This window comes from Nothobranchius furzeri, chromosome 4, assembly GCF_043380555.1.
Source record: "Nothobranchius furzeri strain GRZ-AD chromosome 4, NfurGRZ-RIMD1, whole genome shotgun sequence".
NCBI classification, from domain to species: Eukaryota; Metazoa; Chordata; class Actinopteri; order Cyprinodontiformes; family Nothobranchiidae; genus Nothobranchius; species Nothobranchius furzeri.
The window spans coordinates 12,318,152-12,462,330 of NC_091744.1; the positions used below are offsets into that span (position 1 = coordinate 12,318,152).

Sequence of the window (144,179 nt, forward strand, 5' to 3'; positions counted from 1 at the left end):
GTGTAGCTCGGGGGTGACGATGGCTGAAGATATCGCGTTAGCATTCACACTTGTTCAATTTTCAATTTTAATTCTGGTGCCTGTTAGGGCTGTAGCGAAGCCTCGACGACGTTGACGGCTCGATTCTAAAAATTTGTCGACGTCAGATCCGGAAGTCGACGCACCGCGCCCACTTGTTGCATCCCCAGGAGTTTGTAAATAGAAAAGGAATCTGCATGTTTTTCCTCTAGTTCGCCCTCTTCTCCACCTTCACTAACATCTCCGCCAAATACCGAAGACCCGGAATAATGTCCGTCCGCTACTAAATTCCTTTCCTGTTTTGCCCGCCTTCGTCTCCCGGCAACGGACAACAACTTCCGGGGTCAGATGTGCTGCTTCGTCTCTACCGCAGATGTAGAACATCACCGGGAGCGTTTCTCCCTTCATAAAGGAGCTTCTTTCAGACATTAGGAGAGCTGATTTAGTGGTAGCAGTCTCTCCTCCGTGCTGGTCTGTTTGCTGCTGGGTGTTTTTGGTTTATTTAAACTTGGTAACTTGAACTTAACGTTGGTAAAGCTACTGTTAGCGTCTTCGCTAACAGCTTCTTGCGTTGGGATAAGCTGTTACGTTTTGGTTTAGAGTTCATCTTTTTTGTGGTGTAGATCTCCCTTTTATTACATTTAGAGTGTTGTGGGTTTTCGGTTTAGTGTATAATATCACCTTGAGTTTGGTTTAACCCGTAACACCACTCGCCTCACGCACATAAGTGACCAAAACAAAGCAGCATGGAGACACTCCATCTTCTACCACCTCTCAGGCAGCAGCCTGCACTCCCAAGATCTACACGTCACCAGAACATAACCAACCGCAACACAATAAAAGCAGTGTTATACAAAATGGAAGGCCTGTGGTGTTTATTCTCTTACAGTAAGAATTTATCAATTTTTTTGAGGAATTTATTTGAGATTTTCTGGTTTTTGTTAATTGTGCAATAGAAAAATAATCATTAGATTAATTTTCTAAATAGTCATTAGAATAGTCGACTATTCGATAAAATAATCGTCAGAATAATCGTTTTAAAAATAATCGTTTACCCCAGCCCTAGTGCCTGTTAGCAGTTGAAACACATCCTCACGTAATTGTGGATATCATATATTGTATATGGAGACATGACTGTAATAATAAGTAAAGGTTACCAGCTGTAGGTTTAGTGTGTTCATAGGAAACGTGACAAAAGAGCACAAAACACATTTCTCTTTATGGCCTATATAGTTGTCATCATCAACATAACGTGATTTACAGAATACATGTGACCAACAAACATTTCATGTTCTACCACCCGATGTTTGGATCAAAATATGAACCAATCAGATCTTAGATCAGGTGAGAGCCAGGCGTTTCCCATCATCCCCTAGGTTTTGCAGCCGGTAGAGAGCAACTGCAGCGCCTTGCTCCAAAATCTGCGGCCGCCTTGATCTCACGAGGTTATCGTTGCCTACGTATGCATGACGTCAGAGCAAGTCGTCGTCAAGTCGGACACAAATCTAACCGGCATGCACTGCTAGCCGATCACCGCTGGTCTACTCTGCGCAGAACTGGCTCATCTCGAACATAGCCAAAGGCTCGAGTACAGCAAAGCGGAGGAGGTGATGTACTGCGTTGTATGCCATAAGTATGTGACGACAAAATCGAGTTGTTGAGGGAACAAACAAATTCAAACTTGAATACGTTATTATGTTTGTGAATGTGTACAAAATAAAGGTTTATTACATTTAAAATGGTTCAGTTGTTATTTTGACTCGTTTTGGCAGCTGACCAGCGGGGCCAGTAAATTTTCAGAGTTACCAGCCCGGCTGGCCGGTTGGTTTTGAAGTTAAAGTCCACCCTTGGTCTATGTCTGTATGTCTGATCTCAGAATTGTGTGTACTGAAACTCTAATTGCCCTCTGGGATTAATAAAGTATCTTTGAACTTGAAATTTGAATTTATATATATAGCGCCTCTCAAGATAAAAATCACGAGGCGCTTCACAAAAACAAAAAAAAATGTAAAAATATAAAAAAGCATTTAGAAAATGTTTAGAAATACATTTAAAATGTGCAAAAATAGACAATTATGATTAAAAAATAAATGTTAAGAAAGAGAGAGAGAATAGGAAAGAGGGAAATCAGTGGATCCTGAGGAAGGTGGAATAGGTGGGGAGAGCAGAATAAAGAGAGAGTAGTGAAGAAGGTCATACAAAGCCAGCCTGAACAAGTGAGTCTTCAGCTGCTTTTTGAAGGAGACCACTGAGTCCACTGATCTCAGGCTCAGGGGGAGAGAGTTCCAGAGTCTGGGGGCCACAGCAGCAAATGATCTGTCACCTTTGACCTTTAGCCTGGTGCTGCACAACCAGTAGGCTTTGATCACTGGACCTCAGGGACCTGCTGGGGGTGTAGGGACTAAGAAGATCACCAATGTAAGATGGTGCTTGTCCATGTAAGGCCCTATAGACCAGAACCAGGATCTTGAAATAAACCCTGAAGTTGACTGGTTTAGTTGAATCGTGTGAAAGGTGTTAAAAACTGATGTGTCTCATTGGTCTGGCTTAGTAACATAATTGAGAAATGGTTTGGGGTTTTTTGACTGATTTATAGGAACAATTGAAAAAAAAATCGCTTAATTTTGGAATAAAATTCTAATAAAAAAGATCAAATTGTATGAAAGTTGTTAAAACGGCTGTGTCTCATTGGTGTGGCTTAGTAACACAATTGAGAAATGATTTTGGTTATTTTGACTAATTTACCTATGCAATTGAAAAAAATCCCTTTATTTTTTTGTAAAAATTCTAATAAAATGATCAGATCGCATGAAAGGTAACAACTGTTGTGTCTCATTGATCTAGCTTAGTAACACAACTGAGAAATGGTTTTGTGTATTTAGACCGATTTACCGAGGAGCTATTGAAAAAAATCCCTTAATTTTTGATAAAAATTCTAATAAAAAGATCAGATTGTGTGAAAGTTGTTATAAACAGCTGTATCTCATTGATCTAGCTTAGTAACAACATTGAGAAAAGGTTTTGGGTATTTTGACTAATTTAGCTAGGATCTATTGAAAAAAATCCCTTAATTTTGGAATAAAATTCTAATAAAAAAGATCAAATTATATGAAAGTTGTTAAAAACGGCTGTGTCTCATTGGTCTGGCTTAGTAACACAATTGAGAAATGTTTTTTTTTTTGACTGATTTATAGGAGCTATTGAAAAAAATCACTTAATTTTAGATAAAAATTCCAATAAAAAAAGATCAGATTGTATGAAAGGTGTTATAAACGGCTGTGTCTCATTGGTGTGGCTTAGTAACACAATTGAGAAATGGTTTTGGGTATTTTGAATAATTTAACTAGGATCTACTGAAAAAAATCCCTTAATTTTTGATAAAAATCCTAATAAAAAAGATCCGATCATATTAAAGGTGTTAAAAATTGCTGTGTCTCATTGGTCTGGCTTAGTAACAACATTGAGAAATGGTTTTGTGTATTTAGACTGATTTACCTAGGAGCTATTGAAAAAAATCCCTTAATTTTGGAATAAAATCCTAATAAAAGAAGACCAGATTGTGTAAAGCGTGTCAAAACTGTTGTGTCTTGTAAATGTAATTTTGAGTCATTTAGGAAATAATTCTGGAAGTTTTTTATTTTATATTTTTATTTTTTGTACTCGTTTACAAAGGACTACAAATTCGTTGATAGTCCCTAAGCGAACCACCGTTCCCAAAGCGAGTCCTCGGAACTCCATGAACCTCCCAGAGTGCACCAGTTTACTTTTGGTTATTTTCCCACACAATGCAAAACAAATGTTCTCAAAAATTTGTAAAGCTGAAGATGATTTAAATAAAATACTGTCACGATCTGCCCCTGCCTTCCTGACTGTGTTCCTCTCCTGCCCTGATTAGGCTTTATTGTTCTCACCTGCCCCTTGTTAACCTGCCCATGTTTTCCTAATTAGCCTTGTGTATTTATACCACCTGTTTTGCACCTGTCCTTTGTCGGATCATTGTATGTGCATGTCTCATTTTGTCCTGTTGCGCCCGTTGCTATTAAATCCATTTTATTTCATCCGTGCCTGCTCTTCTGCCTCCTGAACCCCCCACCACACATGGTCCGCCATCCCCACCCTCACATCATGACAAAGGCTGTGTCCGAATCCACGGATAGGATGCTTGTGAGTGCGCATTTTGAGGTCGATGACGTCAAAGCGCAGCGACGAGTACTGTCCGAATTCCAAGAATCCTCATTCTCGCGTCCTCAGACGCGTCCTCGCTCCACCCACATTTCGAGGATGGGTCTGATGGATCCTCACAGGAGCAAGGGTATCCCAGCATGCTTTGCACGCCGGCCGCTGGACTCGACACTCGCAACAACGGCGGACGGAGCGGGACAGCAGTACAGCTTAAAATGTAGGTTAGTTAAAAAAATAGCGGTAAAAAAAATAAAATACGTGTTTGGGCACTTTTGGTTTGTGTTTTATATAAGATCTAATACCGCAAATTGTTTTTTTCATGTAATTTAAGGCTAAAACATGCCCCACCGAAAACCAGCTTGAATGTTTAATAGGAAAAAACCCACCGTAAACTAGCTTGATCCCAGCAGGCTTTTCAAAAGAAAATAGCGGTAGAAAACTAAGCTGAAAGCGGTTCTGTTTATAGACATTTGTCGTTTGTATAAGGACATTTTAAGCAGAAATCAGTGAGAACGAGCTTGTATGGTGGTCCCGTCATAATTCCCGTGTGTGTGTTTATTTAGCGAATAAAGCTTCTCATCATTTGTTTTAAGGTTAACACCCCACCGTAAACTTGCTTGAAAGTCTAATAGGAAAAAACTCACCGTAAAAGAGCTTGCATCTTATGTAATCATGTAACGAACGCCAAAAATAACGAATACTAAGTTTAATGTTTATTTAAGTTAATTTTTAAGAAACCACATTACTGATTTAATGTTTTTAATTTCATTTTAGGCGGAAAAAAACACTGAACACAATTTTCATCTCCCATGTTGATAAATTAAAATATTGTTTATTGCATGTTTTATCAACTATGATTTATAATCTGACTTTGTTCTTCTATTCCTCTCTATTCTCATCCAGAACCAGTACCTTTAAGGAGCATCTGTAATTTCATTATGCCCACAGTATTCTGTTGTTAAATGACAATAAAGCCTTGTAATTCTAATTCCCTTTGTCTGTAGGACTGCAAGTATACAGGGTCAGGAGAGGGAGTCAGCGGAAAGCCCACTGCTGAAACCTGGCCCTGGTTTGTCCCCATGGACGAGGTGTTGGGACAGAGGCCTTCCACTATGCCTCCTGTCCTTATTGCTTCCATTCCCGAGGACACTCCAGGGCCAAGTGCAGCAGTGGGTGAGACAGAGGACAGGGAGAGTGGTGGAAGGAAGCCGGACTACTCATCAGGGAGAAAAAGGAGAAGGGCTGATGAGCTCCTTGACCTGATCAGGGAGGACATGAGACAACAGAGGGAAGCAGAGGAGAGGAGAGAAAGAAGGATGGACAGATTTTTAGCATTGATGGAAAGGATGGCAGAGAAATGGAGTTTTTTTCTTTTCGTTTCTTCTGGTTCAGGTTCTATATATGTGTTTGAATGTTTTTGTTATTTGTTTAAATGTAATAAAATTTCTATTAATTGATAACTTGTTTTTGATCATTAACAGTTTTATTATTCAGTTTTTAACAAGTAACAACATAGTAAATAAATTGTAAGGGAACACTGTAAGGAATAAAAGTAAAGATAAAAGTAAAATATATACAGTAAACTTGGAAAGCAGGGAGTCTTTGGTGGTGTTGCTAAATCTACTAAACATGGATCATCGAGGTGGATGGAGTGCAGGAACCGAGATCCGTGGCTGAACGTTTCTGGTTGGCAAGTGGAACATCAGACAGAGTGGTCTGCAGAGGGTGCTTCTGGATGCGTCATCTCACTGTCCACTGCATCGTCCATCAAAAGGGTTTGCTGGGCTGGCTCAATCGACGGCTGTCACATCACTAACATTCAGATATATGCAAAAAAGGAGATCATGAGTATAATACTTGTAACTCTAGCAGATAACAGGACTAAATGATTTTTAAACTAGAGATTCCTACGTAAATTACTTGCCTGTTAACAGTAATTGTGATCTGGTGCTACTTCCTCCAGAGCAGACACCTCAGCAGAAAGTTGGTCCCGCCAGAGGGCACCACTGACTGCCTCCAAACCAGCCTCCCCCTCATCTTCTGGAGCATCATCCTCCAGTTCATTGTCCTGCACCACAATGTCACCAGCACTGAGGCAGATGTTGTGCAGGATGGTGCATGCTATGATGACCTGTAATAGAGATAAAAATTTAATTTATATTTCATTCCCAAACAAAGATTACACCCAAAGTTTATTTCCACTTTGTGTTAACTTACATGAGGTACAAAGGTGTGGTGGACCTCCATCGCTTTCAGGAAGATGGTCCTGAACCTGGTCTTCATCATTCCAAAAGCATGCTCGATGATGCAGCGTGCCCTGGCTGTTGAAGCGCTGGGCTCCCACACCTTGAACCACCCGTTTGTAGGGGGTGATGAGGGGGAGTGGATGTTGGAGGCATGGGTACCCTCCATCCGCGAGGATGAAGTGCCCTGGAGGAGGATAGGCTGACTGCCTGTACAGTGGGCTGTGCCGGAGGACCCTGGAGTCGTGGACCGACCCAGGCCAGCCCACATAGGTGTCGATAAAGCGGCCCTGATGGTCACAAACTGCCTGCAGGATGATAGATGGGAACAGTTTCCTGTTTCTGTAGCACTGACCATCAGGACCGCTCGGAGCCTTGATCCGAATGTGACAGCCGTCGATCGCACCTGCTGCTTTCATGAAAGCTCTGTGTCGAGCCTGCCCAGCAAACCCACGAGACACAACCTCCATCTCCTCTGGGGTTTTGGGGAGGTGAATGACCTGGTGGAGGATTGCAACCACATCCTCCGTGACTCGATGGACGATGTCGTGGACAGTTGAGCGAGGCATCCCAAATACTCTTGAGACCACCCTGTAGGATGTTCCACTTGCCAACCAGAACAGAAACACCAGGGTCTCGATTGTGGCACCCCAACCATGTCGCCGATCTTGGTTCAGGAGATTTAGCAACACCACAAAAGACTCCCTGCTCAGACGAAAATCTGGCCTGGGATCTTCCTGGTTAAAAAAAAATGGTCCAGGACTGGCACACTCATGTTTATCCTACAGTACAGGGGTCTGTTCTGTTAAAAGAAAAGTAGAGAACAATAAAACAATTAAAAAAAAACTGTATAAATGCTTGAGATTTTTAGAAGAGAGCTAGGCATTATTAGGCATAAGTTGAAAAGGACAATACACATTAAACACATTGTAATGCTACTTTTACTATGAAATTTATGCACAGAACCAAGCATTATGATCAAATACAAACTTCTAAAATGTCATTCCATTAATTATTTTAGATGAATATAGGTTAAATTAACTATATGCATGTTAGTCTACTCTATACTAATGTGTATATTCAGCCACATGTCTTTCTGTTGCTTAAAATATAAATGAAACTATAGCACTAAAGTTAACATGTAATGCCTGAAAGCTGGTTCACTAAACAAAAAATAATTTTACCTGGATATGGCTGCTTCTCAGCCTTAAATACAAAGGCCGGTGACGTTTACTAAGCAGTCGCAGCTCCTCAAAAACCAAAAATAAAATGGAATACTGCTGTGGATCCATTTTCACCTCTGACTAGCTTGTTAGCTTGTTAGCCTGTTTGACGCCGTCACGGTAGCTAAGCAACTGGACCTGGGGGCGGGAATAAAAACGAGGCTAGTACTGTCCGAATTCAGAGCCGCTGACTTCCGGTTTTAGCGGTCTAGCAAGGACCCGGTCTTGCTAGACCGGCGAGGACCCGTACTCACAAGCATCCTACCTCTGGATACGGACACAGCCAAATACACGCTAAATGTCATGAAAACTTTGGGGTGCCATTTGTAAAGTCAAACAGTCATAATCTAACAGCAATATTTTTGGTTATTTAGCATATCATTAATTCACTAACTAAATATTTAATTTACTAATTAAATATTTATTTTGGAACTAAATATTTAATTTGTAAATTAAATATTTATTTTCCGAAATAAATATTTAGATCCCAGCTAAATATTTATTTTGGAGCTAAACATTTAGTTTGCAAAATCAGTATTTGGGAAATAAATATTTAAGTCTGACCCAAAAATATAAACTATAGTGTGGAGCTAAATAACATCATGGAAAATAAATATTTAGCTGGGATCTAAATATTTCTTTGGAAAATATTTAATTTACAAATTAAATATTTAATTTAAATTTTAAATATTTATTTCCAAAATAAATATTTAATTAGTAAATTAAATATTTAGTTAGTGAATTAAATATTTATTTTACAAACTAAGTATTTAGATCAGACCTAAATATTTAGTTTGCAACATAAATATTTAACTATAAATTAAATATTTAGCGTGCTAACTAAATATTTATTTGGAAACTTTAACATTTATAAATGTATGAATAACATGGTGAAAATATGACTTTGAAAAAGTGAACTCTCAATTTTTTCTCTTATGATATGCTAAATAACCAAAAATATTGCTGTTAGATTATGACTGTTTGACTTTACAAATGGCACCCCATAGGAAAACACTATAGTTTGAAATGAAGTAAGGATGTAAAAACAAAAATAACCTTTCTTCCCGCTTTGCTGATTTATTGAATCCTTTTTGTGGGTTTTTTTGCTCATGAAAGTTAAGTTATGCTTCACTAGTGACTAACTGCAGTAAATGATGCTTTGCTGCAATTATTGTTAACAATATTAAAGTTAGACGTAATTACCACTTTTATCTGAAGAAGCGCGTCTTTATCCCGCTCCAGCTGCTGAGATCAAAGTTGACAGAAACGGGGATCCGTGCCTGCAACCCGAGCAATTAATCCGCGTATTTCCAGCAGAACACATTTGCCGAAAGATTTGTGCGATAATCACACTTTCATTTTCCTCATACTCGACTCACGTGACCAGGCGCAAATGTTCACGTAACCAACGCAATTGCGTCATGAATATGCAAATTAGAACGTTGCGACCTCTAGTAACCTCTGAGCAAGCGTCACCAAGGCAGATCCGAACGCTTCATAGAAGCACGTGATCATAAGCTTTGATACGTCATACAGAGAACATCATTTCTTACTACAAGTCATTGTTGGTCAGAGCACTCAACGCGATTTTAAAATGCAATACGATATAGAAGAATACAACTGGGAGTTGAAAAACAAAATAAGCCAAACTGAGAGAGAAATTCAGAAAGTGAAAGATGAAATTTCAGCATTTAGAGAAAAATCTGCTTTTGAGTATAAAATACGAGAAGCCAAACATGCAGAAAATATGCAACAGAGAGGCTTGAAACATGATGCAGAAATGAAAATCCTCCATCAAAAGATTTCTGCTCTAAATAAACTCGTTTTAGAGAATGACAGTCGAATAGCAGCGCTCAGAAAGGAAAATGACAACCTGAGCATTTACAGAAAATTAAAAGAAAAACGCGATTTTGACACAAAAAAGATTGAGCGACCTCCGAACAGACCTGAGACTAATAGAGAAAGGAAGATCAGCCAGTTACATAAAATGAGTCAGCTAACTTTGAAGGACGCCTCAACACAAAGTAATGATGGAAAACAGGCTGCATTGGGAAAAGATAATGCTAGATATAATATTTTAATTCAAGAAAAGATGCGTTTTTGTGAAAACATGACAGGGGAACTAAAGAAAACAGACGAGAAATTATTAAAGGTATATGAAAAAATGGCTGCACTCAGGCACATCAGAAGGCTGCAGTAAAGTGAGGATGATTTGAAACAAGAAAGGGAAGAAGCTTTTGTGTTAAGATCTTTTAATCCAGAGACGAGAAGAATAATGAATTTATTTCCCAGGGAGGTACCGATCTCTCAACCAAAAGAGGCTGATGTAAAGAAAAAAGTTAGAGATCCAATGAGTTGGTTACGGGAATAAGAGGGTTAATCCCACAGTGGGGGTGTCATTTTTAAACACAGATGAGGGGAAAGTGTCGAAGGGGCATGCTAGCTCAGGCAAATAAACACGAGCTAAACTTTCTAGGGTCATGGGTCGGGTTGGGGTTGGGAGAGATAAGGCTGAAAGAGAGATGCTAGATCTTACCTTACTGACTTTGTCTCTGCGACACCAGGTTGGAGTAATAGACAACCCTCGCATCTCTGACTACAGAGTTAACGGATGTCAGAAGGTGGACAGGGAGACGTGTTTTCATACACAGGCTGCAAATGCTGTAATTGAGCCTGGGAGTTTACTGCAGGAACTGATCTGGTTCTGAAAGGACAGATGTTGTCCAGAGTGGAGAGGCAATACTCGTTAACCTGAGAGGTTAATGATGATAAAAGATAAATGACCCGCTCTTTCTAACACCAGCTGAAAGCTCATTCACGCAGAGTCTGCCTCTCAGGGGCCACGCCCACAGGGCCAGCCTTTCTGGATGTGGGTGGTGTGTCTCCCCATGAGCCTGGGACAACAGGTCCTTGCAAAGCGGCAGTTGCCATGGGGAACCTCACAGGAGTTGGGAGATTTCCACCAATCAATTTTTCCCTGGCCACTGTGGAATAGTTAGCATGGCTAGTTAGTTAGTTAGTTAGTTAGTTAGTTAGTTAGTTAGTTAGTTAGTAATGTGGCTCAAAAAGCTGAGTGCACCCCCACAAATGTCATCAAAATGACTGACTCAGACAATATCTGTCACGTCTGGGTGGCAATTTCTTGACCCACGACATGCTGAATCCAAACACGGAGATCAGGAAATGTAAGTAAAGGTCTTTATTACTAAATAAGGAAAAAGTAAGAGACGGGAACCGACGAGATGCAGGACTGGCAGCAGGAATCCAGGAGAGTCTCTAAGGAGGGAGACAGAGTGAATATATGGCGGAAAACAATGGGAACTTATCTGGAGACTAGTCTTACTGTTACTCGGTAGTAGTAATGGAACGGGAAGGCTTGTCGGGTCCGGGTGAGCTGATGAGATCCACAGGTGAGGTATAGGTTGTCCAGGGGTGGAGGAGCAGGAATGGATGTTGGTTGGTGAGCGGCTGAGAGCGGGCGGCCAGGGAATGAAGCAGTGCGTCAGGTAGAACTGAGATCCGGGCTTGTTCTGGAGCTGGTGATGAGTTGAGAGAAACCTGGAGGGGAGCAGGAGAGGGCATCAAGGTATTTACTAGCAACAGGTTCACAAGAATATAAAACGAGTTTCAGGATCGGGCTGAGGCTGAAGCTACCCAAACAGAGTAATCATCCGGCGTGTTGATGTGTCGCACTGCTCCTTAAATCCCCTGAGCCTGATGAGGAGATCAGCTGCAGCTGGAGCTCTCAGACACGCCCACCTGTGGAAAAAATGCTCAGAGGGAAAAGCCAGGTTACTTGCAGTCAGCTCACCACGGACCATGACAGTACCCCCCCCTCAACGGACGCCACCCGGCGGCCGAGCAGAGGAGGAGGAGGCGGAGGAGGAGGAAGCCCGAGAGGCCTCGAAGTCCCTGATGAGGTCCGGGTCCGCGATGAACGAGCGGGGAACCCAGGAGCGATCCTCGGGACCGTAACCCTCCCAGTCCACCAGGTACTGGAAACCACGGCCCCGGGGGCGGACATCAAGGAGGCGACGGACAGGGTACACCAGACCACCTCCGACGAGCCTGGCCGGCGGAGGAGGAGCAGAAGCAGGACACAGGGGACTAGAGAGGACAGGTTTAATCAGGGAGACGTGAAAAACAGGGTGGACCCTCATGGACGGGGGCAGAGCCAAACGGACGGTGGACGGACTGATGACATCAACAATGGGGTATGGACCGATGAACCGGGGAGTCAGCTTCCTGCTGGTGTCCTTCAGGCGGATGTCCCTGGTGGACAGCCAGACCTTCTGCCCAGGGGTATACACCGGAGCTGGTCGTCGGTGTCGATCCGCAAGGCGGCGGTTACGGTCTGCAGTCCTCTGCAGAGCCGCCGTGGTCTGGACCCAGGCGCGCCTGGCACGGCGAATGAACTGGGGAGCGGAAACAGGAGGATCTTGGGTAGACGGAAAAAGAGGAGGCTGGTAGCCAAGAACGGTTTCAAATGGAGACAGGCCAGTGGATGCAGACGTATGAGCATTATGGGCGTACTCTACCCAGGGAAGTTGGGAACTCCAACTAGAGGGGTTGGAGGAACAGACACACCTGAGCATGGCCTCGAGCTCCTGATTCAACCTTTCGCATTGTCCATTAGTCTGTGGGTGGAATCCAGAGCTAAGAGCGACACGGGCCCCCAGGTGGTCAGCGAACTCCTTCCAAACGCGGGACAGGAATTGGGGCCCACGGTCAGACAGTATTTCAGAAGGAATGCCATGCAGACGGAAAACGTGTTTGATCAGAAGTTGGGCGGTTTCGGCAGAGGATGGGAGTGCTTTGAGAGGCACCAGGTGACAGGATTTGGAAAAACGATCAACTACCGTTAGGATGACAGAAAAACCATTAGAGGGGGGTAAACCAGTAACGAAGTCTAAAGCTATGTGAGACCAAGGGCGAGTGGGTATAGGCAGAGGGTTGAGGAGTCCGGCTGGAGGTTGGTTACTGGATTTGTTACGGGCACAGATAGAACAGGCGTTGATGTACTCACGGACATCTTTAAACATGGATGGCCACCAGAAGGTTCTGCGGATGAGAGCCAGGGTTCGACCGACCCCAGGATGAACTGAGAATCTTGCCGTGTGGGCCCAATGGATCAGATCACCACGAACCCTGGTTGGAACGTACATTTTATGAGGAGGACCGGTACCTGGATCTGGTTCAGTTTGTTGGGCCTCCTGCACCTTTCTGGTGATGTCCCAGGCCACAGCGCCCACGATGCAGGATGGTGGCAGGATCGGGGTGAGTTCTGGGTCCTTGTCGGGTGAGTACAAACGGGATAGAACGTCCGGCTTGGTGTTCTTGGAACCGGGTCTGTAAGAGATAAGGAATTGGAAACGGGAAAAGAATAGGGACCAGCGGGACTGTCGGGGGTTTAGTCTCTTTGCTTCCTTCAAGTATGCCAGGTTTTTATGATCGGTCCAAATAATGATGGGGTGTTCTGCTCCCTCCAGCCAATGCCGCCACTCCTCCAGAGCTAGTTTAATGGCCAGTAGTTCCCGATCTCCGACGTCATAATTCTGCTCGGCAGGCGTGAGGCGACGAGAGAAGAAGGCGCATGGATGGAGACGGTGATCTGAGGGAGAGATTTGTGAGAGAACCGCACCGACACCAGAGTCTGAGGCATCAACCTCCAGGGTAAACTGGGCGGAGGTGTCGGGACGAGTGAGAATAGGAGCTTGGGTAAACTTGTTCTTTAAGTCCTGAAATGACTTTTCAGCAGCGGGAGACCAAATAAATGGTTTGTTTATGGAAGTGAGTTGAGTGAGTGGAGCAGCAGTCTGACTGTAATTCTTAATGAATCGGCGGTAAAAATTAGCAAAACCCAGAAAACGCTGCAGTTGCTTACGTGTTGTGGGAGTAGGCCAGGAGAGAACTGATTGAATCTTGTCTGGATCTGTCTTCAACCGCCCGCTCTCGAGGATGAAACCGAGAAACTTGACCGATGGAACATGGAACTCACATTTCTCTGCTTTCACGTACAGGCGGTTCTCCAGGAGGCGTTGAAGAACGGCTCTGACGTGTTGGCGGTGTTCTGTTGGGGATTTGGAAAAGATCAGGATGTCATCCAGATATACTGTAACGAACTGATTGAGGTAATCTCCGAGGACTGAGTTGACCAGGGACTGGAATACGGCAGGGGCATTTGTGAGACCGAAAGGCATGACCAGGTATTCGAAATGACCTAAAGGAGTTTTGAAAGCAGTTTTCCATTCATCACCCTCTTTAACACGAACGAGATGATAGGCATTGCGCAGGTCCAGTTTAGTAAAGATAGTGGCGTCTTGTACAGGTTCAAAGGTTGAGGAAAGTAACGGGAGTGGATATCTGTTCTTAACTGTAATCTGATTGAGACCCCTGTAATCTATGCAGGGCCTCAGGGAACCATCTTTCTTGGATACAAAGAAAAAACCTGCGCCCAGGGGTGAAGTGGATGGTCTGATTAAACCGGAAGCTAACGATTCTTGTATGTAGGTGGACATACAGACTTGTTCAGGTTTAGACAGATTATACAACCTGCTGGATGGTAGTGGGGCGCCCGGCAAGAGGTCGATGGCGCAATCATACGGTCGGTGAGGGGGCAAAGAGGAGGCACGGTCCTTACTGAAAACGAGGGAAAGGTCGTGGTACTCCTCTGGTACTCCTGACAAGTCGGGAGGAACCGGTGGATCGGGGGTAGGTGCAGCACTGGAAGGTGAAGCAGAGCGAAGGCAGTTGGTTAAGCAGTGAGAACTCCAAACGACAACCTGAGACGTTCTCCAATTTATTTGGGGATTATGGGTGACAAGCCAGTCATGTCCAAGAACTACAGGAGAGTGGGGAGACGGAAACACAAAAAAGGAAATACTCTCCTGGTGGTTACCTGATACCAGTAAATTTACAGGCACAGTCTGGTGAGTGATGGTGGTGAGTGTACTTCCGTCCAGGGATGATGCTTTCAAAGGAGTTGGAAGAGGAATAGTGGGGATATCCAGCTTCTGAACGACTGTTTTATCCAGCATATTGCGTTCACAGCCTGAATCCAACAGGGCCTTCAACATACAACTGCCTTGGTTAAACATAATGGCACAGGACAGAGTACAGCGGGATTCCGAAGTCTCATTCGCACCCACCAGTATTCCCGGAACTACTGGTGGACCTGCCCCTTTTAAACGCAGGGTGCAACTTGAGAGTCGGTGACCAGGTTGACCACAGTAGAGACAGAGGTTAGAAGCGAAGCGGCATTGTCTCTCCTCTGGGGTTAATTTTGTTCTGCCTCTCTGCCTGGTCTCGTCTCCAGATGGCGCCGTAACTTGTGGCAGAAACTCCTTGGACTGGGTTAGTGGGGGAAGGGATACTGGAGAACCCCTAGAACGTTCCTTGAGACGCTTTTCTATCTTAATTGCTAAACTTATAAGCGATTCTAGGTCGGGGGGTTCTTGGCATAACGCCAACTGATCCTGGAGGCGATCGTTTAAAGCCTGGGTGAATGCTCCGAGGAGTGAACCGTGATCTAAAGAGGAAACCGCTGCCAGTGTGCGGAACTCTATCGCGAAATCGGCTACGGTCTGATCTCCCTGATGGAGATTCCACAACCTTTTTGCGATTTCAGCTGGGGACTCAGAATAGTCAAAAGTCTGGTTAAATTTGGACAGAAACCGTGAGAGGGAACCACTCAGAAAACCGGCATCACGACTCCTAGCCTCGGCCCAGTCTAACGCCTTTCCTCGGAGTAATCCGATTATGTAAGAGATCTTAACTGAATCTGAGACAAATGCTTCGGGCGATCTTTTAAAAGCCAACTGACAGCTAAACAAAAACCCTCTGCATCTGCCGAACTCACCGGAATAGGTCTCCAATGGGAGAGAGCTGGGTATCCGGAAGTCGATAACCGGAGACGGAACCGGATGTGCGGACGGAGGAGAAACAGGAGGTGACTGATCAGACGGTTCCGGGGGAGTTAGCTTGCTAGTCAGGCGGTGCAACACGTTGCTCACATGGAGTAGCCGTTGGTGGGAGTCAGATACCTGTTTCAGCAAACTATGGATGGTGTGTTGATGACGGGAGAGGGTTTCGGAAACGACAGGCGGGAAGTTAACGGACGAATTGGATTCTGCAATGGAGTCAACTTGTGGCCGGATGATTCTGTCACGTCTGGGTGGCAATTTCTTGACCCACGACATGCTGAATCCAAACACGGAGATCAGGAAATGTAAGTAAAGGTCTTTATTACTAAATAAGGAAAAAGTAAGAGACGGGAACCGACGAGATGCAGGACTGGCAGCAGGAATCCAGGAGAGTCTCTAAGGAGGGAGACAGAGTGAATATATGGCGGAAAACAATGGGAACTTATCTGGAGACTAGTCTTACTGTTACTCGGTAGTAGTAATGGAACGGGAAGGCTTGTCGGGTCCGGGTGAGCTGATGAGATCCACAGGTGAGGTATAGGTTGTCCAGGGGTGGAGGAGCAGGAATGGATGTTGGTTGGTGAGCGGCTGAGAGCGGGCGGCCAGGGAATGAAGCAGTGCGTCAGGTAGAACTGAGATCCGGGCTTGTTCTGGAGCTGGTGATGAGTTGAGAGAAACCTGGAGGGGAGCAGGAGAGGGCATCAAGGTATTTACTAGCAACAGGTTCACAAGAATATAAAACGAGTTTCAGGATCGGGCTGAGGCTGAAGCTACCCAAACAGAGTAATCATCCGGCGTGTTGATGTGTCGCACTGCTCCTTAAATCCCCTGAGCCTGATGAGGAGATCAGCTGCAGCTGGAGCTCTCAGACACGCCCACCTGTGGAAAAAATGCTCAGAGGGAAAAGCCAGGTTACTTGCAGTCAGCTCACCACGGACCATGACAATATCAGCCTCAACCCAAGATGTAGTTAGCTAGTATCTAAGTTAGTGAGATAGTTAGTTAGTTAGTCAGTCAGTCAGTCAGTTAGTTAGTTAGTTAGTTAGTTAGTTAGTTAGTTAGTTAGTTAGTAATGTGGCTCAAAAAGCTGAGTGCACCCCCACAAATGTCATCAAAATGACTGACTCAAACAATATCAGCCTCAACCCAAGATGTAGTTAGCTAGTATCTCAGTTAGTTAGTTAGTTAGTTAGTTAGTTAGTCAGTCAGTCAGTCAGTCAGTTAGTTAGTTAGTTAGTTAGTTAGTTAGTTAGTTAGTTAGTAATGTGGCTCAAAAAGCTGAGTGCACCCCCACAAATGTCATCAAAATGACTGACTCAGACAATATCAGCCTCAACCCAAGATGTAGTTAGCTAGTATCTCAGTTAGTTAGTTAGTTAGTTAGTTAGTTAGTTAGTTAGTTAGTTAGTTAGTAATGTGACTCAAACAGCAGCATGCATCCCCACAAATGTTCCATCAAAATGGCCGGCTCAGCCAACATCAGCCTCAACCCAAGTTAGTGGGATGTGTATCTCCCCATGAGCCTGGGACAACAGGTCCCTGAGGAGCAGCAGTTGCCATGGGGAACCTCACAGGAGTTGGGAGATCTTCACCAACCAATGTTTCCCCGGCCACCGTGGTGCTATTAGGATCATGGACAGGCCCTGCTCCCTCACCCTGGGTAAAGTGGGGGGTATGGGGGCCTCTGGAGGGAACGCATGAAGGAGAGACCTTGGCCACTTGTGCGCAAGAGCGCCCCCCCCCCACCACCCACCCCACCCCCCACCCCCCGTGGGGCGCCACGATCCTGCAGGGAGAATTTAAGTGGGCACTGAGAATTCTCTGTTGATGCAAACACATCCACGACTGCCTGACCGAACCTCATCTAGACCTGATTCACCACTTAAGGATGAAGCCTCCAATCTGCGTAGATTGGATTGCCTCTGGATAGCAGATCTGCTCCGTAATTCAGAATTCCTGGTATATGAGTCGCTCTCAGGGACTGCAGGTTCAAACTGCTCCAAATGATCAGTTTATGTGATCATGTGTAAGCAGGGGGACCTCAGACCTCCCTATCTGTTGACACATTTTTAACACAGTGGGGAAATTCACTAGTTACAGGTGTCTTTAGCAACAGGATAAAAACACTTTATGAATTATTTAGTTGTATTAAATCCTTGGGAAATGAGTAATAAGCTGTTTTAGGAAGGTGGAGAGTAACGGGTTACGGCACTGTGTGAAACTTGGGGGGTGGGGTGGGGGTGGGGGTGGGTGGGGGGGGGGGGGGGGGGGGGTTCCTAAGGCATCTGTTCCTCATGACCTGATGGGAATCAGCCTGTACAGACTTTCCCTCCTGATGCTTTCCAGCAGCTGCTTTCCTTCATCACTTTAACAGTCAGTGAGTCACTATGATTTTCCTATATTTCACTCACATTTATGGTGGTGGCAATGTTTATGAAACTTCAGAACTGCTGTATTTGATTTCACTTTTGCATCAACAAGAGTTCAGCAGTACTAACAGCAGTCGTGTGAGCACGGGAATAACACAACAGTCTTGTGTTTCGGTTTATCGTGTGTGAAATATTCACCTGAAATGATCAAATATATACAGCTACTTACAGATAAATAATTAGGTGCATTTCCTGTGCCCTCAGTGACATTAGGCCCAAGGTGAGATTATTATTAGCATAGCGATTAGAAAATAGAGCCAAAGGAACTGTTTTAACATCAGCACGCCACACCAAGCACTACAGCTTTGTCTGCTGTCTGTACAAATTATTACATTTACCTATTTATTGAATCTGAATTATGACTTCAGTTCAAACCAATATAGGGTCTTGAAATGTATTTTCACTGAGTTACTTTTAGCTACTCAAAACACAAACCTAGAGTTATTAGGCTACTTAATAACAACGCTTCATGATTCTTTGAAATTCTTCTACACTTCTTGTCACGTTTAGGAGCAGGAGGTTAGGACCCAAGATGCAGACCCAGGATGACACGAGGCAGGAATGTTAAATAAAGAAGAATCCTTTATTTAGGATGACAAAATAAAAATCCAAAAGGGGCAGGAGGCAAAAAACCCAATAACAAAATGAAGCAGGGAAAAATCCAAAAGCTCACTTCATGAGCAGAGAACCAGAGACCAGGAGGGAGAGACAACAAACAACGCTGACATAAAACAACAATGGACCGACAAGAACAATGAGACAAGGAGGGCTTATTTAGACAGGGAGGAGCAATTAGGGAAACAGGAAGCAGGTGTATGGAGTGAGGCTGGAGGAAGGCAGGTGACAACAATTATCTGGATGGGGAAGAGAACCAGAGGAGGGCAGATAAACCTAACACTATATAAAACACAAAACTAAACCTAAAGACTAAGGGAAGGACTCACACAAACACATACACATACTGACACTCACAAACTCATACACATACAAGAGGCTGTGGCTACAACTTAAGACACACAACAGAGATGCAGACAAAGGACACATGAGGGCGCTAAGAGAACACAAAAGGAGAACCTGGAGTGGGAACTGGAGGAGCTGGGGAACAAAGGGACACAGAACATGACACTTCTATCTCTAATAACCTAGTGAATAACTTCCCTCAGTCCGTTTCTAATTATTCAATCAACTTGCAAAAGCAAAACTTCATGAAGTTATTTAATTTTTTATCTTATTGTTAAAAATCAAATGTTATTGTCCTAAAAATCTTGTCATCTTTCGACTGTAGCATTAAATATTCTTAATAACTAGAAATGTAACAACTATAAAGCATCAAATCAAATAAATCTGACAAATAAGGGAAAAATGTCTGTGTTTATGTCCCCATCTTCACAGATTTAACAATTAGTCTTAGATACATTCAATTGTGGTGAACTGTTTATTTGCGTTTTATACAAACAATTGTCTGACATGTAAAATAGTAACATTTAAAGTTTGGATGTAAGAGGTGAAAATAAAGATTTTAAAAGTTCCAAATCTCCCAGTTGCCCCTCCACCTTCTACAGGTAAAATTTACATCTAGTTATACATTTATAAGTTGGATTTGACTGAAGATTTGTGTTTTTTTATCTGAGATTATTGTTTTTATACTTTTATTAACTGATTCAATTATGTCCTCCCACTAAAACTGACACAACCATTTCTTCAGGTCAAACACCTCCAGATCTTTTTCTGAAGACAGTAGGATAAAGACCAGTGCTGACCACTGAGCAGGAGACAGTGTCTGTAGAGAGACGTCCTGAACTCAGAGACTGTTGGATCTCCTCCACCAGACAAAGATGATTCAGTTCATTCAGACAGTAGAGCAGGTTGATGCTTGTCTCCGCAGACAGACTCTCATTGAGCTTCTTGTTGATGTGATCAACTGTTTCCTGATTGGATCTGCTTCCTGTCTTCCCCAGCAGGTCTTTTAGGAGAGTCTGATTGGCCGGCCGGGACAGACCAAGGAGAAAGCGTCCAGGTGTCCATTTTGACTCTCAAAGGCCTTGTTAACAGCACTCTGATAGAGATCATTTAGATTTGGACCGCTGAAAAGTTTAGACCACAGAGAATGTTGCTGTTTGTCTTCCATTAGATTGACACCAGAGCTGATGAAGGTCATATCGACATGCAGAGCAGCCAGAAACTCCTGAACACTCAGGTGGATGAAGCAGAAGACCTTTACCTGGTACAGTCCTGTCTCTTCTACAAAGATCTGTGTGAACACTCCTGAGTACACTGAGGCTGCTCTGATATCGATGCCACACTCTGTCAGGTCTGATTCATAGAAGATCGGGTTTCCTTTCTGCAGCTGATCAAAAGCCAGTTTTCCCAGAGACTCAATCATCTTCCTGCTCTCTGGACTCCAGTGTGGATCTGCCTCAGCTCCTCCATCATACTTGACCTTCACTTTGGCCTGAACAACCAGGAAGTGAATGTACATCTGAGTCAGGGTCTTGGGCAGCTTTCCCCCATCTTTGTTTTTAAACACCTCCTCCAGAACTGTAGCAGTGATCCAGCAGAAGACTGGGATGTGACACATGATGTGAAGGCTTCGTGATGTCTTGAAGTGGAGGATAATCCTGATGGCCTGCTCCGCATCTCTGAATCTCTTCCTGAATTACTCCTCCTTCTGTGGGTCAGTGAACCCTCTGACCTCTGTTACAATGCCAACACACTCAGAGGGGATCTGATTGGCTGCTGCGGGTCTTGTGGTTATCCAGAGGCGAGCAGAAGGAAGCAGGTTCCCCCTGATGAGGTCTGTCAGTAGAACTTCCAATGAGGAGGACTCTGTGACATCAGTCAGGATCTTACTGTGGTGGAAGTCCAGAGGAAGTCGACACTCATCCAGACCATCTGAGATGAACACGACCTGGAACTCTTCAAAGCTCCTGTTATTTTTGGTTTCAGTGAAGAAGTGATGAACAAGTTCCACCAAACTAAACTTCTTTTCTTTTAGCACTTTCAGTTCTCTGAAGGAGAACGGAAACATGAAGTGGATGTTCTGGTAGGCGTTGTCTTCAGCCCGGTCCAGAGTGAACTTCTGAGTTAAGACCGTTTTGCCAATACTAGCCACTCCCTTTGAGATCACTGTTCTAACAAGTTCGTCTCTCCCAGGTGGGAGTTTGAAGAGGTCTCGTCTGATTGTCGTTTCTAGTTTTTTTAGTTTCCTGGACGCCACTTCAATCTCTCTGATCTCATGTTCATTGTTGACCTCTCCAGTCCCTCCCTCTGTGATGTAGAGCTCAGTGTAGATCTCATTCAGATGTGTTGGGTTTCCTGCTTTAGCAATCCCCTCAAACACACACTGGAACCTCTTCTTCAGGCCAGATTTAAGTTTACGTTGACTAAATGCAACACAACATAAAGTATGTTAGGGTGTATTTTATGTAAGTACACGGGAAACTTGATACTTCTGCAAATAACTTGTTTGATTAATCTTTGTACCTGTTTGCAGATGGTCAGCCAGCTGGTCCTGCTTCATTCTTTTGAGGAAGTGTTATGGGAAACTTTATGTTAATTAATTCTTGATCATGGACTCAATCAACTGAATGTAAATGTATTGTTCTATGTCTCTTTGCATGACACACACACACACACACACACACACACACACACACACACACACACACACACACACACACACACACACACACACACACACACACACACACACACACACACACACACACAATCTCTCTCTCTCTCTCTTTTATCTCTTGGTATAAATAAACTCTGTGACCTGTTGTTTGGGGCATTTTGCCACAGTTATAACTGTTTGACGTGTCTGCTCATTGTCTCCTTCTCTCTTCACTATAGGAAATGGGTTATTGATAAACATATTGATAAAATCCATGACATTTTTTGGTCATTCAAAAGCCATAGTAAATCATCTTTACTTCCAGGTTTCCCCCTTTACCATTACCTAAAACTAAAAAACTCAAATGAAGAGAACAGTCATTGTCCAGATGGTCTAATCTATTTTTACTTTCTTTATGAAGCTCCATGGCAGCCATGACACCTAATAAAAACATGATTTCTCATGTACTTTACTGGTCTTTGTAAAACGTCATTCTCCTATAAAATGAAAACAATTGTAAAACATGAGTTTTTTAAGTATAAACAATTTAAAAAATCATGATTTATATGATTATTTTGGGATTTATCATTACTTTTTGTTGATCTTTACAATTAGTCGACTGTATTGTATGTTTCTGAGTTTGTCAGGTGTGTGTGTGTGTGTGTGTGTGTGTGTGTGTGTGTGTGTGTGTGTGTGTGTGTGTGTGTGTGTGTGTGTGTGTGTGTGTGTGTGTGTGTGTGTGTGTGTGTGTGTGTGTGTGTGTGTGTGTGTGTGTGTGTGAAAATTGTGAATGTCACCCATAAACTGAATCTTAAAGCTGCTTTCCATCAGTGGAGGAACTCACCTCCACACTTGACTCATTGATTCTGTCAGCATATTTATCGAAGCCTCAGTAAAAGCTAATTATTCCATTTTTCTTTTTCAAAATTTTCCAGCCAAAAAGGAACCGTCTCTATCCTGGATGACATCGGCAGCATGTTTGACGACTTGGCAGACCAACTGGATGCAATGCCCGACTGATCTCCAGCCCCCCTCCCCCTGACCCATCCCTCATGACATGTAGGTGTGTGAGAAGACGGCGCTCCCAAGACTAAATGCTGGCGCTTTGGGGAGCTCGTGTTTGAGCGTCTGGCCCTCCCATGTTAAGTGGTTCCTGAGTAGCCTTGAAGAGGGAGTCCTCTTTATCTGGTGCAGTAGCTCTGGCTCCTTCTCCTGATGCGAGGAAGCTGCTCCCACACAACCTCTGACCTCTGCAGCCCAGCGCGTTACCTCCACCCAGCCTCAGACTGCTGCGTGGACCGAGAAGCACAATAATTCATCTCTACACAAAAAAGGCTGGCTTAGACAAACTTTCGGGTGCAGTCTTACGAAGAAACTAAGCACACTAATTGTCTCAAAGGCAAGTAGACGGAGAGATGAACAAACACGTCACGCTCTGATGAGGATTTTTAAAAGCACACTGAAACACAGACCGCTCTCTTTGCATCCGTCTCTCCTCTAAAATATCAAAAGGATTCATTTTTCCAGATGCGTCGTAGCCTCCGTTTCTCCTCTGTACGAGTGGAGGCCAGTGGTTCGCTGGACTTCCTGACCCGCATGTCGTCTCTTCTCACGTTGTTGTTGGTGCTCTTGCTGTTATTGTTGGTGTTGTTGTTTCGAGCGTGTGCGTAGTCCCTGCTTTTTGCTCATGTCAGTGTCCTCCTGCTCGTACAGTACGTAGTTACGCTAAGGATCAGACCAGCTATGAATTCTTAAGACACTTGCACATAAATCAGATCGCCGGTGTTCATCTCTACACGTGAAGGTTTTATGCTTGATGATAATAAGAGACCAACACTGACAAAAAGCACACATGAGGCGCACAACAGTGATTTCAAAAATATATTTCTTTACATTTCAAGGCTTTATATAGCCCATCCAATCAACATTCACACATACCGTAAATCCTCTAATGATAGCCTGTATTTAATTAACTGCCAGGTATCACAGTTTGGCCGGTGTCGGAGTTGGCGGAGGTGAATAATGGCCCGGTTTTTTTTATTGTGGCCAGGTGGAATGTGGTAACAAGCAAGTACGGGGGGCGGTTGTGTCATCCGTCTCACTTTTGATTTGCCAGTGATAGACCGCGAGGGTAACTTTAACCATGGCAGGTGCGGAGACAAAGAGGAGGCAAAAATTTGATATCAAGTTCAAAGAGAACGTGCTGATTATGCTGCAGAACACTCTGGGGAGCAATAGGGGTTGTATGAACTAGTCACTAGTCGACTTCACCGCTCTATAGTGACTTTTTATGCCCGTCATCAACTAGTCGCTGTCACGTGATAATGACCGGCAAGATGCAGTCCTCGGAAAAGACAGCAGCCTGCTGTCAGAAGGTGAGGAGCTCCTGCACGTCTGGAGACAACGCGCTGTGCCAGAGCGTCGGTACTGACACCCGCCGTAAAACGGTAATTTAACCAAATTGTGACGTTTACCCTCTTGCAATTTAACCTTCCCCTCACCCCCATCCTAACCTTAACCAGCTTGTGCATGCAAAGCTCTGATTGTTGACGCGCTCCATACATCTGCGTCCTGAGCACGGCCACAGTAACATTATCAAATTAGGTGTCGCCACCTCAAAAACTAATTTAACACGCGATCGTTCATGTCGGCTCATTTCCTTTTATGTTTTCTGTCTTTTATGCTTTTATTTGTGCCTGATGCGTTTCGCTGCTGTGGATCAGGGCGAATCACCTGTTTTGTCCTCGGTGACGCACCTCACTGATGTGGCCGTCAAGCACTCCGCTGTTTTTGCGGTCGGTAGATCTTTTAGAACTGCAGTTCAAAGGTAACTCATAAGGTGAATATATATGAACCCAGGTAGCAGTTTTTCTTCAGGATTGAGAGGAGATGCAGGAAGATAATAAACAGATACAGGACAGAAAAATAGTCAAATAAAAACAAGTTATTTTTTGTACCTGGTGGTTGCAACAAACAGACGCCATTGAAGGTAATCAGAAGTGAGGAACAGAAAATGAAATAATTATTTTAATGTTTAGAGCAGCAGGAACTCCGAGAGGCTGCAGGCGCATCAGTGAGTTTGCGGCCACTGCGCAGGGGGAGGGGAGAGGGCTGAAGCAGAAACTACTGTTGTTAAAAGAAATGTGTTTAACTTTGAAAATGTGGGCGCAATTTTAATTGTCAAAAACTCCAGCGAACCATTAGTTCATTTTACTCAAATAGAAATTGAGGCCTGCCTCTAATACTGGCCCTCCTTCCAATAAAGGCCTGGAGCTTGATGAGCTTGAGTCAAATACAGGCCCGGGCCTGTATTAGAAGATTTACGGTAGGTTTAAAACAGGCGCTCCTAAAGCGCCCTCTAGTGTTTGGTTAGTAAAATTGCCTTTAATCAACTTAACCTCCTTCTCGTCTTCCTCTTTTATCACCATTATTTCTAAATTTGGTGTTTATTCTGCAAATCTCCGTGCCTTCGTATTTATCTATTCCTGTTGTTTCACAGCTTCATGATTTCTTTGTCAACGCCCCTTTGTGTCAGTGATGTCCGAGTGATTTAACCCTAAAAGTTAACCCCCAAATGTCTGCAACCTTCTGTAACTACTGCAAAGCCTTGTATGAGCTAATATAAATACATAAAATAACAAAAAAATCTGGTAAGCTGTAATAAGTTGGCTTCACTCCTCCCGACGCCCCCAGTTTTCAGTGTTTTCCCTTCATATAAGCCAAGGCGGTGGATCAGCCACCAGTTTTCATCCTAGTGAAAAGTCCACTTGTATTTTTATGCTCTTTAAAACAAAGATCTATTTGAAAGACAGATAGTTCTATGTGAATAATAACAACTATGATGATAATCAAGAGGAATCTAAATGTTGAGTTGAAATGATCTGAGCCTGTACATTTCTGTTGGAGTTCTGGATGTGTTGTGACGGCTGTTGTTCCACGGTCAGGTTTAGGTTACGTTTCTGCTGTGACGATACATTCCTGTACAGTTGTGATTAGAATAAATGTATAAATTATACCTCGCTTTGCCTTTTTAATGCTTCATGTACGGCAATGTGCATTTTGTCTTGGGGCTGATTGGAGAACTGTAAAGGACTTCCTGCTACAAAAGCACATGTTAAAGGGGATGTGTTACGAATATATTTTTAAAGTTAGAACAATTTTGTGGTCTATACAAAACAGGAAAATGAAGATTTTTGCACAAAACCCCTTTAAGCAATCTCACCAGCTCTTTTTGACATTTTCAGTACATTTAAGAATACACGCTTGCTGGATCACAGGAGACTGGGTTTCCAGGTTGCTGGAGGACTGGAGGAGCTGAGCACGGAATAGGGAGCAGGATCCGGTAAGGTAAGGTCAGTATGGAGCGGACAGCCAGGGAGCGGCTGGGAGACAGCGGGACTGGTCCGGTAGGTTGCAGGACGGTGTGAAAGGTGGTGGTGGAAATCTGGAGAAGAGGCAGCTTACAAAAATCAGGCAAGCTTGGAAAAACACACAGGAACCAGCAATCTGGCTAGAAGTACGACTTGGACGATATCTACTTGGATTACTCAGTAATCAGGCTCGGGAGTCGTAGATACCAAAGTTGAGTTAATCATCCAGCGAATAAAGATGTCTCCCAGCAGCTTATATGTCCCTGGCCAACTGATGAGCAGATGGGCTGCAGCTGGTCCACTCCTTGACACGCCCACCTGCAGGAGAAGCTCAGAGAAGGTTTAGCAGAGAGAGGAGGACTCACCCCAGACCATGACACCAAGATAACTTAAAGTGATACTTTACAACTTTTTCGTATTTTGAACTCATTTTCTTGAGCCAGCATGTGCCAAAATGACCCTTTACATGGTGAATGAAATGTCACTCAGACCCTCAACACTCTGTGGCCAGAATACCACACTTGCAACTTCAGATTGCCGGTCAGGTCTGTTGGAGTTAGTAAAGCTGATATGCCTGGTTCTGCAGCCTAACCCCCGGGTTTCCACAGGAGCCATCAGCAGCACGTTACTGCAGCAGCACGTCTTGCTCACGTAAACTGCTGCCTGGCCCTTCCCACGAGACGCTAAGCAGCAGGGGAGCAGCTGTCACCGACAGAGCGCGAAGTCACACGAGTGACTTCGTCAGTAAACACAACAACAAGCAGGAGAAAACTACAACATGGCTCCAAAAGGTTTGTGTTTTATGTTCTGTCCGTTTTATAATTGCCAATACGGACCTGAAAAACAAAGGAGACCGCTAGCTAGGTGATAACTTCTCACGGGGCCGCACAGTTAGTAACTATTTTTAAAAGTAAAGCAACCGGAAGGCAGTACGTTTCTTTATTCTGAAAATCTCGGGAGCTTCGCTCCATTTCCGCGTCCGATTTCCTGTCTTTCCTTCCCCAAAAATGTTGAACTTGACCCGTTTCAGAGGCGTCGCACGTAGAAAATAGAACCGGCGCGTAAAGGCTGCGACATGCTGCTCCTGAGACGTGGCTGACTCGCACTGCTGACGGCTGCTGACGGCTCCAGTGGAAAAGGTTCTGTTGACCACAGCGGCTCCTATCAGCAGCTATGACGTGCTGCTGCAGTAACGTGCTGCTGACGGCTCCTGTGGAAAGCCGGGGTTAAGGTGCTTTTCCAGGAACACTACTCAGGGCAACTCGGACCGATGCAGTTCAGCCCGACCACGGTTTCCAAGGGCACGCTTTGGTATTTTCTCCCCTATTTTTAGTCCCTGCTCCATTGAGGGACCTGGCAAGGCTGAGTTGGGCCGGTATCGTGATTCTGGCCGCTGATTGGCTAGGGGCTTCATGGAGCTGGCGTGGGAACAAAACTGCTTTCAGATGAGCTGACTCAAACCACGCTGTACAGAGCTGTTTTAGGCTGAGTAGTGCTCCTGGGAAACCACCCTCAGTGTCTACATGAGTGATTCATCACTAAATTGAACAAATCAGCAGCAGCAGCTCCTAGATGTTAGTACTGGGTATGGAATGGAATATGATTTAAAATATAACTCGAGCAAAAGTGTTGTTCTAACCTACAGAACCACCCAGGATAAAAGGCTTAATTTTCCTGTGTTTAAGTTGTCCAGCAACAGTCTTGCAGTCTGTGAACAGATAAAATATCTTGGACACTTTATCACAGCCAATATGAGCGACGATGATGATATTTACAGGCAGTGCTGCAAGCTATATGTGCAAGCAAACACCATTGCACGCACATTCAGCTGTTGTTCCAAACCTGTTAAAGTGGCATTATTTAAAGCATACTGCACACCACTCTATACTGCACATCTGTGGTCATTCTATAAAAAGTCTAGCTTGCACAGGTTACAAGTGGCATACAATGATGCAACGAGAATCCTCCTCAAAATTCCCAGGGGAGGCAGTGCTAGTCAAACGTGTGTTTCTGTGAGCGTGTGCACATTTAAGGCACTTCTAAGAAATTTAATGTTCAAGTTTATGAGACGGCTGCAAGAGTCTTCCAATAGTATTATAGTCGCACTCTCAAATCCCACTGTGAGCTGATCTCGTTATATGTCTAGGCTGAGAATGCAATGGTTAAAATGTTTGGGTGGATTTATCTCAACTAGTTAGTTTTGTTGTCCCTTACCTCCACTGCAGTTATATCCTGTGATTTTATATAGGCTTTTATTGGTATTAATGTTAATTGGTATCCTTTCTTTTCTTGTGTTTTTCTTGTATCTTTTTCTTTTATCTGTATGTTTCTTTTAAAATGGACTTTAAGTCTGGCAATAAACATATTATAAATCAGCTGCGTTCATGATTTAAAACATGCAGGAGATGTGCTGGAAGCAGACTGCAGCTCCAGGTATGTCAGCTCAATATTTGTTTAAGTCCCAACAGAGCCAACTGCCAGTCTGGAGTTGAAAGTAGAACATTCTGGCCAAAGGGGTGCGATGTGTGCTGGGTGGCTGTTCATTAACCCTCTAAAACAGGAGTATTTGATTCCGGTCCTGGAGGGCCGGTATCCAGCAGGTTTTAGTGGTTTCTCTGCTCCAATATGCTTGATTCAGTGGTTTAATCACCTGTGCAGCAGTTCAGGCTCTGCAGAAGCTTAACCCCGTAAATTTCCAGCGCAATGGGGTTTTGTCCCTCGGGCGGGACGCTGGAAGGCTAAGGAGTTAATCGCCTGCTGGTTAAAATCAGGTGTGTCGAAACGGAGTTAAAACTAAAACGTGCTTGATACCGGCCCTCCAGGCTGGGAACTTCATACCACTGCTGTTAACGGCCATTTTAGCACACACTGGCTCAAGAAATTTTTAAAATATAAAAATTTCATATCATGGCTTTAAAATGTGTGTAGGACTCCGACATAGGGTTCAGACGTTTTGCTGCAACTGTAAACACAATTTTCTGTAATTATTGAATATGAAGTTGATTAAAATACAGCTAATCACGACGTACTAGCGGCATGAGCTGCCCTGTAAGACATCTTTTTAGTGACGTATGACAAACAGCTCTTCACTGTTTAGAGGAATTTAGATTTTTATGATGATTTATGACAAAATTCCTTAAAATGAATAACTGAACCTAGTTTATCTTGATGTAGATGGTAAAGTGTAGTGAAACAGCGTTAGTCTCAGTCGGCATAAGCAGCAGGGCCCTGCAGGGAATCGAACCCCGTCTCATTACTGAGAGTTCCGTTACCAGAGCCTTTTGCTTTGGGCGACCGGAGACGGTAAAGCAAAACCTGCATCAACAAAGCATTTAATGTTGGAACATAAATTCTGTCTTGAAGCAGGAAAAAAGAAACCGTCAGACTAAAAAATTATTTCTAATTAAATTCATTTTAGTATTTTATAAACGTTTTACAGATTTAGAGCCTCCTTTGACTTTTATGCTTTTCGTTTACTTCTCGTTCTTTTACGATGTTTATCCGTTTTTTTTAGCCGCGGTCAAAAGCATCGTATTTTTGTTCTGCGGTGAATCTTAAAGTTATGTTGAATGTTAATAATCTGAGTCTTCATTGCTTTAATTCATTCACTGCCAATGACGACTAAAGTTGTCATTTGCATTTTTTTTTTTTACTGTTTGAGCATCGGAACGAGTCCCCGCGCTGAGAGAACAAACATCTAAGCCCTGAAGTCGATCTTCATCCGCATACGTCACAGATCACATGATCAGGAAGCAACACATCCATGTGTTTGGAGATCGTTTTGGGCCGTTCCTGTAAAAAAAGTGAGGCGCGAACCGGAAAAGCGTCTGTCGATCACAATTCGACAACGGATTATGAAAGAACGGATAACGCTCGAAACACGCAGCTTCTTCCTGATGTAAGAGGTGAGTCTCCTCTTTGTTTTGGTGTTTTTGGCGTCGACATCATGCTAGCGCGCAACGTTCTGTGACTCTTAAAAAAAACAGTAAAAACGGTGAGAAACGCTGGCAGCGAAGGCCGTTAGTGATCAGGAAACGGCTGGCAGTGAATGAGTTAATCATTTACATGTTTAGACTATATTTTATTAGCCTTTAATATTTTAGTATTTATTGTTTAACTTTTGTAAAGAGCTATTTTTAAACGCGTGCACATTTAAACACTAAAACCTTTGTTTGCTCCGTCTGTGTCAGAGCTCTGCTGTTCAGCTCCTTCCTGGTTCCTGCAGGACCACAAAGCCCAGAGAAGCTCAGTCCAGCAGGACGTGAGGACACAAACAGACACGGAGAGCTCCTCCTAAACCTGGAATCAAACTTTTCTACAGATTATTTAGAACAGTTTCTTGTGACAGTACAGTTAGTGAAACAGAAAGGACCTGATGAAGATGATGTTATCGTCCTTGTCTTTCATACGGATCAAAGATCACCCCAGCTTATGCTCATGTCACCAAGTAGACGTCCCATTTCTCACTAAGACCTGCTCTATCTGCTCTACCAGATTATCAGGAGCATCACTGTAGTTGTAGTTTTGCCTCCATCTTCCTGCCCTCCTTGGTCTCTTGTTTATCTTCTACCACCTCTCACCATCCATCTCAGGTGGGATCTTGTTTGCTCCGATGGCCTCTTGTGTTCCAGGCTTACATCTTTTAGTGAACGTTAGAATATCATGTACTAATATATATGCATGTGTGTGTGTGTGTGTGTGTGTGTATGATGCTAAACCAGACTGCCTGCTCCATCAGATGAAAAGGAAATCCTCTCAGGACCCAAATAAAATAGAAGATTTAGCAACCAGACACAGAAGCCCAGGTGAAACCGTCCACATCAGCATCTCCAGTTCTACCAGCTCTAAAAACACACTTCTTAAATAATAAAACACTAAACTCAGCCAACGGATGAAGACGTCCTGGTGCCAGATGCTACCTAAGACATCACCAGTTCAGCTGACTTGATAAAACACTTGGTGACTAAAACAAACATCTGGTGACCTGGTAAAAAACAGTCCTAGTGCAACAAGCTACCTGAGACAAACCTTTCCAGTCGACCAGTTCAAGAAAGAAAGAAATGATCTTCAGTGGCGCTGCACTGGAAGAAAAAGATATGTCTAGTCCGAGTCAGAGTCCTCCGAGTCGTCCCATCTTGGTCTCTTCGGTGGGATGTATGGGAAGCGCTCTCCAGTCCTCTTCTGGCTGGATCCAAGGACTGAGGTAGAAGGAGTGGGTTCTTCTACATCCTGGACCTCTTCAGCGCTCCCGTGGGCAGGCCTGGGATCTTCTGGAAGCTCTTCCGGTGGGGCCGGAGGAGCTACCGCCAGCCAGAAGTCTTCTGGTGGTGGAAGCTGCTGGTCTTCATCGCTATCCAGAACTGAGCTACCATAACCAGAGTCCACACTAGAAGCCATAAAACCTTCTAAAGCTGACCAATCTGAGCTACTGTCAGTCTCCTCCAACTCCTCATCACTACTCAGACCCTCAATAGCAAACTCTGCCTCTACTGGAGGAGCCTGACCAAGACCCACAAACACAACATCATCATCAGGAATGTGAAGGGCTGGGTACCTACCTTCATCTTCATCGAGAATCCGGATGACCTCAGGGGCCGCTGCAGTCACGGGACGCTCCACGATGAAGATGCCTGTGAGGACAAAACAAGACACATTAAATCCACTTGTGTCATAAAACAGTTATGAAAAAGCTACAATGACTTGTTTACAATACAAGAGATGTGTGTCTGCATCTGCATGTGTGCACAAGACACACTTTACTAATCTGGTTGTTTTTGGGGTTTAACAGGTTAAAACCGAGTTCTGCTTTTACTCAAAAAGTTTCCATTTTTAATTTATGTGATTGTTTATTATTTATGTTTCATGTTTATAGCTGATGTATTTCTAAAAAGATGTAATGTTTTACAGCTTGTAGACACAACACTGCTCAAATAAAGTTGTTTTAAAATGGGCTCTATAAAAATAAACAGAAGACTCATTAAACTGGTGAAAACTGTTTAAAATAGATTCAAACGGACAGAAATGCATTTATAAACCTGAGAACCAACTCAGAGACCACATCAAACTTTCTACTTGGATAAAACAGATGAAGTCCTTAAATGCATTTCTGTCCGTTTGAATCTATTTTAAACAGTTTTCACCAGTTTAATGAGTCTTCTGTTTATTTTTATAGAGCCCATTTTAAAACAACTTTATTTGAGCAGTGTTGTGTCTACAAGCTGTAAAACATTACATCTTTTTAGAAATGCATCAGCTATAAACATGAAACATAAATAATAAACAATCACATAAATTAAAAATGGAAACTTTTTGAGTAAAAGCAGAACTCGGTTTTAACCTGTTAAACCCCAAAAACAACCAGATTAGTAAAGTGTGTCTTGTGCACACATGCAGATGCAGACACACATCTCTTGTATTGTAAACAAGTCATTGTAGCTTTTTCATAACTGTTTTATGACACAAGTGGATTTAATGTGTCTTGTTTTGTCCTCACAGGCATCTTCATCGTGGAGCGTCCCGTGACTGCAGGGGTCCCTGAGGACGTCATCCGGATTCTCGATGAAGATGAAGGTAGGTACCCAGCCCTTCACATTCCTGATGATGATGTGGTGTTTGTGGATCTTAGACAGGCTCCTTCACAAGTGGTAGAGTTTGTTATTGAGGGTCTGAGTAGTGATGAGGAGTTGGAGGTAGAGTTTGCTTTTTTTGAGGGTCTGCGTAGAGATGAGGAGTCGGAGGAGACTGACAGTAGCTCAGATTGGTCAGCTTTAGAAGATTTTATGGCTTCTAGTGTGGACTCTGGTTATGGTAGCTCAGTTCTGGATAGCGATGAAGACCAGCAGTTTCCACCACCAGAAGACTTCTGGCTGGCGGTAGCTCCTCCGGCCCCGCCGGAAGAGCTTCCAGAAGATCCCAGGCCTGCCCACGGGAGCGCTGAAGAGGTCCAGGATGTAGAAGAACCCACTCCTTCTACCTCGGTCCTTGGATCCATCCAGAAGAGGACTGGAGAGCGCTTCCCGTACATCCCACCGAAGAGACCAAGATGGGACGACTCCGACTCGGACTAGAGATATTTTTTTGTTCCAGTGCAGCACCACTGAAGATCATTTATTTCTTTCTTTCTTTCTTGAGCTGGTCGACTGGAAAGGTTTGTCTCAGGTAGCTTGTTGCACCAGGACTGTTTTTTACCAGGTCACCAGATGTTTGTTTTAGTCACCAAGTGTTTTATCAAGTCAGCTGAACTGGTGATGTCTTAGGTAGCATCTGGCACCAGGACGTCTTCATCCCTTGGCTGAGTTTAGTGTTTTATTATTTAAGAAGTGTGTTTTTAGAGCTGGTAGAACTGGAGATGCTGATGTGGACGGTTTCACCTGGGCTTCTGTGTCTGGTTGCTAAATCTTCTATTTTATTTGGGTCCTGAGGGGATTTCCTTTTCATCTGATGGAGCAGGCAGTCTGGTTTAGCATCATACACACACACACACACACACATGCATATATATTAGTACATGATATTCTAACGTTCACTAAAAGATGTAAGCCTGGAACACAAGAGGCCATCGGAGCAAACAAGATCCCACCTGAGATGGATGGTGAGAGGTGGTAGAAGATAAACAAGAGACCAAGGAGGGCAGGAAGATGGAGGCAAAACTACAACTACAGTGATGCTCCTGATAATCTGGTAGAGCAGATAGAGCAGGTCTTAGTGAGAAATGGGACGTCTACTTGGTGACATGAGCATAAGCTGGGGTGATCTTTGATCCGTATGAAAGACAAGGACGATAACATCATCTTCATCAGGTCCTTTCTGTTTCACTAACTGTTCTGTCACAAGAAACTGTTCTAAATAATCTGTAGAAAAGTTTGATTCCAGGTTTAGGAGGAGCTCTCCATGTCTGTTTGTGTCCTCACGTCCTGCTGGACTGAGCTTCTCTGGGCTTTGTGGTCCTGCAGGAACCAGGAAGGAGCTGAACAGCAGAGCTCTGACACAGACGGAGCAAACAAAGGTTTTAGTGTTTAAATGTGCACGCGTTTAAAAATAGCTCTTTACAAAATTTAAACAATAAATACTAAAATATTAAAGGCTAATAAAATATAGTCTAAACATGTAAATGATTAACTCATTCACTGCCAGCCGTTTCCTGATCACTAACGGCCTTCGCTGCCAGCGTTTCTCACCGTTTTTACTGTTTTTTTTAAGAGTCACAGAACGTTGCGTGCTAGCATGATGTCGACGCCAAAAACACCAAAACAAAGAGGAGACTCACCTCTTACATCAGGAAGAAGCTGCGTGTTTCGAGCGTTATCCGTTCTTTCATAATCTGTTGTCGAATTGTGATCGGCAGACGCTTTTCCGGTTCGCGCCTCACTTTTTTTTACAGGAACGGCCCAAAACGATCTCCAAACACATGGATGTGTTGCTTTCTGATCATGTGATCTGTGACATATGCGGATGAAGATCGGCTTCAGGGCTGAGATGTTTGTTCTCTCAGCGCGGCGACTCGTTCCGATGCTCAAACAGTAAAAAAAAATGCAAATGACAACTTTAGTCGTCATTGGCAGTGAATGAATTAAAGCAATGAAGACTCAGATTATTTACATTCAACATAACTTTAAGATTCACCGCAGAACAAAAATACGATGCTTTTGACCGCGACTAAAGAACGGATAAACATCGTAAAAGAACGAGAAGTAAACGAAAAGCATAAAAGTCAAAGGAGGCTCTAAATCTGTAAAACGTTTATAAAATACTAAAATGAATTTAATTAGAAATAATTTTTTAGTCTGACGGTTTCTTTTTTCCTGCTTCAAGACAGAATTTATGTTCCAACATTAAATGCTTTGTTGATGCAGGTTTTGCTTTACCGTCTCCGGTCGCCCAAAGCAAAAGGCTCTGGTAACGGAACTCTCAGTAATGAGACGGGGTTCGATTCCCTGCAGGGCCCTGCTGCTTATGCCGACTGAGCCTAACGCTGTTTCACTACACTTTACCATCTACATAAAGATAAACTAGGTTCAGTTATTCATTTTAAGGAATTTTGTCATAAATCATCATAAAAATCTAAATTCTTCTAAACAGTGAAGAGCTGTTTGTCATACGTCACTAAAAAGATGTCTTACAGGGCAGCTCATGCCGCTAGTACGTCGTGATTAGCTGTATTTTAATCAACTTCATATTCAATAATTACAGAAAATTGTGTTTACAGTTGCAGCAAAACGTCTGAACCCTATGTCGGAGTCCTACACACATTTTAAAGCCATGATATGAAATTTTTATATTTTAAAATTTTCTTGAGCCAGTGTGTGCTAAAATGGCCGTTAACAGCAGTGGTATGAAGTTCCCAGCCTGGAGGGCCGGTATCAAGCACGTTTTAGTTTTAACTCCGTTTCGACACACCTGATTTCAACCAGCAGGCGATTAACTCCTTAGCAATCCAGCGTCCCGCCCGAGGGACAAAACCCCATTGCGCTGGAAATTTACGGGGTTAAGCTTCTGCAGAGCCTGAACTGCTGCACAGGTGATTAAACCACTGAATCAAGCATATTGGAGCAGAGAAACCACTAAAACCTGCTGGATACCGGCCCTCCAGGACCGGAATCAAATACTCCTGTTTTAGAGGGTTAATGAACAGCCACCCAGCACACATCGCACCCCTTTGGCCAGAATGTTCTACTTTCAACTCCAGACTGGCAGTTGGCTCTGTTGGGACTTAAACAAATATTGAGCTGACATACCTGGAGCTGCAGTCTGCTTCCAGCACATCTCCTGCATGTTTTAAATCATGAACGCAGCTGATTTATAATATGTTTATTGCCAGACTTAAAGTCCATTTTAAAAGAAACATACAGATAAAAGAAAAAGATACAAGAAAAACACAAGAAAAGAAAGGATACCAATTAACATTAATACCAATAAAAGCCTATATAAAATCACAGGATATAACTGCAGTGGAGGTAAGGGACAACAAAACTAACTAGTTGAGATAAATCCACCCAAACATTTTAACCAGTGCATTCTCAGCCTAGACATATAACGAGATCAGCTCACAGTGGGATTTGAGAGTGCGACTATAATACTATTGGAAGACTCTTGCAGCCGTCTCATAAACTTGAACATTAAATTTTTTAGAAGTGCCTTAAATGTGCACACGCTCACAGAAACAAACGTTTGACTAGCACTGCCTCCCCTGGGAGTTTTGAGGAGGATTCTCGTTGCATCATTGTATGCCACTTGTAACCTGTGCAAGCTAGACTTTTTATAGAATGACCACAGATGTGCAGTATAGAGTGGTGTGCAGTATGCTTTAAATAATGCCACTTTAACAGGTGTGGAACAACAGCTGAATGTCCGTGCAATGGTGTTTGCTTGCACATATAGCTTGCAGCACTGCCTGTAAATATCATCATCGTCGCTCATATTGGCTGTGATAAAGTGTCCAAGATATTTTATCTGTTCACAGACTGCAAGACTGTTGCTGGACAACTTAAACACAGGAAAATTAAGCCTTTTATCCTGGGTGGTTCTGTAGGTTAGAACAACACTTTTGCTCGAGTTATATTTTAAATCATATTCCATTCCATACCCAGTAGTAACATCTAGGAGCTGCTGCTGCTGATTTGTTCAATTTAGTGATGAATCACTCATGTAGACACTGAGGGTGGTTTCCCAGGAGCACTACTCAGCCTAAAACAGCTCTGTACAGCGTGGTTTGAGTCAGCCCATCTGAAAGCAGTTTTGTTCCCACGCCAGCTCCATGAAGCCCCTAGCCAATCAGCGGCCAGAATCACGATACCGGCCCAACTCGGCCTTGCCAGGTACCTCAATGGAGCAGGGACTAAAAATAGGGGAGAAAATACCAAAGCGTGCCCTTGGAAACCGTGGTCGGGCTGAACTGCATCGGTCCGAGTTGCCCTGAGTAGTGTTCCTGGAAAAGCACCTTAAGGCTGCAGAACCAGGCATATCAGCTCTACTAACTCCAACAGACCTGACCGGCAATCTGAAGTTGCAAGTGTGGTATTCTGGCCACAGAGCGGTGAGGGTCTGAGTGACATTTCATTCACCATGTAAAGGGTCATTTTGGCACATACTGGCTCAAGACAATGAGTTCAAAATACGAAAAAGTTGTAAAGTATCACTTTAAGTTATCTTGGTGTCATGGTCTGGGGTGAGTCCTCCTCTCTTTGCTAAACCTTCTCTGAGCTTCTCCTGCAGGTGGGCGTGTCAAGGAGTGGACCAGCTGCAGCCCATCTGCTCATCAGTTGGCCAGGGACATATAAGCTGCTGGGAGACATCTTTATTCGCTGGATGATTAACTCAACTTCGGTATCTATGACTCCCGAGCCTGATTACTGAGTAATCCGAATAGATATCGTCCAAGTCGTACTTCTAGCCAGATTGCTGGTTCCTGTGTGTTTTTCCAAGCTTGCCTGATTTTTGTAAGCTGCCTCTTCTCCAGATTTCTACCACCACCACCTTTCACACCGTCCTGCAACCTACCGGACCAGTCCCGCTGTCTCCCAGCCGCTCCCTGGCTGTCCGCTCCATACTGACCTTACCTTACCGGATCCTGCTCCCTATTCCGTGCTCAGCTCCTCCAGTCCTCCAGCAACCTGGAAACCCAGTCTCCTGTGATCCAGCGTGTGTCTCTGTCTCCCACTCCTCACGGACTACCCCCCCAGAACAACTCTTCTCTGGTTTCCCCTGGATCACAAACTGTAAGTCTCGACCTGTACCTCATTTGTCCGGATCCTCAACATCCACTAACTCTTGGTTGTGATGTAGACATTTACAACTACATTCTTAATTTTTTTTTGTTAGATTCTTCCTGACACTGTATACGTTACCAAAAAAAAAAATCTGTGTCTAAAATGTTCATCTTAAAACAAAGTTTTAGTATATGAAATGTTGAGGTTCTTCATGTGTTAGAGGAATACAAAACAATACGCTTAAAATTAAGATTTGTTAAGAAAGTCGTTGATCTGTGCGATGTTTGGAAAAATTTTTGACATTTGAAAAGAAATTTCAAATAAAGGTTGTTTATTACACCCTGTGCCTAATTTCTTTTATTATAAATTCTTTGTCTTGATTTAAAACAAAACCTATTAATGATTCTTGATTGCAGAAGATTAATCTTGTACAGTTGCTTGTTCCAAGATTGTTCATCTCAACATGAGAGGGATAAAAACTGAAAAAAGCACCAACAGGCTAGTTTTGAGTTAATTTTATTTAATTTTGCTCTTGAAATTAGTGTTTCACTACTTGTATTAAGAAATCTGTCACTTGTCTAAAGTGTAGATATTTTTTCTTATTTCAAGAAGTCTTACCAAGTGCAATTATCTTGCTGCACTGGCAGATTATTTCACTTAATTTAAGGTCATTTAGACTAAATTCAACTATTTTTTAGCTTATTTTAAGATGGCTAATTTTTGCAGTGAAACCTTCAACTTGCGTTTTGGATCCAATCCCAACCAAATTATTTAAAGAAGCATTTCCTTTGGTTACTGCCCCCATTCTACATATAATAAATCTATCCTTAGTAAATGGATATGTACCACAAGATTTTAAGGTTGCTGTAATCAAACCTTCACTTAAGAAGCCTTCTCTGGATCCAGATGACCCAATGAATTATAGATCAATATCTAACCTTCCATTTTTATCCATAGTCCTGGACAAAATAGTGGCCATCCAAGTATGTGAGCATTTAAACACTAATGCTCTGTTTGAGGAATTTCAGTCTGGTTTTAGAGAGTATCACAGCACTGAAACTGCGTTAGTGAGAGTTACAAATGATATTCTCATGGCCTCGGATAAGAATCTTGTGTCTGTTCTAGTCTTGTTAGATCTCAGTGCTACCTTTGACACAGTTGATCACAATGTTCTTTTAGAAAGACTTGAACATGTTGTAGGGATCAAAGGAACAGCGCTAGGCTGGTTTAAATCCTACCTGTCTGACAGATTTCATTTTGTAAATGTACATGACAAATCGTCTTCATACTCCAGGGTTACTTGTGGAGTACCACAGGGTTCAGTGCATGGACCAATTCTTTTTACTATATATATGCTCCCAATTGGTAAAATCATTAGACAGCATGGGATAAACGTCCACTGTTATGCTGACGATACTCCGTTATATTTATCCATTAACCCTGATGAACCTAATCGGTTGGGTAGATTACAGGCTTGTCTTGAGGACATAAAAAATTGGATGACTCTAAACTTTTTGCTTTTAAATCAAGACAAGACGGAAGTTCTCATCTTTGGACCATAAATCCAGAAAAGGAAATTGCTTAGCCAATCACCTGACCTGAATGGCATTACATTAATCTCCGAGAACAAAGTAAGGAACCTTGGTGTCATCTTTGACCATGACATTCAAATCCAAGGTTAAACAGGTTTGTAGGATTTCCTTTTTCCATGCACCTTCGGAATATTGCTAAGATTAGAAGCATCCTTTCCAGGAGTGATGCTGAAAAACTAGTTCATGCATTTATTACATCAAGACTGGATTACTGTAATTCATTACTCTCAGGAAGTCCACAGAATGTAGTTAAAAGTCTTCAGCTTGTCCAAAATGCTGCAGCTAGAGTTCTGATGAGAATTAAAAAGAGAGATTATATCTCTCCTGTCTTAGCTTCCCTACGTTGGCTACCTGTTAAATTCAGAATAGATTTTAAGATCCTTCTTCTCACATAAAAAGCTCTTAATAATCAAGCTCCATCATACATCAGTGATCTGATTGTTCCATACGTTCCTAACCGAGCATTTCGCTCTCAGACTGCAGGTCTACTGGTGGTTCCCAGAATATCTAAAATTAGGATGGGAGGCAGATCTTTTAGTTATCAGGCTCCTCTCCTGTGGAACCAGCTCCCAGCCTTAGTGCATGAGGCAGACACTTTGTCTACTTTTAAGAATAGGCTTAAAACATTTTTATTTGATAAGGCCTATGGTTAAAATCTGATGTTAGCCTAAATCTGGACAAGTGGGGGAGTAGAGGGAGGTGGAGTGTACAGTCGGTAAAGACGGCTCTCCCTTGTCCTGACTCCAACATGCCTCCATCTAAATAGGATAGATTATCATGAGTTATCTCTGTAGTTATGCTGCTATAGGCTTAAGCCTGATTTATGCTTCTCCGTCTGCGTCAGTGCGGAGACACGCAACGCCATTATCTGTCCTTGCGTAGGGCTTCGGCAGGCACGCAAGTACGTACGGAGTCGAGCCCACTTTTTTAAACATCCGTCGAACGAGATGGATTACGCAAGCTTGTGATTGGTCAGGACGCAGCTGTTGTTTACAGCGCCGCCATTGCAAAGAGAGCCGAGTTTAACTAGCGGCAGACATGGAGAAGCTTGAAGAATACCTCGCGAAAAAACTCTAAAAATATGAACGTTTAAATCCCGTGACTGGAGGAGTGAAAAGATGCGCAGCAAGCGTTTTATTTGTGGACGGAAATGACAGGAAACGTGGGTTTAGAGGTGGGGAGCGCATGAAGAGGTGGGAGAATGAGAGACAAATATGTCCGTGTTAAAAGTCTCTTATCTACCCAAAAACACAATATAAACACACGATCTTGGACCGATACATGACAGGATACCACAGAACAGCGCTGCACCCTCTGTTGTCCTGCCCGGCAATTGCTTTGCAACACTCTCCAGGAGACGGAGAAGCACAAGCGCAAAACGCTTCCGTCAATCCGTGCGTATCTGTCCCTTGCGGAGCTGACGGAGAAGCATAAACCAGGCTTTAGACTGCTGGAAGATACACTGACCACTTTTCACATTCTACTGCTTTCTTCCACAATCTGCTCTTTAACTGTATTATTTTCTGCTATTTCAGCTGTTAACTTTATTTTCTCTCTGTTTTTCTCCCCAGAAGAAGCTACTTAAACCACTTAAACTTTCTCCCTCTCCTGATAATAACTTTTTGTTTTCCTTGACAGTGGGTGTGCTACTACTAGTTTATCTGTTTATTTATAGATCCACTAGGATAAATATAATAAAGTTTATCTCTCACCAAATAGAATATTTACTAAGAAATCACAATATAACTATAGACACATTACTTGTGTGTGTGTGTGTGTGTGTGTGTGTGTGTGTGTGTGTGTGTGTGTGTGTGTGTGTGTGTGTGTGTGTGTGTGTGTGTGTGTGTGTGTGTGTTCTCGATCCCCAGTGAGTCGTGGAGGATGGCTGCTTATACTGAGCCAGGATTCTCTGGAGGTTTCTTCCTGTTAAAAGGGAGTTTTCCTCTCCACTGTCGCTTTATGCTTGCTTAGTATGAGGATTGCTGTAAAGTCTTTGACACTAGTCAGTGACTTGATGCAATTTGCTGGGTTCCTTATATAGGAAAATTTTTTTCTGATTGGCTCAATGAACTGACCTGAATTGGAATGTTTATTACGTGAAATGCCTTGAGACGACTCTTGTCGTGATTTGGCGCTATATAAATAAACTTGAATTGAATAGAAGAAAACTCTCCAGTCACCACTAACTATCCTGTTTATTTATTGCAGATGGCTGCACTGATTATTTTTACATGATTTGTTCTGTAAAAGTTGGCATTTTTTGGTAGTCTACAGTTTTTTTTATCAGTTTAAATTACAATTACAGAGGTAATTCTAAAATATTATGGATCATGATAAAGATCTATTGGAGGGGGGGGGGGGGGGGGGGGGGGGGTCAAAGGGGGCCTCGCCCGGGGAGTAATTCCATGTAGAACCGCCACTGGTTGTACCTCACGTGTGTTGGTCTCTTATTATTATTATCAAGCATAAAACCTTCATGTGTAGAGATGAACACCGGCGATCTGATTTATGTGCAAGTGTCTTAAGAATTCATAGCTGGTCTGATCCTTAGCGTAACTACGTACTGTACGAGCAGGAGGACACTGACATGAGCAAAAAGCAGGGACTACGCACACGCTCGAAACAACAACACCAACAATAACAGCAAGAGCACCAACAACAACGTGAGAAGAGACGACACGCGGGTCAGGAAGTCCAGCGAACCACTGGCCTCCACTCGTACAGAGGAGAAACGGAGGCTACGACGCATCTGGAAAAATGAATCCTTTTGATATTTTAGAGGAGAGACGGACGCAAAGAGAGCGGTCTGTGTTTCAGTGTGCTTTTAAAAATCCTCATCAGAGCGTGTCGTGTTTGTTCATCTCTCCGTCTACTTGCCTTTGAGACAATTAGTGTGCTTAGTTTCTTAAGACTGCACCCGAAAGTTTGTCTAAGCCAGCCTTTTTTGGGTTGAGATGAATTATTGTGCTTCTCGGTCCACGCAGCAGTCTGAGGCTGGGTGGAGGTAACGCGCTGGGCTGCAGAGGTCAGAGGTTGTGTGGGAGCAGCTTCCTCGCATCAGGAGAAGGAGCCAGAGCTACTGCACCAGATAAAGAGGACTCCCTCTTCAAGGCTACTCAGGAAGCACTTAACATGGGAGGGCCAGACGCTCAAACACGAGCTCCCCAAAGCGCCAGCATTTAGTCTTGGGAGCGCCGTCTTCTCACACACCTACATGTCATGAGGGATGGGTCAGGGGGAGGGGGGCTGGAGATCAGTCGAGCATTGCATCCAGTTGGTCTGCCAAGTCGTCAAACATGCTGCCGATGTCATCCAGGATAGAGACGGTTCCTTTTTGGCTGGAAAATTTTGAAAAAGAAAAATGGAATAATTAGCTTTTATTGAGGCTTCGATAAATATGCTGACAGAATCAATGAGTCAAGTGTGGAGGTGAGTTCCTCCACTGATGGAAAGCAGCATTAAGATTCAGTTTATGGGTGACATTCACTATTTTCACACACACACGCACACCTGACAAACTCAGAAACATACAATAGAGTCGACTAATTGTAAAGATCAACAAAAAGTAATGATAAATCCCATAATAATAATATAAATCATGATTTTTGTTTATTGTTTATACTTAAAAAACTCATGTTTTACAATTGTTTTCATTTTATAGGAGAATGACGTTTTACAAAGACCAGTAAAGTACATGAGAAATCATGTTTTTATTAGGTGTCATGGCTGCCATGGAGCTTAATAAAGAAAGTAAAAATCGATTAGACTATCTGGACCGGAGGGGGTGTCAAGAGCTGGAAGAGGGGCTACAGAGGAAGGCTTAGGGGCCGAGGTGGGACTGGCTGCAGCCGGGCTCATGGTAACTGGAGACGCTACAGCTTTGCCGGGTTTGGGAGCTGTCGGAGGCCCGCGAGGCTTCGGTGATACTGGAGGAGGAATGCGCTTTGGCTCTAGACAGAGAAAATGGCAGAAAATATTTTGAATTGAATTAAAACAAAACCAACTGGGTTATAGGTAGGGCCAGATTAACACTTTGTTGTACCCTGGGCAACAATATTAAAGGGCCCCATCATCACGACCCAAGGATCACCATAATATGGTCACATACAGAATATTTTACTGTAATATACAGTAAATATACTCAATACTTGAATGCCTGACATCACGTAACCCGCTCAGGGTATGTTTATGTTTAAGCTTATTTACTTAGCAGATGCTTTTATCCAAAGCGACTTACAATTTATAACCTATAGGGCATGTTGTGATCTGTGGGAGAAACCGGAGTACCCGGAGGAAACCCACGCATGCATGGGGAGAACACGCAACTCCACGCAGAAAGGCCACAGCCGAGTTTCGAACCTGCGACCTCCGTGCTGCAAGGCAACAGTGCTAACAACTGCGCCACCATGCAGCCCAACCTTTGACCAACCTCGTGTGGATTGACCAATGAGGAGAGGTTCTTAACTTGAGGCCCTCTCTTCATTGGTCAGTCTGCATGAGATTGACTCTCAACCGCTCTCAACTGACGTTCAAAGTCGTAGGCAGCGAAGCGTCTCTGTGCAGTGCAAAAGCTCGGGTGGACAGTTTGTTTATTATAGGGTGACCATATTTCCATTTCCAAAAAAGAGGACAGGGGATCTGTGCCTATGACGTCACACTATGGCAACGCCACACAAACCATGTTGGGACCCATTTTTTGTAAGAACTAAATTAATATCAGATTCTGCCAATAAAAGGGCTCTAAAACAATTCATGTGTAAATATTTAGCATATTTATTACAAAATGTCATTTTCTGCTTTAGTGCTGCAAAAAGGTTTTATTAATAAGAAATTATTATACCTTTTGTTTTACTACAGCATCGGTAAGCTTCCTGTGCAGAGATTATTAAGGATGCTTGTTTCAGCTGTGAGATTAGACGATAGGATCAATGAAAAAATAAGTTGTCACACACTCCATGGAAACTTTCAGAGAATCCACAAATAGTGGCTTTCAAATGGTTTTGTTACCTTTTGCAAGTTTAGAAAAGCAGCAGATGAGACATCATGTCTGATAATTTAGTTCTATTTCGTCTAGTCTTAGCCCTTAAGCGAGCTGCTATTGGAAGGGTGATCTCAGCATCAGCCAATCATGAAGAGCTTAAATGTACGCCCACCACGTGGGCACCCCTTGTGGGTTATATAAGTGGAACAACCCCACTGTTCGCCTCCGTTTTCTCTTCATGCCAAGCTTAAGAGCTTCCTTTAAGAGCAATTATACAAGAAAAATCTACTCACCGACCATGTCCAGCGACGCCAGGATCTGCCCGGCCTGCCAGACGGGCTCCATCTCCAGCTGCGACCTGCACGCCAAGTGTAAGGTCTGTCTCGGGGCTCACCACGCTGGCCTGGCCTTGACCCCCAGGCCTCGTGCCCGTTTTGTACCGCTCTGCCCGTGGCTGAAAAGGTCCGCCGGGTCGAGTACTTCACCCCCACCACCGACGAGGAAATTCCGGTGGCTGGCATGTACTCGCTGGACAAAGCATTACAGTTCTTCAACGTTGGCCAGGAGCCGGCTGGCTCCTACCGACTGGACGATGTCATCGACAGCAAGGAGTACGACGAAGCTGGCTGCCATAGCCCTTTTTCCCTCTGGTACGACACGGAGGTCGACCGCAAGGCTGGCTGCCATAGCTCTTCTTCCCTCCTGTACAACACGGAGGTCGACCGCGAGGCTGGCTGCCATAGCCCTTCTTCCCTCCTGTACAACACGGAGGTCGACCACGAGGCTGGCTGCCATAGCCCTTCTTCCTTCCTGTACAACACGGAGGTCGACGAGCCTCGTGAGGAGTACGACGAGGCTGGCTGCCGCAGCCATTATTCCCTCCTGTACAACAAGGAGGTCGACGAGCCTCGTGAGGAGCACGACGAGCTTGGCTGCCGTAGCCCCTTTTCCCTCCTGTACAACACGGAGGTCGACAAGCCTCGCTCAGCGGGTCCTTCTGCCCCAGTGGCTTCTCGCTCCTCCCTGCCAGCAGTTAGAGCACTGCTCCAGGAGCTGCCCACCATCATCTCCGCGGCTGCGGCCCGCAAGGGGCTAGCCGTTCCAGAACCGGCTCCGCCTGAGGCAGATGAATTGACGGGAATTTTTGGGGCGACGCAGACGCGCTGTCCAGACCCCGTCTGGCCACGCTTCCCCGCTGCCATGAGCTGCTGGTCCGCCGCCTTCTCCGAGCCTGCCGGGTTCAAGGCGCCAATTTCCACATATGTGCCCATTACCAAGGTTGAGGGCTTCTCCGACCTGGGCTGGCCATCCGTTCCCTCACTGGAGCCGGACTTGGCTTCGCTGTGTGGCGTCGAGGCCAAGAACCACCTTGTTGGACCGCGAGCAGTTCCCTCTTCTAAGCATGACCAGCTGCTGAGGCAGCTCGCCGATCGCACACACCAGTGCGCCTTCCAGACCGGCGCTGCAGGAAATAACATCGCCTTCTCGCCTTTGGCGTTCCCAAAATGGTGGAGGAGGTTGACGCTCCTGTCGAGTCAGAAACCATCATTACTAAAACTGCTGATGCCATCCTCAATCTGTGCGTGGCTGTACTCACCGGTTCTGCTCGCATTGCTGCCTGGCAGACCCTTATCCAGCGGGCCTTGTGGCTCAAGGCCCTGCCCTCCATTCCTGAACACCTGCACAGGGAGATGCTGGAAGGCCCCATCACCTCTGACGTTCTGTTTGGTCCCCATCTTACGAGCGTCATCGAGAGGGCTCAGACGGCGGCTGAACTTTCAGCCACGGTGCGAGACCTGGTCCACTCTCGGTCAGCCTCGCACTCCGGCCGTTCCCCCAGAGGATGGGACGAACGGCGAGGAAACTCCAGGCGCCCAGCTGCATGGCCAGCCCCGCAGAGCCGGCCTCCCACTGAGGCGGGACCAGGGAGTTGGCGGCCAATGGTTCCGAATGAGCCAGCAGACACAGCCTTGGCAGTCTCAGTCACAGGAATCTCGCCGAAAACAACCACGAAAATGACTCGTTGGAGGAATGTGTGTATTTATGACTAATGTTAACTCTGTGAATGATTTTGGTTTTGAAATAAAACCCAAAAAACGTCACATCGAGAGCACAGTCCTACAGTCCTCTGCAGAACCCTCTGCCGAATCCTCACACATGATGTTCCCCGCACCAAGCACTGCAGCACATCTGCATGTTCACACAGTCTGACTCGGTCATGTTACACGGCTTGCTGTAAGGGTGCGCTCCATTTGCGCAACGGCCCCAGCCTACGGCCGGGCCCGACTCATCCCGCTTCCCCCACAGCGTTGGGTGGGACGGGATGTCATGGTGCTGTTGCGACCAGGCGCAAAGCGCGCATGTTGCGCGGCTCCATCCGCTGGCACTTTGTCGTTCCCATGCACGGGCCCGGCTCCCACTCGTCCTTCATCCTTGGACTCCACGCTCTGCGGTGCGGATCAGCCTCTTCCAGCTGTTTCACACTCGCCCTTTCGAGCACAGCCCTCCATGGGTCGCTCCCAGTTCTCTGGTACAAGCGACGGCGGTAAGGGCGCGAACCCAATCCTCACGTGACCTCGAGCACACGTCCGCTGTCGAAACGCGCGCACGAATGCCTCCCTTTCGGCTACTCGCTAGCCCAGCGCACTTTCTCCAAATGTCTGGAGACCGCGCTGCAGCCACTGCGCACGGCGGGAACGAGGGTTTTATTTTACCGGGACGATCTGCTCCGATGCGCCTGGTCCGAGGACGAGGCGTCAGAGCAAACCAGGAAATTAACAGAGCATCTGTCAACCCTGAGGTTTTCTATAAACTGGGGGAAGAACTCCATCCTTCCATCCCAGTCAATTGTGTTTCTCGGGGTGGAGCTGAACGCCTCCCTAATGAGAGCACGTTTGTCGCCCGTGAGAGCGGCAGATCTCACCACGGTGATCTCCCGCGTGCAACCCCGCAAGATCGTGAGAGCCCTGTTAGTCATGAGACTTCTGGGCATGATGGCTGCAGCCCACTCGGCGGTGCTACTAGGGTTGTTGCGCTCGAGGCGCCTGCAACGCTTATCCGCCTCCGGGTACACCCGATACGTCAGAAGAGACGTATGTTGAGGGTTCCCCCCTCAGTGGGCGGGGGCCTCGCTCACTGGGGGAACCCCTGCATCCTCTCACACGGGGTCCCCATCGGAAGTCCTACGTCACACGTATCTGTGTTTACGGATGCGTCACTGTCTGGGGTGGGGGGCACGTGCTTGTCCCATACGGCGGCAGATCGCTGGCCCTCCCACACGCACGAGCACATAAATGTGTTGGAGCTTATGACAGTGAGGAATACACTCAGACACTTTGCTGCCCTTCTCGATGGCCGTCATGTCGAAGTTCACACAGACAGCCAGGTGGCGACAGCCTACATACATCGCCAAAGGGGAGTTCGATCCCTCCCACTATTGCGCGTAGCCACAGGTTTACTGTGTTGGGCACATGTCCACCTGCTGTGCCACCTACATTCTGGGGATCCTGAATGTAGCGGCAGACATCCTGTCGAGAGGGGTCCCCGCGACTCCGACTGGCGTCTGCATTCCGCACATCTGGATAAAGTTCGGGGAACTGTCTGTGGAGCTGTTCACGGCTCGCGAAAACGCTCAGTGTCGCCTGTGGTTTTCCCTGAGTCCCCGGGACCAACCCCCGTTTGGGGCGAACGCCTTCTCACACCAGCCCTGGCCTCGAACGCTCCTGTATGCGTTTCCACCAGTTCCTCTGATTCCCCGTCTCCTGGACCGAGTTTGGTCAGAACAGCTCTCGGTAATTCTGGTGGCTCCCAGACGCCTGTCTGCGTCATGGTTTCCGGACCTGCAAGCGCTACTGTCCGGCTCCCCGTGGAGACTCCCGTGAAGGGAGGACGCCCCTCCCCAGGCGGATGGGATAATCAAACATCCTCCAGAAATAGGCCAACGGCTGTAAGTCTGGCCGCTGAGCGGTCACGCTTAGGGGTTTGTTTCTGGGCTGCCGCATGATGTGGTCACCACGATTCAGAGTGCGCGGGTGCACCATCACATCTTATGCTGCTAAATGGGCAGCTTTCCAGAAATGGTGCACAGAGCGGAATTTTCAAGCGCCCTCCTGCCAGCTGGCGGATGTCCTATCGTTTCTACAGATACTGATGGACAGGGGCCTCGCATTCAGCACTATTAAAACATGCTGCAGCTATCTCATCCTGTCACCAGGATTTTGGTGATGGGTCTGTTTTCGGTCATCCCCTCACAAAACGTTTTCTAAAAGGTGTCAGAAGGAACAGGCCTGTGTCCCGCCCGCTAGTTCCCCAGTGGGATCTAACGGTGGTTCTGCGTGGCTTATTTGAAGCCCCATTTGAAACCTTGGACCAGGTCTCACTCAAGTTCCTGTCACAACTGCCTTGCTGCTGGCACTGGCATCAGTCAAGAGAGCGAGCGACCTAACTCGCCCTCTCAGTGGCTCCCGCATGCCTCAGAATCCGGGAAGATGGAGGGTCTGCTGTTTTATGCCCCAGCCTTTGTGCCCAAAAACATTAATACTTCCTTCAAATCCAGGTCAATTTTCATTGGCTGAACTTTTTCCTCCTCCCCATAATTCTGATGAGGAGGCGACTTCCCATCTTCTCTGCCCGGTGCACGCGCTCGCACGATATGTGTCACGCACTTCAGGGATTCGCCGCTCACAAAGCATGTTTGTGCGCTACAGGGAGTCTTCCCTTGGGCACGCGCTATTGGCCCAGTGCCTTTGACTCTGACTATGTGACGCCATTTCACGCTTACACATCAGCAGGGCGGGATCCCCCTGAGACACTCAGGGCTCACTCAGCCAGAGGGATTTCCTCTTCTATGGCGCCCCACAGTGGTGTGTCAATGGAAGTCATTTGTCAGGCTGCTTCATGGGCTTCACCCTGTTCCTTTACTTGTTATTATTTATGAGATGTGTCTTCAGGATCCATCACTCGTTCAGTGCTTGGACCTCAGCAGGCTGAGTGAATGCATTATGGCACCACATCAGCCTTACTTGAATGAATTTCATCCTCTTGTGGATGATATTTTTTAGTGGGGGCCTCACTTTTATCTCTGGCTGCGTCAGCCTTTTAAGCCCTGGGCTGAGGCTGAGCGACCCTCACTAAAAGGAGACTTGTTGGGTGTGTCCATTGGTTGAGCTAACCAGTGTGGCGTAAACCCATCCAGCTGCGCATTATTCCAATAGCAGCTCGCTTAAGGGCTAAGACTAGACGAAATAGAACATTGGTTACGTATTGTAACCCCAGATTCTATGAGTCTAGTTGCAGCCCTTAAGCCACTGGCCCCACTGGTTCTGTTAGGACTAAGAGCCATCGGAGGCAAACAGTGGGGTCGTTCCACTTATATAACCCACAAGGGGTGCCCACGTGGTGGGCGTACATTTAAGCTCTTCATGATTGGCTGATGCTGAGATCACCCTTCCAATAGCAGCTCGCTTAAGGGCTGCGACTAGACTCATAGAATCTGGGGTTACAATACGTAACCAACGTTTTTCATCTGATGATATTAGAACATGTCAGTGATGTCTGAGGAGCTTTTACAAACACTGTATAACTAATACTCCTGGAGAGGGTATGAATTACAGAGGCTTCTGGGGAGCCCAGTTATTGGGGGGGTCATTTTGCCTTGGCCCCCAAAATGTCTTGAAACAGCCCTGGGTGTGTGACTGAGTTTTGAAGGTGATCTGAGCTGTATCAGATGTATAAATGTGACATGTGTATAACTTATTGCTTTATACAGGTAAAAATGTGTAGTGGAGATAAATCTACCTACATTTTACTTTTTGTTTTGTTTTCTTGTTTTTATTGAACTATTTTCCTGTCCTGTCTGTCTCTCATCTTCCTGCATCTCCTCTAAACTCTCCAGAAAAACTGCTGCCTGGATTCTTACTTTTTCACCTTATCACTGTAAACCCGAATAAGTTGACTGAACTTAAAATTGTTGAGGTAATCAGTTTCCACAAAAGTTTTAAGTAGACAAACCATATATTTTATGGTTGTACTCAAAATTTGTATTTATTGTTAACTTAAAATGTTCAGATAATATTCTATATTTAAATAATTAAGATAAACTTAAAACTTATATATTTTAATTTTAACATTTTTGTGTTACTTGTAGTTAAATTATTTGATGCAACAGAATGTAATTATATTACAACCTAAACTCAAGTAATATGATTATTAACTAATTAAATTACCTTTCTTTTTTAATTGTGTGTGGACCACTCAAAAAAAGTATATGGCGATTCACTTAACATTTTGTTTATTAACATTTTTATGGACTTGTGAAAAACATCACATAAATGTTTTTTTTATAAAACCATCAACATGGAACCACTGACATGGACTGGAGCACAAGTGAGCGTACAAAATGCTGCTAATAACATTTAATAACATTTTTATAAAATCATAAAAGAACATCAGTCCTAAAAGTCATCTTTCTTCTAATATATAAAAATGAAAAACAAAAGGTCAAACACAAAAGAGATTTTTTTAAATAAACAAAAATTAAATAAAATAAATATTTTTTAACAGGTTCAAATAATGTTTATCGGCACCCAAATAACCTTGTATAAAAAAATGAGGTAAACTGATGGGAATTACATCCACCCAAAGCCTGTAGAAAACTTAAAAGTGCTTTAAATAAAATACTTCAAAGAAGGTGCTCAGTAACAGTGTGCCTGTCCTAACAACCAGTTGCCTTGCATATCTTTCATAACTACTCACTCTGTAACAAATCATTTCTAAGAGCATGAAGGCTGGGTTTCAGTGGTTTGCCATCATCAAGCCCCATGAAGACTTTCTGGACAAAGGTGAATGTGTGAACTAGTTTCCTGGGGTAGTCCAAATGCAGAGCATAGATCAAGCCAAACAATAAGGCATATGCATCAGCAAATCTGGCAATATCACGGATCACCAAGTCGCCTTCCACCACAACAGCCATGCTTGAAGGACTGAAATGGACTGGACTGGTCTCAGCAGAGCCGTCAGCAACCACTGTGAGAAGGGCAACTGGAGTGTCAGTCAGGTTCGTCTCATCCAGCGTGCCCGCCTGGAATAAACACAGTATCAATAAGTAAGGTTGACTTGAAGGGCCGTGACAAGCATTATTTGTAATCTAGCAAAATATTCTGCAGTCTTGTGGGTAACACGTTAGTGACACATCAAGAGTCCTCTATTTACTATTCTTTTAGAAAATGTGTAAATTAATTAATTAGATTTGTGTGTTTATAGCAACTAGGGTTGGGTATCGAGCGGGAGACGAAGGCGGGCAAAACAGGAAAGGAATCTAGTAGCGGACGGACATTGTTCCGGGTCTTCGGTAATTGGCGGAGATGTTAGTGAAGGCGGAGAAGAGGGCGAACTAGAGGAAAAACAGGCAGATTCCTCCTCTATTTACAAACTCCTGGGGATGCAACAAGTGGGCATGGTGCGTCGACTACTGGATCTGACGTCAACGAATTTTTACAATCAAGCCGTCGACGTCATCAACGCTTTGCTACAAATCTACCAACAGGTATGGTTTTGTTGGTGCGTTAACGCAAAACTGCAGTAAAACATAAGTCGGAGAAACAGGATGCCAACTCATCACATGAAAAAGAGAACATCAAAAAGAATGTGAGAAAGAAACAAAACGAAGACACAGGAGAGCAACAAAACAGGAAGCAGAAAGTTTGTGCCCCTGCCCCGCGAAATAGGAAAATGAGCGCCGACCAGAATTAACGAGTAGCGTTTAGACTACCGCGTTCTTGCTTCAAATTTAAGGAAGTACCTGGCTGATGCAGAGTTGATGAACTTTTCATGGACAAGTGTTTAAAATATAAATATATGAAAACACATCATGACATGAGAATAATACTTGTAAAACAACGTGTTTTAGCTCTGCTTGTCAGCTACAGAAGAACATTTATAAACATAAGACGTACAGTCGCCATCTTAAAAAAACGGGGCGACGGAATTCTGGTGTAATATGCATGTTCACTACAGTGGACGGTACCGCGGTATGCGTGCGTCTTCCATGGTGAAATATCCATCAGAAGAACGCATCACATTTGTCCCTGTCCTCGTCTTGAATTAAATAAACGTTAATTTTACCAGGTAAAAACACATTCGCTGTAAACCTGAGGGTTGCTAGTCCGTTTGATTGATAGCTGTAGTTCATCTCCGTCCTCAGTCTCAATCAACGTTATTTGAAAAAAAAATAAAGAAATGAGTTGACTTTACATCCTTCTGTTAGTGCAGCTGGCCACGTAGCAAGTTGTTACCATTTTACTGTGAAACCAAGTAAATAAAAGCGATAAAGGGCTACAACGGGCTTGTTTTGACTAGCTTCACTGGAATTTTGACGTGTAAACGGTCTTTTTGCCGACCATCATGGAGAACGGGGCAGTCTCGTGCAAAGGGTCAATAGCGAAATCAGGGTTTCTGTGTGTGCGCAATCTATTTGGGTTTGCCTCCTCCCACCCCCATTTGTGACACACACACCCTAATTTGAGCCCAGGTTTGATCCCCCCCAACACACAAGTCTAATGCAATGTTTGTTAAAGCAATTGTGAAGCTGCTTTGTAATAAAACCATATAAAATAATCCATGGTATGTTATCTCACTGGTAGAATTTAAGTAATGCAAGAGACACTTACATCACATGTCTTAAAGAATTCTGGGTCTTCCTCCCGCAGGTATACTGGAAGGGCACGTAGCACTGCAGTCCGTTTCACATCGACATCAGGTGCTTCCTATAAAGGGAAAAGAAAATAAGAGTTAATTTAACACTAAGTTTACAGGTGTCATTGCCTGGGAATAATACATGTTTATGACACATTAGGCTCTGCATAATTTTGGAGACATTTATTTTGAGACACAACCTGTCTCTCATGACAAAGAGCTTGTTTCTTACTCATTTGACAAAAATCCTAAACATTTTTTTTCAGGGTTATCTAGACTAACACTTTTGTTTTTGCTCCCATTTTTTAGGCCTGTTGGATATACTGCCAAGTTCTCTGAAACGCCTTTAAAGACGGCTTATGGTAGAGAGATGAACATTCCTTTCATGGGCAACAGCTCTGGTAGACATTCCTGCAGTCAGCATGCCAATTGCACGCTCCCTCAAAGGTTGCAACATCTGTGGCATTGTGCTGTTTGATCAAACTGCACATTTTAGGGTGGCCTTTTATTGTGGGCAGTCTAAGGCACACCTGTACATTATTCATGCTGTCTAATCAGCCCCCTGATATACCACACCTGTGAGGTGGGATGGTTTATCTTGGTAAAGGATAAGTGCTCACTAACACACATGTAGACAGATTTCAGAACAGTATTTGAAAGTCATGGGTGTTTTGTGAATGTGGACAAAGTTTCAGATGTTTGAGTTCAGCTCATGAATAATGGGAGCAAAAACAAAAGTGTTGCATTTATATTTGTCTTTGGTGTATATAGAAAACAGATGTTCCCAGCAATTAACAGTAGCCCATAGGCAGTCTAAAAACAAGCAAAATTGAGTGATTAACATAGAAACTTTTTACATTTGTGGTAGCAATTATATCTTTATCAATATTCACCTGATGATCATAATGATTCAGAATGTTTCGCAGAGCCTCCGATATCTTGCCAGTGCATGTGGCCTTCTGTCTGTATAGAGCCATAAGTCGTGGTGTGTGTCTGTCAAGTTCAGCATAGAACTGTTTCTGCAGGTTGATGTTTGTGACTCGGTGGAACTCCGCACAAACCTAAAAATACAGGAACATGAAAACATCCAATATAAAGCAAAATTACTGGCCAAATTGAGAAATCTTATATTTAAAGAGGGATTTCCAAATTTGTGCCCAGTTTTATCTTAATGCTGTCATTTTAACATTTGTTTTTCAATTTGAACTTAACCTTTCCAACACAACTGTATCACAAATCTGAAATAAATTTTTTGGCATCATGAGCCTAATGAATGTAAGAAAACTTCTCTTTAATTCAAGAGAACATCAGTTCCTACATTATAGACTCAGCAAGTTTTATCTGTGGTTGCCTGTCTACTTAAAGCCGGGCGTACACTGTGCGACTTTTTCACTTTTTTGAGCTGATTTTCCACTCGTGCGACAATCCACAAGATCGGGGCGAGTTTTGCGCCGAGTGTCGTGTAGTATACAGGGGGTTACAAGAGGCAATTAACACCACATGACCAGCTATCGAGAGCTCGCACAAACTTCTGGCGTGTTTAATATTTTGCTCGTCCCTCGTGAGGGTATCGCACTTTTGAAGCGGCGCTGCGAGCAGCTGCGACGCAAAAAGTATCAGAACCGCTCACGACGCATATGCAATCCTGCATCAACACCGCTCGCCCGCTATTTCCCTAATAACACACTTTGTTCATTTTAATTTCTACACGTTTTTTACTCACAAAGACTGTCAAGAAAGAGTGTTTGTCGTGTTCAAGTCAAATTAAACTGATCACAAAACACAGATTTACTTTCTTTATTTCATTTTACTCATCCAGCCCCCATAAATCCCTGTGTGTCCTGCAGCACTCCCGAAGGACAACAGGCAAAACAAGACAAAAAAGTCTCACGTGTTGAGTAAAAACTGCTATTTTTAGCATATTTTAGGGCCGACGTGTTGCTACCAGGCGTGCAGTGTGAGCAGTCAGGTCGCATCCAAGAACTGGGTCGTGCAGTGTGAGCACATGACTCGTGAGATCTGCCCTGCGAGGAAGTCGTACAGTTTGAGCTGAAGCTGAGTGCTACGAGTGAAAAAGTGGCACAGTGTACGCCCGGCTTAACTCATTCACTGTCATTGATGACTAAAGTCGTCATTTTAGATCCCACCGTTCACTGCCAATGAAGACTTAAGTCGCCATTTGAATGTTTTTACTGTGTGGGCATTGGAATGAGCCCCCGCATCGTGACTGAAGCTCTCACCTCTAAAGCCGATCTTCATCCGCATATATCACACATGACGTGATCAGGAAGTAGAAAATCCATGTGTTAGATCGTTTTGGGTGGCTGCTGTAAAAAAAAGTGAGGTGCGAACCGGAAAAGCTTCTGCCGATCACAATTCAACAACGGATTATGAAAGAACGGATAATGCTCGAAATGCGCAGATTCTTCATGATTTAAGGTGAGTCTCCACTTTGTTTTGGTTGTTTTGGCGTCAACATCCTAGCACACAACGTTCTGTGACTCTTAAAAAAACTATAAAATTGGTGAGAAACACTGGCAGCGAAAGGGATTTACCGATCAGGAAACGGCTGGCAGCGAATGAGTTAATGTTGAAGCACCACAACTAATAGGGTGCTTAGTTGTAGCGCTTTAAGATATTTTTTCTACCTATTTGAACAATGTTTATAAGAAGTACTTTGTTTAACATGTTAAATAAATAAATCTGAATCTGAAGATCTGCTGAACTTGCATTGTTTCAAGTTAAATTGAATAAGAAAAAAAAATCAGTGCAACACCAACCTGTGAGTGAAATCGCAGAGCTGGCCATTTCTCTAAGAAGTCCTTCACCATTGGGTTTTCTTGAACGATCTCATGGCGACGCAGTGCAAAGGTTGTTTGCATCAGTTTTTCAATCATTACTTTGTTGGGCTCGGTCTTCTCAACCTCATTTTTTATCTGGACTCTCAATTCCTCCAGACTGGCCTTATCTTCTCCTCTTGGAAAGTTTGGGAGGTAGTTTACCTCAGCTTTTCGTGCTCTTTTTATGTTGGAGTGGGGATACTCTCCTTCTGGGTTGTTGATACTCCTTCTACCAGCATTCACGGACACCTCCGCGCATCCGGCTCTGGCTAGCTTGGTGCGGTAATTTCCCATCTTAAATTTTAAACTGGTCTTCCAACCATAACTTCCAGGCTCATTAAGACATGGATGAGTGGTAACAAGAGCTTTTGCTGCCAAACACACATCTCTGTCACTCGGATAGGCTTTGAAGGTGTGCATCACTGAAGCCATGGTCTCCAAGATGTTGTGCTTTTGGGCTCGTGTCAATTTCAGTTGCTTTCCAGACATCTCGTAGGCTTTATTTCCCTTCTCAAGGACATGTTCGACTTCGTAAGAAAAGGTAGGTACTGGGAAAGTGTCAGGCCAACACTTCAGACGCTGAGCTAAAGGCACATGAGGAAGGATGTCTGTGTCAGAACTTGCACAAGAACTGGCATCACTTTCGGATCGCACTATTTTTAATGTGCTCTTCTCTAGTAGCTCTTGAATATCATGTAGACAGGTAAGTTGCCCATCAAAGTCAGGGTCTTCGTATTGTAAGGTAAACTCAAAGTCCAGCCTTGGGTTGAGCTTCTCCCGGAGTATGGTGATTAGTTCTTCCACTGACTCAGGCCGCTTAGTTAGAGAAACCTTCACAACAACATCTGTAGTGCTGTAAACTCTCAGCAGGAATTTCTGAGATGCTGCCATCATCCTGTGTATAAAGCAAGGAATGGAGATGATTAAAAAATACTACAATGGTCTCAACACATATAAAAACAATGAACATCATACCATTGACCTTTTTTTATGTGTCCTTTTATGGCAGAGTGGTACTCAGAATTGGCATCTGAGTACCAAGCAATAGCCCAAAAGATTTACTGTCACAAGTGGAGCAGTACCTCTTGTGGTAATGCATACACATAGCCTTTACAAGGTCTGATAATTGTATACTCAGCAATCATTACAGCTGTCAAAAATGGGGGGTCAAATATACTATAGTCTTGTTTTCCAATTTTAATTTAAAAAGTACACTGTAAATTTCATAACAAAATAAACTTACTATTTATGCTGGTTACTTTGGGTGCATTCTAGCATTTTATGGCCAATCTTTCAACAGTCCAGAACAAAGGTAAGTATTTTACATGTTACATAGTCACAGGCCATCATTTCATTTAGTCACGGTAAAAACTAACCCTATTTCAACATCATAATCTACATTTTCTCACCAGGCATACAAACAATACATAAGAATTTACACAGCAATTATTTTACAAAACAGAGACAAACTGCAGGAGAAATATTTGGAAAAACACATCATGTGATATTAAATCAGTGAGATACATCTAAAAGGAAACAGAACTTCTAGTAGCAAACTACTTTTTACAGACTACTGTCTAATGTTGCTCTCTTAACCCCCCCCCCACCACCACCACCACCACGCACACACACATAGCATCTGCATTTTGAAACTTTGGGGTGGAACAAATCTTAAAATATATGTAAATCACATAATGCAAATTCACTTTCAGTGTAGAAGTATAAAACGTTTTGGTGTCAAAAGAAGTTTCCCTTCCACGTAGTATGCAGAAAGGGGTAAGCGGTCATTAAACTCTGACATGCAGTGGATAGCCATACAACTTGGGTAGAGTTCATATGACCTCATATGTTCAGTGTAGTTTGACCTGTGTTCTTTGCAAAGAAATGCAGCATCATTGTTAACAAGGAGGATTTTTTTGATCTCGCTAAACTGTGGCAGTCCCCCATCCTCCCCCACAGACACAAACATTCCAGGGCTGTAAGTTGTGACATCAACAATGATCTTTGATGTGCTGTAAATAATTCTGCTGTCAGTTTTATCCTTTATGTATTCTTGTGCAACTTCAGGAAGATCTGAAACCATGACAGAAGTAACGTGTGTCGTCTGCTGATGCGGCTGAAAAAATGAAGGTGCACTGAGGTAGTAGGCCACCATGTGTTGGTGCCGTGTTGCTAATGTTTTTAACACATTCTTAAAGTTTTGTGTGTCATGTATTACCCTCTTGAAAAAGCGATGCTTACCCTCGAACCTCATTGTCCATAAGTGAACAAGTGGCCCAAAAGCATGTATAAGAGCTGGGTAGTGCTCTATATAATGATGTTTTGGAAGCAGTCTTAACTCAGGAAACATGTCCTGCAGCACTTTTCTGTGGTCATCTATCTTTGATTGCAAATACTGTATGGACTCTTCATCAAATCTTGGGCACAGCATAAGCTCAACAACCTCTTTCAAATCCATTAACACTGTCCAAGCAGCATCTTCCTCAGGGACTACATTACCGTTCATGAATGGCAGTACTCTCAGCAATGTGATATTCTCATGACCATTGCCACCAATGGTCCTCTTTGTAGAGAAGTTCTTTGAGATGGGCTTTGGTTTGTCAACTTTATCGGAGTGTTGGTAAGGAAAGGACAAGATTTTTCTATTCAACTGCTCCAGAGTAAAGTATTTCTGCCGGATCATCTCCTGAATACACATGGCCAACTCCACTGGTACAATTCCCTCAAAAAGGTCATGGAGGACATCAGGAGGGAAGCCTGTGGTTGTATGAAAATACTGCAAACTTTCAGTCAGGATGCAGTTCCGTTGCACACCTGCCTGACTATGACCATCCCCATGTAGAACTTCCTGCACATTTTGGTCATAACTGGCTTTTGTTCTGAGGCTAAACTTGCCATCTCCAACATCATGAGACTGAATTAGGTCTCGTGTTGCATTGCAAAACCTACAAATAAATCCAGTTCTGAAACACTGACTAAACCCAGCCAATGAGTGGGCTGCCAGGTTGTCAGCTACAACGCACATGATAGTCCCTTTAACAGATTTACCGAGGCACTCAATAAATACACCATCTTGCTCAAGAGTTTTTAGATCTTGTAGCAAAGGACCAAATGCTTTTTCATAGCCACACCTGTGGAGATCAGGTACCTTACATAATGCTGCTAGCTGAATGACATGCAGACCTGAACGATATTTACTTGGCAAATCAGCAAACATCCAGCATACTGCACACAGTTTGTGTATTTTCCTTGAAGTGCCCAATGGATTGGCAATTTCAAGGTCATCAATGTACAGTATCAGTGGCAGTGAAAGCTCTGATGAAGAAAACAACTCATTTCCTTGGAAATATGACCCATCTCTGTGGCTTGTGTAAAGACCCTCATAAGAGATATGTGTTTCCATAATTCTGTTAAGAATGTCTGTATGTTGGAACATTTTTTGGATCATCTCAAATATAGGGACATGAATTGCTGTACAACCAGGCTCCAATACATACTGAACAGGCATTACCACAGGGTAGTTCTTTTCAATAAACGTTTTTCTATGTTTATTTGAACAAAAGTCCTCCCCTTTAGCTGTGGCACAAGCAAAAATATTTGCATTATTTACAGCATTCAGCAAATCATTAAGGATAGCCTTGGAAGGAGTAACCTGATGCCTTTGTAATACATCATGCGGAGTCTTTTTAATGAGAGGCTTTGACAATGAAATGATTTGTGCCAGAGTATCAACTATTTCCTGAGATGCCATTTGAGAAACATGAAGAATACTTTCCATCTTCAGGAACAATGAAGACAAGTTCTTGTGTAACTGCTCTCTTAACTGCCTGGTATCACAAACACTGTCTACCTCAGGAAAAGCCAAGTCATCCAAATGCTCATCATTAACATCCTCAATGGCAAAGTCACTAGTGCTTTCCACTGGCCTGCTGTTTTCGTTTGACACAAGGACATCACAAATATGGGGTGCCATTTGTAAAGTCAAACAGTCATAATCTAACAGCAATATTTTTGGTTATTTAGCATATCATTAATTCACTAACTAAATATTTAATTTACTAATTAAATATTTATTTTGGAACTAAATATTTAATTTGTAAATTAAATATTTATTTTCCGAAATAAATATTTAGATCCCAGCTAAATATTTATTTTGGAGCTAAACATTTAGTTTGCAAAATCAGTATTTGGGAAATAAATATTTAAGTCTGACCCAAAAATATAAACTATAGTGTGGAGCTAAATAACATCATGGAAAAGAAATATTTAGCTGGGATCTAAATATTTCTTTGGAAAATATTTAATTTACAAATTAAATATTTAATTTAAATTTTAAATATTTATTTCCAAAATAAATATTTAATTAGTAAATTAAATATTTAGTTAGTGAATTAAACATTTATTTTACAAACTAAGTATTTAGATCAGACCTAAATATTTAGTTTGCAACATAAATATTTAACTATAAATTAAATATTTAGCGTGCTAACTAAATATTTATTTGGAAACTTTAACATTTATAAATGTATGAATAACATGGTGAAAATATGACTTTGAAAAAGTGAACTCTCAATTTTTTCTCTTATGATATGCTAAATAACCAAAAATATTGCTGTTAGATTATGACTGTTTGACTTTACAAATGGCACCCCATAGAAAAACACTATAGTTTGAAATGAAGTAAGAATGTAAAAACAAAAATAACATTTCTTCCCGCTTTGCTGATTTATTGAATCCTTTTTGTGGGTTTTTTGCTCATGAAAGTTAAGTTATGCTTCACTAGTGACTAACTGCAGTAAATGATGCTTTGCTGCAATTATTGTTAACAATATTAAAGTTAGACGTAATTACCACTTTTATCTGAAGAAGCGCGTCTTTATCCCCGCTCCAGCTGCTGAGATCAAAGTTGACAGAAACGGGGATCCGTGCCTGCAACCCGAGCAATTAATCCGCGTATTTCCAGCAGAACACGTTTGCCGAAAGATTTGTGCGATAATCACACTTTCATTTTCCTCATACTCGACTCACGTGACCAGGCGCAAATGTCACGTAACCAACGCAATTGCGTCATGAATATGCAAATTAGAACGTTGCGACCTCTAGTAACCTCTGAGCAAGCGTCAGCAAGGCAGATCAGAACGCTTCATAGAAGCACGTGATCATAAGCTTTGATACGTCATACAGAGAACATCATTTCTTACTACAAGTCATTGTTGGTCAGAGCACTCGACGCGATTTTAAAATGCAATACGATATAGAAGAATACAACTGGGAGTTGAAAAACAAAATAAGCCAAACTGAGAGAGAAATTCAGAAAGTGAAAGATGAAATTTCAGCATTTAGAGAAAAATCTGCTTTTGAGTATAAAATACGAGAAGCCAAACATGCAGAAAATATGCAACAGAGAGGCTTGAAACATGATGCAGAAATGAAAATCCTCCATCAAAAGATTTCTACTCTAAATAAACTCGTTTTAGAGAATGACAGTCGAATAGCAGCGCTCAGAAAGGAAAATGACAACCTGAGCGTTTACAGAAAATTAAAAGAAAAACGCGATTTTGACACAAATAAGATTGAGCGACCTCCGAACAGACCTGAGACTAATAGAGAAAGGAAGATCAGCCAGTTACATAAAATGAGTCAGCTAGCTTTGAAGGACGCCTCAACACAAAGTAATGAGGTAAAACCGGCTGCATTGGGAAAAGATAATGCTAGATATAATATTTTAATTCAAGAAAAGATGCGTTTTTGTGAAAACATGACAGGGGAACTAAAGAAAACAGACGAGAAATTATTAAAGGTAGATGAAAAAATGGCTGCACTCAGGCACATCAGAAGGCTGCAGTAAAGTGAAGATGATTTGAAACAAGAAAGAGAAGAAGCTTTTGTGTTAAGATCTTTTAATCCAGAGACGAGAAGAATAATGAATTTATTTCCCAGAGAGGTACCGATCTCTCAACCAAAAGAGGCTGATGTAAAGAAAAAAGTTAGAGATCCAATGAGTTGGTTACGGGAATAAGAGGGTTAATCCCACAGTGGGGGTGTCATTTTTAAACACAGATGAGGGGAAAGTGTCGAAGGGGCATGCTAGCTCAGGCAAATAAACACGAGCTAAACTTTCTAGGGTCATGGGTCGGGTTGGGGTTGGGAGAGATAAGGCTGAAAGAGAGATGCTAGATCTTACCTTACTGACTTTGTCTCTGCGACACCAGGTTGGAGTAATAGACAACCCTCGCATCTCTGACTACAGAGTTAACGGATGTCAGAAGGTGGACGGGGAGACGTGTTTTCATACACAGGCTGCAAATGCTGTAATTGAGCCTGGGAGTTTACTGCAGGAACTGATCTGGTTCTGAAAGGACAGATGTTGTCCAGAATGGAGAGGCAATACTCGTTAACCTGAGAGGTTAATGATGATAAAAGATAAATGACCCGCTCTTTCTAACACCAGCTGAAAGCTCATTCACGCAAGAGTCTGCCTCTCAGGGGCCACGCCCACAGGGCCAGCCTTTCTGGATGTGGGTGGTGTGTCTCCCCATGAGCCTGGGACAACAGGTCCTTGCAAAGCGGCAGTTGCCATGGGGAACCTCACAGGAGTTGGGAGATTTCCACCAATCAAATTTTCCCCGGCCACCGTGGGATAGTTAGCATGGCTAGTTAGTTAGTTAGTTAGTTAGTCACTTAGTTAGTTAGTTAGTTAGTTAGTCACTTAGTCAGTCAGTTAGTTAGTTAGTTAGTTAGTTAGTTAGTTAGTTAGTTAGTTAGTTAGTAATGTGGCTCAAAAAGCTGAGTGCACCCCCACAAATGTCATCAAAATGACTGACTCAGACAATATCAGCCTCAACCCAAGATGTAGTTAGCTAGTATATCATTTAGTTAGTTAGTTAGTTACTTAGTTAGTTAGTTAGTTAGTTAGTTAGTTAGTTAGTTAGTTAGTTAGTTAGTTAGTTAGTTAGTAAGTAATTTGACTCAAACAGCAGCATGCATCCCCACAAATGTTCCATCAAAATGGCCGGCTCAGCCAACATCAGCCTCACCCCAAGTTAGTGGGATGTGTATCTCCCCATGAGCCTGGGACAACAGGTCCCTGCGGAGCAGCAGTTGCCATGGGGAACCTCACAGGAGTTGGGAGATCTTCACCAACCAATGTTTCCCCGGCCACCGTGGTGCTATTAGGATCATGGACAGGCCCTGCTCCCTCACCCTGGGTAAAGTGGGGGGTATGGGGGCCTCTGGAGGGAACGCATGAAGGAGAGACCTTGGCCACTTGTGCACAAGAGCGTCCCCCCCCACCCCCACCCCCCCATCCCCCGTGGGGCGCCACGATCCTGCAGGGAGAATTTAAGTGGGCACTGAGAATTCTCTGTTGATGCAAACACATCCACGACTGCCTGACCGAACCTCATCCAGACCTGATTCACCACTTTAGGATGAAGCCTCCAATCTGCGTAGATTGGATTGCCTCTGGATAGCAGATCTGCTCCGTAATTCAGAATTCCTGGTATATGAGTCGCTTTCAGGGACTGCAGGTTCAAACTGCTCCAAATGATCAGTTTATGTGATCATGTGTAAACAGGGGGACCTCAGACCTCCCTATCTGTTGACACATTTTTAACACAGTGGGGAAATTCACTAGTTACAGGTGTCTTTAGCAACAGGATAAAAACACTTTATGAATTATTTAGTTGGCCTTGGGAAATGAGTAATAAGCTGTTTTAGGAAGGTGGAGAGTAACGGGTTACGGCACTGTGTGAAACTTGGGGGGTGGGGTGGGGTGGGGGTGGGGGGGGGCTCCTAAGGCATCTGTTCCTCATGACCTGATGGGAATCAGCCTGTACAGACTTTCCCTCCTGATGCTTTCCAACAGCTGCTTTCCTTCATCACTTTAACAGTCAGTGAGTCACTATGATTTTCCTATATTTCACTCACATTTATGGTGGTGGCAATGTTTATGAAACTTCAGAACTGCTGTATTTGATTTCACTTTTGCATCAACAAGAGTTCAGCAGTACTAACAGCAGTCGTGTGAGCACGGGAATAACACAACAGTCTTGTGTTTCGGTTTATCGTGTGTGAAATATTCACCTGAAATGATAAAATATATACAGCTACTTACAGATAAATAATTAGGTGCATTTCCTGTGCCCTCAGTGACATTAGGCCCAAGGTGAGATTATTATTAGCATAGCGATTAGAAAATAGAGCCAAAGGAACTGTTTTAACATCAGCACGCCACACCAAGCACTACAGCTTTGTCTGCTGTCTGTACAAATTATTACATTTACCTATTTATTGAATCTGAATTATGACTTCAGTTCAAACCAATATAGGGTCTTGAAATGTATTTTCACTGAGTTACTTTTAGCTACTCAAAACACAAACCTAGAGTTATTAGGCTACTTAATAACAACGCTTCATGATTCTTTGAAATTCTTCTACACTTCTTGTCACGTTTAGGAGCAGGAGGTTAGGACCCAAGATGCAGACCCAGGATGACACGAGGCAGGAATGTTAAATAAAGAAGAATCCTTTATTTAGGATGACAAAATAAAAATCCAAAAGGGGCAGGAGGCAAAAAACCCAATAACAAAATGAAGCAGGGAAAAATCCAAAAGCTCACTTCATGAGCAGAGAACCAGAGACCAGGAGGGAGAGACAACAAACAACGCTGACATAAAACAACAATGGACCGACAAGAACAATGAGACAAGGAGGGCTTATTTAGACAGGGAGGAGCAATTAGGGAAACAGGAAGCAGGTGTATGGAGTGAGGCTGGAGGAAGGCAGGTGACAACAATTATCTGGATGGGGAAGAGAACCAGAGGAGGGCAGATAAACCTAACACTATATAAAACACAAAACTAAACCTAAAGACTAAGGGAAGGACTCACACAAACACATACACATACTGACACTCACAAACTCATACACATACAAGAGGCTGTGGCTACAACTTAAGACACACAACAGAGATGCAGACAAAGGACACATGAGGGCGCTAAGAGAACACAAAAGGAGAACCTGGAGTGGGAACTGGAGGAGCTGGGGAACAAAGGGACACAGAACATGACACTTCTATCTCTAATAACCTAGTGAATAACTTCCCTCAGTCCGTTTCTAATTATTCAATCAACTTGCAAAAGCAAAACTTCATGAAGTTATTTAATTTTTTATCTTATTGTTAAAAATCAAATGTTATTGTCCTAAAAATCTTGTCATCTTTCGACTGTAGCATTAAATATTCTTAATAACTAGAAATGTAACATCTATAAAGCATCAAATCAAATAAATCTGACAAATAAGGGAAAAATGTCTGTGTTTATGTCCCCATCTTCACAGATTTAACAATTAGTCTTAGATACATTCAATTGTGGTGAACTGTTTATTTGCGTTTTATACAAACAATTGTCTGACATGTAAAATAGTAACATTTAAAGTTTGGATGTAAGAGGTGAAAATAAAGATTTTAAAAGTTCCAAATCTCCCAGTTGCCCCTCCACCTTCTACAGGTAAAAATTACATCTAGTTATACATTTATAAGTTGGATTTGACTGAAGATTTGTGTTTTTTTATCTGAGATTATTGTTTTTATACTTTTATTAACTGATTCAATTATGTCCTCCCACTAAAACTGACACAACCATTTCTTCAGGTCAAACACCTCCAGATCTTTTTCTGAAGACAGTAGGATAAAGACCAGTGCTGACCACTGAGCAGGAGACAGTGTCTGTAGAGAGACGTCCTGAACTCAGAGACTGTTGGATCTCCTCCACCAGACAAAGATGATTCAGTTCATTCAGACAGTAGAGCAGGTTGATGCTTGTCTCCGCAGACAGACTCTCATTGAGCTTCTTGTTGATGTGATCAACTGTTTCCTGATTGGATCTGCTTCCTGTCTTCCCCAGCAGGTCTTTTAGGAGAGTCTGATTGGCCGGCCGGGACAGACCAAGGAGAAAGCGTCCAGGTGTCCATTTGGACTCTCAAAGGCCTTGTTCACAGCACTCTGATAGAGATCATTTAGATTTGGACCGCTGAAAAGTTTAGACCACAGAGAATGTTGCTGTTTGTCTTCCATTAGATTGACACCAGAACTGATGAAGGTCATATCGACATGCAGAGCAGCCAGAAACTCCTGAACACTCAGGTGGATGAAGCAGAAGACCTTTACCTGGTACAGTCCTGTCTCTTCTACAAAGATCTGTGTGAACACTCCTGAGTACACTGAGGCTGCTCTGATATCGATGCCACACTCTGTCAGGTCTGATTCATAGAAGATCAGGTTTCCTTTCTGCAGCTGATCAAAAGCCAGTTTTCCCAGAGACTCAATCATCTTCCTGCTCTCTGGACTCCAGTGTGGATCTGCCTCAGCTCCTCCATCATACTTGACCTTCACTTTGGCCTGAACAACCAGGAAGTGAATGTACATCTGAGTCAGGGTCTTGGGCAGCTTTCCCCCATCTTTGTTTTTAAACACCTCCTCCAGAACTGTAGCAGTGATCCAGCAGAAGACTGGCATGTGACACATGATGTGAAGGCTTCGTGATGTCTTGATGTGGAGGATAATCCTGATGGCCTGCTCCGCATCTCTGAATCTCTTCCTGAAGTACTCCTCCTTCTGTGGGTCAGTGAACCCTCTGACCTCTGTTACAATGCCAACACACTCAGAGGGGATCTGATTGGCTGCTGCGGGTCTTGTGGTTATCCAGAGGCGAGCAGAAGGAAGCAGGTTCCCCCTGATGAGGTCTGTCAGTAGAACTTCCAATGAGGAGGACTCTGTGACATCAGTCAGGATCTTACTGTGGTGGAAGTCCAGAGGAAGTCGACACTCATCCAGACCATCTGAGATGAACACGACCTGGAACTCTTCAAAGCTCCTGTTATTTTTGGTTTCAGTGAAGAAGTGATGAACAAGTTCCACCAAACTAAACTTCTTTTCTTTTAGCACTTTCAGTTCTCTGAAGGAGAACGGAAACATGAAGTGGATGTTCTGGTAGGCGTTGTCTTCAGCCCGGTCCAGAGTGAACTTCTGAGTTCAGACAGTTTTGCCAATACTAGCCACTCCCTTTGAGATCACTGTTCTAACAAGTTCGTCTCTCCCAGGTGGGAGTTTGAAGAGGTCTCGTCTGATTGTCGTTTCTAGTTTTTTTAGTTTCCTGGACGCCACTTCAATCTCTCTGATCTCATGTTCATTGTTGACCTCTCCAGTCCCTCCCTCTGTGATGTAGAGCTCAGTGTAGATCTCATTCAGATGTGTTGGGTTTCCTGCTTTAGCAATCCCCTCAAACACACACTGGAACCTCTTCTTCAGGCCAGATTTAAGTTTACATTGACTAAATGCAACACAACATAAAGTATGTCAGGGTGTATTTTATGTAAGTACACGGGAAACTTGATACTTCTGCAAATAACTTGTTTGATTAATCTTTGTACCTGTTTGCAGATGGTCAGCCAGCTGGTCCTGCTTCATTCTTTTGAGGAAGTGTTATGGGAAACTTTATGTTAATTAATTCTTGATCATGGACTCAATCAACTGAATGTAAATGTATTGTTCTATGTCTCTTTGCATGACACACACACACACACACACACACACACACAATCTCTCTCTCTCTCTCTCTCTCTCTTTTATCTCTTGGTATAAATAAACTCTGTGACCTGTAGTTTGGGGCATTTTGCCACAGTTATAACTGTTTGACGTGTCTGCTCATTGTCTCCTTCTCTCTTCACTATAGGAAATGGGTTATTGATAAACATATTGATAAAATCCATGACATTTTTGGTCATTCAAAAGCCATAGTAAATCATCTTTACTTCCAGGTTTCCCCCTTTACCATTACCTAAAACTAAAAAACTCAAATGAAGAGAACAGTCATTGTCCAGATGGTCTAATCTATTTTTACTTTCTTTATGAAGCTCCATGGCAGCCATGACACCTAATAAAAACATGATTTCTCATGTACTTTACTGGTCGTTGTAAAACGTCATTCTCCTATAAAATGAAAACAATAAACAATTTAAAAAATCATGATTTATATGATTATTTTGGGATTTATCATTACTTTTTGTTGATCTTTACAATTAGTCGACTGTATTGTATGTTTCTGAGTTTGTCAGGTGTGTGTGTGTGTGTGTGTGTGTGTGTGTGTGTGTGTGTGTGTGTGTGTGTGTGTGTGTGTGTGTGTGTGTGTGTGTGTGTGTGTGTGTGTGTGTGTGAAAATAGTGAATGTCACCCATAAACTGAATCTTAAAGCTGCTTTCCATCAGTGGAGGAACTCACCTCCACACTTGACTCATTGATTCTGTCAGCATGTTTATCGAAGCCTCAGTAAAAGCTAATTATTCCATTTTTCTTTTTCAAAATTTTCCAGCCAAAAAGGAACCGTCTCTATCCTGGATGACATCGGCAGCATGTTTGACGACTTGGCAGACCAACTGGATGCAATGCTCGCCTGATCTCCAGCCCCCCTCCCCCTGACCCATCCCTCATGACATGTAGGTGTGTGAGAAGACGGCGCTCCCTAGACTAAATGCTGGCGCTTTGGGGAGCTCGTGTTTGAGCGTCTGGCCCTCCCATGTTAAGTGCTTCCTGAGTAGCCTTGAAGAGGGAGTCCTCTTTATCTGGTGCAGTAGCTCTGGCTCCTTCTCCTGATGCGAGGAAGCTGCTCCCACACAACCTCTGACCTCTGCAGCCCAGCGCGTTACCTCCACCCAGCCTCAGACTGCTGCGTGGACCGAGAAGCACAATAATTCATCTCTACACAAAAAAGGCTGGCTTAGACAAACTTTCGGGTGCAGTCTTACGAAGAAACTAAGCACACTAATTGTCTCAAAGGCAAGTAGACGGAGAGATGAACAAACACGTCACGCTCTGATGAGGATTTTTAAAAGCACACTGAAACACAGATCGCTCTCTTTGCGTCCGTCTCTCCTCTAAAATATCAAAAGGATTCATTTTTCCAGATGCGTCGTAGCCTCCGTTTCTCCTCTGTACGAGTGGAGGCCAGTGGTTCGCTGGACTTCCTGACCCGCGTGTCGTCTCTTCTCACGTTGTTGTTGGTGCTCTTGCTGTTATTGTTGGTGTTGTTGTTCGAGCGTGTGCGTAGTCCCTGCTTTTTGCTCATGTCAGTGTCCTCCTGCTCGTACAGTACGTAGTTACGCTAAGGATCAGACCAGCTATGAATTCTTAAGACACTTGCACATAAATCAGATCGCCGGTGTTCATCTCTACACATGAAGGTTTTATGCTTGATGATAATAAGAGACCAACACTGACAAAAAGCACACATGAGGCGCACAACAGTGATTTCAAAAATATATTTCTTTACATTTCAAGGCTTTATATAGCCCATCCAATCAACATTCACACATACCGTAAATCCTCTAATGATAGCCTGTATTTAATTAACTGCCAGGTATCACAGTTTGGCCGGTGTCGGAGTTGGCGGAGGTGAATAATGGCCCGTTTTTTTTTATTGTGGCCAGGTGGAATGTGGTAACAAGCAAGTACGGGGGGCGGTTGTGTCATCCGTCTCACTTTTGATTTGCCAGTGATAGACCGCGAGGATAACTTTAACCATGGCAGGTGCGGAGACAAAGAGGAGGCGAAAATTTGATATCAAGTTCAAAGAGAACGTGCTGATTATGCTGCAGAACACTCTGGGGAGCAATAGGGGTTGTATGAACTAGTCACTAGTCGACTTCACCGCTCTATGGTGACTTTTTATGCCCGTCATCAACTAGTCGCTGTCATGTGATAATGACCGGCAAGATGCAGTCCTCAGAAAAGACAGCAGCCTGCTGTCAGAAGGTGAGGAGCTCCTGCACGTCTGGAGACAACGCGCTGTGCCAGAGCGTCGGTACTGACACCCGCCGTAAAACGGTAATTTAACCAAATTGTGACGTTTACCCTCTTGCAATTTAACCTTCCCCTCACCCCCATCCTAACCTTAACCAGCTTGTGCATGCAAAGCTCTGATTGTTGACGCGCTCCATACATCTGCGTCCTGAGCACGGCCACAGTAAAATTATCAAATTAGGTGTCGCCACCTCAAAAACTAATTTAACACGCGATCGTTCATGTCGGCTCATTTCCTTTTATGTTTTCTGTCTTTTATGCTTTTATTTGTGCCTGATGCGTTTCGCTGCTGTGGATCAGGGCGAATCACCTGTTTTGTCCTCGGTGACGCACCTCACTGATGTGGCCGGCGAGCACTCCGCTGTTTTTGCGGTCGGTAGATCTTTTAGAACTGCAGTTCAAAGGTAACTCATAAGGTGAATATATATGAACCCAGGTAGCAGTTTTTCTTTAGGATTGAGAGGAGATGCAGGAAGATAATAAACAGATACAGGACAGAAAAATAGTCAAATAAAAACAAGTTATTTTTTGTACCTGGTGGTTGCAACAAACAGACGCCATTGAAGGTAATCAGAAGTGAGGAACAGAAAATGAAATAATTATTTTAATGTTTAGAGCAGCAGGATGTCCGAGAGGCTGCAGGCACATCAGTGAGTTTGCGGTCACTGCGCAGGGGGAGGGGAGAGGGCTGAAGCAGAAATTACTGTTGTTAAAAGAAATGTGTTTAACTTTGAAAATGTGGGTGCAATTTTAATTGTCAAAAACTCCAGCGAACCATTAGTTCATTTTACTCAAATAGAAATTTAGGCCTGCCTCTAATACTGGCCCTCCTTCCAATAAAGGCCTGGAGCTTGATGAGCTTGAGTCAAATACAGGCCCGGGCCTGTATTAGAAGATTTACGGTAGGTTTAAAACAGGCGCTCCTAAAGCGCCCTCTAGTGTTTGGTTAGTAAAATTGCCTTTAATCAACTTAACCTCCTTCTCGTCTTCCTCTTTTATCAAAATTATTTCTAAATTTGGTGTTTATTCTGCAAATCTCCGTGCCTTCATATTTATCTATTCCTTTTGTTTAACAGCTTCATGATTTCTTTGACAACGCCCCTTTGTGTCAGTGATGTCCAAGTGATTTAACCCTAAAAGTTAACCCCCAAATGTCTGCAACCTTCTGTAACTACTGCAAAGCCTTGTATGAGCTAATATAAATACATAAAATAACAAAAAAATCTGGTAAGCTGTAATAAGTTGGCTTCACTCCTCCCGACGCCCCCAGTTTTCAGTGTTTTCCCTTCATATAAGCCAAGGCGGTGGATCAGCCACCAGTTTTCATCCTAGTGAAAAGTCCACTTGTATTTTTATGCTCTTTAAAACAAAGATATATTTGAAAGACAGATAGTTCTATGTGAATAATAACAACTATGATGATAATCAAGAGGAATCTAAATGTTGAGTTGAAATGATCTGAGCCTGTACATTTCTGTTGGAGTTCTGGATGTGTTGTGACGGCTGTTGTTCCACGGTCAGGTTTAGGTTGCGTTTCTGCTGTGACGATACATTCCTGTACAGTTGTGATTAGAATAAATGTATAAATTATACCTCGCTTTGCCTTTTTAATGCTTCATGTACGGCAATGTGCATTTTGTCTTGGGGCTGATTGGAGAACTGTAAAGGACTTCCTGCTACAAAAGCACATGTTAAAGGGGACGTGTTACGAATATATTTTTAAAGTTAGAACAATTTTGTGGTCTATACAAAACAGGAAAATGAAGATTTTTGCACAAAACCCCTTTAAGCAATCTCACCAGCTCTTTTTGACATTTTCAGTACATTTAAGAATACACGCTTGCTGGATCACAGGAGACTGGGTTTCCAGGTTGCTGGAGGACTGGAGGAGCTGAGCACGGAATAGGGAGCAGGATCCGGTAAGGTAAGGTCAGTATGGAGCGGACAGCCAGGGAGCGGCTGGGAGACAGCGGGACTGGTCCGGTAGGTTGCAGGACGGTGTGAAAGGTGGTGGTGGAAATCTGGAGAAGAGGCAGCTTACAAAAATCAGGCAAGCTTGGAAAAACACACAGGAACCAGCAATCTGGCTAGAAGTACGACTTAGACGATAGCTACTCGGATTACTCAGTAATCAGGCTCGGGAGTCGTAGATACCGAAGTTGAGTTAATCATCCAGCGAATAAAGATGTCTCCCAGCAGCTTATATGTCCCTGGCCAACTGATGAGCAGATGGGCTGCAGCTGGTCCTCTCCTTGACACGCCCACCTGCAGGAGAAGCTCAGAGAAGGTTTAGCAGAGAGAGGAGGACTCACCCCAGACCATGACACCAAGATAACTTAAAGTGATACTTTACAACTTTTTCGTATTTTGAACTCATTTTCTTGAGCCAGCATGTGCCAAAATGACCCTTTACATGGTGAATGAAATGTCACTCAGACCCTCAACACTCTGTGGCCAGAATACCACACTTGCAACTTCAGATTGCCGGTCAGGTCTGTTGGAGTTAGTAAAGCTGATATGCCTGGTTCTGCAGCCTAACCCCCGGGTTTCCACAGGAGCCATCAGCAGCACGTTACTGCAGCAGCACGTCTTGCTCACGTAAACTGCTGCCTGGCCCTTCCCACGAGACGCTAAGCAGCAGGGGAGCAGCTGTCACCGACAGAGCGCGAAGTCACACGAGTGACTTCGTCAGTAAACACAACAACAAGCAGGAGAAAACTACAACATGGCTCCAAAAGGTTTGTGTTTTATGTTCTGTCCGTTTTATAATTGCCAATACGGACCTGAAAAACAAAGGAGACCGCTAGCTAGGTGATAACTTCTCACGGGGCCGCACAGTTAGTAACTATTTTTAAAAGTAAAGCAACCGGAAGGCAGTACGTTTCTTTATTCTGAAAATCTCGGGAGCTTCGCTCCATTTCCGCGTCCGATTTCCTGTCTTTCCTTCCCCAAAAATGTTGAACTTGACCCGTTTCAGAGGCGTCGCACGTAGAAAATAGAACCGGCGCGTAAAGGCTGCGACATGCTGCTCCTGAGGCGCGGCTGACTCGCACTGCTGACGGCTGCTGACGGCTCCAGTGGAAAAGGTTCTGTTGACCACAGCGGCTCCTATCAGCAGCTATGACGTGCTGCTGCAGTAACGTGCTGCTGACGGCTCCTGTGGAAATTCGGGGTTAAGGTGCTTTTCCAGGAACACTACTCAGGGCAACTCGGACCGATGCAGTTCAGCCCGACCACGGTTTCCAAGGGCACGCTTTGGTATTTTCTCCCCTATTTTTAGTCCCTGCTCCATTGAGGTACCTGGCAAGGCTGAGTTGGGCCGGTATCGTGATTCTGGCCGCTGATTGGCTAGGGGCTTCATGGAGCTGGCGTGGGAACAAAACTGCTTTCAGATGGGCTGACTCAAACCACGCTGTACAGAGCTGTTTTAGGCTGAGTAGTGCTCCTGGGAAACCACCCTCAGTGTCTACATGAGTGATTCATCACTAAATTGAACAAATCAGCAGCAGCAGCTCCTAGATGTTACTACTGGGTATGGAATGGAATATGATTTAAAATATAACTCGAGCAAAAGTGTTGTTCTAACCTACAGAACCACCCAGGATAAAAGGCTTAATTTTCCTGTGTTTAAGTTGTCCAGCAACAGTCTTGCAGTCTGTGAACAGATAAAATATCTTGGACACTTTATCACAGCCAATATGAGCGACGATGATGATATTTACAGGCAGTGCTGCAAGCTATATGTGCAAGCAAACACCATTGCACGCACATTCAGCTGTTGTTCCACACCTGTTAAAGTGGCATTATTTAAAGCATACTGCACACCACTCTATACTGCACATCTGTGGTCATTCTATAAAAAGTCTAGCTTGCACAGGTTACAAGTGGCATACAATGATGCAACGAGAATCCTCCTCAAAACTCCCAGGGGAGGCAGTGCTAGTCAAACGTGTGTTTCTGTGAGCGTGTGCACATTTAAGGCACTTCTAAAAAATTTAATGTTCAAGTTTATGAGACGGCTGCAAGAGTCTTCCAATAGTATTATAGTCGCACTCTCAAATCCCACTGTGAGCTGATCTCGTTATATGTCTAGGCTGAGAATGCACTGGTTAAAATGTTTGGGTGGATTTATCTCAACTAGTTAGTTTTGTTGTCCCTTACCTCCACTGCAGTTATATCCTGTGATTTTATATAGGCTTTTATTGGTATTAATGTTAATTGGTATCCTTTCTTTTCTTGTGTTTTTCTTGTATATTTTTCTTTTATCTGTATGTTTCTTTTAAAATGGACTTTAAGTCTGGCAATAAACATATTATAAATCAGCTGCGTTCATGATTTAAAACATGCAGGAGATGTGCTGGAAGCAGACTGCAGCTCCAGGTATGTCAGCTCAATATTTGTTTAAGTCCCAACAGAGCCAACTGCCAGTCTGGAGTTGAAAGTAGAACATTCTGGCCAAAGGGGTGCGATGTGTGCTGGGTGGCTGTTCATTAACCCTCTAAAACAGGAGTATTTGATTCCGGTCCTGGAGGGCCGGTATCCAGCAGGTTTTAGTGGTTTCTCTGCTCCAATATGCTTGATTCAGTGGTTTAATCACCTGTGCAGCAGTTCAGGCTCTGCAGAAGCTTAACCCCGTAAATTTCCAGCGCAATGGGGTTTTGTCCCTCGGGCGGGACGCTGGAATGCTAAGGAGTTAATCGCCTGCTGGTTGAAATCAGGTGTGTCGAAACGGAGTTAAAACTAAAACGTGCTTGATACCGGCCCTCCAGGCTGGGAACTTCATACCACTGCTGTTAACGGCCATTTTAGCACACACTGGCTCAAGAAAATTTTAAAATATAAAAATTTCATATCATGGCTTTAAAATGTGTGTAGGACTCCGACATAGGGTTCAGACGTTTTGCTGCAACTGTAAACACAATTTTCTGTAATTATTGAATTTGAAGTTGATTAAAGTACAGCTAATCACGACGTACTAGCGGCATGAGCTGCCCTGTAAGACATCTTTTTAGTGACGTATGACAAACAGCTCTTCACTGTTTAGAGGAATTTAGATTTTTATGATGATTTATGACAAAATTCCTTAAAATGAATAACTGAACCTAGTTTATCTTTATGTAGATGGTAAAGTGTAGTGAAACAGCGTTAGGCTCAGTCGGCATAAGCAGCAGGGCCCTGCAGGGAATCGAACCCCGTCTCATTACTGAGAGTTCCGTTACCAGAGCCTTTTGCTTTGGGCGACCGGAGACGGTAAAGCAAAACCTGCATCAACAAAGCATTTAATGTTGGAACATAAATTCTGTCTTGAAGCAGGAAAAAAGAAACCGTCAGACTAAAAAATTTTTTCTAATTAAATTCATTTTAGTATTTTATAAACGTTTTACAGATTTAGAGCCTCCTTTGACTTTTATGCTTTTCGTTTACTTCTCGTTCTTTTACGATGTTTATCCGTTTTTTAGCCGCGGTCAAAAGCATCGTATTTTTGTTCTGCGGTGAATCTTAAAGTTATGTTGAATGTAAATAATCTGAGTCTTCATTGCTTTAATTCATTCACTGCCAATGACGACTAAAGTTGTCATTTGCATTTTTTTTTACTGTTTGAGCATCGGAACGAGTCGCCGCGCTGAGAGAACAAACATCTCAGCCCTGAAGTCGATCTTCATCTGCATATGTCACAGATCACATGATCAGGAAGCAACACATCCATGTGTTTGGAGATCGTTTTGGGCCGTTCCTGTAAAAAAAAGTGAGGCGCGAACCGGAAAAGCGTCTGCCGATCACAATTCGACAACGGATTATGAAAGAACGGATAACGCTCGAAACACGCAGCTTCTTCCTGATGTAAGAGGTGAGTCTCCTCTTTGTTTTGGTGTTTTTGGCGTCGACATCATGCTAGCGCGCAACGTTCTGTGACTCTTAAAAAAAACAGTAAAAACGGTGAGAAACGCTGGCAGCGAAGGCCGTTAGTGATCAGGAAACGGCTGGCAGTGAATGAGTTAATCATTTACATGTTTAGACTATATTTTATTAGCCTTTAATATTTTAGTATTTATTGTTTAACTTTTGTAAAAAGCTATTTTTAAACGCGTGCACATTTAAACACTAAAACCTTTGTTTGCTCCGTCTGTGTCAGAGCTCTGCTATTCATCTCCTTCCTGGTTCCTGCAGGACCACAAAGCCCAGAGAAGCTCAGTCCAGCAGGACGTGAGGACACAAACAGACATGGAGAGCTCCTCCTAAACCTGGAATCAAACTTTTCTACAGATTATTTAGAACAGTTTCTTGTGACAGAACAGTTAGTGAAACAGAAAGGACCTGATGAAGATGATGTTATCGTCCTTGTCTTTCATACGGATCAAAGATCACCCCAGCTTATGCTCATGTCACCAAGTAGACGTCCCATTTCTCACTAAGACCTGCTCTATCTGCTCTACCAGATTATCAGGAGCATCACTGTAGTTGTAGTTTTGCCTCCATCTTCCTGCCCTCCTTGGTCTCTTGTTTATCTTCTACCACCTCTCACCATCCATCTCAGGTGGGATCTTGTTTGCTCCGATGGCCTCTTGTGTTCCAGGCTTACATCTTTTAGTGAACGTTAGAATATCATGTACTAATATATATGCATGTGTGTGTGTGTGTGTGTGTGTGTGTGTGTGTGTGTGTGTGTGTGTGTGTGTATGATGCTAAACCAGACTGCCTGCTCCATCAGATGAAAAGGAAATCCTCTCAGAACCCAAATAAAATAGAAGATTTAGCAACCAGACACAGAAGCCCAGGTGAAACCGTCCACATCAGCATCTCCAGTTCTACCAGCTCTAAAAACACACTTCTTAAATAATAAAACACTAAACTCAGCCAACGGATGAAGACGTCCTGGTGCCAGATGCTACCTAAGACATCACCAGTTCAGCTGACTTGATAAAACACTTGGTGACTAAAACAAACATCTGGTGACCTGGTAAAAAACAGTCCTGGTGCAACAAGCTACCTGAGACAAACCTTTCCAGTCGACCAGCTCAAGAAAGAAAGAAAGAAATAAATGATCTTCAGTGGTGCTGCACTGGAACAAAAAAATATCTCTAGTCCGAGTCGGAGTCGTCCCATCTTGGTCTCTTCGGTGGGATGTACGGGAAGCGCTCTCCAGTCCTCTTCTGGATGGATCCAAGGACCGAGGTAGAAGGAGTGGGTTCTTCTACATCCTGGACCTCTTCAGCGCTCCCGTGGGCAGGCCTGGGATCTTCTGGAAGCTCTTCCGGCGGGGCCGGAGGAGCTACCGCCAGCCAGAAGTCTTCTGGTGGTGGAAACTGCTGGTCTTCATCGCTATCCAGAACTGAGCTACCATAACCAGAGTCCACACTAGAAGCCATAAAATCTTCTAAAGCTGACCAATCTGAGCTACTGTCAGTCTCCTCCAACTCCTCATCTCTACGCAGACCCTCAAAAAAAGCAAACTCTACCTCCAACTCCTCATCACTACTCAGACCCTCAATAACAAACTCTACCACTTGTGAAGGAGCCTGTCTAAGATCCACAAACACCACATCATCATCAGGAATGTGAAGGGCTGGGTACCTACCTTCATCTTCATCGAGAATCCGGATGACGTCCTCAGGGACCCCTGCAGTCACGGGACGCTCCACGATGAAGATGCCTGTGAGGACATAACAAGACACATTAAATCCACTTGTGTCATAAAACAGTTATGAAAAAGCTACAATGACTTGTTTACAATACAAGAGATGTGTGTCTGCATCTGCATGTGTGCACAAGACACACTTTACTAATCTGGTTGTTTTTGGGGTTTAACAGGTTAAAACCGAGTTCTGCTTTTACTCAAAAAGTTTCCATTTTTAATTTATGTGATTGTTTATTATTTATGTTTCATGTTTATAGCTGATGTATTTCTAAAAAGATGTAATGTTTTACAGCTTGTAGACACAACACTGCTCAAATAAAGTTGTTTTAAAATGGGCTCTATAAAAATAAACAGAAGACTCATTAAACTGGTGAAAACTGTTTAAAATAGATTCAAACGGACAGAAATGCATTTATAAACCTGAGAACCAACTCAGAGACCACATCAAACTTTCTACTTGGATAAAACAGATGAAGTCCTTAAAGATCAAAGGTCTCTAGTTCACTCAGATTAATGGAAACAACTCATGTTCACCGATGCTAACAGGCTGAAGCTAAAGCTAGCTGTACGTTCTAGCATGTTCTACGTCATGATGTTTCATACCTGGTTCATGCGTTGCTATGGTCACGAAAACAACATGTTTTTGTTTGAATACAAAACATCTGATGTATTCAAACTGGAGATTACAAAAGCACAACGGCACTAAAAGTCCTCACTGCTATTACATAATTAGCTAAGTGACAGTTCGAAAACAGCTGCAGTAATAGCTTCTATCCACCAGAGGGCTGAGAGACCTCTCGGGTGCACCTGCTGCAAAGAGACGGGTTAGGAATCTGTTGCACGCATGTGCGTGTATACGTCATAGAATTAGAACGGCTCGACTATAAAAGCTCATCGAATTTTTAAAAGTCTTTCTTTCGAACTTGCGCTAGAGCAGGCAGCACTTGGTCGAGAGAGTCTCTGGAGATTTGCTTCAAAAGTAGCCCTTGGACGAGCTTGGAGAACCTCTGCAGAGCAGAAATCGCTGAAGAAGTTTGTGGCTAGCTGAAGAAGACCCGAGAACCAACCTACCAGAGCGATGTTGGTCTTCAGGGAGGAGCACGGTAAGCTAACATCCGTTAAATTCTCCATCTGACTTATTTCATGTTTCCTAAAGGACAAACTACTGAAACATTATTATAATGTTAAATTTGTGTATTTGAGAGACCGAATGTGTGTTTTAAAATCACATTTGGTGTTTTACTCGTGAACAAGACCCCGAGATCTCCTCCACTTGAGGCAGGACCTCTCCACCGACCTGGAGTTGACAAACGCTCTTTTCCGATTGAGAACCGTGATCTCAGACTTGGAGGTGCTGATCCTCAACCCAGCCTCTTCACACTCGGCTGCAACCTCCCCAGCAAGAGCTGTAGGTCGGAGCCTGATGAAGCTGGGAGGACCACATCGTCCGCATAAAGCAGAGATGAGGGTGCGAGATCGACAGGCGGATTGGGGCAGCGTCTGCAGTGATGCGGCCGCTGAACCGGTCAGTTGTGGGGAAGAAGGAGCTGAGCCGGAAAGCAAGGCTCTCGGTTTACCAGTCAATCTACCGCCCAGTCCTCCCCTGTGGTCATGAGCTTTGTGTAATGACCGAAAGGACACGATCGCGGATACAAGCGTCTGAAATGAGTTTTCTCCGCGGGGTGGCTGGGTCAGCCTTAGGGATAGGGTGCGGAGCTCGGACATTCGGTAGAGACTCGGAATAGAGCCGCTGCTCCTCCATATCGAGGAGTCAGTTGAGGTGGTTTGGGCATCTTGTTAGAAGGCCTCCTGAACGCCTCCCTGGTGAGGTGTTTTGGGCATGTCCTGCTGGCAGGAGGCCCCCTGGACGGCCCAGGACACGATGGAGAAAGTACATATCCGAACTGGCCCAGGAACGCCTTGGGGTCCTGCCGGAGGAGCTGGTGGAGGTGGCCGGAGAGAGGACGGTGTGGAGCTCCCTAGTTGGTATGCTGCCCCCGCGACCTGGACACGGATAGCGGAAGAAGACGAGACGAGATTTGGTGTTTTATGGAGGTGAAACATGTTTTCTGTGGACAAGTGACGCTCAAATTCCCCTGGAACAGTTTGAACACATCAAATATTTTTACTAGTTTTGTTCTGGCATGTCGGTTTCTTTTGTATTATTGATATAAAAGAGGATGGACAGCCGCGAGGTGAGTGAGCGCGAGGAGCGCTTGTTGGTTTTTGTCAGCTGGGCAAGCAAAATAAAAGCTGAATATGTGGTTCTTTTAGCAGGATAGAGACAAAAGGTTTCTCACATTAGCACCGACCTGTGACTCAACCTCATCACACAGCCTCAGCATCTTGAGAGTCCCAGCAGGTCGGTGGGATGACTGTATCATACTAGAGAGGACCGTTAAAAGAAAACCACCAATTTGGTTTCAGCAAATCCATTTAGTTCAATTTTACATTGAAAATTTTTTTCGTGACCATAGCAACGATGAACCAGGTATGAAACGTCATGACGTAGAACATGCTAGAACATACAGCTAGCTTTAGCTTCGGCCTGTTAGCATCGGTGAACATGAGTTGTTTCCATTAATCTGAGTGAACTAGAGACCTTTGATCTTTAAGGACTTCATCTGTTTTATCCAAGTAGAAAGTTTGATGTGTTCTCTGAGTTGGTTCTCAGGTTTATAAATGCATTTCTGTCCGTTTGAATCTATTTTAAACAGTTTTCACCAGTTTAATGAGTCTTCTGTTTATTTTTATAGAGCCCATTTTAAAACAACTTTATTTGAGCAGTGTTGTGTCTGCAAGCTGTAAAACATTACATCCTTTTAGAAATACATCAGCTATAAACATGAAACATAAATATTAAACAATCACATAAATTAAAAATGGAAACTTTTTGAGTAAAAGCAGAACTCGGTTTTAACCTGTTAAACCCCAAAAACAACCAGATTAGTAAAGTGTGTCTTGTGCACACATGCAGATGCAGACACACATCTCTTGTATTGTAAACAAGTCATTGTAGCTTTTTCATAACTGTTTTATGACACAAGTGGATTTAATGTGTCTTGTTTTGTCCTCACAGGCATCTTCATCGTGGAGCGTCCCGTGACTGCAGGGGTCCCTGAGGACGTCATCCGGATTCTCGATGAAGATGAAGGTAGGTACCCAGCCCTTCACATTCCTGATGATGATGTGGTGTTTGTGGATCTTAGACAGGCTCCTTCACAAGTGGTAGAGTTTGTTATTGAGGGTCTGAGTAGTGATGAGGAGTTGGAGGTAGAGTTTGCTTTTTTTGAGGGTCTGCGTAGAGATGAGGAGTCGGAGGAGACTGACAGTAGCTCAGATTGGTCAGCTTTAGAAGATTTTATGGCTTCTAGTGTGGACTCTGGTTATGGTAGCTCAGTTCTGGATAGCGATGAAGAGCAGCAGTTTCCACCACCAGAAGACTTCTGGCTGGCGGTAGCTCCTCCGGCCCCGCCGGAAGAGCTTCCAGAAGATCCCAGGCCTGCCCACGGGAGCGCTGAAGAGGTCCAGGATGTAGAAGAACCCACTCCTTCTACCTCGGTCCTTGGATCCATCCAGAAGAGGACTGGAGAGCGCTTCCCGTACATCCCACCGAAGAGACCAAGATGGGACGACTCCGACTCGGACTAGAGATATTTTTTTGTTCCAGTGCAGCACCACTGAAGATCATTTATTTCTTTCTTTCTTTCTTGAGCTGGTCGACTGGAAAGGTTTGTCTCAGGTAGCTTGTTGCACCAGGACTGTTTTTTACCAGGTCACCAGATGTTTGTTTTAGTCACCAAGTGTTTTATCAAGTCAGCTGAACTGGTGATGTCTTAGGTAGCATCTGGCACCAGGACGTCTTCATCCGTTGGCTGAGTTTAATGTTTTATTATTTAAGAAGTGTGTTTTTAGAGCTGGTAGAACTGGAGATGCTGATGTGGACGGTTTCACCTGGGCTTCTGTGTCTGGTTGCTAAATCTTCTATTTTATTTGGGTCCTGAGGGGATTTCCTTTTCATCTGATGGAGCAGGCAGTCTGGTTTAGCATCATACACACACACACACACACATGCATATATATTAGTACATGATATTCTAACGTTCACTAAAAGATGTAAGCCTGGAACACAAGAGGCCATCGGAGCAACCAAGATCCCACCTGAGATGGATGGTGAGAGGTGGTAGAAGATAAACAAGAGACCAAGGAGGGCAGGAAGATGGAGGCAAAACTACAACTACAGTGATGCTCCTGATAATCTGGTAGAGCAGATAGAGCAGGTCTTAGTGAGAAATGGGACGTCTACTTGGTGACATGAGCATAAGCTGGGGTGATCTTTGATCCGTATGAAAGACAAGGACGATAACATCATCTTCATCAGGTCCTTTCTGTTTCACTAACTGTTCTGTCACAAGAAACTGTTCTAAATAATCTGTAGAAAAGTTTGATTCCAGGTTTAGGAGGAGCTCTCCATGTCTGTTTGTGTCCTCACGTCCTGCTGGACTTAGCTTCTCTGGGCTTTGTAGTCCTGCAGGAACCAGGAAGGAGCTGAACAGCAGAGCTCTGACACAGACGGAGCAAACAAAGGTTTTAGTGTTTAAATGTGCACGCGTTTAAAAATAGCTCTTTACAAAATTTAAACAATAAATACTAAAATATTAAAGGCTAATAAAATATAGTCTAAACATGTAAATGATTAACTCATTCACTGCCAGCCGTTTCCTGATCACTAACGGCCTTCGCTGCCAGCGTTTCTCACCGTTTTTACTGTTTTTTTAAGAGTCACAGAACGTTGCGCGCTAGCATGATGTCGACGCCAAAAACACCAAAACAAAGAGGAGACTCACCTCTTACATCAGGAAGAAGCTGCGTGTTTCGAGCGTTATCCGTTCTTTCATAATCCGGTGTCGAATTGTGATCGGCAGACGCTTTTCCGGTTCGCGCCTCACTTTTTTTTACAGGAACGGCCCAAAACGATCTCCAAACACATGGATGTGTTGCTTTCTGATCATGTGATCTGTGACATATGCGGATGAAGATCGGCTTCAGGGCTGAGATGTTTGTTCTCTCAGCGCGGCGACTCGTTCCGATGCTCAAACAGTAAAAAAAAATGCAAATGACAACTTTAGTCGTCATTGGCAGTGAATGAATTAAAGCAATGAAGACTCAGATTATTTACATTCAACATAACTTTAAGATTCACCGCAGAACAAAAATACGATGCTTTTGACCGCGACTAAAGAACGGATAAACATCGTAAAAGAACGAGAAGTAAACGAAAAGCATAAAAGTCAAAGGAGGCTCTAAATCTGTAAAACGTTTATAAAATACTAAAATGAATTTAATTAGAAATAATTTTTTAGTCTGACGGTTTCTTTTTTCCTGCTTCAAGACAGAATTTATGTTCCAACATTAAATGCTTTGTTGATGCAGGTTTTGCTTTACCGTCTCCGGTCGCCCAAAGCAAAAGGCTCTGGTAACGGAACTCTCAGTAATGAGACGGGGTTCGATTCCCTGCAGGGCCCTGCTGCTTATGCCGACTGAGACTAACGCTGTTTCACTACACTTTACCATCTACATAAAGATAAACTAGGTTCAGTTATTCATTTTAAGGAATTTTGTCATAAATCATCATAAAAATCTAAATTCTTCTAAACAGTGAAGAGCTGTTTGTCATACGTCACTAAAAAGATGTCTTACAGGGCAGCTCATGCCGCTAGTACGTCGTGATTAGCTGTATTTTAATCAACTTCATATTCAATAATTACAGAAAATTGTGTTTACAGTTGCAGCAAAACGTCTGAACCCTATGTCGGAGTCCTACACACATTTTAAAGCCATGATATGAAATTTTTATATTTTAAAATTTTCTTGAGCCAGTGTGTGCTAAAATGGCCGTTAACAGCAGTGGTATGAAGTTCCCAGCCTGGAGGGCCGGTATCAAGCACGTTTTAGTTTTAACTCCGTTTCGACACACCTGATTTCAACCAGCAGGCGATTAACTCCTTAGCATTCCAGCGTCCCGCCCGAGGGACAAAACCCCATTGCGTTGGAAATTTACGGGGTTAAGCTTCTGCAGAGCCTGAACTGCTGCACAGGTGATTAAACCACTGAATCAAGCATATTGGAGCAGAGAAACCACTAAAACCTGCTGGATACCGGCCCTCCAGGACCGGAATCAAATACTCCTGTTTTAGAGGGTTAATGAACAGCCACCCAGCACACATCGCACCCCTTTGGCCAGAATGTTCTACTTTCAACTCCAGACTGGCAGTTGGCTCTGTTGGGACTTAAACAAATATTGAGCTGACATACCTGGAGCTGCAGTCTGCTTCCAGCACATCTCCTGCATGTTTTAAATCATGAACGCAGCTGATTTATAATATGTTTATTGCCAGACTTAAAGTCCATTTTAAAAGAAACATACAGATAAAAGAAAAAGATACAAGAAAAACACAAGAAAAGAAAGGATACCAATTAACATTAATACCAATAAAAGCCTATATAAAATCACAGGATATAACTGCAGTGGAGGTAAGGGACAACAAAACTAACTAGTTGAGATAAATCCACCCAAACATTTTAACCAGTGCATTCTCAGCCTAGACATATAACGAGATCAGCTCACAGTGGGATTTGAGAGTGCGACTATAATACTATTGGAAGACTCTTGCAGCCGTCTCATAAACTTGAACATTAAATTTTTTAGAAGTGCCTTAAATGTGCACACGCTCACAGAAACAAACGTTTGACTAGCACTGCCTCCCCTGGGAGTTTTGAGGAGGATTCTCGTTGCATCATTGTATGCCACTTGTAACCTGTGCAAGCTAGACTTTTTATAGAATGACCACAGATGTGCAGTATAGAGTGGTGTGCAGTATGCTTTAAATAATGCCACTTTAACAGGTGTGGAACAACAGCTGAATGTGCGTGCAATGGTGTTTGCTTGCACATATAGCTTGCAGCACTGCCTGTAAATATCATCATCGTCGCTCATATTGGCTGTGATAAAGTGTCCAAGATATTTTATCTGTTCACAGACTGCAAGACTGTTGCTGGACAACTTAAACACAGGAAAATTAAGCCTTTTATCCTGGGTGGTTCTGTAGGTTAGAACAACACTTTTGCTCGAGTTATATTTTAAATCATATTCCATTCCATACCCAGTAGTAACATCTAGGAGCTGCTGCTGCTGATTTGTTCAATTTAGTGATGAATCACTCATGTAGACACTGAGGGTGGTTTCCCAGGAGCACTACTCAGCCTAAAACAGCTCTGTACAGCGTGGTTTGAGTCAGCCCATCTGAAAGCAGTTTTGTTCCCACGCCAGCTCCATGAAGCCCCTAGCCAATCAGCGGCCAGAATCACGATACCGGCCCAACTCAGCCTTGCCAGGTACCTCAATGGAGCAGGGACTAAAAATAGGGGAGAAAATACCAAAGCGTGCCCTTGGAAACCGTGGTCGGGCTGAACTGCATCGGTCCGAGTTGCCCTGAGTAGTGTTCCTGGAAAAGCACCTTAAGGCTGCAGAACCAGGCATATCAGCTCTACTAACTCCAACAGACCTGACCGGCAATCTGAAGTTGCAAGTGTGGTATTCTGGCCACAGAGCGGTGAGGGTCTGAGTGACATTTCATTCACCATGTAAAGGGTCATTTTGGCACATACTGGCTCAAGAAAATGAGTTCAAAATACGAAAAAGTTGTAAAGTATCACTTTAAGTTATCTTGGTGTCATGGTCTGGGGTGAGTCCTCCTCTCTTTGCTAAACCTTCTCTGAGCTTCTCCTGCAGGTGGGCGTGTCAAGGAGTGGACCAGCTGCAGCCCATCTGCTCATCAGTTGGCCAGGGACATATAAGCTGCTGGGAGACATCTTTATTCGCTGGATGATTAACTCAACTTCGGTATCTATGACTCCCGAGCCTGATTACTGAGTAATCCGAATAGATATCGTCCAAGTCGTACTTCTAGCCAGATTGCTGGTTCCTGTGTGTTTTTCCAAGCTTGCCTGATTTTTGTAAGCTGCCTCTTCTCCAGATTTCTACCACCACCTTTCACACCGTCCTGCAACCTACCGGACCAGTCCCGCTGTCTCCCAGCCGCTCCCTGGCTGTCCGCTCCATACTGACCTTACCTTACCGGATCCTGCTCCCTATTCCGTGCTCAGCTCCTCCAGTCCTCCAGCAACCTGGAAACCCAGTCTCCTGTGATCCAGCGTGTGTCTCTGTCTCCCACTCCTCACGGACTACCCCCCCAGAACAACTCTTCTCTGGTTTCCCCTGGATCACAAACTGTAAGTCTCGACCTGTACCTCATTTGTCCGGATCCTCAACATCCACTAACTCTTGGTTGTGATGTAGACATTTACAACTACATTCTTAATTTTTTTTTGTTAGATTCTTCCTGACACTGTATACGTTACCAAAAAAAAAATCTGTGTCTAAAATGTTCATCTTAAAACAAAGTTTTAGTATATGAAATGTTGAGGTTCTTCATGTGTTAGAGGAATACAAAACAATACGCTTAAAATTAAGATTTGTTAAGAAAGTCGTTGATCTGTGCGATGTTTGGAAAAATTTTTGACATTTGAAAAGAAATTTCAAATAAAGGTTGTTTATTACACCCTGTGCCTAATTTCTTTTATTATAAATTCTTTGTCTTGATTTAAAACAAAACCTATTAATGATTCTTGATTGCAGAAGATTAATCTTGTACAGTTGCTTGTTCCAAGATTGTTCATCTCAACATGAGAGGGATAAAAAACTGAAAAAAGCACCAACAGGCTAGTTTTGAGTTAATTTTATTTAATTTTGCACTTGAAATTAGTGTTTCACTACTTGTATTAAGAAATCTGTCACTTGTCTAAAGTGTAGATATTTTTTCTTATTTCAAGAAGTCTTACCAAGTGCAATTATCTTGCTGCACTGGCAGATTATTTCACTTAATTTAAGGTCATTTAGACTAAATTCAACTATTTTTTAGCTTATTTTAAGATGGCTAATTTTTGCAGTGAAACCTTCAACTTGCGTTTTGGATCCAATCCCAACCAAATTATTTAAAGAAGCATTTCCTTTGGTTACTGCCCCCATTCTACATATAATAAATCTATCCTTAGTAAATGGATATGTACCACAAGATTTTAAGGTTGCTGTAATCAAACCTTCACTTAAGAAGCCTTCTCTGGATCCAGATGACCCAATGAATTATAGATCAATATCTAACCTTCCATTTTTATCCATAGTCCTGGACAAAATAGTGGCCATCCAAGTATGTGAGCATTTAAACACTAATGCTCTTTTTGAGGAATTTCAGTCTGGTTTTAGAGAGTATCACAGCACTGAAACTGCGTTAGTGAGAGTTACAAATGATATTCTCATGGCCTCGGATAAGAATCTTGTGTCTGTTCTAGTCTTGTTAGATCTCAGTGCTACCTTTGACACAGTTGATCACAATGTTCTTTTAGAAAGACTTGAACATGTTGTAGGGATCAAAGGAACAGCGCTAGGCTGGTTTAAATCCTACCTGTCTGACAGATTTCATTTTGTAAATGTACATGACAAATCGTCTTCATACTCCAGGGTTACTTGTGGAGTACCACAGGGTTCAGTGCATGGACCAATTCTTTTTACTATATATATGCTCCCAATTGGTAAAATCATTAGACAGCATGGGATAAACGTCCACTGTTATGCTGACGATACTCCGTTATATTTATCCATTAACCCTGATTAACCTAATCGGTTGGGTAGATTACAGGCTTGTCTTGAGGACATAAAAAATTGGATGACTCTAAACTTTTTGCTTTTAAATCAAGACAAGACGGAAGTTCTCATCTTTGGACCATAAATCCAGAAAAGGAAATTGCTTAGCCAATCACCTGACCTGAATGGCATTACATTAATCTCCGAGAACAAAGTAAGGAACCTTGGTGTTATCTTTGACCATGACATTCAAATCCCAGGTTAAACAGGTTTGTAGGATTTCCTTTTTCCATGCACCTTCGGAATATTGCTAAGATTAGAAGCATCCTTTCCAGGAGTGATGCTGAAAAACTAGTTCATGCATTTATTACATCAAGACTGGATTACTGTAATTCATTACTCTCAGGAAGTCCACAGAATGTAGTTAAAAGTCTTCAGCTTGTCCAAAATGCTGCAGCTAGAGTTCTGATGAGAATTAAAAAGAGAGATTATATCTCTCCTGTCTTAGCTTCCCTACATTGGCTACCTGTTAAATTCAGAATAGATTTTAAGATCCTTCTTCTCACATAAAAAGCTCTTAATAATCAAGCTCCATCATACATCAGTGATCTGATTGTTCCATACGTTCCTAACCGAGCATTTCGCTCTCAGACTGCAGGTCTACTGGTGGTTCCCAGAATATCTAAAATTAGGATGGGAGGCAGATCTTTTAGTTATCAGGCTCCTCTCCTGTGGAACCAGCTCCCAGCCTTAGTGCATGAGGCAGACACTTTGTCTACTTTTAAGAATAGGCTTAAAACATTTTTATTTGATAAGGCCTATGGTTAAAATCTGATGTTAGCCTAAATCTGGACAAGTGGGGGAGTAGAGGGAGGTGGAGTGTACAGTCGGTAAAGACGGCTCTCCCTTGTCCTGACTCCAACATGCCTCCATCTAAATAGGATAGATTATCATGAGTTATCTCTGTAGTTATGCTGCTATAGGCTTAAGCCTGATTTATGCTTCTCCGTCTGCGTCAGTGCGGAGACACGCAACGCCATTATCTGTCCTTGCGTAGGGCTTCGGCAGGCACGCAAGTACGTACGGAGTCGAGCCCACTTTTTTAAACATCCGTCGAACGAGATGGATTACGCAAGCTTGTGATTGGTCAGGACGCAGCTGTTGTTTACAGCGCCGCCATTGCAAAGAGAGCCGAGTTTAACTAGCGGCAGACATGGAGAAGCTTGAAGAATACCTCGCGAAAAAACTCTAAAAATATGAACGTTTAAATCCCGTGACTGGAGGAGTGAAAAGATGCGCAGCAAGCGTTTTATTTGTGGACGGAAATGACAGGAAACGTGGGTTTAGAGGTGGGGAGCGCATGAAGAGGTGGGAGAATGAGAGACAAATATGTCCGTGTTAAAAGTCTCTTATCTACCCAAAAACACAATATAAACACACGATCTTGGACCGATACATGACAGGATACCACAGAACAGCGCTGCACCCTCTGTTGTCCTGCCCGGCAATTGCTTTGCAACACTCTCCAGGAGACGGAGAAGCACAAGCGCAAAACGCTTCCATCAATCCGTGCGTATCTGTCCCTTGCGGAGCTGACGGAGAAGCATAAACCAGGCTTTAGACTGCTGGAAGATACACTGACCACTTTTCACATTCTACTGCTTTCTTCCACAATCTGCTCTTTAACTGTATTATTTTCTGCTATTTCAGCTGTTAACTTTATTTTCTCTCTGTTTTTCTCCCCAGAAGAAGCTACTTAAACCACTTAAACTTTCTCCCTCTCCTGATAATAACTTTTTGTTTTCCGTGACAGTGGGTGTGCTACTACTAGTTTATCTGTTTAATTATAGATCCACTAGGATAAATATAATAAAGTTTATCTCTCACCAAATAGAATATTTACTAAGAAATCACAATATAACTATAGACACATTACTTTGTGTGTGTGTGTGTGTGTGTGTGTGTGTGTGTGTCTGTCTGTGTGTGTGTGTGTGTGTGTGTGTGTGTGTGTGTGTGTGTGTGTGTGTGTGTGTGTGTGTGTGTGTGTGTGTGTGTGTGTGTGTTCTCGATCCCCAGTGAGTCGTGGAGGATGGCTGCTTATACTGAGCCAGGATTCTCTGGAGGTTTCTTCCTGTTAAAAGGGAGTTTTCCTCTCCACTGTCGCTTTATGCTTGCTTAGTATGAGGATTGCTGTAAAGTCTTTGACACTAGTCAGTGACTTGATGCAATTTGCTGGGTTCCTTATATAGGAAAATTTTTTTCTGATTGGCTCAATGAATTGACCTGAATTGGAATGTTTATTACGTGAAATGCCTTGAGACGACTCTTGTCGTGATTTGGCGCTATATAAATAAACTTGAATTGAATAGAAGAAAACTCTCCAGTCACCACTAACTGTCCTGTTTATTTATTGCAGATGGCTGCACTGATTATTTTTACATGATTTGTTCTGTAAAAGTTGGCATTTTTTGGTAGTCTACAGTTTTTTTTATCAGTTTAAATTACAATTACAGAGGTAATTCTAAAATATTATGGATCATGATGAAGATCTATTGGAGGGGGGGGGGGGGGGGTCAAAGGGGGCCTCGCCCGGGGAGTAATTCCATGTAGAACCGCCACTGGTTGTACCTCACGTGTGTTGGTCTCTTATTATTATTATCAAGCATAAAACCTTCATGTGTAGAGATGAACACCGGCGATCTGATTTATGTGCAAGTGTCTTAAGAATTCATAGCTGGTCTGATCCTTAGCGTAACTACGTACTGTACGAGCAGGAGGACACTGACATGAGCAAAAAGCAGGGACTACGCACACGCTCGAAACAACAACACCAACAATAACAGCAAGAGCACCAACAACAACGTGAGAAGAGACGACACGCGGGTCAGGAAGTCCAGCGAACCACTGGCCTCCACTCGTACAGAGGAGAAACGGAGGCTACGACGCATCTGGAAAAATGAATCCTTTTGATATTTTAGAGGAGAGACGGACGCAAAGAGAGCGGTCTGTGTTTCAGTGTGCTTTTAAAAATCCTCATCAGAGCGTGTCGTGTTTGTTCATCTCTCCGTCTACTTGCCTTTGAGACAATTAGTGTGCTTAGTTTCTTAAGACTGCACCCGAAAGTTTGTCTAAGCCAGCCTTTTTTGGGTTGAGATGAATTATTGTGCTTCTCGGTCCACGCAGCAGTCTGAGGCTGGGTGGAGGTAACGCGCTGGGCTGCAGAGGTCAGAGGTTGTGTGGGAGCAGCTTCCTCGCATCAGGAGAAGGAGCCAGAGCTACTGCACCAGATAAAGAGGACTCCCTCTTCAAGGCTACTCAGGAAGCACTTAACATGGGAGGGCCAGACGCTCAAACACGAGCTCCCCAAAGCGCCAGCATTTAGTCTTGGGAGCGCCGTCTTCTCACACACCTACATGTCATGAGGGATGGGTCAGGGGGAGGGGGGCTGGAGATCAGTCGAGCATTGCATCCAGTTGGTCTGCCAAGTCGTCAAACATGCTGCCGATGTCATCCAGGATAGAGACGGTTCCTTTTTGGCTGGAAAATTTTGAAAAAGAAAAATGGAATAATTAGCTTTTATTGAGGCTTCGATAAACATGCTGACAGAATCAATGAGTCAAGTGTGGAGGTGAGTTCCTCCACTGATGGAAAGCAGCATTAAGATTCAGTTTATGGGTGACATTCACTATTTTCACACACACACACACACCTGACAAACTCAGAAACATACAATAGAGTCGACTAATTGTAAAGATCAACAAAAAGTAATGATAAATCCCAAAATAATAATATAAATCATGATTTTTGTTTATTGTTTATACTTAAAAAACTCATGTTTTACAATTGTTTTCATTTTATAGGAGAATGACGTTTTACAAAGACCAGTAAAGTACATGAGAAATCATGTTTTTATTAGGTGTCATGGCTGCCATGGAGCTTAATAAAGAAAGTAAAAATCGATTAGACTATCTGGACCGGAGGGGGTGTCAAGAGCTGGAAGAGGGGCTACAGAGGAAGGCTTAGGGGCCGAGGTGGGACTGGCTGCAGCCGGGCTCATGGTAACTGGAGACGCTACAGCTTTGCCGGGTTTGGGAGCTGTCGGAGGCCCGCGAGGCTTCGGTGATACTGGAGGAGGAACGCGCTTTGGCTCTAGACAGAGAAAATGGCAGAAAATATTTTGAATTGAATTAAAACAAAACCAACTGGGTTATAGGTAGGGCCAGATTAACACTTTGTTGTACCCTGGGCAACAATATTAAAGGGCCCCATCATCACGACCCAAGGATCACCATAATATGGTCACATACAGAATATTTTACTGTAATATGCAGTAAATATACTCAATACTTGAATGCCTGACATCACGTAACCCGCTCAGGGTATGTTTATGTTTATGCTTATTTACTTAGCAGATGCTTTTATCCAAAGCGACTTACAATTTATAACCTATAGGGCATGTTGTGATCTGTGGGAGAAACCGGAGTACCCGGAGGAAACCCACGCATGCATGGGGAGAACACGCAACTCCACGCAGAAAGGCCACAGCCGAGTTTCGAACCTGCGACCTCCGTGCTGCAAGGCAACAGTGCTAACAACTGCGCCACCATGCAGCCCAACCTTTGACCCACCTCGTGTGGATTGACCAATGAGGAGAGGTTCTTAACTTGAGGCCCTCTCTTCATTGGTCAGTCTGCATGAGATTGACTCTCAACCGCTCTCAACTGACGTTCAAAGTCGTAGGCAGCGAAGCGTCTCTGTGCAGTGCAAAAGCTCGGGTGGACAGTTTGTTTATTATAGGGTGACCATATTTCCATTTCCAAAAAAGAGGACAGGGGATCTGTGCCTATGACGTCACACTATGGCAACGCCACACAAACCATGTTGGGACCCATTTTTCGTAAGAACTAAATTAATATCAGATTCTGCCAATAAAAGGGCTCTAAAACAATTCATGTGTAAATATTTAGCATATTAATTACAAAATGTCATTTTCTGCTTTAGTGCTGCAAAAAGGTTTTATTAATAAGAAATTATTATACCTTTTGTTTTACTACAGCATCGGTAAACTTCCTGTGCACAGATTATTAAGGATGCTTGTTTCAGCTGTGAGATTAGACGATAGGATCAATGAAAAAATAAGTTGTCACACACTCCATGGAAACTTTCAGAGAATCCACAAATAGTGGCTTTCAAATGGTTTTGTTACTTTTTGCAAGTTTAGAAAAGCAGCAGATGAGACATCATGTCTGATAATTTAGTTCTATTTCGTCTAGTCTTAGCCCTTAAGCGAGCTGCTATTGGAAGGGTGATCTCAGCATCAGCCAATCATGAAGAGCTTAAATGTACGCCCACCACGTGGGCACCCCTTGTGGGTTATATAAGTGGAACGACCCCACTGTTCGCCTCCGTTTTCTCTTCACGCCAAGCTTAAGAGCTTCCTTTAAGAGCAATTATACAAGAAAAATCTACTCACCGACCATGTCCAGCGACGCCAGGATCTGCCCGGCCTGCCAGACGGAATCCATCTCCAGCTGCGACCTGCACGCCAAGTGTAAGGTCTGTCTCGGGGCTCACCACGCTGGCCTGGCCTTGACCCCCAGGCCTCGTGCCCATTTTGTACCGCTCTGCCCGTGGCTGAAAAGGTCCGCCGGGTCGAGTACTTCACCCCCACCACCGACGAGGAAATTCCGGTGGCTGGCATGTACTCGCTGGACAAAGCGTTACAGTTCTTCAACGTCGGCCAGGAGCCGGCTGGCTCCTACCGACTGGACGATGTCATCGACAGCAAGGAGTACGACGAAGCTGGCTGCCATAGCCCTTTTTCCCTCCGGTACAACACGGAGGTCGACCGCAAGGCTGGCTGCCATAGCTCTTCTTCCCTCCTGTACAACACGGAGGTCGACCGCGAGGCTGGCTGCCATAGCTCTTCTTCCCTCCTGTACAACACGGAGGTCGACCACGAGGCTGGCTGCCATAGCTCTTCTTCCCTCCTGTACAACACGGAGGTCGACCGTGAGGCTGGCTGCCATAGCCCTTCTTCCTTCCTGTACAACACGGAGGTCGACGAGCCTCGTGAGGAGTACGACGAGGCTGCATGCCGCAGCCATTATTCCCTCCTGTACAACAAGGAGGTCGACGAGCCTCGTGAGGAGCACGACGAGCTTGGCTGCCGTAGCCCCTTTTCCCTCCTGTACAACACGGAGGTCGACAAGCCTCGCTCAGCGGGTCCTTCTGCCCCAGTGGCTTCTCGCTCCTCCCTGCCAGCAGTTAGAGCACTGCTCCAGGAGTTGCCCACCATCATCTCCGCGGCTGCGGCCCGCAAGGGGCTAGCCGTTCCAGAACCGGCTCCGCCTGAGGCAGATGAATTGACGGGAATTTTTGGGGCGACGCAGACGCGCTGTCCAGAACCCGTCTGGCCACGCTTCCCCGCTGCCATGAGCTGCTGGTCCGCCGCCTTCTCCGAGCCTGCCGGGTTCAAGGCGCCAATTTCCACATATGTGCCCATTACCAAGGTCGAGGGCTTCTCCGACCTGGGCTGGCCATCCGTTCCCTCACTGGAGCCGGACTTGGCTTCGCTGTGTGGCGTCGAGGCCAAGAACCACCCCAGAGGATGGGACGAACGGCGAGGAAACTCCAGGCGCCCAGCTGCATGGCCAGCCCCGCAGAGCCGGCCTCCCACTGAGGCGGGACCAGGGAGTTGGCGGCCAATGGTTCCGAATGAGCCAGCAGACACAGCCTTGGCAGTCTCAGTCACAGGAATCTCGCCGAAAACAACCACGAAAATGACTCGTTGGAGGAATGTGTGTGCTTATGACTAATGTTAACTCTGTGAATGATTTTGGTTTTGAAATAAAACCCAAAAAACGTCACATCGAGAGCACAGTCCTACAGTCCTCTGCAGAACCCTCTGCCGAATCCTCACACATGATGTTCCCCGCACCAAGCACTGCAGCACATCTGCATGTTCACACAGTCTGACTCGGTCATGTTACACGGCTTGCTGTAAGGGTGCGCTCCATTTGCGCAACGGCCCCAGCCTACGGCCAGGCCCGACTCATCCTTCTTCCCCCACAGCGTTGGGTGGGACGGGATGTCATGGTGCTGTCGCGACCACGCGCAAAGCGTGCACGTTGCGCGGCTCCATCCGCTGGCACTTTGTCGTTCCCATGCACGGGCCCGGCTCCCACTCGTCCTTCATCCTTGGACTCCACGCTCTGCGGTGCGGATCAGCCTCTTCCAGCTGTTTCACACTCGCCCTTTCGAGCACAGCCCTCCATGGGTCGCTCCCAGTTCTCTGGTACAAGCGACGGCGGTAAGGGCGCGAACCCAATCCTCACGTGACCTCGAGCACACGTCCGCTGTCGAAACGCGCGCACGAATGCCTCCCTTTCGGCTACTCGCTAGCCCAGCGCACTTTCTCCAAATGTCTGGAGACCGCGCTGCAGCCACTGCGCACGGCGGGAACGAGGGTTTTATTTTACCGGGACGATCTGCTCCGATGCCCCTGGTCCGAGGACGAGGCGTCAGAGCAAACCAGGAAATTAACAGAGCATCTGTCAACCCTGAGGTTTTCTATAAACTGGGGGAAGAACTCCATCCTTCCATCCCAGTCGATTGTGTTTCTCGGGGTGGAGCTGAACGCCTCCCTAATGAGAGCACGTTTGTCGCCTGTGAGAGCGGCAGATCTCACCACGGTGATCTCCCGCGTGCAACCCCGCAAGATCGTGAGAGCCCTGTTAGTCATGAGACTTCTGGGCATGATGGCTGCAGCCCACTCGGCGGTGCTACTAGGGTTGTTGCGCTCGAGGCGCCTGCAACGCTCATCCGCCTCCGGGTACACCCGATACGTCAGAAGAGACGTATGTTGAGGGTTCCCCCCTCAGTGGGCGGGGGTCTCGCTCACTGGGGGAACCCCTGCATCCTCTCACACGGGTTCCCATCGGAAGTCCTACGTCACACGTATCTGTGTTTACGGATGCGTCACTGTCTGGGGTGGGGGGCACGTGCTTGTCCCATACGGCGGCAGATCGCTGGCCCTCCCACACGCACGAGCACATAAATGTGTTGGAGCTTATGACAGTGAGGAATGCGCTCAGACACTTTGCTGCCCTTCTCGATGGCCGTCATGCCGAAGTTCACACAGACAGCCAGGTGGCGACAGCCTACATAAATCGCCAAAGGGGAGTTCGATCCCTCCCACTATTGCGCGTAGCCACAGGTTTACTGTGTGAGGCTGAGCGACCCTCACTAAAAGGAGACTTGTTGGGTGTGTCCATTGGTTGAGCTAACCAGTGTGGCGTAAACCCATCCAGCTGCGCATTATTCCAATAGCAGCTCGCTTAAGGGCTAAGACTAGACGAAATAGAACATTGGTTACGTATTGTAACCCCAGATTCTATGAGTCTAGTCGCAGCCCTTAAGCCACTGGCCCCACTGGTTCTGTTAGGACTAAGAGCCATCGGAGGCAAACAGTGGGGTCGTTCCACTTATATAACCCACAAGGGGTGCCCACGTGGTGGGCGTACATTTAAGCTCTTCATGATTGGCTGATGCTGAGATCACCCTTCCAATAGCAGCTCGCTTAAGGGCTGCGACTAGACTCATAGAATCTGGGGTTACAATACGTAACCAACGTTTTTCATCTGATGATATTAGAACATGTCAGTGATGTCTGAGGAGCTTTTACAAACACTGTATAACTAATACTCCTGGAGAGGGTATGAATTACAGAGGCTTCTGGGGAGCCCAGTTATTGGGGGGGGGGGGGGGGGGGGTCATTTTGCCTTGGCCCCCAAAATGTCTTGAAACAGCCCTGGGTGTGTGACTGAGTTTTGAAGGTGATCTGAGCTGTATCAGATGTATAAATGTGACATGTGTATAACTTATTGCTTTATACAGGTAAAAACGTGTAGTGGAGATAAATCTACCTACATTACTTTTTGTTTTGTTTTCTTGTTTTTATTGAACTATTTTCCTGTCCTGTCTGTCTCTCATCTTCCTGCATCTCCTCTAAACTCTCCAGAAAAACTGCTGCCTGGATTCTTACTTTTTCACCTTATCACTGTAAACCCGAATAAGTTGACTGAACTTAAAATTTTTGAGGTAATCAGTTTCCACAAAAGTTTTAAGTAGACAAACCATATGTTTTAAGTATGGTTGTACTCAAAATTTGTATTTATTGTTAACTTAAAATTTTCAGATAATATTCTATATTTAAATAATTAAGATAAACTTAAAACTTATATATTTTAATTTTAACATTTTTGTGTTACTTGTAGTTAAATTATTTGATGCAACAGAATGTAATTATATTACAACCTAAACTCAAGTAATATGATTATTAACTAATTAAATTACCTTTCTTTTTTAATTGTGTGTGGACCACTCAAAAAAAGTATATGGCGATTCACTTAACATTTTGTTTATTAACATTTTTATGGACTTGTGAAAAACATCACATAAATGTTTTTTTTATAAAACCATCAACATGGAACCACTGACATGGACTGGAGCACAAGTGAGCGTACAAAATGCTGCTAATAACATTTAATAAAATTTTTATAAAATCATAAAAGAACATCAGTCCTAAAAGTCATCTTTCTTCTAATATATAAAAATGAAAAACAAAAGGTCAAACACAAAAGAGATTTTTTTAAATAAACAAAAATTAAATAAAATAAATATTTTTTAACAGGTTCAAATAATGTTTATCGGCACCCAAATAACCTTGTATAAAAAAAATGAGGTAAACTGATGGGAATTACATCCACCCAAAGCCTGTAGAAAACTTAAAAGTGCTTTAAATAAAATACTTCAAAGAAGGTGCTCAGTAACAGTGTGCCTGTCCTAACAACCAGTTGCCTTGCATATCTTTCATAACTACTCACTCTGTAACAAATCATTTCTAAGAGCATGAAGGCTGGGTTTCAGTGGTTTGCCATCATCAAGCCCCATGAAGACTTTCTGGACAAAGGTGAATGTGTGAACTAGTTTCCTGGGGTAGTCCAAATGCAGAGCATAGATCAAGCCAAACAATAAGGCATATGCATCAGCAAATCTGGCAATATCACGGATCACCAAGTCGCCTTCCACCACAACAGCCATGCTTGAAGGACTGAAATGGACTGGTCTCAGCAGAGCCGTCAGCAACCACTGTGAGAAGGGCAACTGGAGTGTCAGTCAGGTTCGTCTCATCTAGCGTGCCCGCCTGGAATAAACACAGTATCAATAAGTAAGGTTGACTTGAAGGGCCGTGACAAGCATTATTTGTAATCTAGCAAAATATTCTGCAGTCTTGTGGGTAACACGTTAGTGACACATCAAGAGTCCTCTATTTACTATTCTTTTAGAAAATGTGTAAATTAATTAATTAGATTTGTGTGTTTATAGCAACTAGGGTTGGGTATCGAGCGGGAGACGAAGGCGGGCAAAACAGGAAAGGAATCTAGTAGCGGACGGACATTGTTCCGGGTCTTCGGTAATTGGCGGAGATGTTAGTGAAGGCGGAGAAGAGGGCGAACTAGAGGAAAAACAGGCAGATTCCTCCTCTATTTACAAACTCCTGGGGATGCAACAAGTGGGCATGGTGCGTCGACTACTGGATCTGACGTCAACGAATTTTTAGAATCAAGCCGTCGACGTCATCAACGCTTTGCTACAAATCTACCAACAGGTATGGTTTTGTTGGTGCGTTAACGCAAAACTGCAGTAAAACATAAGTCGGAGAAACAGGATGCCAACTCATCACATGAAAAAGAGAACATCAAAAAGAATGTGAGAAAGAAACAAAACGAAGACACAGGAGAGCAACAAAACAGGAAGCAGAAAGTTTGTGCCCCTGCCCCGCGAAATAGGAAAATGAGCGCCGACCAGAATTAACGAGTAGCGTTTAGACTACCGCGTTCTTGCTTCAAATTTAAGGAAGTACCTGGCTGATGCAGAGTTGATGAACTTTTCATGGACAAGTGTTTAAAATATAAATATATGAAAACACATCATGACATGAGAATAATACCTGTAAAACAACGTGTTTTAGCTCTGCTTGTCAGCTACAGAAGAACATTTATAAACATAAGACGTACAGTCGCCATCTTAAAAAAACGGGGCGACGGAATTCTGGTGTAATATGCATGTTCACTACAGTGGACGGTACCGCGGTATGCGTGCGTCTTCCATGGTGAAATATCCATCAGAAGAACGCATCACATTTGTCCCTGTCCTCGTCATGAATTAAATAAACGTTAATTTTACCAGGTAAAAACACATTCGCTGTAAACCTGAGGGTTGCTAGTCCGTTTGATTGATAGCTGTAGTTCATCTCCGTCCTCAGTCTCAATCAACGTTATTTGAAAAAAAAATAAAGAAATGAGTTGACTTTACATCCTTCTGTTAGTGCAGCTGGCCACGTAGCAAGTTGTTACCATTTTACTGTGAAACCAAGTAAATAAAAGCGATAAAGGGCTACAACGGGCTTGTTTTGACTAGCTTCACCGGAATTTTGACGTGTGTAAACGGTCTTTTTGCCGACCATCATGGAGAACGGGGCAGTCTCGTGCAAAGGGTCAATAGCGAAATCAGGGTTTCTGTGTGTGCACAATCTATTTGGGTTTGCCTCCTCCCACCCCCACTTGTGACACACACACCCTAATTTGAGCCCAGGTTTGATCCCCCCCAACACACAAGTCTAATGCAATGTTTGTTAAAGCAATTGTGAAGCTGCTTTGTAATAAAACCATATAAAATAATCCATGGTATGTTATCTCACTGGTAGAATTTAAGTAATGCAAGAGACACTTACATCACATGTCTTAAAGAATTCTGGGTCTTCCTCCCGCAGGTATACTGGAAGGGCACGTAGCACTGCAGTCCGTTTCACATCGACATCAGGTGCTTCCTATAAAGGGAAAAGAAAATAAGAGTTAATTTAACACTAAGTTTACAGGTGTCATTGCCTGGGGATAATACATGTTTATGACACATTAGGCTCTGCATAATTTTGGAGACATTTCTTTTGAGACACAACCTGTCTCTCATGACAAAGAGCTTGTTTCTTACTCATTTGACAAAAACCCTAAACATTTTTTTTTCAGGGTTATCTAGACTAACACTTTTGTTTTTGCTCCCATTTTTTAGGCCTGTTGGATATACTGCCAAGTTCTCTGAAACGCCTTTAAAGACGGCTTATGGTAGAGAGATGAACATTCCTTTCATGGGCAACAGCTCTGGTAGACATTCCTGCAGTCAGCATGCCAATTGCACGCTCCCTCAAAGGTTGCAACATCTGTGGCATTGTGCTGTTTGATCAAACTGCACATTTTAGGGTGGCCTTTTATTGTGGGCAGTCTAAGGCACACCTGTACATTATTCATGCTGTCTAATCAGCCCCCTGGTATGCCACACCTGTGAGGTGGGATGGTTTATCTTGGTAAAGGATAAGTGCTCACTAACACACATGTAGACAGATTTCAGAACAGTATTTGAAAGTCATGGGTGTTTTGTGAATGTGGACCAAGTTTCAGATGTTTGAGTTCAGCTCATGAATAATGGGAGCAAAAACAAAAGTGTTGCATTTATATTTGTCTTTGGTGTATATAGAAAACAGATGTTCCCAGCAATTAACAGTAGCCCATAGGCAGTCTAAAAACAAGCAAAATTGAGTGATTAACATAGAAACTTTTTAAATTTGTGGTAGCAATTTTATCTTTATCAATATTCACCTGATGATCATAATGATTCAGAAAGTTTCGCAGAGCCTCCGATATCTTGCCAGTGCATGTGGCCTTCTGTCTGTATAGAGCCATAAGTCGTGGTGTGTGTCTGTCAAGTTCAGCATAGAACTGTTTCTGCAGGTTGATGTTTGTGACTCGGTGGAACTCCGCACAAACCTAAAAGTACAGGAACATGAAAACATCCAATATAAAGCAAAATTACTGGCCAAATTGAGAAATCTTATATTTAAAGAGGGATTTCCAAATTTGTGCCCAGTTTTATCTTAATGCTGTCATTTTAACATTTGTTTTTCAATTTGAACTTAACCTTTCCAACACAACTGTATCACAAATCTGAAATAAATTTTTTGGCATCATGAGCCTAATGAATGTAAGAAAACTTCTCTTTAATTCAAGAGAACATCAGTTCCTACATTATAGACTCAGCAAGTTTTATCTGTGGTTGCCTGTCTACTTAAAGCCGGGCGTACACTGTGCGACTTTTTCACTTTTTTGAGCTGATTTTCCACTCGTGCGACAATCCACAAAATCGGGGCGAGTTTTGCGCCGAGTGTCGTGTAGTATACAGGGGGTTACGAGAGGCAATTAACACCACATGACCAGCTATCGAGAGCTCGCACAAACTTCTGGCGTGTTTAATATTTTGCTCGTCCCTCGTGAGGGTATCGCACTTTTGAAGCGGCGCTGCGAGCAGCTGCGACGCAAAAAGTATCAGAACCGCTCACGGCGCATACGCAATCCTGCATCAACACCGCTCGCCCGCTATTTCCCTAATAACACACTTTGTTCGTTTTAATTTCTACACGTTTTTTACTCACAAAGATTGTCAAGAAAGAGTGTTTGTCGTGTTCATGTCAAATTAAACTGATCACAAAACACAGATTTACTTTCTTTATTTCATTTTACTCATCCAGCCCCCATAAATCCCTGTGTGTCCTGCAGCACTCCCGAAGGACAACAGGCAAAACAAGACAAAAAAGTCTCACGTGTTGAGTAAAAACTGCTATTTTTAGCATATTTTAGGGCCGACGTGTTGCTACCAGGAGTGCAGTGTGAGCAGTCAGGTCGCATCCAAGAACTGGGTCGTGCAGTGTGAGCACATGACTCGTGAGATCTGCCCTGCGAGGAAGTCGTACAGTTTGAGCTGAAGCTGAGTGCTACGAGTGAAAAAGTGGCACAGTGTACGCCCGGCTTAACTCATTCACTGTCATTGATGACTAAAGTCGTCATTTTAGATCCCACCGTTCACTGCCAATGAAGACTTAAGTCGCCATTTGAATGTTTTTACTGTGTGGGCATTGGAATGAGCCCCCGCATCGTGACTGAACCTCTCACCTCTAAAGCCGATCTTCATCCGCATATATCACACATGACGTGATCAGGAAGTAGAAAATCCATGTGTTAGATCGTTTTGGGTGGCTGCTGTAAAAAAAAGTGAGGTGCGAACCGGAAAAGCTTCTGCCGATCACAATTCAACAACGGATTATGAAAGAACGGATAATGCTCGAAATGCGCAGATTCTTCATGATTTAAGGTGAGTCTCCACTTTGTTTTGGTTGTTTTGGCGTCAACATCCTAGCACACAACGTTCTGTGACTCTTAAAAAAAACTATAAAATTGGTGAGAAACATTGGCAGCGAAAGGGATTTACCGATCAGGAAACGGCTGGCAGCGAATGAGTTAATGTTGAAGCACCACAACTAATAGGGTGCTTAGTTGTAGCGCTTTAAGATATTTTTTCTACCTATTTGAACAATGTTTATAAGAAGTACTTTGTTTAACATGTTAAATAAATAAATCTGAATCTGAAGATCTGCTGAACTTGCATTGTTTCAAGTTAAATTGAATAAGAAAAAAAAATCAGTGCAACACCAACCTGTGAGTGAAATCGCAGAGCTGGCCATTTCTCTAAGAAGTCCTTCACCATTGGGTTTTCTTGAACGATCTCATGGCGACGCAGTGCAAAGGTTGTTTGCATCAGTTTTTCAATCATTACTTTGTTGGGCTCGGTCTTCTCAACCTCATTTTTTATCTGGACTCTCAATTCCTCCAGACTGGCCTTATCTTCTCCTCTTGGAAAGTTTGGGAGGTAGTTTACCTCAGCTTTTCGTGCTCTTTTTATGTTGGAGTGGGGATACTCTCCTTCTGGGTTGTTGATACTCCTTCTACCAGCATTCACGGACACCTCCGCGCATCCGGCTCTGGCTAGCTTGGTGCGGTAATTTCCCATCTTAAATTTTAAACTGGCCTTCCAACCATAACTTCCAGGCTCATTAAGACATGGATGAGTGGTAACAAGAGCTTTTGCTGCCAAACACACATCTCTGTCACTCGGATAGGCTTTGAAGGTGTGCATCACTGAAGCCATGGTCTCCAAGATGTTGTGCTTTTGGGCTCGTGTCAATTTCAGTTGCTTTCCAGACATCTCGTAGGCTTTATTTCCCTTCTCAAGGACATGTTCGACTTCGTAAGAAAAGGTAGGTACTGGGAAAGTGTCAGGCCAACACTTCAGATGCTGAGCTAAAGGCACATGAGGAAGGATGTCTGTGTCAGAACTTGCACAAGAACTGGCATCACTTTCGGATCGCACTATTTTTAATGTGCTCTTCTCTAGTAGCTCTTGAATATCATGTAGACAGGTAAGTTGCCCATCAAAGTCAGGGTCTTCGTATTGTAAGGTAAACTCAAAGTCCAGCCTTGGGTTGAGCTTCTCCCGGAGTATGGTGATTAGTTCTTCCACTGACTCAGGCCGCTTAGTTAGAGAAACCTTCACAACAACATCTGTAGTGCTGTAAACTCTCAGCAGGAATTTCTGAGATGCTGCCATCATCCTGTGTATAAAGCAAGGAATGGAGATGATTAAAAAATACTACAATGGTCTCAACACATATAAAAACAATGAACATCATACCATTAACCTTTTTTATGAGTCATTTTATGGCAGAGTGGTACTCAGAATTGGCATCTGAGTACCAAGCAATAGCCCAAAAGATTTACTGTCACAAGTGGAGCAGTACCTCTTGTGGTAATGCATACACATAGCCTTTACAAGGTCTGATAATTGTATACTCAGCAATCATTACAGCTGTCAAAAATGGGGGGTCAAATATACTATAGTCTTGTTTTCCAATTTTAATTTAAAAAGTACACTGTAAATTTCATAACAAAATAAACTTACTATTTATGCTGGTTACTTTGGGTGCATTCTAGCATTTTATGGCCAATCTTTCAACAGTCCAGAACAAAGGTAAGTATTTTACATGTTACATAGTCACAGGCATAGGCGTCAGTTTAACCGGGGACACCGGGGACATGTCCCCGGCAAAATTTGTAATTGGCAGCTGTGTCCCCCCCACTTTCAAAAAAGCCTGCTGATGAGGATTTTTGTTTTACCAGCTCAGATCTTATACCAGGGGTCGGCAACCTGTTCCCATCAAAGAGCCATTATTACCCATTTCCCACAGTAAAGAAAACACCGCAGCAGTCGCAGCGTTGTGGGCGGGGCCTACCCTCAGACAGCAGAGAGCTGCTCACAACCAGGTGACAGCAGCCGGTACCATGGGCGTCGCACCCGTGGGGGATTCAACACCCACACTTTTCCAGCTGTTTTGCTCACCTCCACACCAGTCTGGTTTCTTTATGTCACACTCACTCTGTTTGCCTCATCTCCTTCTTCACCTCCGCTTCTGACAGCCGATGTCGGGTTTCCAGGAGAGCAGGAGAGGGAGGGACGGAAGAGCTCGACTGAATAATTTTACATCTTGACATTAGCTGTACAAAGTCTGAGTTTGATAAAGTGAAGAACAACAATTTGCAGAGGTTTATAACTGGCGCGGTGCCAGGTTTTCATTTTTGGGTGGGCCACGGTAATTCTGGACCTTAATAAGCAGTGACTTAGTGAAGCAGGCAGGTCGCGCTAGGAAATTTAGTTTAAAAAGACGTCATAAATGTGTTCCCCCGTCCTTTTTATTTATAAAATATGAAGTAAAAACTCCCAATTTAATTTTCATTCATTTGTCATTAATATTTAGTCTACACCCGTGCGTTAAGTGGACCAACTTTCAGTAAACGCAAAGCATCCAGCCCATCTCTCCAAATGCGTAAAATGTGCATCAGCCGTTAGGCGTGCCGCGCGCACCATCAGCTACGCTAGCCCAGACAAGAGCAGAGCAAATAGAGAAAGAATAGAGGATAATTGTGTCTGGATGTGGATGGAGATTACATTTTACAGCAGCCTAATCATCATTTAAATACGTAAACCATCACCTGTCTTCTAGTCCATGCTATCAGCATTGTTTTAATTGGTGTGTGTGTGTGTGTGTTCCACTTCAAACACTGGTCTAACCAACCAGACCTGCGTGTCCAGTAACATATTAATGTTACAATTAAACAGTTTCACTTCATGTAGGCTAGGAACGTTTCACCTGCCGTGGCCCGACCGCTTCTGCTCCACATGAACTTTGTGCGTGATCAAATGTCTCTACAGGAGCTTTCTGAGCTGAAGAGGCGACTGGATGTGTCATGCGTCTCCATATTGGAGACAGGAACAAGCGCTGTTCAGCCAAACTTTCATAATTTCATAAAAATAACATTTTCCAAGTGACACATCCCTCAGAGAGACCGGGTTTCCTCTTCAGTGGGAGGAAATCAACGAACATCCTTGAGTTTATCCGTCAAAATAAAAGTCAAATGGAAATATCTGTAACCTGTCATTTAACTGTTTTGCCTTCCTGTGAAGATTGTTGCAAAGAGAAACAACTAAACTTGATTAACCCCAGAGCCATGCGCACTGCGCTGTATGTCATGACTGTAAATGAGGGGGAAACGATTTAATGGGATCCTTTTCTTTTCAACATGGTTTAATGTAAAGTTTCATTCAGTACAAACTTTAGTTACACCAATCTAACGAGACAGAGCCTGGATTTGTATTCTGAACAGTTTAAACATGTTTAAAGCGGAGACATGCGTGACGCATCTAAAATTCGCACCTGCTCCGCTATTATGGAAATTAAAATAACAAGATGAATAGCATGAACTTATTTTAGGCACAGACAACATCCCCCACACTTTTGAAAAGTTTGCAACGCGCCTGGTCGCTCGTGTACGTCAAAGTTATCTTTCGTAAGACGATAATGAATAAAACGATTTATATAAAGTGGATCCAGAAGTTGTAGCCCGTCTCTGCCTACAATATTTAGATATTTTTCACCCTGTTGGTGGTTTTACTGAGCAGGTGCCACTTTTGTCACGCGATTCTTTTTAAAACATGTTTAGACTGTTCAGAATACAAATCCAGGCTCTCAGAACCAGAGCGCATGCGGGAAAGTTCCTCCCACTGAAGCGAGTGTTTTCCAAACCCGGTCACTCAGAGACTTGTCACTTAGAAAATGTTCCCTGATTATGAAACTTTGGCTGAATAGTGCTTGTTCCTGTCTCCAATGTGGCGACACATCCAGGAGCCTGTCTGAGGAGAAGCCCAGAATCTGACATCCTCCAGCTCAGGAAGCGCATATGATTACGCACAAGCGTGACGCGTCAACCCGGTCTCACAGTCAGACCGGGTTGGACCTGTTCAGGTTTACGCAGACAATCTTTACATTTAGAATTGGCATACAGATGTAAAATTAATGCAGTAAAATATAAAGCATTTTATTTAAATATCCATTCATTATTTTAAAAGTACAGAGAGCCGCATCAGATGGATGGAGGAGCCGCTTGCGGCTCCAGATCCGCGGATTGCCGACCCCTGTGCTAGTCTACTTTATTGTCCCCAGCAATTTTTAAACCCCACTCAAGTGTATGGTTATTGTCCCCAGCAATTCTGAAAACAAACTGACGCCCTTGGTCACAGGCCATCATTTAATTTAGTCACGGTAAAAACTAACCCTATTTCAACATCATAATCTACATTTTCTCACCAGGCATACAAACAATACATAAGAATTTACACAGCAATTATTTTACAAAACAGAGACAAACTGCAGGAGAAATATTTGGAAAAACACATCATGTGATATTAAATCAGTGAGATACATCTAAAAGGAAACAGAACTTCTAGTAGCAAACTACTTTTTACAGACTACTGTCTAATGTTGCTCTCTTAACCCCCCCCCCCCCACCACCACCACCACCACGCACACACACATAGCATCTGCATTTTGAAACTTTGGGGTGGAACAAATCTTAAAATATATGTAAATCACATAATGCAAATTCACTTTCAGTGTAGAAGTATAAAACGTTTTGGTGTCAAAAGAAGTTTCCCTTCCACGTAGTATGCAGAAAGGGGTAAGCGGTCATTAAACTCTGACATGCAGTGGATAGCCATACAACTTGGGTAGAGTTCATATGACCTCATATGTTCAGTGTAGTTTGACCTGTGTTCTTTGCAAAGAAATGCAGCATCATTGTTAACAAGGAGGATTTTTTTGATCTCGCTAAACTGTGGCAGTCCCCCATCCTCCCCCACAGACACAAACATTCCAGGGCTGTAAGTTGTGCCATCAACAATGATCTTTGATGTGCTGTAAATAATTCTGCTGTCAGTTTTTTCCTTTATGTATTCTTGTGCAACTTCAGGAAGATCTGAAACCATGACAGAAGTAACGTGTGTCGTCTGCTGATGCGGCTGAAAAAATGAAGGTGCACTGAGGTAGTAGGCCACCATGTGTTGGTGCCGTGTTGCTAATGTTTTTAACACATTCTTAAAGTTTTGTGTGTCATGTATTACCCTCTTGAAAAAGCGATGCTTACCCTCGAACCTCATTGTCCATAAGTGAACAAGTGGCCCAAAAGCACGTATAAGAGCTGGGTAGTGCTCTATATAATGATGTTTTGGAAGCAGTCTTAACTCAGGAAACATGTCCTGCAGCACTTTTCTGTGGTCATCTATCTTTGATTGCAAATACTGTATGGACTCTTCATCAAATCTTGGGCACAGCATAAGCTCAACAACCTCTTTCAAATCCATTAACACTGTCCAAGCAGCATCTTCCTCAGGGACTACATTACCGTTCATGAATGGCAGTACTCTCAGCAATGTGATATTTTCATGACCATTGCCACCAATGGTCCTCCTTGTAGAGAAGTTCTTTGAGATGGGCTTTGGTTTGTCAACTTTATCGGAGTGTTGGTAAGGAAAGGACAAGATTTTTCTATTCAACTGCTCCAGAGTAAAGTATTTCTGCCGGATCATCTCCTGAATACACACGGCCAACTCCACTGGTACAATTCCCTCAAAAAGGTCATGGAGGACATCAGGAGGGAAGCCTGTGGTTGTATGAAAATACTGCAAACTTTCCGTCAGGATGCAGTTCCGTTGCACACCTGCCTGACTATGACCATCCCCATGTAGAACTTCCTGCACATTTTGGTCATAACTGGCTTTTGTTCTGAGGCTAAACTTGCCATCTCCAACATCATGAGACTGAATTAGGTCTCGTGTTGCATTGCAAAACCTACAAATAAATCCAGTTCTGAAACACTGACTAAACCCAGCCAATGAGTGGGCTGCCAGGTTGTCAGCTACAACGCACATGATAGTCCCTTTAACAGATTTACCGAGGCACTCAATAAATACACCATCTTGCTCAAGAGTTTTTAGATCTTGTAGCAAAGGACCAAATGCTTTTTCATAGCCACACCTGTGGAGATCAGGTACCTTACATAATGCTGCTAGCTGAATGACATGCAGACCTGAACGATATTTACTTGGCAAATCAGCAAACATCCAGCATACTGCACACAGTTTGTGTATTTTCCTTGAAGTGCCCAATGGATTGGCAATTTCAAGGTCATCAATGTACAGTATCAGTGGCAGTGAAAGCTCTGATGAAGAAAACAACTCATTTCCTTGGAAATATGACCCATCTCTGTGGCTTGTGTAAAGACCCTCATAAGAGATATGTGTTTCCATAATTCTGTTAAGAATGTCTGTATGTTGGAACATTTTTTGGATCATCTCAAATATAGGGACATGAATTGCTGTACAACCAGGCTCCAATACATACTGAACAGGCATTACCACAGGGTAGTTCTTTTCAATAAACGTTTTTCTATGTTTATTTGAACAAAAGTCCTCCCCTTTAGCTGTGGCACAAGCAAAAATATTTGCATTATTTACAGCATTCAGCAAATCATTAAGGATAGCCTTGGAAGGAGTAACCTGATGCCTTTGTAATACATCATGCAGAGTCTTTTTAATGAGAGGCTTTGACAATGAAATGATTTGTGCCAGAGTATCAACTATTTCCTGAGATGCCATTTGAGAAACATGAAGAATACTTTCCATCTTCAGGAACAATGAAGACAAGTTCTTGTGTAACTGCTCTCTTAACTGCCTGGTATCACAAACACTGTCTACCTCAGGAAAAGCCAAGTCATCCAAATGCTCATCATTAACATCCTCAATGGCAAAGTCACTAGTGCTTTCCACTGGCCTGCTGTTTTCGTTTGACACAAGGACATCACAAATATGGGGTGCCATTTGTAAAGTCAAACAGTCATAATCTAACAGCAATATTTTTGGTTATTTAGCATATCATTAATTCACTAACTAAATATTTAATTTACTAATTAAATATTTATTTTGGAACTAAATATTTAATTTGTAAATTAAATATTTATTTTCCGAAATAAATATTTAGATCCCAGCTAAATATTTATTTTGGAGCTAAACATTTAGTTTGCAAAATCAGTATTTGGGAAATAAATATTTAAGTCTGACCCAAAAATATAAACTATAGTGTGGAGCTAAATAACATCATGGAAAAGAAATATTTAGCTGGGATCTAAATATTTCTTTGGAAAATATTTAATTTACAAATTAAATATTTAATTTAAATTTTAAATATTTATTTCCAAAATAAATATTTAATTAGTAAATTAAATATTTAGTTAGTGAATTAAATATTTATTTTACAAACTAAGTATTTAGATCAGACCTAAATATTTAGTTTGCAACATAAATATTTAACTATAAATTAAATATTTAGCGTGCTAACTAAATATTTATTTGGAAACTTTAACATTTATAAATGTATGAATAACATGGTGAAAATATGACTTTGAAAAAGTGAACTCTCAATTTTTTCTCTTATGATATGCTAAATAACCAAAAATATTGCTGTTAGATTATGACTGTTTGACTTTACAAATGGCACCCCATAGAAAAACACTATAGTTTGAAATGAAGTAAGAATGTAAAAACAAAAATAACATTTCTTCCCGCTTTGCTGATTTATTGAATCCTTTTTGTGGGTTTTTTGCTCATGAAAGTTAAGTTATGCTTCACTAGTGACTAACTGCAGTAAATGATGCTTTGCTGCAATTATTGTTAACAATATTAAAGTTAGACGTAATTACCACTTTTATCTGAAGAAGCGCGTCTTTATTCCCGCTCCAGCTGCTGAGATCAAAGTTGACAGAAACGGGGATCCGTGCCTGCAACCCGAGCAATTAATCCGCGTATTTCCAGCAGAACACGTTTGCCGAAAGATTTGTGCGATAATCACACTTTCATTTTCCTCATACTCGACTCACGTGACCAGGCGCAAATGTCACGTAACCAACGCAATTGCGTCATGAATATGCAAATTAGAACGTTGCGACCTCTAGTAACCTCTGAGCAAGCGTCAGCAAGGCAGATCAGAACGCTTCATAGAAGCACGTGATCATAAGCTTTGATACGTCATACAGAGAACATCATTTCTTACTACAAGTCATTGTTGGTCAGAGCACTCGACGCGATTTTAAAATGCAATACGATATAGAAGAATACAACTGGGAGTTGAAAAACAAAATAAGCCAAACTGAGAGAGAAATTCAGAAAGTGAAAGATGAAATTTCAGCATTTAGAGAAAAATCTGCTTTTGAGTATAAAATACGAGAAGCCAAACATGCAGAAAATATGCAACAGAGAGGCTTGAAACATGATGCAGAAATGAAAATCCTCCATCAAAAGATTTCTACTCTAAATAAACTCGTTTTAGAGAATGACAGTCGAATAGCAGCGCTCAGAAAGGAAAATGACAACCTGAGCGTTTACAGAAAATTAAAAGAAAAACGCGATTTTGACACAAATAAGATTGAGCGACCTCCGAACAGACCTGAGACTAATAGAGAAAGGAAGATCAGCCAGTTACATAAAATGAGTCAGCTAGCTTTGAAGGACGCCTCAACACAAAGTAATGAGGTAAAACCGGCTGCATTGGGAAAAGATAATGCTAGATATAATATTTTAATTCAAGAAAAGATGCGTTTTTGTGAAAACATGACAGGGGAACTAAAGAAAACAGACGAGAAATTATTAAAGGTAGATGAAAAAATGGCTGCACTCAGGCACATCAGAAGGCTGCAGTAAAGTGAAGATGATTTGAAACAAGAAAGAGAAGAAGCTTTTGTGTTAAGATCTTTTAATCCAGAGACGAGAAGAATAATGAATTTATTTCCCAGGGAGGTACCGATCTCTCAACCAAAAGAGGCTGATGTAAAGAAAAAAGTTAGAGATCCAATGAGTTGGTTACGGGAATAAGAGGGTTAATCCCACAGTGGGGGTGTCATTTTTAAACACAGATGAGGGGAAAGTGTCGAAGGGGCATGCTAGCTCAGGCAAATAAACACGAGCTAAACTTTCTAGGGTCATGGGTCGGGTTGGGGTTGGGAGAGATAAGGCTGAAAGAGAGATGCTAGATCTTACCTTACTGACTTTGTCTCTGCGACACCAGGTTGGAGTAATAGACAACCCTCGCATCTCTGACTACAGAGTTAACGGATGTCAGAAGGTGGACGGGGAGACGTGTTTTCATACACAGGCTGCAAATGCTGTAATTGAGCCTGGGAGTTTACTGCAGGAACTGATCTGGTTCTGAAAGGACAGATGTTGTCCAGAGTGGAGAGGCAATATTCGTTAACCTGAGAGGTTAATGATGATAAAAGATAAATGACCCGCTCTTTCTAACACCAGCTGAAAGCTCATTCACGCAGAGTCTGCCTCTCAGGGGCCACGCCCACAGGGCCAGCCTTTCTGGATGTGGGTGGTGTGTCTCCCCATGAGCCTGGGACAACAGGTCCTTGCAAAGCGGCAGTTGCCATGGGGAACCTCACAGGAGTTGGGAGATTTCCACCAATCAATTTTTCCCCAGCCACTGTGGGATAGTTAGCATGGCTAGTTAGTTAGTTAGTTAGTTAGTTAGTTAGTTAGTTAGTTAGTTAGTTAGTTAGTCAGTTAGTCACTTAGTCACTTAGTTAGTTAGTTAGTTAGTTAGTTAGTTAGTTAGTTAGTTAGTTAGTTAGTAATGTGGCTCAAAAAGCTGAGTGCACCACCACAAATGTCATCAAAATGACTGACTCAGACAATATCAGCCTCAACCCAAGATGTAGTTAGCTAGTATCCCAGTTAGTTAGTTAGTTAGTTAGTTAGTTAGTTAGTTAAATAGTTAGTTAGTTAGTAATGTGACTCAAACAGCAGCATGCATCCCCACAAGTGTTCCATCAAAATGGCCGGCTCAGCCAACATCAGCCTCAACCCAAGTTAGTGGGATGTGTATCTCCCCATGAGCCTGGGACAACAGGTCCCTGAGGAGCAGCAGTTGCCATGGGGAACCTCACAGGAGTTGGGAGATCTTCACCAACCAATGTTTCCCCGGCCACCGTGGTGCTATTAGGATCATGGACAGGCCCTGCTCCCTCACCCTGGGTAAAGTGGGGGCTATGGGGGCCTCTGGAGGGAACGCATGAAGGAGAGACCTTGGCCACTTGTGCGCAAGAGCGTCCCAACCCCCCACCCACCCCACCCCCCACCCCCCGTGGGGCGCCACGATCCTGCAGGGGGAATTTAAGTGGGCACTGAGAATTCTCTGTTGATGCAAACACATCCACGACTGCCTGACCGAACCTCATCCAGACCTGATTCACCACTTTAGGATGAAGCCTCCAATCTGCGTAGATTGGATTGCCTCTGGATAGCAGATCTGCTCCGTAATTCAGAATTCCTGGTATATGAGTCGCTCTCAGGGACTGCAGGTTCAAACTGCTCCAAATGATCAGTTTATGTGATCATGTGTAAGCAGGTGGACCTCAGATCTCCCTATCTGTTGACACATTTTTAACACAGTGGGGAAATTCACTAGTTACAGGTGTCTTTAGCAACAGGATAAAAACACTTTATGAATTATTTAGTTGGATTAAATCCTTGGTTCCTAAGGCATCTGTTCCTCATGACCTGATGGGAATCAGCCTGTACAGACTTTCCCTCCTGATGCTTTCCAACAGCTGCTTTCCTTCATCACTTTAACAGTCAGTGAGTCACTATGATTTTCCTATATTTCACTCACATTTATGGTGGTGGCAATGTTTATGAAACTTCAGAACTGCTGTATTTGATTTCACTTTTGCATCAACAAGAGTTCAGCAGTACTAACAGCAGTCGTGTGAGCACGGGAATAACACAACAGTCTTGTGTTTCGGTTTATCGTGTGTGAAATATTCACCTGAAATGATAAAATATATACAGCTACTTACAGATAAACATCAGCACGCCACACCTAGCACTACAGCTTTGTCTGCTGTCTGTACAAATTATTACATTTACCTATTTATTGAATCTGAATTATGACTTCAGTTCAAACCAATATAGGGTCTTGAAATGTATTTTCACTGAGTTACTTTTAGCTACTCAAAACACAAACCTAGAGTTATTAGGCTACTTAATAACAACGCTTCATGATTCTTTGAAATTCTTCTACACTTCTTGTCACGTTTAGGAGCAGGAGGTTAGGACCCAAGATGCAGACCCAGGATGACACGAGGCAGGAATGTTAAATAAAGAAGAATCCTTTATTTAGGATGACAAAATAAAAATCCAAAAGGGGCAGGAGGCAAAAAACCCAATAACAAAATGAAGCAGGGAAAAATCCAAAAGCTCACTTCATGAGCAGAGAACCAGAGACCAGGAGGGAGAGACAACAAACAACGCTGACATAAAACAACAATGGACCGACAAGAACAATGAGACAAGGAGGGCTTATTTAGACAGGGAGGAGCAATTAGGGAAACAGGAAGCAGGTGTATGGAGTGAGGCTGGAGGAAGGCAGGTGACAACAATTATCTGGATGGGGAAGAGAACCAGAGGAGGGCAGATAAACCTAACACTATATAAAACACAAAACTAAACCTAAAGACTAAGGGAAGGACTCACACAAACACATACACATACTGACACTCACAAACTCATACACATACAAGAGGCTGTGGCTACAACTTAAGACACACAACAGAGATGCAGACAAAGGACACATGAGGGCGCTAAGAGAACACAAAAGGAGAACCTGGAGTGGGAACTGGAGGAGCTGGGGAACAAAGGGACACAGAACATGACACTTCTATCTCTAATAACCTAGTGAATAACTTCCCTCAGTCCGTTTCTAATTATTCAATCAACTTGCAAAAGCAAAACTTCATGAAGTTATTTAATTTTTTATCTTATTGTTAAAAATCAAATGTTATTGTCCTAAAAATCTTGTCATCTTTCGACTGTAGCATTAAATATTCTTAATAACTAGAAATGTAACATCTATAAAGCATCAAATCAAATAAATCTGACAAATAAGGGAAAAATGTCTGTGTTTATGTCCCCATCTTCACAGATTTAACAATTAGTCTTAGATACATTCAATTGTGGTGAACTGTTTATTTGCGTTTTATACAAACAATTGTCTGACATGTAAAATAGTAACATTTAAAGTTTGGATGTAAGAGGTGAAAATAAAGATTTTAAAAGTTCCAAATCTCCCAGTTGCCCCTCCACCTTCTACAGGTAAAAATTACATCTAGTTATACATTTATAAGTTGGATTTGACTGAAGATTTGTGTTTTTTTATCTGAGATTATTGTTTTTATGCTTTTGTTAACTGATTCAATTATGTCCTCCCACTAAAACTGACACAACCATTTCTTCAGGTCAAACACCTCCAGATCTTTTTCTGAAGACAGTAGGATAAAGACCAGTGCTGACCACTGAGCAGGAGACAGTGTCTGTAGAGAGACGTCCTGAACTCAGAGACTGTTGGATCTCCTCCACCAGACAAAGATGATTCAGTTCATTCAGACAGTAGAGCAGGTTGATGCTTGTCTCCGCAGACAGACTCTCATTGAGCTTCTTGTTGATGTGATCAACTGTTTCCTGATTGGATCTGCTTCCTGTCTTCCCCAGCAGGTCTTTTAGGAGAGTCTGATTGGCCGGCCGGGACAGACCAAGGAGAAAGCGTCCAGGTGTCCATTTGGACTCTCAAAGGCCTTGTTCACAGCACTCTGATAGAGATCATTTAGATTTGGACCGCTGAAAAGTTTAGACCACAGAGAATGTTGCTGTTTGTCTTCCATTAGATTGACACCAGAACTGATGAAGGTCATATCGACATGCAGAGCAGCCAGAAACTCCTGAACACTCAGGTGGATGAAGCAGAAGACCTTTACCTGGTACAGTCCTGTCTCTTCTACAAAGATCTGTGTGAACACTCCTGAGTACACTGAGGCTGCTCTGATATCGATGCCACACTCTGTCAGGTCTGATTCATAGAAGATCAGGTTTCCTTTCTGCAGCTGATAAAAAGCCAGTTTTCCCAGAAACTCAATCATCTTCCTGCTCTCTGGACTCCAGTGTGGATCTGCCTCAGCTCCTCCATCATACTTGACCTTCACTTTGGCCTGAACAACCAGGAAGTGAATGTACATCTGAGTCAGGGTCTTGGGCAGCTTTCCCCCATCTTTGTTTTTAAACACCTCCTCCAGAACTGTAGCAGTGATCCAGCAGAAGACTGGGATGTGACACATGATGTGAAGGCTTCGTGATGTCTTGATGTGGAGGATAATCCTGATGGCCTGCTCCGCATCTCTGAATCTCTTCCTGAAGTACTCCTCCTTCTGTGGGTCAGTGAACCCTCTGACCTCTGTTACAATGCCAACACACTCAGAGGGGATCTGAATGGCTGCTGCGGGTCTTGTGGTTATCCAGAGGCGAGCAGAAGGAAGCAGGTTCCCCCTGATGAGGTCTGTCAGTAGAACTTCCAATGAGGAGGACTCTGTGACATCAGTCAGGATCTTACTGTGGTGGAAGTCCAGAGGAAGTCGACACTCATCCAGACCATCTGAGATGAACACGACCTGGAACTCTTCAAAGCTCCTGTTATTTTTGGTTTCAGTGAAGAAGTGATGAACAAGTTCCACCAAACTAAACTTCTTTTCTTTTAGCACTTTCAGTTCTCTGAAGGAGAACGGAAACATGAAGTGGATGTTCTGGTAGGCGTTGTCTTCAGCCCGGTCCAGAGTGAACTTCTGAGTTAAGACCGTTTTGCCAATACTAGCCACTCCCTTTGAGATCACTGTTCTAACAAGTTCGTCTCTCCCAGGTGGGAGTTTGAAGAGGTCTCGTCTGATTGTCGTTTCTAGTTTTTTTAGTTTCCTGGACGCCACTTCAATCTCTCTGATCTCATGTTCATTGTTGACCTCTCCAGTCCCTCCCTCTGTGATGTAGAGCTCAGTGTAGATCTCATTCAGATGTGTTGGGTTTCCTGCTTTAGCAATCCCCTCAAACACACACTGGAACCTCTTCTTCAGGCCAGATTTAAGTTTACGTTGACTAAATGCAACACAACATAAAGTATGTCAGGGTGTATTTTATGTAAGTACACGGGAAACTTGATACTTCTGCAAATAACTTGTTTGATTAATCTTTGTACCTGTTTGCAGATGGTCAGCCAGCTGGTCCTGCTTCATTCTTTTGAGGAAGTGTTATGGGAAACTTTATGTTAATTAATTCTTGATCATGGACTCAATCAACTGAATGTAAATGTATTGTTCTATGTCTCTTTGCATGACACACACACACACACACACACACACACACACACACACACACACACACACACACACACACACACACACACACACACACACACACACACACACACACACACACACACACACACACACACACACACACACACACACACACACACACAATCTCTCTCTCTCTCTCTCTTTTATCTCTTGGTATAAATAAACTCTGTGACCTGTTGTTTGGGGCATTTTGCCACAGTTATAACTGTTTGACGTGTCTGCTCATTGTCTCCTTCTCTCTTCACTATAGGAAATGGGTTATTGATAAACATATTGATAAAATCCATGACATTTTTTGGTCATTCAAAAGCCATAGTAAATCATCTTTACTTCCAGGTTTCCCCCTTTACCATTATCTAAAACTAAAAAACTCAAATGAAGAGAACAGTCATTGTCCAGATGGTCTAATCTATTTTTACTTTCTTTATGAAGCTCCATGGCAGCCATGACACCTAATAAAAACATGATTTCTCATGTACTTTACTGGTCTTTGTAAAACGTCATTCTCCTATAAAATGAAAACAATTGTAAAACATGAGTTTTTTTTAAGTATAAACAATTTAAAAAATCATGATTTATATGATTATTTTGGGATTTATCATTACTTTTTTTTATCTTTACAATTAGTCGACTGTATTGTATGTTTCTGAGTTTGTCAGGTGTGTGTGTGTGTGTGTGTGTGTGTGTGTGTGTGTGTGTGTGTGTGTGTGTGTGTGTGTGTGTGTGAAAATAGTGAATGTCACCCATAAACTGAATCTTAAAGCTGCTTTCCATCAGTGGAGGAACTCACCTCCACACTTGACTCATTGATTCTGTCAGCATGTTTATCGAAGCCTCAGTAAAAGCTAATTATTCCATTTTTCTTTTTCAAAATTTTCCAGCCAAAAAGGAACCGTCTCTATCCTGGATGACATCGGCAGCATGTTTGACGACTTGGCAGACCAACTGGATGCAATGCTCGACTGATCTCCAGCCCCCCTCCCCCTGACCCATCCCTCATGACATGTAGGTGTGTGAGAAGACGGCGCTCCCAAGATTAAATGCTGGCGCTTTGGGGAGCTCGTGTTTGAGCGTCTGGCCCTCCCATGTTAAGTGCTTCCTGAGTAGCCTTGAAAAGGGAGTCCTCTTTATCTGGTGCAGTAGCTCTGGCTCCTTCTCCTGATGCGAGGAAGCTGCTCCCACACAACCTCTGACCTCTGCAGCCCAGCGCGTTACCTCCACCCAGCCTCAGACTGCTGCGTGGACCGAGAAGCACAATAATTCATCTCAACACAAAAAAGGCTGGCTTAGACAAACTTTCGGGTGCAGTCTTACGAAGAAACTAAGCACACTAATTGTCTCAAAGGCAAGTAGACGGAGAGATGAACAAACACGTCACGCTCTGATGAGGATTTTTAAAAGCACACTGAAACACAGACCGCTCTCTTTGCGTCCGTCTCTCCTCTAAAATATCAAAAGGATTCATTTTTCCAGATTCGTCGTAGCCTCCGTTTCTCCTCTGTACGAGTGGAGGCCAGTGGTTCGCTGGACTTCCTGACCCGCATGTCGTCTCTTCTCACGTTGTTGTTGGTGCTCTTGCTGTTATTGTTGGTGTTGTTGTTTCGAGCGTGTGCGTAGTCCCTGCTTTTTGCTCATGTCAGTGTCCTCCTGCTCGTACAGTACGTAGTTACGCTAAGGATCAGACCAGCTATGAATTCTTAAGACACTTGCACATAAATCAGATCGCCGGTGTTCATCTCTACACATGAAGGTTTTATGCTTGATGATAATAAGAGACCAACACTGACAAAAAGCACACATGAGGCGCACAACAGTGATTTCAAAAATATATTTCTTTACATTTCAAGGCTTTATATAGCCCATCCAATCAACATTCACACATACCGTAAATCCTCTAATGATAGCCTGTATTTAATTAACTGCCAGGTATCACAGTTTGGCCGGTGTCGGAGTTGGCGGAGGTGAATAATGGCCCGTTTTTTTTTATTGTGGCCAGGTGGAATGTGGTAACAAGCAAGTACGGGGGGCGGTTGTGTCATCCGTCTCACTTTTGATTTGCCAGTGATAGACCGCGAGGGTAACTTTAACCATGGCAGGTGCGGAGACAAAGAGGAGGCGAAAATTTGATATCAAGTTCAAAGAGAACGTGCTGATTATGCTGCAGAACACTCTGGGGAGCAATAGGGGTTGTATGAACTAGTCACTAGTCGACTTCACCGCTCTATAGTGACTTTTTATGCCCGTCATCAACTAGTCGCTGTCATGTGATAATGACCGGCAAGATGCAGTCCTCAGAAAAGACAGCAGCCTGCTGTCAGAAGGTGAGGAGCTCCTGCACGTCTGGAGACAACGCGCTGTGCCAGAGCATCGGTACTGACACCCGCCGTAAAACGGTAATTTAACCAAATTGTGACGTTTACCCTCTTGCAATTTAACCTTCCCCTCACCCCCATCCTAACCTTAACCAGCTTGTGCATGCAAAGCTCTGATTGTTGACACGCTCCATACATCTGCGTCCTGAGCACGGCCACAGTAACATTATCAAATTAGGTATCGCCACCTCAAAAACTAATTTAACACGCGATCGTTCATGTCGGCTCATTTCCTTTTATGTTTTCCGTCTTTTATGCTTTTATTTGTGCCTGATGCGTTTCGCTGCTGTGGATCAGGGCGAATCACCTGTTTTGTCCTCGGTGACGCACCTCACTGATGTGGCCGGCGAGCACTCCGCTGTTTTTGCGGTCGGTAGATCTTTTAGAACTGCAGTTCAAAGGTAACTCATAAGGTGAATATATATGAACCCAGGTAGCAGTTTTTCTTTAGGATTGAGAGGAGATGCAGGAAGAAAATAAACAGATACAGGACAGAAAAATAGTCAAATAAAAACAAGTTATTTTTTGTACCTGGTGGTTGCAACAAACAGACGCCATTGAAGGTAATCAGAAGTGAGGAACAGAAAATGAAATAATTATTTTAATGTTTAGAGCAGCAGGAACTCCGAGAGGCTGCAGGCGCATCAGTGAGTTTGCGGCCACTGCGCAGGGGGAGGGGAGAGGGCTGAAGCAGAAACTACTGTTGTTAAAAGAAATGTGTTTAACTTTGAAAATGTGGGCGCAATTTTAATTGTCAAAAACTCCAGCGAACCATTAGTTCAATTTACTCAAATAGAAATTGAGGCCTGCCTCTAATACTGGCCCTCCTTCCAATAAAGGCCTGGAGCTTGATGAGCTTGAGTCAAATACAGGCCCGGGCCTGTATTAGAAGATTTACGGTAGGTTTAAAACAGGCGCTCCTAAAGCGCCCTCTAGTGTTTGGTTAGTAAAATTGCCTTTAATCAACTTAACCTCCTTCTCGTCTTCCTCTTTTATCACAATTATTTCTAAATTTGGTGTTTATTCTGCAAATCTCAGTGCCTTCGTATTTATCTATTCCTTTTGTTTAACAGCTTCATGATTTCTTTGACAACGCCCCTTTGTGTCAGTGATGTCCAAGTGATTTAACCCTAAAAGTTAACCCCCAAATGTCTGCAACCTTCTGTAACTACTGCAAAGCCTTGTATGAGCTAATATAAATACATAAAATAACAAAAAAATCTGGTAAGCTGTAATAAGTTGGCTTCACTCCTCCCGACGCCCCCATTTTTCAGTGTTTTCCCTTCATATAAGCCAAGGCGGTGGATCAGCCACCAGTTTTCATCCTAGTGAAAAGTCCACTTGTATTTTTATGCTCTTTAAAACAAAGATCTATTTGAAAGACAGATAGTTCTATGTGAATAATAACAACTATGATGATAATCAAGAGGAATCTAAATGTTGAGATGAAATGATCTGAGCCTGTACATTTCTGTTGGAGTTCTGGATGTGTTGTGACGGCTGTTGTTCCACGGTCAGGTTTAGGTTGCGTTTCTGCTGTGACGATACATTCCTGTACAGTTGTGATTAGAATAAATGTATAAATTATACCTCGCTTTGCCTTTTTAATGCTTCATGTACGGCAATGTGCATTTTGTCTTGGGGCTGATTGGAGAACTGTAAAGGACTTCCTGCTACAAAAGCACATGTTAAAGGGGACGTGTTACGAATATATTTTTAAAGTTAGAACAATTTTGTGGTCTATACAAAACAGGAAAATGAAGATTTTTGCACAAAACCCCTTTAAGCAATCTCACCAGCTCTTTTTGACATTTTCAGTACATTTAAGAATACACGCTTGCTGGATCACAGGAGACTGGGTTTCCAGGTTGCTGGAGGACTGGAGGAGCTGAGCACGGAATAGGGAGCAGGATCCGGTAAGGTAAGGTCAGTATGGAGCGGACAGCCAGGGAGCGGCTGGGAGACAGCGGGACTGGTCCGGTAGGTTGCAGGACGGTGTGAAAGGTGGTGGTGGAAATCTGGAGAAGAGGCAGCTTACAAAAATCAGGCAAGCTTGGAAAAACACACAGGAACCAGCAATCTGGCTAGAAGTACGACTTGGACGATAGCTACTCGGATTACTCAGTAATCAGGCTCGGGAGTCGTAGATACCAAAGTTGAGTTAATCATCCAGCGAATAAAGATGTCTCCCAGCAGCTTATATGTCCCTGGCCAACTGATGAGCAGATGGGCTGCAGCTGGTCCACTCCTTGACACGCCCACCTGCAGGAGAAGCTCAGAGAAGGTTTAGCAGAGAGAGGAGGACTCACCCCAGACCATGACACCAAGATAACTTAAAGTGATACTTTACAACTTTTTCGTATTTTGAACTCATTTTCTTGAGCCAGTATGTGCCAAAATGACCCTTTACATGGTGAATGAAATGTCACTCAGACCCTCAACACTCTGTGGCCAGAATACCACACTTGCAACTTCAGATTGCCGGTCAGGTCTGTTGGAGTTAGTAAAGCTGATATGCCTGGTTCTGCAGCCTAACCCCCGGGTTTCCACAGGAGCCATCAGCAGCATGTTACTGCAGCAGCACGTCTTGCTCACGTAAACTGCTGCCTGGCCCTTCCCACGAGACGCTAAGCAGCAGGGGAGCAGCTGTCACCGACAGAGCGCGAAGTCACACGAGTGACTTCGTCAGTAAACACAACAACAAGCAGGAGAAAACTACAACATGGCTCCAAAAGGTTTGTGTTTTATGTTCTGTCCGTTTTATAATTGCCAATACGGACCTGAGAAACAAAGGAGACCGCTAGCTAGGTGATAACTTCTCACGGGGCCGCACAGTTAGTAACTATTTTTAAAAGTAAAGCAACCGGAAGGCAGTACGTTTCTTTATTCTGAAAATCTCGGGAGCTTCGCTCCATTTCCGCGTCCGATTTCCTGTCTTTCCTTCCCCAAAAATGTTGAACTTGACCCGTTTCAGAGGCGTCGCACGTAGAAAATAGAACCGGCGCGTAAAGGCTGCGACATGCTGCTCCTGAGGCGCGGCTGACTCGCACTGCTGACGGCTGCTGACGGCTCCAGTGGAAAAGGTTCTGTTGACCACAGCGGCTCCTATCAGCAGCTATGACGTGCTGCTGCAGTAACGTGCTGCTGACGGCTCCTGTGGAAAGCCGGGGTTAAGGTGCTTTTCCAGGAACACTACTCAGGGCAACTCGGACCGATGCAGTTCAGCCCGACCACGGTTTCCAAGGGCACGCTTTGGTATTTTCTCCCCTATTTTTAGTCCCTGCTCCATTGAGGTACCTGGCAAGGCTGAGTTGGGCCGGTATTGTGATTATGGCCGCTGATTGGCTAGGGGCTTCATGGAGCTGGCGTGGGAACAAAACTGCTTTCAGATGGGCTGACTCAAACCACGCTGTACAGAGCTGTTTTAGGCTGAGTAGTGCTCCTGGGAAACCACCCTCAGTGTCTACATGAGTGATTCATCACTAAATTGAACAAATCAGCAGCAGCAGCTCCTAGATGTTACTACTGGGTATGGAATGGAATATGATTTAAAATATAACTCGAGCAAAAGTGTTGTTCTAACCTACAGAACCACCCAGGATAAAAGGCTTAATTTTCCTGTGTTTAAGTTGTCCAGCAACAGTCTTGCAGTCTGTGAACAGATAAAATATCTTGGACACTTTATCACAGCCAATATGAGCGACGATGATGATATTTACAGGCAGTGCTGCAAGCTATATGTGCAAGCAAACACCATTGCACGCACATTCAGCTGTTGTTCCACACCTGTTAAAGTGGCATTATTTAAAGCATACTGCACACCACTCTATACTGCACATCTGTGGTCATTCTATAAAAAGTCTAGCTTGCACAGGTTACAAGTGGCATACAATGATGCAACGAGAATCCTCCTCAAAACTCCCAGGGGAGGCAGTGCTAGTCAAACGTGTGTTTCTGTGAGCGTGTGCACATTTAAGGCACTTTCAAGAAATTTAATGTTCAAGTTTATGAGACGGCTGGAAGAGTCTTCCAATATAGTTGCACTCTCAAATCCCACTGTGAGCTGATCTCGTTATATGTCTAGGCTGAGAATGCACTGGTTAAAATGTTTGGGTGGATTTATCTCAACTAGTTAGTTTTGTTGTCCCTTACCTCCACTGCAGTTATATCCTGTGATTTTATATAGGCTTTTATTGGTATCAATGTTAATTGGTCTGCTTTCTTTTCTTGTGTTTTTCTTGTATCTCTTTCTTTTATCTGTATGTTTCTTTTAAAATGGACTTTAAGTCTGGCAATAAACATATTATAAATCAGCTGCGTTCATGATTTAAAACATGCAGGAGATGTGCTGGAAGCAGACTGCAGCTCCAGGTATGTCAGCTCAATATTTGTTTAAGTCCCAACAGAGCCAACTGCCAGTCTGGAGTTGAAAGTAGAACATTCTGGCCAAAGGGGTGCGATGTGTGCTGGGTGGCTGTTCATTAACCCTCTAAAACAGGAGTATTCGATTCCGGTCCTGGAGGGCCGGTATCCAGCAGGTTTTAGTGGTTTCTCTGCTCCAATATGCTTGATTCAGTGGTTTAATCACCTGTGCAGCAGTTCAGGCTCTGCAGAAGCTTAACCCCGTAAATTTCCAGCGCAATGGGGTTTTGTCCCTCGGGCGGGACGCTGGAATGCTAAGGAGTTAATCGCCTGCTGGTTGAAATCAGGTGTGTCGAAACGGAGTTAAAACTAAAACGTGCTTGATACCGGCCCTCCAGGCTGGGAACTTCATACCACTGCTGTTAACGGCCATTTTAGCACACACTGGCTCAAGAAAATTTTAAAATATAAAAATTTCATATCATGGCTTTAAAATGTGTGTAGGACTCCGACATAGGGTTCAGACGTTTTGCTGCAACTGTAAACACAATTTTCTGTAATTATTGAATATGAAGTTGATTAAAATACAGCTAATCACGACGTACTAGCGGCATGAGCTGCCCTGTAAGACATCTTTTTAGTGACGTATGACAAACAGCTCTTCACCGTTTAGAGGAATTTAGATTTTTATGATGATTTATGACAAAATTCCTTAAAATGAATAACTGAACCTAGTTTATCTTTATGTAGATGGTAAAGTGTAGTGAAACAGCGTTAGTCTCAGTCGGCATAAGCAGCAGGGCCCTGCAGGGAATCGAACCCCGTCTCATTACTGAGAGTTCCGTTACCAGAGCCTTTTGCTTTGGGCGACCGGAGACGGTAAAGCAAAACCTGCATCAACAAAGCATTTAATGTTGGAACATAAATTCTGTCTTGAAGCAGGAAAAAAGAAACCGTCAGACTAAAAAATTTTTTCTAATTAAATTCATTTTAGTATTTTATAAACGTTTTACAGATTTAGAGCCTCCTTTGACTTTTATGCTTTTCGTTTACTTCTCGTTCTTTTACGATGTTTATCCGTTCTTTAGTCGCGGTCAAACGCATCGTATTTTTGTTCTGCGGTGAATCTTAAAGTTATGTTGAATGTAAATAATCTGAGTCTTTATTGCTTTAATCATTTACATGTTTAGACTATATTTTATTAGCCTTTAATATTTTAGTATTTATTGTTTAACTTTTGTAAAGAGCTATTTTTAAACGCGTGCACATTTAAACACTAAAACCTTTGTTTGCTCCGTCTGTGTCAGAGCTCTGCTGTTCAGCTCCTTCCTGGTTCCTGCAGGACCACAAAGCCCAGAGAAGCTAAGTCCAGCAGGACGTGAGGACACAAACAGACACGGAGAGCTCCTCCTAAACCTGGAATCAAACTTTTCTACAGATTATTTAGAACAGTTTCTTGTGACAGAACAGTTAGTGAAACAGAAAGGACCTGATGAAGATGATGTTATCGTCCTTGTCTTTCATACGGATCAAAGATCACCCCAGCTTATGCTCATGTCACCAAGTAGACGTCCCATTTCTCACTAAGACCTGCTCTATCTGCTCTACCAGATTATCAGGAGCATCACTGTAGTTGTAGTTTTGCCTCCATCTTCCTGCCCTCCTTGGTCTCTTGTTTATCTTCTACCACCTCTCACCATCCATCTCAGGTGGGATCTTGTTTGCTCCGATGGCCTCTTGTGTTCCAGGCTTACATCTTTTAGTGAACGTTAGAATATCATGTACTAATATATATGCATGTGTGTGTGTGTGTGTGTGTGTGTGTGTGTGTGTGTGTGTGTGTGTGTGTATGATGCTAAACCAGACTGCCTGCTCCATCAGATGAAAAGGAAATCCTCTCAGGACCCAAATAAAATAGAAGATTTAGCAACCAGACACAGAAGCCCAGGTGAAACCGTCCACATCAGCATCTCCAGTTCTACCAGCTCTAAAAACACACTTCTTAAATAATAAAACACTAAACTCAGCCAAGGGATGAAGACGTCCTGGTGCCAGATGCTACCTAAGACATCACCAGTTCATCTGACTTGATAAAACACTTGGTGACTAAAACAAACATCTGGTGACCTGGTAAAAAACAGTCCTAGTGCAACAAGCTACCTGAGACAAACCTTTCCAGTCGACAAGTTCAAGAAAGAAAGAAATGATCTTCAGTGGCGCTGCACTGGAAGAAAAAGATATGTCTAGTCCGAGTCAGAGTCCTCCGAGTCGTCCCATCTTGGTCTCTTCGGTGGGATGTACGGGAAGCGCTCTCCAGTCCTCTTCTGGATGGATCCAAGGACTGAGGTAGAAGGACTGGGTTCTTCTACATCCTGGACCTCTTCAGCGCTCCCGTGGGCAGGCCTGGGATCTTCTGGAAGCTCTTCCGGCGGGGCCGGAGGAGCTACCGCCAGCCAGAAGTCTTCTGGTGGTGGAAACTGCTGGTCTTCATCGCTATCCAGAACTGAGCTACCATAACCAGAGTCCACACTAGAAGCCATAAAACCTTCTAAAGCTGACCAATCTGAGCTACTGTCAGTCTCCTCCAACTCCTCATCACTACTCAGACCCTCAATAGCAAACTCTGCCTCTACTGGAGGAGCCTGACCATGACCTACAAACACAACATCATCATCAGGAATGTGAAGGGCTGGGTACCTACCTTCATCTTCATCGAGAATCCGGATGACCTCAGGGGCCGCTGCAGTCACGGGATGCTCCACGATGAAGATGCCTGTGAGGACAAAACAATACACATTAAATCCACTTGTGTCATAAAACAGTTATGAAAAAGCTACAATGACTTGTTTACAATACAAGAGATGTGTGTCTGCATCTGCATGTGTGCACAAGACACACTTTACTAATCTGGTTGTTTTTGGGGTTTAACAGGTTAAAACCGAGTTCTGCTTTTACTCAAAAAGTTTCCATTTTTAATTTATGTGATTGTTTATTATTTATGTTTCATGTTTATAGCTGATGTATTTCTAAAAAGATGTAATGTTTTACAGCTTGTAGACACAACACTGCTCAAATAAAGTTGTTTTAAAATGGGCTCTATAAAAATAAACAGAAGACTCATTAAACTGGTGAAAACTGTTTAAAATAGATTCAAACGGACAGAAATGCATTTATAAACCTGAGAACCAACTCAGAGAACACATCAAACTTTCTACTTGGATAAAACAGATGAAGTCCTTAAAGATCAAAGGTCTCTAGTTCACTCAGATTAATGGAAACAACTCATGTTCACCGATGCTAACAGGCTGAAGCTAAAGCTAGCTGTACTTCTAGCATGTTCTACGTCATGATGTTTCATACCTGGTTCATGCGTTGCTATGGTCACGAAAACAACATGTTTTTGTTTGAATACAAAACATCTGATTATTCAAACTGGAGATTACAAAAGCACAACGGCACTAAAAGTCCTCACTGCTATTACATAATTAGCTAAGTGACAGTTCGAAAACAGCTGCAGTAATAGCTTCTGTCCACCAGAGGGCTGAGAGACCTCTCGGGTGCACCTGCTGCAAAGAGACGGGTTAGGAATCTGTTGCACGCATGTGCATGTATACGTCATAGAATTAGAACGGCTCGGCTATAAAAGCTCATCGAATTTTTAAAAGTCTTTCTTTCCAACTTGCGCTAGAGGAGGCAGCACTTGGTCGAGAGAGTCTCTGGAGATTTGCTTCAAAAGTAGCCCTTGGACGAGCTTGGAGAACCTCTGCAGAGCAGAAATCGCTGAAGAAGTTTGTGGCTAGCTGAAGAAGACCCGAGAACCAACCTACCAGAGCGATGTTGGTCTTCAGGGAGGAGCACGGTAAGCTAACATCCGTTAAATTCTCCATCTGACTTATTTCATGTTTCCTAAAGGACGAACTACTGAAACATTATTATAATGTTAAATTTGTGTATTTGAGAGACCGAATGTGTGTTTTAAAATCACATTTGGTGTTTTACTCGTGAACAAGACCCCGAGATCTCCTCCACTTGAGGCAGGACCTCTCCACCGACCTGGAGTTGACAAACGCTCTTTTCCGATTGAGAACTGTGGTCTCAGACTTGGAGGTGCTGATCCTCATCCCAGCCTCTTCACACTCGGCTGCAACCTCCCCAGCAAGAGCTGTAGGTCGGAGCCTGATGAAGCTGGGAGGACCACATCGTCCGCATAAAGCAGAGATGAGGGTGCGAGATCGACAGGCGGATTGGGGCAGCGTCTGCAGTGATGCGGCCGCTGAACCGGTCAGTTGTGGGGAAGAAGGAGCTGAGCCGGAAAGCAAGGCTCTCGGTTTACCAGTCAATCTACCGCCCAGTCCTCCCCTGTGGTCATGAGCTTTGTGTAATGACCGAAAGGACACGATCGCGGATACAAGCGTCTGAAATGAGTTTTCTCCGCGGGGTGGCTGGGTCAGCCTTAGGGATAGGGTGCGGAGCTCGGACATTCGGTAGAGACTCGGAATAGAGCCGCTGCTCCTCCATATCGAGGAGTCAGTTGAGGTGGTTTGGGCATCTTGTTAGAAGGCCTCCTGAACGCCTCCCTGGTGAGGTGTTTTGGGCATGTCCTGCTGGCAGGAGGCCCCCTGGACGGCCCAGGACACGATGGAGAAAGTACATATCCGAACTGGCCCAGGAACGCCTTGGGATCCTGCCGGAGGAGCTGGTGGAGGTGGCCGGAGAGAGGACGGTGTGGAGCTCCCTAGTTGGGATGCTGCCCCCGCGACCTGGACACGGATAGCGGAAGAAGACGAGACGAGATTTGGTGTTTTATGGAGGTGAAACATGTTTTCTGTGGACAAGTGACGCTCAAATTCCCCTGGAACAGTTTGAACACATCAAATATTTTTACTAGTTTTGTTCTGGCATGTCGGTTTCTTTTGTATTATTGATATAAAAGAGGATGGACAGCCGCTAGGTGAGTGAGCGCGAGGAGCGCTTGTTGGTTTTTGTCAGCTGGGCAAGCAAAATAAAAGCTGAATATGTGGTTCTTTTAGCAGGATAGAGACAAAATGTTTCTCACATTAGCACCGACCTGTGACTCAACCTCATCACACAGCCTCAGCATCTTGAGAGTCCCAGCAGGTCGGTGGGATGACTATATCATACTAGAGAGGACCGTTAAAAGAAAACCACCAATTTGGTTTCAGCAAATCCATTTAGTTCAATTTTACATTGAAAATTTTTTTCGTGACCATAGCAACGACGAACCAGGTATGAAACGTCATGACGTAGAACATGCTAGAACATACAGCTAGCTTTAGCTTCGGCCTGTTAGCATCGGTGAACATGAGTTGTTTCCATTAATCTGAGTGAACTAGAGACCGTTGATCTTTAAGGACTTCATCTGTTTTATCCAAGTAGAAAGTTTGATGTGTTCTCTGAGTTGGTTCTCAGGTTTATAAATGCATTTCTGTCCGTTTGAATCTATTTTAAACAGTTTTCACCAGTTTAATGAGTCTTCTGTTTATTTTTATAGAGCCCATTTTAAAACAACTTTATTTGAGCAGTGTTGTGTCTGCAAGCTGTAAAACATTACATCTTTTTAGAAATACATCAGCTATAAACATGAAACATAAATAATAAACAATCACATAAATTAAAAATGGAAACTTTTTGAGTAAAAGCAGAACTCGGTTTTAACCTGTTAAACCCCAAAAACAACCAGATTAGTAAAGTGTGTCTTGTGCACACATGCAGATACAGACACACATCTCTTGTATTGTAAACAAGTCATTGTAGCTTTTTCATAACAGTTTTATGACACAAGTGGATTTAATGCAGGGTATCCGCGGGTCCTTAAAAAGTCTTAAAAAGTCTTAAATTAGCTTTTCCTAATTTAAGGCCTTAAAAGTCCTTAAAAATGACAAATAATCCTTAAATCCAGTTTCCAGAGGTCTTAAATTACCAAAGACCCAATAAACAAGATTCTTTTATTTCTATAAAAATTTCGTGAATTTCTAGTTAGTGTTCAGCATTTTTTGTGCATGACGTTGGCGTAAGCGGAACCGTATGCAGTCAGTTGGTTGTGAAAGGGGGCTATTTTTCTAGATAAGCACATTAGCTGGTTAAGCTAGTGGGAGCTTGCGCCATGGGGAAGGGCAAGTTTAATGGTAACTGGATGGCTAATCCCATGTTCGCGACGTGGTTAGCACAGGTTCCAGGCAATAGCTGGAAATTCGTCTTCGTCTTCCTCCGCTTATCCGGGTCCGGGTCGCGGGGGCAGCATCCCAATTAGGGAGCTCCAGGCCGTCCTCTCCCCGGCCTTGTCCACCAGCTCCTCCGGCAGGACCCCAAGGCGTTCCCGGACCAGATTGGAGATGTAACCTCTCCAACGTGTCCTGGGTCGACCCGGGGGCCTTCTGCCGGCAGGACATGCCCGAAACACCTCCCCGGGGAGGCGTCCAGGAGGCATCCTGACCAGATGCCCAAACCACCTCAACTGGCTCCTTTCGATCCGGAGGAGCAGCGGTTCTACTCCGAGTCCCTCCCGAATGTCCGAGCTCCTCACCCTATCTCTAAGGCTGAGCCCGGCCACCCTACGGAGGAAACTCATTTCGGCCGCTTGTATCCGCGATCTCGTTCTTTCGGTCATTACCCAAAGCTCATGACCATAGGTGAGGATTGGGACGTAGATCGACCGGTAAATCGAGAGCCTGGCTTTCTGGCTCAGCTCCCTCTTCCCCACGACAGATCGGCTCAGTGTCCGCATCACTGCAGACGCCGAACCAATCCGCCTGTCGATCTCCCGATCCCTCCTACCCTCACTCGTGAACAAGACCCCGAGATACTTAAACTCCTCCACTTGAGGTAGGACCTCTCCCCCGACCCGGAGGTGGCAAGCCACCCTTTTCCGGTCGAGAACCATGGTCTCAGATTTGGAGGTGCTGATCCTCATCCCAGCCGCTTCACATTCGGCTGCGAACCTACCCAGCAAGAGCTGAAGGTCAGAGCTGGATGAAGCTAGGAGGACCACATCATCCGCAAAAAGCAGAGACGAGATTCTCCTGCCACCAAACTCGACACACTCCACACCACGGCTGCGTCTAGAAATTCTGTCCATAAAAGTGATGAACAGAACCGGTGACAAAGGGCAGCCCTGGCGGAGTCCAACCCTCACTGGGAACAGGTCCGACTTACTACCGGCTATGCGGACCAAACTCACGCTCCTCTGGTAAAGGGACTGAATGGCCCTTAACAGAAAGCCACCCACCCCATACTCCTGGAGCATCCCCCACAGGGTGCCCCTGGGGACACGGTCATAAGCCTTCTCCAAATCCACAAAGCACATGTGGATTGGTTGGGCAAACTCCCATGCCCCCTCCATCACCCTTGCAAGGGTATAGAGCTGGTCCACAGTTCCACGGCCAGGACGAAAACCACATTGCTCCTCCTCTATCTGAGATTCAACTATCGATCGGACCCTCCTCTCCAGTACCTTGGCGTAGACCTTTCCCGGGAGGCTGAGGAGAGTGATCCCCCTATAGTTGGAACACACCCTCAGGTCACCCTTCTTAAAGATGGGGACCACCACCCCGGTCTGCCACTCCCTAGGAACTGCCCCCGATGACCACGCAATGTTGTAGAGACGTGTCAACCATGACAGCCCTACAACATCCATTGCCTTGAGATACCCAGGACGAACCTCATCCGCCCCCGGGGCTCCGCCGCTGTGTAGTTGTTTGACTACCTCAGCAACTTCTGCCCCCGAGATCGGACAGTCCATCCCCAGGCCTCCCAGCTCTGGTTCCTCCTCGGAATGCGCATTGGTGGGATTGAGGAGCTCCTCAAAGTATTCCTTCCACCGTCCGACTATAGCCTCAGTTGACGTCAGCAGCTCCCCATCCCCACTGTAAACAGTGTGAGCGAGTTGCTGCCTTCCTCTCCTGAGGCGCCGGACAGTTTGTCAGAACCTCTTTGGAGCCGATCGATAGTCTTTCTCCATGGCCTCACCAAACTCCTCCCACGCCCGAGATTTTGCCTCGGCAACTGCCACTGCTGCACCCCGCTTGGCTATCCGGTACCTGTCTGCTGCCTCCGGAGACCCACAGACCAGCCACGCCCTGTAGGCCTCCTTCTTCAGCCTGACGGCTCCCCGAACCTCTGGTGTCCACCAGCGGGTACGGGGGTTGCCACCACGACTGGCACCGGCCACCTTACGACCACAGCTAGCAACAGCCGCCTCGACAATCGCAGAGTGGAACAAGGCCCACTCGGACTCAATGTCCCCCACTGCTCTCGGGACGTGGTCAAAGCTCTGCCGGAGGTGGGAGTTGAAGACCGTCTTGACAGGTTCTTCTGCCAGGCGTTCCCAGCAGACCCTCACTATGCGTTTGGGTCTGCCAGGTCTACGCGGCATGTTCCCTTGCCATCTGATCCAACTCACCACCAGGTGGTGATCAGTTGACAGCTCCGCCCCTCTCTTCACTCGGGTGTCCAAAACATACGGCCGCAGGTCAGATGATACGACTACAAAATCTATCATCGACCTGTGACCTAGGCTGCCCTGGTACCAAGTGTACCGGTGGGCATCCTTATGTTCGAACACGGTGTTCGTTATGGCCAAACTGCGGCTTGCACAGAAGTCCAATAACAAAACACCGCTCGAGTTCAGATTAGGTGGGCCGTTCCTCCCAATCACACCCCTCCAGGTCAAGCTGTCATTGCCCACGTGAGCATTGAAGTCCCCCAGCAGGACAATGGAGTCCCCTGATGGAGCACTATCTAGCACTCGTCCCAGGGACTCCAGAAAGGGTGGGTACTCTGAACTGATATTTGGCCCATAAGCACAAACAGTCAGGACCCGTTCCCCGACCCGAAGGCGCAAGGAAGCTACCCTCTTGTCCCCCGGGGTAAACCCCAACACACAGGCAGAGAGTCTCGGGGCTAACAAAAAGCCAACCCCAGCCCTCCGCCTCTCACCCGGAGCAACTCCAGCAAAGTAGAGTGTCTAACCCCTCGCCAGGTCTCAGGTTCCAGAGCCAATGCAATGTGTCGAGGTGAGTCCGACTATATCTAGCCGGTACCGCTCAACCTCTGCCACAAGCTCCGGCTCCTTCCCCGCCAGCGAGGTGACGTTCCATGTCCCAAAAACTAGTTTTCTTGTCCGGGGATTGGACCGCCAAGGCTGGAAATTATCTCTTAAATTTAATTTTTAAAATAGCTTAAATTTGGTCAAAGTGGCCTTAAAAAAGGTCTTAAAAAGTCTTAAATTTGGCTCCCTTTAATCTGCAGATACCCTGTAATGTGTCTTGTTTTGTCCTCACAGGCATCTTCATCGTGGAGCGTCCCGTGACTGCAGGGGTCCCTGAGGACGTCATCCGGATTCTCGATGAAGATGAAGGTAGGTACCCAGCCCTTCACATTCCTGATGATGATGTGGTGTTTGTGGATCTTAGACAGGCTCCTTCACAAGTGGTAGAGTTTGTTATTGATGGTCTGAGTAGTGATGAGGAGTTGGAGGTAGAGTTTGCTTTTTTTGAGGGTCTGCGTAGAGATGAGGAGTTGGAGGAGACTGACAGTAGCTCAGATTGGTCAGCTTTAGAAGATTTTATGGCTTCTAGTGTGGACTCTGGTTATGGTAGCTCAGTTCTGGATAGCGATGAAGACCAGCAGTTTCCACCACCAGAAGACTTCTGGCTGGCGGTAGCTCCTCCGGCCCCGCCGGAAGAGCTTCCAGAAGATCCCAGGCCTGCCCACGGGAGCGCTGAAGAGGTCCAGGATGTAGAAGAACCCACTCCTTCTACCTCGGTCCTTGGATCCATCCAGAAGAGGACTGGAGAGCGCTTCCCGTACATCCCACCGAAGAGACCAAGATGGGACGACTCCGACTCGGACTAGAGATATTTTTTTGTTCCAGTGCAGCACCACTGAAGATCATTTATTTCTTTCTTTCTTTCTTGAACTGGTCGACTGGAAAGGTTTGTCTCAGGTAGCTTGTTGCACCAGGACTGTTTTTTACCAGGTCACCAGATGTTTGTTTTAGTCACCAAGTGTTTTATCAAGTCAGCTGAACTGGTGATGTCTTAGGTAGCGTCTGGCACCAGGACGTCTTCATCCCTTGGCTGAGTTTAGTGTTTTATTATTTAAGAAGTGTGTTTTTAGAGCTGGTAGAACTGGAGATGCTGATGTGGATGGTTTCACCTGGGCTTCTGTGTCTGGTTGCTAAATCTTCTATTTTATTTGGGTCCTGAGAGGATTTCCTTTTCATCTGATGGAGCAGGCAGTCTGGTTTAGCATCATACACACACACACACACACACACACACACACACATGCATATATATTAGTACATGATATTCTAACGTTCACTAAAAGATGTAAGCCTGGAACACAAGAGGCCATTGGAGCAAACAAGATCCCACCTGAGATGGATGGTGAGAGGTGGTAGAAGATAAACAAGAGACCAAGGAGGGCAGGAAGATGGAGGCAAAACTACAACTACAGTGATGCTCCTGATAATCTGGTAGAGCAGATAGAGCAGGTCTTAGTGAGAAATGGGACGTCTACTTGGTGACATGAGCATAAGCTGGGGTGATCTTTGATCCGTATGAAAGACAAGGACGATAACATCATCTTCATCATGTCCTTTCTGTTTCACTAACTGTTCTGTCACAAGAAACTGTTCTAAATAATCTGTAGAAAAGTTTGATTCCAGGTTTAGGAGGAGCTCTCCATGTCTGTTTGTGTCCTCACGTCCTGCTGGACTGAGCTTCTCTGGGCTTTGTGGTCCTGCAGGAACCAGGAAGGAGCTGAACAGCAGAGCTCTGACACAGACGGAGCAAACAAAGGTTTTAGTGTTTAAATGTGCACGCGTTTAAAAATAGCTCTTTACAAAATTTAAACAATAAATACTAAAATATTAAAGGCTAATAAAATATAGTCTAAACATGTAAATGATTAACTCATTCACTGCCAGCCGTTTCCTGATCACTAACGGCCTTCGCTGCCAGCGTTTCTCACCGTTTTTACTGTTTTTTTTAAGAGTCACAGAACGTTGCGCGCTAGCATGATGTCGACGCCAAAAACACCAAAACAAAGAGGAGACTCACCTCTTACATCAGGAAGAAGCTGCGTGTTTCGAGCGTTATCCGTTCTTTCATAATCCGTTGTCGAATTGTGATCGGCAGACGCTTTTCCGGTTCGCGCCTCACTTTTTTTTACAGGAACGGCCCAAAACGATCTCCAAACACATGGATGTGTTGCTTCCTGATCATGTGATCTGTGACATATGCGGATGAAGATCGACTTCAGGGCTGAGATGTTTGTTCTCTCAGCGCGGCGACTCGTTCCGATGCTCAAACAGTAAAAAAAAATGCAAATGACAACTTTAGTCGTCATTGGCAGTGAATGAATTAAAGCAATGAAGACTCAGATTATTAACATTCAACATAACTTTAAGATTCACCGCAGAACAAAAATACGATGCTTTTGACCGCGGCTAAAAAACGGATAAACATCGTAAAAGAACGAGAAGTAAACGAAAAGCATAAAAGTCAAAGGAGGCTCTAAATCTGTAAAACGTTTATAAAATACTAAAATGAATTTAATTAGAAATAATTTTTTAGTCTGACGGTTTCTTTTTTCCTGCTTCAAGACAGAATTTATGTTCCAACATTAAATGCTTTGTTGATGCAGGTTTTGCTTTACCGTCTCCGGTCGCCCAAAGCAAAAGGCTCTGGTAACGGAACTCTCAGTAATGAGACGGGGTTCGATTCCCTGCAGGGCCCTGCTGCTTATGCCGACTGAGACTAACGCTGTTTCACTACACTTTACCATCTACATAAAGATAAACTAGGTTCAGTTATTCATTTTAAGGAATTTTGTCATAAATCATCATAAAAATCTAAATTCCTCTAAACAGTGAAGATCTGTTTGTCATACGTCACTCAAAAGATGTCTTACAGGGCAGCTCATGCCGCTAGTACGTCGTGATTAGCTGTATTTTAATCAACTTCATATTCAATAATTACAGAAAATTGTGTTTACAGTTGCAGCAAAACATCTGAACCCTATGTCGGAGTCCTACACACATTTTAAAGCCATGATATGAAATTTTTATATTTTAAAATTTTCTTGAGCCAGTGTGTGCTAAAATGGCCGTTAGCAGCAGTGGTATGAAGTTCCCAGCCTGGAGGGCCGGTATCAAGCACGTTTTAGTTTTAACTCCGTTTCGACACACCTGATTTCAACCAGCAGGCGATTAACTCCTTAGCATTCCAGCGTCCCGCCCGAGGGACAAAACCCCATTGCGCTGGAAATTTACGGGGTTAAGCTTCTGCAGAGCCTGAACTGCTGCACAGGTGATTAAACCACTGAATCAAGCATATTGGAGCAGAGAAACCACTAAAACTTGCTGGATACCGGCCCTCCAGGACCGGAATCAAATACTCCTGTTTTAGAGGGTTAATGAACAGCCACCCAGCACACATCGCACCCCTTTGGCCAGAATGTTCTACTTTCAACTCCAGACTGGCAGTTGGCTCTGTTGGGACTTAAGCAAATATTGAGCTGACATACCTGGAGCTGCAGTCTGCTTCCAGCACATCTCCTGCATGTTTTAAATCATGAACGCAGCTGATTTATAATATGTTTATTGCCAGACTTAAAGTCCATTTTAAAAGAAACATACAGATAAAAGAAAAAGATACAAGAAAAACACAAGAAAAGAAAGGATACCAATTAACATTGATACCAATAAAAGCCTATATAAAATCACAGGATATAACTACAGTGGAGGTAAAGGACAACAAAACTAACTAGTTGAGATAAATCCACCCAAACATTTTAACCAGTGCATTCTCAGCCTAGACATATAACGAGAGCAGCTCACAGTGGGATTTGAGAGTGCAACTATACTATTGGAAGACTCTTGCAGCCGTCTCATAAACTTGAACATTAAATTTCTTAGAAGTGCCTTAAATGTGCACACGCTCACAGAAACACACGTTTGACTAGCACTGCCTCCCCTGGGAATTTTGAGGAGGATTCTCGTTGCATCACTGTATGCCACTTGTAACCTGTGCAAGCTAGACTTTTTGTTAGAATGACCACAGATGTGCAGTATAGAGTGGGGTGCAGTATGCTTTAAATAATGCCACTTTAACAGGTGTGGAACAACAGCTGAATGTGCGTGCAATGGTGTTTGCTTGCACATATAGCTTGCAGCACTGCCTGTAAATATCATCATCGTCGCTCATATTGGCTGTGATAAAGTGTCCAAGATATTTTATCTGTTCACAGACTGCAAGACTGTTGCTGGACAACTTAAACACAGGAAAATTAAGCCTTTTATCCTGGGTGTTTCTGTAGGTTAGAACAACACTTTTGCTCGAGTTATATTTTAAATTATATTCCATTCCATACCCAGTAGTAACATCTAGGAGCTGCTGCTGCTGATTTGTTCAATTTAGTGATGAATGACTCATGTAGACACTGAGGGTGGTTTCCCAGGAGCACTACTCAGCCTAAAACAGCTCTGTACAGCGTGGTTTGAGTCAGCCCATCTGAAAGCAGTTTTGTTCCCACGCCAGCTCCATGAAGCCCCTAGCCAATCAGCGGCCAGAATCACGATACCGGCCCAACTCAGCCTTGCCAGGTACCTCAATGGAGCAGGGACTAAAAATAGGGGAGAAAATACCAAAGCGTGCCCTTGGAAACCGTGGTCGGGCTGAACTGCATCGGTCCGAGTTGCCCTGAGTAGTGTTCCTGGAAAAGCACCTTAAGGCTGCAGAACCAGGCATATCAGCTCTACTAACTCCAACAGACCTGACCGGCAATCTGAAGTTGCAAGTGTGGTATTCTGGCCACAGAGCGGTGAGGGTCTGAGTGACATTTCATTCACCATGTAAAGGGTCATTTTGGCACATACTGGCTCAAGAAAATGAGTTCAAAATACGAAAAAGTTGTAAAGTATCACTTTAAGTTATCTTGGTGTCATGGTCTGGGGTGAGTCCTCCTCTCTCTGCTAAACCTTCTCTGAGCTTCTCCTGCAGGTGGGCGTGTCAAGGAGTGGACCAGCTGCAGCCCATCTGCTCATCAGTTGGCCAGGGACATATAAGCTGCTGGGAGACATCTTTATTCGCTGGATGATTAACTCAACTTCGGTATCTATGACTCCCGAGCCTGATTACTGAGTAATCCGAATAGATATCGTCCAAGTCGTACTTCTAGCCAGATTGCTGGTTCCTGTGTGTTTTTCCAAGCTTGCCTGATTTTTGTAAGCTGCCTCTTCTCCAGATTTCCACCACCACCTTTCACACCGTCCTGCAACCTACCGGACCAGTCCCGCTGTCTCCCAGCCGCTCCCTGGCTGTCCGCTCCATACTGACCTTACCTTACCGGATCCTGCTCCCTATTCCGTGCTCAGCTCCTCCAGTCCTCCAGCAACCTGGAAACCCAGTCTCCTATGATCCAGCGTGTGTCTCTGTCTCCCACTCCTCACGGACTACCCCCCCAGAACAACCCTTCTCTGGTTTCCCCTGGATCACAAACTGTAAGTCTCGACCTGTACCTCATTTGTCCGGATCCTCAACATCCACTAACTCTTCCCCCATCTCTAGATAACCCCCCGGAGCCCCAGCTGGATTTTCCTGCTGCGCTTTTAGTTCACGTTTTATAAACTTTCTTTTTTATACCATACTCAGACTCTGTGAATGATTCTGCATGTGGTGGGTCAGACACCTTCCCCCCTAACATGACACTTGGTTGGACAAGTTTTTGTTTATATTTATACATTGTTTTCATTTTGTTCTCAATTCTCTCAACTACTTAGCTTTAGTAGGAGGATGTTTTATCTCAACAAGCTTTATTCTGTAAGTGAATAAATATATGGGTGCATATAGGACACACCCAAAGTCTTTTCTGGATTTGAATCATTTGGATGTGATACACTGATTTAACTATAACGCTGTTGGCAGACAAAGCAGAAATGTGATCAGTAATTCTCAGTTTTTACTGTGATAAAAGCTGAGCCAATCAGGGGATGGGTGGGCGTGTCTAGCAGCAACTTTAACGAGCCCCCAATGAAACGACTCATTCTGAAAGGTACTGAAAATGTCAAAGAGCTGGTGAGATTGCATTTTCCTGTTTTGTATAGACCACAAAATTTTTCTAACTTTAAATATATAGTCGCAGCACGTCCCCTTTAACATGTGCTTTTGTAGCAGGAAGTCCTTTACAGTTCTCCAATCAGCCCCAAGACAAAATGCACATTGCCGTACATGAAGCATTAAAAAGGCAAAGCGAGGTTTAATTTATACATTTATTCTAATCACAACTGTACAGGAATGTATCGTCACAGCAGAAACACAACCTAAACCTGACCGTGGAACAACAGCCGTCACAACACATCCAGAACTCCAACAGAAATGTACAGGCTCAGATCATTTCAACTCAACATTTAGATTCCTCTTGATTATCATCATAGTTATTATTATTCACATAGAACTATCTGTCTTTCAAATATCTTTGTTTTAAAGAGCATAAAACAAAGACGGTGGCTGATCCACCGTCTTGGCTTATATGAAGGGAAAACACTGAAAACTGGGGGCGTCGGGAGGAGTGAAGCCAACTTATTACAGCTTATCAGATTTTTCTGTTATTTTATGTATTTATATTAGCTCATACAAGGCTTTGCAGTAGTTACAGAAGGTTGCAGACATTTGGGGGTTAACTTTTAGGGTTAAATCACTCGGACATCACTGACACAAAGGGGTGTTGACAAAGAAATCATGAAGCTGTTAAACAACAGGAATAGATAAATACGAAGGCACGGAGATTTGCAGAATAAACACCAAATTTAGAAATAATGGTGATAAAAGAGGAAGACGAGAAGGAGGTTAAGTTGATTAAAGGCAATTTTACTAACCAAACACTAGAGGGCGCTTTAGGAGCGCCTGTTTTAATGTTGATTGGATGGGCTATATAAAGCCTTGAAATGTGAAGAAATATATTTTTGAAATCACTGTTGTGCCCAGTAGCGGTTTTAGGCAGGGGCAGACAGGGCAGTTGCCCGGGGCGGCATTTTTTCATGACACAAAAGGGGCGCACAAGCGCTGAGTAAAAAATAAAAAAATAAATCTGCGCCGCACTGAGGTGTTCTATTATCTGTCATATCACAGTGTCTGGATTGGAAACGGCAAGTTGGCGCCCCCTGCAGCTGCAGGCGCTCCTGCTGACTGAGAATGTTCACGTGTACCGTGCGTGTATAAAGAAGAGGAAGGGGAGGGGTGCGGCGGGGGAATTCACCTCTGGGTCTTTCCCAAATGAAATGAGCAGGTAGAGGCTGAATCAACTGTAACATGGCTATAGTCAATCACATCTTGATGTTCTTCTATTTAACGCACATTTCATTCATAATATCATAAACACAGGCCTATCATTCTTTCAGGTTTTTCTGACTTGTGTGAAATGACCAAATAAAAAAGGAAAAACAATGATTTTGTGGTCACATAAAGTGATAAAGATAAAGGTATGTACGCTCTCATGATGCATGTTTTCAATTTTTTAAACCAGTTAACTGGGGTTTTAACAGTTAAATTCGGTCAACTATTTGCTAACAGAGCTAATAGGGCTGAAATATTGAAACGAATATTCAAATGGTTTGAAAAAATTCCTTGAATCGTTTTTTACTGATTCAAACTAGGATTTGTTAAATGCTTGCTGTGGCCTGTGGCCTGCCTGAACAATAACAAACACATGTTGATCATGTTCACATAATAATAAATAAAACAACTCTACAAGCAAACAAAGCTACTTCTGTCTCTGCTTCTCCGTCTCCTATCTCTTCCTCTCTGTGTCAGATTTTTAGTTACTCCTCTGCCTCCTTTAGCGATAATGGTACGTGTAATAAATGTAGCATTTTTGTAGCTTTGGAGGCGAGGGTGTCGGAATTGGAGTCCCGGCTCTGCGCTGTTGAAAAGCCCGTAAACAGCCGTAGCTACTTAGCTAGCGCGGGGCTAACTAGCTCAGAACCATCCCGTAGCTACCCTCCAGCAGAACCCAAGCAGCCGGGACCTCAGGCCGGCTGGGTGACGGTACGCAGGAAGCATAGAACTCAGCCTGTGGGCCACCACCAACCCGTCCACGTTTCTAAAAGATTTTCCCCGCTCAGTGACGCACCCACTGACAAGCCGACTCTGATCATTGGCAGCTCCATAGTCAGAAACGTGGCATTAGAGACTCCAGCAACCATAGTTAAATGTTTACCTGGGGCCAGAGCGGGCGACATTAAATCTTATCTGAAACTGCTGACTAAGGATATGCGTAAATACAGTAAGATTGTTATCCACGCTGGCGGTAACGACACCCGGTTACGCCAATCGGAGGTCAGTAAAATTAATGTTGCTTCGGTGTGCAAGTTTGCCAAAACAATGTCGGACTTCGTAATTTTCTCTGGCCCCCTGCCTGATCGGACCAGTGACGTCATGTTTAGCCGCACGCTGTCCTTCAACCGCTGGCTGTCTAGGTGGTGTCCTGAAAACAACGTGGGCTACATTGATAATTGGAAAACTTTTTGGGGAAAACCTGGTCTGATGCGGGGAGACGGCATCCATCCCTCTTTCGATGGAGCAGCTCTTCTTTCTAGGAACATGGCCAGTTTTATTAGTCCTCCATGACTACCCAGGGTCCAGACCAGGAAGCAGAGTCGTAATTTAACCCACCCCTCTGCAGCTTCTGTACTGTTACCCACCCACTACCCCATAGAGACAGTGTCCTGCCCACGGCCAAAATCACACAGATTGAATATCAGGCTTAATAAAGCAAATCATGGAAATCTCATAAATATTAGAACAAATTCAACCGAGCAGAAAACTAGAAAAATTAAATGTGGGTTGTTGAACATTAGATCCATTTTTTCTAAGACTTTGTTAGTTAATGACTTGATTTGTGATAATCAGATCTCTTTGCTCTCTCTCACAGAATCCTGGCTGCAGCAAGAGGACTATGTTAGCTTAAACGAGTTGACTCCTTCAAATTATTCAAATCATCATATTGCTCGAAGTACAGGGCGAGGAGGAGGGGTAGCAACCAGTTTTCATTCGGACTTATTAATCAGTCCCTTACCAATTAATAGCTACAGTTCGTTCGAACATCTTATTCTTAGTTTTCCTAATCCAGATTGCAAAACTGTAAAACCACTCTTGTTTGTAGTTTTATATCGTCCACCAGGCCCTTACTCTGAGTTTTTGGATCAGATCTCTGATTTTTTATCTGATTTGGTGCTACATACTGATAAGGTCATTGTAGTGGGGTGTAACAGACGCTGTCTATTTTGGTGGCCACAAGGTGGCCTCATCGCTACATCTTGCTCTCCTGGCTCTAACGGAGCCAGGTGCAGCTCATTTCAATCAGTGCGCTCCCTGTTAAAAGGCAGCTCCTTCTGACATTCGAGGAGGGAAGCTTAGAAGAGGCCTGGTGTTAGAGCGAGTGTTCCTCTTTTTCCTTCCTAGAAAACCTGACGTTAAAGTCTCGTTTGATACCTATGTGGTTAGATTATCCTTCCTCGAAATATCAAGCTTGGTTGTGTTTCACTAGCATACTCGTAAAAGAGTTCAGCTCACCCTTTTGGTGGAGTTTTTGGTGTTCCTCCAAATTCCTTCCTTTTACCCGGTTTAGTCCCGGCGCTTTGTGTTTAGTTGTTTATTGTTATTTACCCACGTGTTGGATGACCTCTTTGTTTATTAATCTTAGTGTTGTTTGCCCAGTGTAACCGGGTCACCTTAGTTCCCGGAAGTAATTCTGGTTGTACGTGTCATGCCGCTGACACAGGAGAGGCCAGGTGTGTAGTTAGAGGGCTGCTATAATTAGGGCAGCTGGGGTCTAGCCGCAAAAGTCGAAAGCCTCGCTTTGGGTGCAGACGTGGGTGTAGCTAAGTGGTGAGTGATCTGGCTTTGCTTTAGTTTAAAGGTTTTTTCCTTAATCGGTTTCTCTTTATGAAATGTGAGCAGGACTGAGGGGTGAACAACCGGGAATTTACATTGGCAAGCGGTCGGCCGATGAGGTACTGGTTTACAACATTCATAGCATTTTTTGTGCTTCGTTAGAATAGGACTAACAATGCGTGTTTTGTTCACAGATCTTAGCCTGCTACTGTTTTTCCAGTTCTTTTTATTAAACCTTTTCCAGCTCTTTTATTAAACCCTTTTTCCGGTTCTATTTTATCAATAGTCGTCTTCTCTAGAGGGGAAAGGAAGGAACACTTTTATGAGACTGGTGGTTAACATTGAGGACAGTGCTGTCTCTGGGAGGGTGTCATGACGTGCTGCGGAGTGGAGCAGAGATAAGGCGAGGATCCAGACCGGGGAGGAAGCAGGCAGACAGGTAGAAAAAAACTTCACAGGTTTATTAGGACGCACGCTGACAATGAAACAATGACTCCACACAGGACACAAAACAGACAGGGTTTAAATACAGGAGGACCGGGAGCTAAGGTGATTGGGAAACAAGAGGCAGGTGGGGGTAATTAACGAGACAGAGCTGAACTAAACAGGGAGACAGGACAGGGTGTGACAGTACCCCCCCCCCCCCCCCCTCAAAGGGCGGATCCCAGACACCCACAGGAACAAGGAGCAGGGCGGGAGGAGGGGGACCCGGAGGGAGGGCCCAGAGGAACCGAGGGACCTATGGAGAGGCGGCAGGGAACAGCAGAGTCCGGGGGCCTGCGGCAAATGAGGAGGCGACGGGCGCTTGGAGGCCGGCGCCTGCGGCAGAAGAGGAGGCGACGGGCCCATGGAGGCCGGTGCCTGCGGCAGATGAGGAGGCGACGGGGCCCTGGAGGCCGGCGCCTGCGGCAGAAGAGGAGGCGACGGGCCCTTGGAGGCTGGCGCCTGCGGCAGAAGAGGAGGCGATGGGCCCTTGGAGGCCGGCGCCAGCGGCAGAGGAGGAGACGAGGACGGACCCTTGAGGGTCTGCGTCCACAATAGAGGAGCTCTGCAGGCTGGGCCGGTGACAAAGTCTCTGCAGGCTGGGCCGGTGACAAAGTCTCTGCAGGCTGGGCCGGAGCGGCCCTCAAAACCACCATCGGAACCGGAAACCGTGGAGACGCCCGGCTGGACGGAGTGTCGACCTCTTGAGTGCAGAGAGCATCCCCAGATGAGGCGACTTCAGACGAGGCGACATCGTCAGACAAGGCGACTTCAGACGAGGCGACGTCGTCAGACGAGCCGACTTCAGACGAGGCAACGTCATCAGACGAGCCGACTTCAGAGACGGCGACGTCATCAGACGAGCCGACTTCAGAAGAGGAGGCGATGTCATCAGAGGAGGAGGCCACGTCATCAGACGGGCCGACTTCGGAGGAGGAGGCCACATCAGACGAGCCGACTTCAGAGGCGACGTCATCAGACGAGCCGACTTCAGAGGAGGAGGCAACGTCATCAGACGAGCCGACTTCAGAGGAGGAGGCGACATCATCAGAGGAGCCGACTTCAGAGGAGGAGGCGACGTCATCAGAGGAGGAGGCCACGTCATCAGACGAGCCGACTTCAGAGGAGGAGGCGACGTCATCAGAGGAGGAGGCCACGTCATCAGACGAGCCGACTTCAGAGGCGACGTCATCAGACGAGCCGACTTCAGAGGAGGAGGCAACGTCATCAGACGAGCCGACTTCAGAGGAGGAGGCGACGTCATCAGAGGAGCCGACTTCAGAGGAGGAGGCGACGTCATCAGAGGAGGAGGCCACGTCATCAGACGAGCCGACTTCAGAGGAGGAGGCGACGTCATCAGAGGAGGAGGCCACGTCATCAGAGGAGGAGGCCACGTCATCAGACAGGCCGACTTCGGAGGACACGCCTTCGGACACGTCGACTTCAGAGGAGGCGCCTTCGGACACGTCGACTTCAGAACAGGCGCCTTCGGACACGTCGACTTCAGAACAGGAACGGGTGTCGACTTCAGAACAGGAACGGGCGTCGACTTCCCTTGACTTCTTGTCCGAGGGCGTCGGCTTCGGGTCCGGGGGCGTCGACTTCTGGTCCTTCGGTTTTCGGACGGTCGACCTCTGGACCGGAACCGGAACCGTCTACTTCGGGCCCGGAGGAGTCAGCTTCTGGTCCCTCGACTTCTGAACCGCCGAGTTTTGGTCCGGATCCGGTACCGTCTGCTTTTGGGTCGGTAGCAGGGCCGCTGCTAGGAGAGCTTGGAGCGATGAGGAGAGGCGGGAGGTCAGCTTGTCCAACTCTAGCTCCCTGACGCTGAGCGCCCAACGGAGCTGGGCCAGCTCAGTCCGCTGACCAGCGAGATCTGCTGGGTGAATCCCGCACTCGCTCCTCTGGCCCAGAGACGAGGAGGATAGAGCATCCAGGTGAGACTCCTGGCGGCTGAGGAGCTCGCGGAACCGGTCGAGCTCTGCCTGTTGTTCTATCAGCCGGGCTGCGATTGCTGCTCCTTCCTCTGCAACCGACGGAGGCTCCGGTTCGGCAGGAGACGGGACTGGTGGTCTGGCCGGGGGCGTGTCCGAACTGCCACGCCGGGCACGGCCAGCGGCGGGCTCGAAGCTCCGTCCAGAAGCGCAGGGCTGCGGTGGCTTCCGGCGTCTCTCCCCACGCCGTGGACCGACTCCGGGGGTACAGATCGCCAGCCTCGTGCCCCCATAGCTGGAGCGATCTGGCAGCGGCTCCCAGTCCAAACATGCCTCCGGTTCCGGGAGGACAGGGAGGAACGCCGCGGCCGAAGGTCGGCGATGCCGGCGGCGGCAGCGAGGCGGAGCTGGGCCTGGAGACGGAGAAGCCGGCTGGTGGGTCGGGGTAAGCCACTGGAGCAGATTCTCCCAAGGCAGGATCTCCCG

The 144,179-nt window shown here is 44.1% G+C and overlaps 4 protein-coding genes and 3 pseudogenes across 6 annotated transcripts in view; 1 reads left to right on the forward strand and 6 right to left on the reverse strand.

Moving 5' to 3' along the window:
• Positions 1–3,271: 3,271 nt before the first annotated feature.
• Positions 3,272–7,937, reverse strand: LOC129164487 (putative nuclease HARBI1). The gene is made up of 3 exons (XM_054744907.2): positions 7,628–7,937; positions 6,418–7,245; positions 3,272–6,331 (listed from the first exon to the last, which is right to left on the reverse strand). Exons 2-3 carry the CDS (start codon positions 7,010–7,012, stop codon positions 6,282–6,284), a joined length of 645 nt encoding a protein of 214 aa, XP_054600882.1. The 5' UTR covers positions 7,013–7,245; positions 7,628–7,937; the 3' UTR covers positions 3,272–6,281.
• A 10,260-nt stretch (positions 7,938–18,197) lies between these two features.
• LOC129161926 (protein NLRC3-like) lies at positions 18,198–21,537 on the reverse strand (annotated as a pseudogene).
• Positions 21,538–50,553: 29,016 nt separating this feature from the next.
• Positions 50,554–62,830, reverse strand: LOC107373231 (uncharacterized). Its single transcript, XM_054738441.2, has 5 exons — positions 60,664–62,830; positions 55,753–56,707; positions 53,866–54,033; positions 52,948–53,043; positions 50,554–51,359 (listed from the first exon to the last, which is right to left on the reverse strand). Exons 2-5 carry the CDS (start codon positions 56,704–56,706, stop codon positions 51,027–51,029), a joined length of 1,551 nt encoding a protein of 516 aa, XP_054594416.1. The 5' UTR covers position 56,707; positions 60,664–62,830; the 3' UTR covers positions 50,554–51,026.
• An 822-nt stretch (positions 62,831–63,652) lies between these two features.
• LOC129166958 (protein NLRC3-like) lies at positions 63,653–77,255 on the reverse strand (annotated as a pseudogene).
• A 19,581-nt stretch (positions 77,256–96,836) lies between these two features.
• LOC139069587 (uncharacterized) lies at positions 96,837–109,233 on the reverse strand. 2 transcript variants are annotated; one of them, XM_070550091.1, is made up of 5 exons: positions 109,095–109,233; positions 101,608–102,562; positions 99,720–99,887; positions 98,801–98,896; positions 96,837–97,210 (listed from the first exon to the last, which is right to left on the reverse strand). In XM_070550091.1, exons 2-5 carry the CDS (start codon positions 102,559–102,561, stop codon positions 97,070–97,072), a joined length of 1,359 nt encoding a protein of 452 aa, XP_070406192.1. In that variant the 5' UTR covers position 102,562; positions 109,095–109,233; the 3' UTR covers positions 96,837–97,069. The 2 variants fall into 2 exon arrangements, with proteins under 2 accessions (XP_070406192.1, XP_070406193.1); XM_070550092.1 differs by lacking the exon at positions 109,095–109,233 and having other exon boundaries at positions 101,608–102,777.
• Positions 109,234–113,577: 4,344 nt separating this feature from the next.
• Positions 113,578–115,502, reverse strand: LOC139069777 (protein NLRC3-like; annotated as a pseudogene).
• A 23,291-nt stretch (positions 115,503–138,793) lies between these two features.
• The window catches only part of LOC139069588 (uncharacterized), a 15,483-nt gene continuing 10,097 nt past the window's right edge, over positions 138,794–144,179 (forward strand). The window contains exons 1-2 of one of the 2 annotated variants that reach the window (XM_070550093.1): positions 138,794–141,395; positions 141,563–141,715. The gene's annotated coding sequence lies outside the window, so the exon portion shown is untranslated. Of the gene's footprint in view, positions 141,716–144,179 lie in introns of both variants that reach the window. The other variant, XM_070550094.1, reaches the window with a different exon arrangement.

Excerpts from the sequence above, each read along its gene's own strand:
- LOC129164487 (XM_054744907.2), bottom strand. The coding sequence starts at position 7,012 with ATGCCTCGCTCAACTGTCCACGACATCGTCCATCGAGTCACGGAGGAT. Across the intron at positions 6,332-6,417 it reads ACCACACCTTTGTACCTCAT|GTCATCATAGCATGCACCAT; the intron begins GTAAGTTAACAC and ends TCTCTATTACAG.
- LOC107373231 (XM_054738441.2), bottom strand. The coding sequence starts at position 56,706 with ATGATGGCAGCATCTCAGAAATTCCTGCTGAGAGTTTACAGCACTACA. Across the intron at positions 54,034-55,752 it reads CTCTGCGATTTCACTCACAG|GTTTGTGCGGAGTTCCACCG; the intron begins GTTGGTGTTGCA and ends CTGTATTTTTAG. Across the intron at positions 53,044-53,865 it reads TGAATCATTATGATCATCAG|GAAGCACCTGATGTCGATGT; the intron begins GTGAATATTGAT and ends TTCCCTTTATAG.
- LOC139069587 (XM_070550091.1), bottom strand. The coding sequence starts at position 102,561 with ATGATGGCAGCATCTCAGAAATTCCTGCTGAGAGTTTACAGCACTACA. Across the intron at positions 98,897-99,719 it reads TGAATCATTATGATCATCAG|GAAGCACCTGATGTCGATGT; the intron begins GTGAATATTGAT and ends TTCCCTTTATAG. Across the intron at positions 97,211-98,800 it reads AATTCTTTAAGACATGTGAT|GCGGGCACGCTAGATGAGAC; the intron begins GTAAGTGTCTCT and ends TGTTTATTCCAG.